At 50.9% G+C, this 142,499-nt stretch overlaps 2 protein-coding genes and 2 long non-coding RNA genes across 9 annotated transcripts; 3 read left to right on the top strand and 1 right to left on the bottom strand.

Moving 5' to 3' along the window:
- Positions 1–50,110: 50,110 nt before the first annotated feature.
- Positions 50,111–136,042, bottom strand: ST3GAL1 (ST3 beta-galactoside alpha-2,3-sialyltransferase 1). Of its 6 annotated transcripts, none has more exons than XM_032467893.1 (9): positions 135,538–136,042; positions 117,798–117,915; positions 117,534–117,669; positions 66,083–67,002; positions 60,088–60,284; positions 58,911–59,090; positions 57,632–57,677; positions 56,395–56,514; positions 50,111–54,612 (listed from the first exon to the last, which is right to left on the bottom strand). In XM_032467893.1, the coding sequence occupies exons 4-9, from the start codon at positions 66,392–66,394 to the stop codon at positions 54,439–54,441; spliced, it is 1,029 nt and encodes a 342-aa protein (XP_032323784.1). In that variant the 5' UTR covers positions 66,395–67,002; positions 117,534–117,669; positions 117,798–117,915; positions 135,538–136,042; the 3' UTR covers positions 50,111–54,438. The 6 variants fall into 6 exon arrangements, with proteins under 6 accessions (XP_032323784.1, XP_032323783.1, XP_032323782.1 ...); XM_032467892.1 differs by lacking the exon at positions 117,798–117,915 and adding an exon at positions 86,421–86,475; XM_032467891.1 differs by lacking the exon at positions 117,798–117,915.
- LOC102520297 (cell division cycle protein 20 homolog) lies at positions 67,095–68,514 on the top strand. The gene is given in 4 exon segments (XM_032467549.1): positions 67,095–67,103; positions 67,289–67,748; positions 67,751–68,023; positions 68,026–68,514. Coding segments are annotated over 4 exon segments (1,023 nt in total). The 3' UTR covers positions 68,307–68,514.
- Positions 80,292–102,917, top strand: LOC116659850. The gene is made up of 3 exons (XR_004315206.1): positions 80,292–80,303; positions 85,193–85,196; positions 102,804–102,917. It is a non-coding gene; the product is annotated as an uncharacterized LOC116659850 (long non-coding RNA).
- Positions 134,277–138,193, top strand: LOC116659849. Its single transcript, XR_004315205.1, has 2 exons — positions 134,277–134,450; positions 134,541–138,193. It is a non-coding gene; the product is annotated as an uncharacterized LOC116659849 (long non-coding RNA).
- Positions 138,194–142,499: the final 4,306 nt, after the last annotated feature.

Genomic DNA, 142,499 nt, shown 5'->3' with positions numbered 1-142,499 from the left:
GAACACCCCGGTCCCATCACACCCTGTGCAGAAAGCAGTCTTGGAAACTCACTGAGTTTGCGCCAGGGCAAGCATGGGGCCAGTGGTTGACATGAACTATGTCCCCGAATCTTTACAGCCACCCAGAGGTAGATCCCACGACTGTCCACACAGATGAGGAAACAGAAGTATAGAACAGTGAAAGAGGCCCCGGGTTCCAGCTCAGGAGAGCTGGCGGCATTTTTAAACACCAGTCCGGACCCTGTATGTCCACGTGCTCTGCACGATGCTCGCGCAGGGGGTGCTTACGCAAGGACGCAGGAATGTGGACTCGGGGGCAGACATCAGCGGGGTCCCTGCTCTTTCTCCACGCTGCCTGCCCCGGCTGTTTGCAGCGTTCCTGGAGTTTCGAGCTTATTTCTGCAGGCGGGCAGCGGCCTACCCACTCACACTTCACTGCTTTTATGATTTCCACTTATAAACTGAGTTGAAATCTAACCAGATAAGGCCTGACCCAGTAAACAGCCTGTGGAATGACAAATGTTTCTGCTTGTCCCTGCAGCGGCCACACATGGTGCCTCCCGTTGGCTGAGACTGCCTGAGATGTGGTGCCCCCCAAAAAGGCAGCACCCCACCTTTTCTGCAAATGGGGCAAATATGGGCAGAAGAGTCCATTCCTGCAAAACATTTGTTTCTCACCCCATTGGGTCCTTCCTCTAAGGGGACTGGCACAGGCGAAGAGCATTCTAGTCACAGGTCCCTGGGCCAATAGTAAATCCCTGGCTGTGTGACCAGGAGCAAGTTATTAAACATCTCTGAGCATTGCTGTCTTCAGCTGAGACAATTGCACATATTGACCTGGGTGATGAGCCATAATTAGATAGAGAAAGCAAAAACAGAGCAGGCAGTTGGCTACTGTTGGATTTATGTTAATTTTTTTCCTTGCCTTACCGTTAGAAGGAGATAAATTTATCAGCGCTTTTTTCAGAAATGGGTTTTGGTCTGGAGAGACATGTGTTTGTAAGATGTCACTCCTGGGAATGTGATAAAAATTGCTCTGCCACATTGCTTGCTTGCTTGTGAGTCTGTGTCTATGTGCTTCCTAGATGGCTACCTTTTTGCATTGTTCAAGCGGACAGCATTTTCTGTGCACCACTGAAAACCCATCCTGGAACGAGGAGCTGGGGAGATACAGAAGCCCTGGTCCAGTCTGCAAGAGTTCACATTCCAGTCGGGGAGGCAGGCAGCTTCAGCCAGAATGGGCCCAGGGACAAATGTGCCCTGAAAGCATCCCCAGGGAATTATCGGTTCAGACTGAGGTTTGGAGATGGGGTCTGGAGATGCATTCTCAAAGGGCTGGCATTTTCAGTGCCTTCCAAATATGAGCAAGACTGCTGTAGGCAGAGGTGAGAAGAAAGGTATCCAGGATTAGGAAACAGTCACTCTAGAATGCTAGCTGGCATCAGAATCACCTGGACAGTGTGGGAAAACACAAATCTCACAACTTAGATGTCCTTCCTTGGGTGAGTGGATGGATAAACTGTGGTCCATGCAGACAGCGGAATTCTATTCAGCCCTAAAAAGAAACGAGCTATTTAAGCCGTGAAAAGACATGGAGCGAAGTTGAATGCGCATTACTAAGTGCAAAAAGTCAAACTGAAAAGCTTACATGCTGTGTGATTCGAACTATGTGACATTCTGGAAAAGGAAAACTATGGAGACAGTAAAAAATTCATGTGTTGCCAGGAGCTAAGGAGGAGAGGGGATGAGCAGATGAAGCAGAGGATTTTTAGAGCTGTGGAAGCTACTCTGTATGATTGTATATTGATGGATACAAGTCATTGTACATTTGTCAAAAAGAACGTACAAACCAAGAGTGAGCCTATTGTAAACTATGGGCTTTGGGTGACTATGAATCAATGCTGGTTCATCATTTGTAACAAACGTCCCACTCTGGTGGGGGATGTTAATAATGGTTGGGGGTGCTATGCATGTATAGCGGGAGGGGTCTGTGAGAAATCTGTGTACTTTCCACTGAATTTTGCTGTGAACATAAAAGTACCATAAACCATAAACTCTATTAAGACACACACAGATCACTGCACTCCTCCCTCAGGATTTCTGGAGTGCAGCTCACAAAGTTGCATTTCTACCAAGTTCCCAGGTGATGCTGGAGCTGCTGGTCCACATGGGGAAGAAGAGGCTGTAGAGGAAGGAGGCAGGAGGCTGGACGGAGCCAGATCACAGAACAGCTCGAGCACCTGGCCGTGGGCCGAGCAATGCTCACTGCCGCAAGCACTGGCTGGGGTCATCCACGTGTTCATTTACTCCCCTTTTGACCTAGTATTTGCCGAGCTATGACTGTGACGGACTCCAGGTACACAGCAGTGGTCTGATCTCTGCCCTGCTGGGGCTTACAGTCCTGAGGTGGATGGATGCTATCACACACGACAACGTATTGCCAGCCCCTCTGGGCGCCAGGGTGCAGTCGACAGGACTCTGCAGGTGGGATTTGCTGCCAAAATCATGGCTGTTTAAAGAAAGACCTGGTCTTGGCCAGCGCACCCCACAGTGTCTGAGGGACGGACTCTTGGCAATGGAAGGCTGTGCAGTCTGTTTGTTGGACTATAGTCAGTTGCTCCATCAGAGACCAGACATAAGCATGACAAGAACAAAAGAGAATTTTATTTCTCTCTCCTGTGACAGTCCAGGCTCGGGCGGCCCATGACTGCAATGGCTGCTCCATGTGAGGTGCTGCGGGACTCGGCTCTTCCCCTTCACTGCTCAGGCCTCCCTGGGTATTGCTTCAATCCACAGGGTTAGAGATGATTCACCAACTGGCTTCTGATTGCACAACCCCTGAGCCACTCACATAGGATGTGGGGAGAACGGTGTTCCCTGGGGTTGTGCAACGTGGCCCTGCCGCGCTCCACCGCCTCCGTGTGGGGGCAAAGCGGGAGTGGGGGAGGGGAGGAGGTGGCCCTTCCTTTCCCTTTAGCACTCGCCCTGGAAGTTGCACATCTCACTTCTGTTCACAAACCACACACCGTAACTCGGTCACATGGCTGCGCCTGGCTGCAATGGACATCGAGGTGGGATTTAATTACACCGTCTATTCTCTTTCATCTCACTCTCCTAGAATAGTTTCTGCATAGTGATTCTGGATGAAAGTTCAGATTCCCAGGCCCCACCCTGACTTACTCAACCAGAATTCCCAGGGGAGGACCCTAGACAGCTGGGTTTTTAACAAGCTCCTGGATGCTGCATATAATCTGGGCTCTCCAAGTCCTAGTTTTGAGATCAAGCTTGGCCTTCCCGGCAGGCCTGGGAGATAATTACCGCTCGAGAATCCCAGGACACTGAGAATAGGAATTCTCTCGAAGAAGGCTGGGTGGCTACAACGTCTGGGCATCTTAAAACCTTCCTTATCTTTGTATCTGTATATGTGCAGTGCAGACATGTCACACACACATGCGATAGCTCACCACCAGTTCCACAAACGAAAGGGAGAGAAGACACCACTTGAATGTCATGGGTGATTTTGTTCTGTGCTGCCCTCAGTGAATGTGTGCCACAGAGGGGTCATGAGATGAGAAGGGAGAGCTGTCCCTTCAGCCCTCAAGTGCTCACGTGGTGTGAGGCTCCACACGACGCTGGTGGCATCCCGGGCTTGGCCGTGGGCTCCGTGATAAAACACAGCATGAGCAGGTTTGGTTCTGTGTTGCACATAACTGTGCAAATTCACCAAGCACTCCTTCCAAAAATATTTATTGAGCTATGAGATGAGAAAATTATAGGGAAAATAAATGAAGCAGGGGGACTGGTGTGTCAGGGGGAGGGTGTGTTTCAGTTCTAGGTTGCTGCACAATAGACCCTCAAATGTCTTAATTTACAAAGATGTTGGTTTGGTATTTCTCACCGTGCTGCAGTCCAGGCTCAGCTCAGCTGGCTGGTTCTTCTGCTCCATATGGAGCCTCCTGGGACAACTCTGACCAAGACAGCGTCTCCTCTCACATATCCTGTACCTCATCTGAGATGGCTTGAAGAGTTGGGGCTGACCGAGCATCTCTCCCTCGTCAAGTGGTCCCTCTCGGGCTAGCGAGGACTTCCTCATAGCACGATGGCTCAGGAGTGTGACTCCTTCTGTGGCAGCTGGCTTTCAAGAGGGAGGAAAGGAAAGTCTTAAAGGCTAGGCCTGGATGGACACAGTGTTACTCTACTGGTGGAAGGCGTCCAAAGCCGGCCTAGATTAAAAGGAGAGAAACCGCTCCCTCGACCTGAGGGGTGGCAAATGCCTGACGGCCCAGGAGTGCTTGCAGGCAGCTGGTTTTGGAGACCAGGGGATGACATTGTATACAGAGGAGGCTTCACTGATAGAAGTACAAGTAGGTTGAGACCAGAAGGAAGTGAAGCAGAGAGCAATGTGGACACACAGGGAAAAATAATTCTAGGTAAAGCAAATGGCAGGTGCAAAGGCCCCAAGTCAGAAACATGGTGGATTCAAGGACCAGCAGGGAGGCCAGTGTGGCTGGAGCAGGGCGCGTGAGGGCGAGGGGAGGGGGAGATGAGGTTGAAGAGGGGCTACGTGTTGGTAATGGGCATGGGTGATATCAGCTCACTTGGGGTCTTGGGGGGGCACTCGGCTTTAACGCGAGTAGCTGTGGTGTAGGGAGCCCAGCTGTCCGGGTTTGCCCAGCTTCCACACCAGGCAGAGACAGGGTCCTAAGGTCCTCTTTCTCAGAATGATCCCTCAGCTCCAAGCCCCTCTACCCACACCTGACCACCCAGCGGAGAGCTGCTCTCTGCTTCCTTCCCCCACAGTGCCCCGCGCCCACCTCTGACACTCTGCCCCTCCCCTCTCCCACCCAAAACAAAACAAAAAGAACTTTCTCCTTCCACCTGGACCTACTTTCCAGAGCCAGGCCAGGTTCCTGATTTACTTATCTTGGCCACCAGTACCCTGCTTACAATAACATATTCATGCTGGACTCCACTGGGGCAAGATCTGATCACTAGGGTAATCGACAGACACCCCAGTATTTCAGAGGGGAAGACTGAGGCCCAGAGAGGGACTTTCCTCAAGTCCTTGAATCCCACCACCAAGCCCAGAACTTGGGTTCCCGACCGAGTTCCCCATTACTAAAGGTAATCAAGGATCAGCAGTGGATAGCTTGTCAGGGAACGATCAAAATTCCCTGGCCCCATTTCCCCACCCATAGGGTCTAATGTTCAAATTCTGTAGCCACTACTCCTCACTTACACACTGCCAATCTGTCTTTAAACATTTAATGAGTGCCCCCAGTCTAGGCCTAGGTCCAGGTCTGAATCCCAGCTCTGTCTCTAACTGTGCAACCCGGGGCACCCAGCATGTCTCTGTGCCTCGGTGTCCTCATCTATCAAGTGGGGATGATAATTTCTACTTGCAGAGTTATGGGAAGCACCGGCATCATGCAAGCACTCCACAAATGGTAGCAGCACTATTTATAGCAGCCAAGACACGGAAGCAACCTAAATGGCCATCAACAGATGACAGGATAAAGAAGATGTGGTATGTTTATACAATGGAATACTACTGAGCTATAAAAAAGAATAAAATAATGCCATTTGCAGCAATATGGATGGAACAAGAGGTTGTCACGCTAAGTGAAGTAAGTCAGAAAGAGAAAAAAACATATGATATGATATCACTTATATGTGAATCCAAAAAAAGAAAAAGGACACAAATGAACTTACTTATAAAACAGTAACAGACTCACATAGAAAAGAAATCTATGGTTACCAAAGGGGAAAGGGGGCGTGGGGAGGGATAAATTAAGAGTTTGGTATTTGCAGATACTACCTGCTATATATAAAACAAATAAGCAACTAGGTCTTACTGTACAGCACAGGGAACTACATTCAATATCTTGTAACAGCCTATAGTGAAAAAGAATATGAAAAGGAATATATATATATATTTAACTGAATCACTGTGCTGCACACCAGAAATTAACACAACATTGTAAACTGACTAAACTTCAATAGAAAAAAAAAATTTTTGTTTTAATAGTAGCTGTCATCATTCCCTCAGACACAAAGAGGTCTGAGGGCTCTGGAAAGCCCTGAGGACCGCAGAGTGTGTCTACCGGTGCCCCCCGGCCCTGGAGACCCTGGCCCTGGGACTTCTCCTGTATGGGAGACAGCAAGTCCCAGTGGAAAAGCAGAGCCCCCGAGAGCAGTGGGGCTCCCATTAGCAGCAGACCTGCAGGGGTACGTGTCCTCCCCTCCCCTGACTCCAGCAGCCGCCCTGAGCACAGCTAATATTCTCTCTAGTTCTCCAAACACTCAGAGAGGTAAAACAGCATGTCCAGGACCCCCAGAAAGCACAGAGCAGTGAAGACTGTGAGTCCAAGTGTCCCTTGCCCACAAGCTTGGGGTTCCGGCGGTCTCTAGACCACATCAGTCCACACCTGCTGCTCTTTGAGCCTGGATCGCCCCTCCCACCTCCCAGGCTCTTCAAGTTCCAGCATTTTCTGCAAACCCCAGTTCACAAGGCCCCTCCTCCTGGGAGCTACTCGTGGGCTCTGGGCAAAGTTTTTGGTTTCTCCTGGGCTCCCACAGTCCTTTGCACACGGCTCTATTCCAGCCCTTATCTCAGCCACCTTAATTACCTGTTTCTGTCTCTTTTCAGTAAACTGGAGCCGCCCAAGGACCCACCCGGCCCTTGACTGAGAAGTAGATCTGTTATCTCCAGGACCCTTATCGCTCTCTGCCCTGGATTATAGTCATTTAGGTTCCTGCCTCCTCTCCCTCTGCTGGCTGGCTGAGCTCTCTCGCTTTCAAAACCATTTCACTGTTGGTTGGCCAGCATTTGCAACAACTAGATTGAGGCCCCCGACAGTTTTAAAATCACAGGTTGGAAGCACAGGTAGGAGGGAAGGGGCAGGAGCCTGCAGTGACTCTGGGAAAGGTAGGGGGAGAGAGAAGGGGAGAGAGAGAAAGAGCTTGAAATGTTAGAAGTGTTTAAAATCCCCAGTGAAAGCAGGGTCCGCCCTGGTTGACATGCGCCCCCCAGGGCAGCACGTTTCTCCAGCTCAGCCCTGGACCTGGGCCTGGTTTCCAGATGCCCGTGTGGGTGCTGCAGGTCTGCCGTGCAGAGGCTGGATCCTGGTGGAGACTCCAGGACCTCGCCCGCCAGTGCCTGGCTCCCTGCTGCAGTGGGCCAGACCTGATTCTGAAGCTGGCTCCGGTGCTGCTTAGCTGTGTGACCGTGAGCAAGTTACTAGGACTGTCTGAGTCTTGATTTCCTCCACCTCGAAATGGGACTAGGAATGCCTAAGCCGCAGGGGTCTTGTGAGGGCTAAATGAGATGATGGAAGTTCTGCGTGCCTTGTCTATTTATGTCATTCCTCAATTCAACAACAGAAGACATCCATGGCAGCAAAAATCCACCATTTGGGCCCAACCAGCTGTCTTTTCTGTAAGATAATAAAGTTCATTCACCCAACTACTTGTTGCATCTTCAAATATCCATTTTACAGATGAGGGAACTGAGGCCTATGTGGTCAGACACAGAGCAAGGATTGAGTAGTGTAGACACTACTGCCAAGCCAGTCTGCCTCGCACCCTCACCCTTTCTGTCTACCCTCCTCCTGCTCTGGAATCACCAGGCCTCCCAGGGCAACAGGCACCTACTCTTAGCATACCCTCTGCCATTCTCTGACTTTTATTCATTCAACAAACATTTTCTGAGGGCTTATGAAGCCCAAGAATTGAGGACACAGTGGAGAGCAAGTCCAAGGGAGACTCCTGCCTCCATGGTGCTGAGTCTAGAGGGTGAAACACACAAAAACCAAGAAAACTAACAAAATGACTGTCACCAATGGCCACAGACCTTCTGCCAAGTAAGAATCAGTGAGGTCCCCTGAGTGGCCAGGGAGTCCCCACCTGCCTCACATCCATCATCTCATTTCATCTTGAGGATGCGCTTTGCCGTAGGAGGAAGATGGAATTTGCCCATTTGGCAGAAAAGCAAACGAAGGTGGGTAGGGAGAGACAGGTGAGACCTCAAGTCCTCCACCCTCCAAAATCCTCCAAAAGGCCAAGCCAGGCTTAACTGCCCAGCAAGAATCTGGCCCCTTCTCTCCTGAGGGTCCGTTGCAGCTCCCAGCCTCCACCAGCCTCTCCGTTGACTTTATGGAAGTCTCTGGGCATCTGCACCCACTTGTTTGTAGCTGCCGGGAAGACAGGGCAGAACATGTTATTCATGGCCATGTTGTAAATGTGCCAGCTTGCAGCTCAGAGAGCAAAGAGCTGGGCCCAGGGTCACTGCGGCTGGATGGCAAGGCCTGGCACCCAAAATCCCTGTGCCTTGGGATAAAATTATAGGTCTGTCTCCCATGCGGAACTGCAGGCTCCAGTAGGGCTGGGCAAGGGCTGGGTGACTGAACCCCAAGAAGGTCCTTGCTGGTACCCAGAAACCTGAGTCTTTTTCCCGTTGGGGCTGCCCAGCAGCGGAGGCGAGCTGGTGCTAAAAGCCACCCTCCTTCTCCCGGCTCCTGCCCGCCCAGACAGGGATGCTACGTGTTGCACCTCACGCCTTCCCAGGAATCTGTCAAGGCCAAGAGGTGACTAAGCGCCCCGTGAGCCCTGCCTCCTCCGCCAAGTGCACTGCCCGCCAAGTGGGGAGGGTGGGAGGGCGGGGTGTGCGCGGAGGGCAGGGTGACCCTTCCCCCTGCCCGGAGCTGCAGGAGCTGCCCCTGCGCTGCCTTGGGGACTTTGCTCTGCCCCAGTCGCTCCCTCCGGTAGTTTCCTTCCACTTTGCTGGGAGGGACTGCACACGTCCGTCCTGTCCTCCATTCTGCCGTCCTCACACCCCGGGCAGCACTCAGGGCCGGTGGGATGGTTTGCAGTGCTCGAGTCTCCACAGAATCTCCCTCCTGCACCCTCTCTGCAGTCCTGCCAGGCAGGGGAGGGCACCCGAGGCTCAGAGAGGGGCCACGACTTGTGCAAGGGGCTGATTTAAACCCAAAGCTCAGCCTGACCCCAAGACCGTGAGCTTCTCCCAGAGCAGTCACACTGAGTGGGGATGGGTGAGCCCTTCGGACAGCTCACCCACTTTTGCCCATTTTACAGAGAGAGAGAGAGAGACTGAGATACAAGGAAGGGAAGTGACTGGTGGGGGAGAGAAGGGACACCACGACATTGCCCTGGGACAGGACCGTGGCTGCCTCTCTGCTTCTCAGGGTGGGCACTGTGGCTGACGAGGCATGGGCTTGCCCAAGGCGGGGGTGGTGAATGAATGAATGAGTGAATGAATGAATGAATGAATGAGGTGTGGAACTGCACTGCCCATATGACAGTTTACATGTGGCTTTGGAGTGCTTGGTGTTTAACCACAGCAACCAAAGAACTGAGTGTTTCATTGGATTTCATTTTAACTAGTGAAAATAAACACTTAAAAACCAATTCTCTTTGCAGATACTGACAGGTATATATAGAATAGATAAGCAAGTTTATACTGCAGAGCACAGGGAACTATATTCAGTATCTTGCAGTGGCTTATGGTGGGAAAGAGTATGAAAATGAATATGTGTACGTTCACGTATGACTGACGTGCTGTGCTGTACACCAGCAACTGACACAACATTGCAAACTGACTACACCTTAATCAAAAAAACGAAACAAAACAAAAAGCAAACAAACAAAAACCAATTCTCAAACTCAGATATTGGAAAACTTCGAAGTGTATTTGCAACAGGGGGTTAAGGATGTGAATCTAATTTTTCCAACTGCAAATTTTATGAAATCTAAGTACAGATCAAGTCCTTCAGATGAAAATTTAGCATCTGAGTAGAGATGTACTGGCAGCGTGAAATACGCACCAGATTTCAAAGCCTTCGAATGAAGTAAAGAATATAAAACATCTCAAATTTTTTTATGTTGATGACATGCTGGAATCATGTCAGGGATACTGGGTTAAATAAAAATATACAGTTTGACTTAATTTCATTTGCTTCTTTTCACTTTTTTTGGGGGGGAGAATAATTTTCCAATACTTTTCTTGTAAACTCATTCTTTGAAGTAAGGCAGGCTATCAACGTTCACAAAGTTACATCTGCGTTGCAAAATCTTTTCCTTGTATTACCCCATTCAATCTGAGCTGCCACAGTCAGACAGACAGAAAACATGGAAACACTTTTTAAAACATGGTTACCAGGACATTGTGCGTATTAAATTACACGTGTGGCTTGCATTCTGGTTCTATTGGACAACGTCCTGCAGGGGAGTGCCTTGGTCAGGATAATTCCGTACCTTTTCCACAGCAGTCTGCATCCCTAATATTATCTGATCGTTCAGATCATTCTGTGAAACTCAGGCACACAGGCTCACACAGCCGATGTGTGGAAGATCCGGGCCTGGATCCCGGATCTACTGATCTCTGAGGGTGTTTCAGATGCAGAATGTCTTGGGTATGGACAGGGGACAGAGAAGGTGCCAGTGTCTTCCCTGGGTTCCCTAAGTACTAGCTTTAAGAAAGGAACAAAAGAAAAAAAAAAAAAAAAGGAAGAAATCCTGGAGAGAGGTTGGCGGGGAGAAAGATGACTGCATTTGTAAGACAGACATATGATTAACCTGGAAGAACGCTTAAAAACAGCTTTATTGGGTAGCAATAAAAATTTTACTTGCTTCAAGGAACTACTTATTTAAAATTGCAGAGCACGCACACTCCTCACGCCCTGTTCTTCTTTCTCAATTGCTTTTTCCGCTGTGACCCTGATCGCTGTTAGTATTCAGTTCTGTGGAATCTGTGAATTCATTTTGCTGAAAACCTACCTCCCCCAGTTGGAACATAAGTTGCGTGGGAGGAGGGGTGTTTGGGCTGTTTTGTTCATGGAATCTGCAGTGCCCAGAACCACACGGGGCACGTTCCTGCATCCCTGTAGACCTAGAATTATGGAAAAGGCTCAATAATCATCTGTTCAATGAATGAATGAAAGAGTGGTAACGATGAAACGGTGACCAGAGTGTGTGTTGCGGTGCCTCTGGCAGGAGGGGAGGAAGAGGCTGGTCCATCACCTGGGGTCATGCTTCTGACATGTATTTGGGGCTCACTATGGACCAGACCCTGGCCTAGGGGACTTGGAGGAGGTGTCTCATCAGGGAGAACCATCAGGAGAGGGGACGGTCCTCTAAGTCCAAGTATCTCAAGGGTCTCATTGAGTCCCCTTGAGCTCAGCTCAGTGTCAGGTACAAGGTGATGAGAGTGATTACCTGCTGCAGGTCAGGCTGGCCCGGGCATTGGCAAGAGCAGGATAGGGAGCTGTCCCCAGGAGAGCTGGGGAGTGGCCTTCTGGCTCATCTTGTCCGCCAGACATCCTCATCTTCTCCCCACCCTGCTGTTTGCCTTGGGGATAGTCATTGATGCTTCGAAGCTGTCTGATCACTACGGAGAATCTGGAAGCTCTTCTAGGAGTTAGATCCAGTCGGGACATGCTGAGATGGAACGAGGTAGGCAGTGCCAGGCTGGTCTTGGTGGACGCAGAGTCCTGGAAAGGGCAGCTCAGGACCACCAAGGGGCCGGCAGAGCCGGTCTCCTCCATTAGTGTTCCTTGGCATGGACTGGAGTGGTGGGGAACCCCTGGGTCCTAGAACTGACAAGGCCCCGTTCAAACGCACCGACATCACCTCTTAGCTGTGTGACCTTGAGCCAGGACTTCTTCTCTCCAGACTTTGGTCTTCTGCGCACACGCACACACGCACACACGCGCACACGCACACACGCGCACACGCACTCACACACGATCACTATATTTTTTTTCTTACAGGGTTAATGTGAATATTAAGTGGCATATATGGAATTTCCCTCTTTCCTGCTTTAAATCTTTTTTTTTTTAAATGGTCCATACTCAAGTGATACATAATCATTGCAAAAAGATTTGAAAATACAGGTAATCAAAAAGAAAAGATTCAAAAAATCACCCACCATCAACAGCACAAGAAGGCAAGTCATAGACTGGGAGAAAATACTTCAAAAGGTATATCTCATAAAGGACTGTTAGTCCAAAATATACAAAAGATCTTTAAATCTCAATAATAGAAAAAAATGGGCAAAAGACCTGAACAGACACCTTCACCAAAGATGATATACAGATGACAAATAAGCATAAGAAAAGATGCTTGATATCATAAGTTATAAGAGAAATGCAAATTAAGACAACAATAAGATACCACTGTGCACCTGTTAGAATGGCAAAAATCCAAAACTCTGACAATACCAAATGCTGGTGAAGATGTGGAGCAAGAGGAAGTCTCTTTCATTGCTGGTGGGAATGCAGAATGGTACAGGCACTGCGGAAGACCCTTTGTGTTTTGGGTCTTTGTTTTTGTTTTAACAAAACTAATTATGTTCTTACCATACACTCCAGCCATCTCACTCTTTGGTATTTATCCAAATGAGTTGAAAACTTATTTCCACACAAAAACATGAACATAAATGTTTATAGCAGCTTTATTCATAATTGCCCAAACTTGGAAGTGTCTAAGATGTCCTTCAGTAGATGGATGGATAAATAAACCGGGGTTCATTCAGACAATGGAATAGCATTCAGTTCTAAATAGAAGTGGGCCAGGAAAAGATACAGAGGAAATGTAAATGCATATTCTAGTGAAAGAATCTAGGTCTGAAAAGGAAACACACTGTGTGATTCCAACCATAGGACATTCTGGGAAAGGCAAAACTACAGACACAGTGCAAAGATCAGAAGTTGCCAGGGATTAGGAGGGAGGAAGGGAGGGAAGAAGAGCTAAAGCACAGAGCACAGAGGATTCTGAGGGCAATGAAACCATTCTGTATGATGCTACAATACTGGATACATTTGTAAGAACCCACAGAATGTACAACACTAAGAGCGAATCCTAATGAAACTGTGCATGCTGGGTGATGACAATGCATCCGTGCAGGTTCTTGGATTGTCACGAATGCACTGCTTTAGTGGTGGATGTTAATAGCAGGAGAGGTGATGCATACATTGGGGCAAGGGGGCCAGAGGAAGTCTCTGTACCTGCTGCTGAATTTTGCTGTAACTTTAAAACTTCTTTTAAAAAGTTTTATTTGGAAATAAACAGTCACTCATCACCCCAGGAATTCTCTCTTTTATTTGCTACTGCATTCCCAGCACTTAGTATGCTTGCTGGCACATAGTAGGTACTGATTAGGTGTTCCCTGGATGACTGAGTAAGTAAAGAGTGAATAAACAAACCCAAACTAACAGTGTAGCTGTTTTTGCTGGATAAGATTCCAGACATTTTTCCAGGCACGTATGTCCCATGTACACACTTTTTTTCATTTAAAAGAGACCTTTCCATACATACGGTTTTGTCATCAGTTTTCTCCCTTGATGTACTATAACTATCTCTCCAGGACAACGAATAGAAATCTTCTTTAGTGTCATTTTAACAGCTGTGTGGTGCTGTCATTTGGATGGACCATCCCTTATTAAACTCACATCTTATTTTGACCTCTGGGTCGATTTCAAGTTGCACTTTCCAACACAACATAGCAACAGGCATTCCTGTGTGCCCGACTTTGACCGCCTGTTTATTTGGCAGGATCGATTTCAAAGTGGTCTGGACAGAACAGAGAGGAGGGGTGGCGAGGCTGTCATCTGAGTTTCTGGGGACAGAAAGATAAAGCCTTCTCTTGCCTCAAGGGACAGTTGAATGACAGGAGTCTGTGTCTCCACCTTCTCTGAGAAATGTCCCTGTGATTGCACCAGAAATGCTCTATACTGTGTCAGCCCCATGGTCAGAGTGACTCTATTACCAAGCCCAACATCTGGCCTGAGGGACCAACAGGGCAGCGGGGACTGGTCATGTCACCACTGACCACCCAGCAATAAAGCCACTTGGGCCTGAGGTTTGAGACTTGAGGTTGTCCCTTGTTAGCTGTGTGTCTTTAGTGAAGTAACTTAACCTCTCTGAGTTTGGATCTCATCTGTAAAATGGACCCAATCATACCACTCACCTCCCAGGGCTGTCGTGAGGATTAACAGAGGTAAAGCGCTGATGCCAGTGGGGCACATGGTGAAGTATCCAGCGGCAGCTGGAAGTCACCCAGAGTTAGCAAGCTGTTGACCGCAGATCCGCAGACAGCACTGACTGTGTGCCACCCACAGTCCTAAATGGCTCTGAATTCTAACTCAGAGCTTTTCAGCTGAGTTGGTGAATTGTTCTTGGAAATTTTACAACCTGAGACAGCGGACCCTTGGGTCTGGAGACTATTTTGGAAAGGGAAGCCATCACTCCCATGGTGAGGCCTGTGTCCTCAGGGGGACAGGCGAGTTTAGACCAGGAGACCTAAGACAGAGCCGCAGCCCCCAGGAAATCAGGGTCCTGAAATCACTTCACACTCTGAGCCGCCTCAGTGCCCCCATCTGTAAACCAAGGCTGGTGGCCTTAATCTCTAACAGTCCAAAACTGCTTCCCAGCAATGTAAAATACAGTTATCTCTCCAGTGGCTGGCAGACTACAACCCACAGGCCAAACCCGGCCCAGGGCCTGTTTTCATAGGGCCCACCAGCTAAGAATGATTTTTACATTTTTAAGTGGTAGAAAAAAATCAAAAGAAGAAGAACATTTTCGTGAAGGGGAGAATACTGTGCAATTCAAATTTTAGTATCTATAAATAAAGTTTTATTGGAACACAGCCATGTTCATTCACTTACACGCTGTGATGGCTTCCAGCCACAGAGGCTAAGTCGATCGTTGCCATGGAGACCGCGTGCCAGCAAAGCCTAAGGTATTTACTATCTGACCCTTTGCGGACGAAGCTTGCTGTCCCCAGGTCTAGAGTTGACTTTCCAGGTTATTCACTGTCTTTGGAATACTGTGCATTTTTCTTTCTTTCTCCAAACGTCACTGCTTCCAAAGACCAAGACGATTTAGAAAACAAAGCAGCGTGCGTAGGCGGTCCCGGTGGCTGGGCCCAGCTGCACGGCTGGGGCCTGATGAGCTGAGAGCCCACTGCCAGGTTCCGCTGCCTCTGCTTGGGGTGAGGGCGTGTGAGTGCCGGGTGGGCTTAGGGCCAGGCTCCCTCCCCCCACATGCTTGCTTGCTACTTGTGGAGATGAAGTTAAAAAATGCAGCTTTGAAAGGCCCAGAAAAGTATCAACGAAGAAAAATCTGTCCAGTGCAGTGTGGCTAAGCACATGGGCTTGAAATCAGACAGATCTGAGTTTCAACCTCGTGTCTTTACTTCTTAGCTCTGTGGCCTTGGACAAGTTGCATGACCTCTCTGAGACTCAGTTTCTATGTTGGTAAAATGGGAAAAACAGTGTCTGCCGGTATTGGTCTTCTAGGACTGCCATTGCAAAGGACCACAGACCGGGTGGCTGAAGCAATTTGTTTTGTTATATTTCTGGAGGCCGTAAGATCAAGGTCAAGGTGTCGATTGGGTTAATTTCCTCTGGGCCTCCCTCTTTGGCTTGTAGATGACCATCTTTGCCCTGTGTCTCTGTGGCTTTCCTTCTGTCCTTGTCCATGTCCTGATCTCCGGTCTTATAAGGACACCAGTCACATTAGATTAAGTCCCACCCTAATGGCCTCTTTTTAACTTAATCACCTCTTTAAAGACCCTCTCACCAAATATAGGCACATTCTGAGGTTCTGGAAGTTAGAATTCCAACATGTGAGTTTGTAGCGGACAAAATTCAGCCCATAACACCACTTCCTAGGGTGCGGGGAGGACTGAATGGAATCAGGAAGGAATATTACTGAGTCTTTAGCCAATGTTAGCTCTGGTTTTCGTTAACAATAATTACCATTATTGCTGTCATGATAGAGCCTTTCCAGTGTGTGTGGCAGAGCATGGGAGGAACTTCCTTAAGGTTGGAGGGTCTCTCTAGTGGCTTCCCTGCAGCCCCACTGGGTACAGCCTTAATTGGCAACTCACTAGCTACACATCTCCGGGGGCGCCATTCACATTGTTACGACTGCCGATTTGTGTGTTAATTAGAATTTTTCTGGCAGATGTCAGAGGAAGACACCTCTTAAGTTCCCATGAAGTTGCAGTGTGGCCCAGGGCCACACTGCTTCCTAGCTTGACAGAATTTGGTCAAAGAACACAGCAGAACCTGGCACACAGTAGGCCCTCAATACATTTGCACTGGATAAATGCATGAAAAGAATACCGCATAGCGGGTACACTGCAGGAGGGCAGGGGCATCTTCTGTCTATGTCACCAATGTATTCCAGCTGCTATGTAGTTTCTGGCACATAGTAGGTGCTCAGTAAATATTTGTTGAATGAAATAAATGAACCAATCATAGCAGCCATTTTTTCTTTCCTTGCATTAAACAAGTCTTTGGCCCATACCATGGGGAATCAGAGATGGGGCCCAACATGCATTTAATGACACCTACTGTGTGCTAGCTGCTCCCACATTCGTTGCAGCCTTTCCTCTTCACCGTCGTTCTCCCCATCACAGCCCCGGGGGGAAGATTTTGTGCTGGAAAGAAAATGAATTGTGAGTCAGATCCAGCCACTTCGGTTCTCCGAGCTTCAGTTTCTTCTCTGCCGGGAGTGACAGACGATGACTTAGCAGAGTGCTCGGCACACAGTAGGTGCTCACTGAATACCGCTTTCCTTTCCCCCTCACTCGAAGATGGCTGGACTAATTCTCTCCACCGCTTGCCCCTGGAGCTGCAGAGGTGATGAAACAGCAGAGCGGAGGAAGGGGAAGCGAAAGGGAGACCCCACCCTGGCCGTGCGGCCGGGCCGAGGTGCCTCCGCCTCTCAGATGAGCCCACCCGTGAGCATTTGGGGAAATGGTAGCTGCCTTCACCCATCCTGACTCCGGGATGTGTCAGGCCTCAGCCCCTGAGCCCCTGCGCTGCAGCCAGGGGTCACAGGTGGCTTTGGGGAAGCCAGGCCCCAGGGTAATGGAGAGCAGCTCCTGGAGCTCCAGGCCTGGAGGAAGCACAGGACCCAGGGCCCAGAGCTGAATGGGCCCTTTCTCTGTCGGAACAAACAGGGCCCTTGTTAGTGGGTTTGTTTGTGTGTTTGTCCCCCCAGGCTGTTTCTGTTCTCCTGTACTCTTCCCACAGGCCTTGGCCTTGGGCAGGCACCTCCCAGAGCCCTGGGCTTCCAGAAGGTCCAGAGCATCGCTCATCTCTCCCCAGGCTGAGGAGCCCCTGGGGGTCCCAAAGGAAGGGAGATCTTGATCCTTTGCAAATGAACTTGGGAAGACAAACATGTCCACAGAGAGAGGCCTGACCTCTAAGAAGTGCTTACGAAGGCCCAGGCGCCATGCGGGGGGTTTGGCATGAATTCTCATGCCCGCCCCCCACCATGAGCCACGCTTGATGGACTATATCCCCACCCTGCTTGAAACCCTTCGAGGCTCAGCTTTGTTGGCCAGAACGGGGAGTTTGAGGCACAGAGAGCTCAGGGCCGTTCCAGCTCCACTGGTTGAATTTGAACCCAGACCTGTGTGCCCTCCCCTCTCCCACCTCAGGTCAGGACCTGGACTCAGCGTCTGCACCACCCCGCTCAGCTCCCACCCCCCTCACCCTTTTATTCACTTCCCCTCCAGGAACACTTCATTCTCCCAAGCCCCAGGGGACTTGCTTCCCTCCTCTGTAAAAGGAGGTGGCAACAATTGCTGGGGACTGCAGAGCGTGTGGTCAGGATGAAACGATGTCCTTCCTTGGAAGCGCTGAGGCCACTGCTTGGGAATTGATTCCAGCTGCTTGTGATTCCTCACCCTCAGAAGAACGTCTCAGGGAGATGCCCTTGTGATTCCCATTTTACCAATGGGGCCGCTGGAACAGAGCAACGAGGTGACCGGCCCAAGGCACCACGCTCCTGGAAACTAGAGCAGGTGTGGGAAGTAGCTCCTGCTTCCAAGCACACCACCCATGGTCCAGCCCGGATGGAGGCAGTGCAGGTGGATGGAACCAGAGGACCAGGAGGGCAGAGGAAGGCTGATGTGAGGGCATTTCAGAGGAAGAGCTGATGCTCTCGCTGGCCTGTAAACTCGGAAGGAGTTTGCAGTAGCTCCAGCATTGCCCCTCTCCTCTCCTTTCTGGGTTTCCCTTCCAAAGCCCAGGTACCAAGCGTCCCCGAGTAACTTGGGTACCACGGACCATCCCGAAGGTGGGTGTGGGAGGGGTTGCTATGACTCGGGCAGCAGCACACGCTAGAAACAGTTCCCCTACATTTCTCACACTTCCACACAGGGCCGGCTGGGCTGACTTCTCTTAACGCCCCCCCTCCCCATGCTGTCCCCTGCTCAGCCACCTCCCGCAACAACGGAGCTCTTAGCTCCCACCCACTAGAGTGCACAAAACGAAAGGCCTCCAGACAAAGACAGATCCATCGAGGCCAAGGCTGATCCTGCCCTTGACCACGTCCCAAGGGCTCACTCAGAATCAAAGCTGTCAGCCGGGGATGTATATCACTCCTTCAACCAGGCAGGGTCGCCCCATGGGGAGTCTGCAAGTGTGATGGCTCCTCTGGGGTGACTGACAGGACCAGCAGGTGGAGAGTATGTGTGATGGGGGGACCAGACCAGGTCAGACTAAAGCTCACCAAAGCAGTCCCTGTACCTCCACCTGGTGCTGGGCGGGGGGGTGGGGGTGTCTTGGGCAAGTCACTGAGCCTTGTTGGGCCCCCTCTCTGAAGGGAGGCCCAGATGCCCAGTGGTCCAGGCTCACTTCCCCATCATCCCCCAAGACCACACTCTCCTCAGAGCTGGGCGCTCGGCCTCTGCCACCTCCCTACCCCCGAGACCCAGGCCACTCTGGTCACCCGGGAGCTGGCATTGATTGACATTGTTGAATACACAGTGCGTGCCAAGTGTTCCACGTGGATTTTCTTATTTCCACTGGCACCATTATTATCTCCGTTTTACTGATGAGGAAGCTGAGGCGTCAGAGGGGAAGTTGGCTTGCCCTAGTCCCTGAGTTAGTTCTTGGTGGAGCCACAGCTTGGCCAGGCAGACTGACTCCAGAACCTGTCGGCTTAACTAGCATGCTATACGAGGGCCACGTGTGCTCAATGACTATTTGTGGAAGTGACTGGAACACTCCGCCCAGGCCGTTGAGAGAACTAAATAGGTAAGGAAGCTAACAAAAGACCTGGGATGAAGGAGGAATTCAATAAATCAAATCCACTTGAACAAAAGCCACGCATAGCCCAGAATCCTGGGAGCTCTGTAAATTCACCAAGTGTGAGTGTCCTGAGTTAGCCCCGGAGGAACTGCAAACCCAGTCCGATAACATCTTTCCCGCTGAGAAAGTGGTTGGTTGCCTCACTTAATGGATGTTTTGTCTAAGGTAGCACCATAAGCGCAGCTGGGAGGTGAAGGCCGGATCCCGGCAACACTCACTGGTTTCAAATGAGTTGTTTTCCAATTAACCAGTGGTTCATTAAAATTCCATCTTGTGGGTTCTACGAGGGTAGGGGGCCAAAGGGCATGGGTCTTAGAACTCTGTAGGGGAGCAGCAGGAGTGGTCCCCCTGCCCCTCTGGGCTTCAGCCACAGAAGTGGCCATGTTTTCTGGACGTGGACCTCTCCTGAGCAGTTGTGGGAATAGTGACAGTCACCTGCGTATGTCTATTGAGTCTGCATTATTAGGGCTGTTCTAAGCACTTTGCATGAATCGACTCATAGATGAGATTATTATTCCCACTTACAGGTGAAGAAACCAAGGCACAGAGAGGTCAGGTCATTTGTGGAAGTTCACATAACAGGTAGGTGGTGGGGCTGGGATTTGAACCTGAGCTTTGGGGTTTCGGAGTATTTTGTGGCAATGTGTTCTCACCGCACTGCCTCTCAGGCTCTGAGCCAGCCTCTAGCCAATTTTTCAGTGGCTAAGCGTATAGCCTTACATATACTAATAGAACAATCTTTGTTTGATTTTTCCTTTTTTTTTTCCTGAATTTTTCCAGCAACGTTATATTGGCCCAGAGATGAGTCAGATACCTTCCCCGACTCCTGAAGGACAGGGAGAGGAAAAGCAAAGACCCAGCTTCACTCTTGCCATTTTACAGGTGATGAAACTGAGCCAGGAGAGTTGAGCGATCAGCCAGAGTTCTCACCGCTGGTGACGAGTGAAGCTGGGATTCCACCCCAGGTCAGGCTGACTCCCTTCCACGCCCTCCCGAGCAAGAGTAGATACACTTTGGCAGAAACACCAGGCGTGTATCAAAAGTCAACGGGCCTTGCAGGGAAGAAAGCTCTGGCTCATTCTCTGAGCTTGAAGAGGGCAAGACTGGTTCCTTATAGGAATTTATGTGGCGCAAACCAGAAGCCACTATGAAAAAGACCCTCCGTTGAGTGGAGCTCATATTTCTCTGAGAAAAGCTTTCATCTCAAGGACAATACTCTATCTCTGATAGAGTAGAGACCAAGGCCTGAACCCCAGGTTAGCGCAGGACAGAGGAACACAATATCTTCTCTTTTTGTGTTTGTTTCTGACCTGTCTAGAATTGAAACTGCTTCAAGAAAAATACACCAGCACTTGTGCTTTCCCACCCAGCAGGCAGCAGACAGCACCTTGGCGGGACTAATATTATTCTGTAGGGTCCCCTCTGCAATTCCCTCATAAATTCATGTCAATAAAAATCCTAGAGGAGCCCAGTGTTTGTATAAGACTCTGGTCTTGTTCTTTTCACTCTTGGGAAACAAGACTTGTTAGGAAACAGAAAGGAAAAAATAAAAATCTGTTCTTTAGTTTCCGCCTCCTTGTCTTTGCCTGAATGTTTGCATGAAAATTAACCAAAGAAACAAAAGAAACAAAAGAAAGAAACGAAAGAAAGAAAGAAAGAAAGAAAAGAAAGAGAGAGAGAGAAAGAGAGAGAGAAAGAAAGAAAGAGAGAGAAAGAGAGAAAGAAAGAAAAAAGGAAGGAAGGAAGAAAGGAGGGAGAAGAAAAGGAAAGGAAAGGAGAGGAGAGGAGAGGAGGGAGAGGAGAGGAGAGGAGAGGAGAGGAGAGGAGAGGAGAGGAAAGGAAGGGAAGGGAAGGGAAGGGAAGGGAAGGGAAAGGAAAGGAAAGGAAAGGAAAGGAAAGGAAAGGAAAGGAAAGGAAAGGAAAGGAAAGGAAAGGAAAAGAAAGGAAAGGAAAAGAAAGGAAAGGAGAGGTTCACATTACTGGGAATTGAATACATCCCAGAAGTTGGTATCATAAGCCTCGCACGTTGGATACCGTCAGAGGTCTGGATGTTAAGGAAGAGTCAGGTTTCAGTTTCCTGTTCTCATCCTAATGATCTGGTTAGGGAATACAGCCCCTTTCAAATCCAGGGTTCTAGAATCCTACATGAGTTTTGTTTTGGTTTTCTTTCCCCCTCCTGAAAATGGTCTTAGAGATGGCAGCACAGAATTTATAATCAAGCACTCCTGGATTCCAGCTCTGCCTTTGCTCCTTGGTGACAGTGAAACTTTGGGAAATGTGTGCCATCCATCTACAACCCAGACTGCTCCTCTCACAGAAGGGGAGGAGCATTCAGCCAGCCCTGTAGGATTACCGCCAGGATGAAATGAGATAGCGTGAATTCCTCCTGGGCTCATGGTGGATGCTAGGAAAAGGTAGTTCCCCTCTTCTCTGAAAACCTTTCCTAAGTGGATTTTTTAAAATTGCAAAACAGTGGATTCTCGCGGTATTTATGTAGAGAATACAAAAGTCTATTTCAAAAGAGAAAAGTTAATAATGTCCCTGTGGCAGGGACCGTGACTTGGCTTACCCAATATCCGCTCTCCATTTCTTTCTTAGTAAAACTCTTGTACTAAGGGGCCCCAGTATAGTAAAATATAAGATAAAACAATGATTGCAGGGAGCTAAAAAACTCCATTTCCCAGGCTCCTTGGCAGTTAGGTACAGTTGGCCCACCTGAGACACATTTCTGGAAGGGGCATAAACACCTTCTCCCGTGTTCCTGCCTGGACGCGAGGACTAACGTACCAGCTGCCGTCTTGGACCGCAGGTGGCCTGGAGGCCAGAGGCCATTAGTCAGGAATGGCGGAGCAGAAAGGTAGCCACTGCCTGAGCTGATGACTGTCGAGCTATTCCCACATTAGTTCTGGACCATCTATTTCTGAACTTCCTTTTGTGAGAGAAACTCAACCTCTTATTTACCTAAGCCACACTTTTGGGTTTTTTTCTTTTTGAGTTTTCCATTGTACGGACCTGGATCTAACTGTAACTAGTAAGTTCTCCCCTGATACCCGCCTTGACATGACTGGTATTAGCAATCGCATCTTTCTACAGCTTTACGATCCCAGCAAAGATGTATTATGTATGCACGCCTAGAAAATGGTGTCCTCCCCGAAGCCATACTTAGTCCTTGCTAAACAATATATATCAAAGACAAACCCCCCAGGCCAGGGCACGCAGCACTCAAACATAATCTTTTTCATATCAGGCTATTACATTATGGTAGGCATCCGTCATTATTTATTTAACAATTTTCCTGTTGCTATCCTAAGGAGGTTTATAGTTGTTTTTCAACAATATAAACCTTGTTGCAATAGCCACCTGGTATAAATACCCTCACCACCAGGCTTTCAGAGCCCAGCACAGATTGCCACAGTGGGCTGACTAGTTCCTGTTCTTTTTAAACCTCCCCACCCTCCTGCCTTTTACAGGTGAGGCAAGAGAGGTCTTTAAAAATGATGTGCCAAATATAACGAAGAAAGACAGTGGCAAGCATGCCTCTAGAATCCTCTCACTTAGAACCCAAAGTTCACACTCCTATTCGTGCAGTGTTTGGTATCAGGCAATATTTAGTGAAGGAACAGCCAAATAATCTTTACAGAAGTAGTGCTCTGCCAATCTCCGCTTGAACATATCTGGTGGCAGGGAGCTCACTACCTTTCCTTTGATCTTTGGAGAGTCTTGAATGTTCTTTCTTACATAGTGGTCGCATCTGATTTCATGAAGCGTCTACTTACTGCTCTCAGTTTTGACTCCTGGAGAACTGGTCCACTTCCTCAAAGAACAGGTAAGAGAAAGGAGTTCAAGGTCATCTGCTTGGGGCTCTTGACGCTCGGATATTTCTCAAGTATGGAGCTTGTACTGTTGGTTAGGAAATGCCTGTGGCTTTGAGGAGACAAAAAGGAACAGACATGGTCCTGACCTGGGTTTGGTCACTCTCCAGGGCTGGGAGGATGCGTCAGAGCAGTGTGGCTCATCCTCTGACAAACTCAGCTTTGGGGCGACTTGAAAGCCCACAGCACTCACATGCCCACAGGGGCACAGGCAGGAATGTTTGGAGCCGGGAGAGGAGAGCACTTGGGTGGGGCTGAGGATTCATTTGGGAGAAGAAACTGGCTAAGTAAGTGCGCAGCCTATCCTCAGCCAATGGAAGAAATCATTTCCTCTATAAACGCTGATTTATTTTTCCTGGAAAGGTTTTTTGTTCTCAAGCAGTTACATTCCCATAAGAGCCTCTCTCTCTCCCTCCCTCCCCCCACCTCACAGAGACAACATTTAAGAAAACAGGCTGAAACATACACTTCAGGAACCATGCCCCTCCTGACATCCCAAGGATGCCTGTCTGACTCGGTCGTCCCAAAGTGAGCTCTCAGCAAATAAAGCTTGTTCTTACAAAATGCAGTGCAATTCAGTGGCAAAATATAAGGTAACACTAGTGGTCGAAATCTATAGAAATTAGATATTCTGAAGCCAACAGGTTTCATATTGGAACCCAGCCTGTCACTCGTGGCTGGGGGTCTGCCACATCACTTCCTGTAGTTTCATGTCCTTCTTGTAGAAATAGGATAGAATGGAAGCTACACAAAGGAAATCTGCAAGAGAGTGAATGAAATAAAATCAATAAAATAACCGCTGTAAGGTGCTTGGCCCCCAGGCAGTGGCTGGTGTCTACGGATTTCTCCCTCTGTTTGCATTTTCACGAGCTGTGGCGTGGGCATGTACGCTGAGCGCCCTTCCTGTTCTTGCTGGGTGCCTGCGGAGGTTCTGCAGTCTTCAGAAGGTAAGATGTGAGGAAAGTGGATCAGAAAAGGCACAAGACTGTGCACAACCTCAGGGGTCCCTTGAGGCTTTGTTCAAATCCAGTGATGCAAAGATGCCCCATGAAGTTACCAAGCCAGCAGGTTTTGACTGACTGCACTTGCTGTGGCCCAACAGGTGACAGGATAAATGCAATCGATGTAGGGGAAGGGGGCCTGATGTCTTGTCCCAGTTCTGCCTCTAACCATCTGCGTGACCTGGGACAAGTCAGTTAACCTCTCTGAGCATCAAGTTCCTACAGTGTAAAATGGGGGTTCAAAAGCCCTTCTTGATTCTAGGAAGAAGTCTTGTGGTATCCAACCATGAATAAGAAACGCTTTATAAAATTAATTATAGGTGTGGATGTAAGGGTTTCTTAGGGTGCAGCTCCATAGGTAGCGAAAACACCTTCAGCTAAGATGTCTCTGTAACTATCGAGACATCTTGTGAATCTCTGCACAGTACCAACTGTAGATTAGGAAACATTATCATTTACAGCCTCATAATAACGAATCTTTTTTGAAAATTTACCCTATGTCAGAGGCTTTGCTTCCATTATTTATATTTCTATCCTTTGCTCCCCTTACAGACTTTTAAATTCAGACAGGATTTTAAAATTGTAGAATAGATAAACAAGATTATAATGTAAAGCACAGGGAAATATATACAAGATCTTATGGTAGCTCACAGAGAAAAAAATGTGACAATGAATATATATATGTTCACGTATAACTGAAAAATTGTGCTCTACACTGGAATTTGACACAACATTGTAAAATGATTATAAATCAATAAAAAATGTTTAAAAAAATGCAGTGACACTTCTGAAAAATTTGTGCATGATTAGCAGTACCCACATATATTGGAAAACTGATAGTGCATTTTGTGGGAGGCAAGATTTACTTAGCGTACACGCTCTTCCAGGTGCACATGTGGCTTCGGGTACCCCTCTCACTACTCCCACTAATTCTAAGATGCCACAGGACAGCAGAACATAGTGATTGCATTAGTTAATGTATCAGTTTGGCTGCTATAACAGAAATGACTTGATGCAGAAATTTAAATTTAATTATCTTTCCCATAAAAGTTTGGGGAGGTGATCCAGGGTTTGTACGGCAACAGTGATCAGAACTCAGCCTCCTAGCTTGTTGCTCCATCATTCTCAATGTGAAACTGACATCTCATGTTCCAAGATGGCAGCTTCAGTTCTACTGACCCCATCCTCACTCCACCTAATGAGCAGGGAGAAAGAAGAAGTTGCACATAATCCTTCCTCTCCTTTGCTATTAACCAGAACCTGGTCATATGGCCTAGTTGCAAAGGACTCTAGGAAATGGATAGTTTAGCTGGGTATCCTGTCTTGGTAAAAAGTCTCTACCTCTAAGAGAAGGGAAGAATGGATATTGGAGGCCTCAGTTCCTTGCAGAATGCATCTCCCCACTGGGCTGCTTGAATGTCCTTGTGACATGGCAGCTGAATTTCCCCAGAAAGAGTGACCCAACAGAGAAAACTGAGTGCTTCCTCACTGACTTCCCCCTCCTCTTCCAGACAGACTTGACTTTGCTGTCCCTTGGAACCCTCCGCCGCCTGTATGGACACAGGTACATCTTCAGCATCCACCAGGAAGACCTCACTGGGGCACTGCCCCTGCAGATCACTGTAAACATAAGTAATTAACTCAGCACCAGTGCTGCCAACGGTGGTGAAGAATATCTCTGCTCTCCAGGCAAAGCAGCACAGATGTGACGGCGGTGGTAAAGCACCGTTCACCACTCACTCCACACACCGACCTGGAAATTACGTGATTGACATGGGACGGGGTGGAGAACGTGAATTATTTCACGCTTTGCACATTGATTGGGAATGCTTCATGCTTTTGCCTGGTGTGAACTTAATATCACAGAGTTCACATTCACTTAGGGTGGGATGACATTCTAGGTGTTTTTGGATTTGTTTGTGTCACTAAGTGAGTTCCTGGAGGACAGAGATCAGGGGGGCTTCAGTTCAGCCAGTTCAGTTCTGTAATCCTCCATTTTCTTCATCTGTAAAATGGGGATAATGCCACCCACTCACAGAAAGTCCGTCCTCAAGCACAGGAGAGGGGCTCAGGGCAGATAAAACTCAGTTGGCCCAAGACAGGGACAAGTCAAGGGTGAAGGACAGTTACCAGGGAGCAAAGAGAGTGGAGAAACACTCCAGATAAGAAATTGAAACCAGGGGCCTGCAAGAAGTCAGGGCTCTGGAGTGTGGTGGGTCCAAGCCAGGCCAGGGGCCAAAAGGACCCGCCAGAGACAGCAACGAGAAACAGAGGCCCTGCTTGCCCTGGGCTGGAGGATGCCATGGAAGACGCAGGGCTGGGGTTTCAGGTCTTGCCGTGGCCAAGAAGCTAGAGACCAAAAGCAGCCCTAAAATCACCTTCTAGAGGTAGCTGCCTATGCTTTTTTGAGTTTTGGATCCAAGTGCTAGCTCTTTCTTAGACACCCCTTAGGCATCAGTACAAACCCAGAAAATTTCAAATGGGCCCCTCAGCCTCACCTCCTCACCAAACTGCCCGTGGGATGGCTTTGCCCAGAGTCCTTTTCTGAGACCAGCTCCTGAGACTTACCAGGCTCCCCCATTCGCTGCTTCCTTACTCCCCATCCAACCAGATGCCACACCCAGGCCCATCTGGCTGTGCCTCGACTCTCAGACTGGTCCTCTTATCCCTTCCCTGGCAGCCTTGCTGGCCCTGGTCTCTCCAGCTCTAACCCATCCTCCAAAAACCCTTCTGATGGCAGCTCGGAGAACATGCGTTTGCCTGCTCTAAAGTCCTCCATGGCTTTCTCTGACACACGGCTGAAAGGTCCAGCAAATCGGGAGAAGATAATTCTCAAATTCTAGATTGCTCTGCACTCAGACCCGAACCACGTTGAACTCTGTTATTTTCTATGTCCCAACTTGCAGCAGCCCCCCTCCTACCCCCACCCACTCCATATAGTCCAAGCCCTGCCAAAGGCTACCCGGGACTAACCCGCCCCTCCAGGAACCTTCCAAAAACCCACTTTCTGAATTCACCTTCCCTTCCCAGGTCTTCTGTCCAACTTTGAACCTCTCCAAGGTACCTGATCACCACTCTGCTGATAATGGTTATTCATATATCTGTCGGTATCTTTCCACTGGACCATAAATCAAGGACTTTGTCTTATTCAACTACATAAACAAGAGAGGTATCGAGGCTGACACTCAAAGTGTTTGGCCACCTGTAGGCGTTTCCTGGCTGAAAAGACGATCTGGCTGTTGAATTAATCATTCTTCCCTGACACAGAGTCGGCACATAATAGTTCAGTTCTGTAATCCTCCATTTTCGTCATCTGTAAAATGGGGATAATGCCACCCCATTAGTGAATACAAGAAACAAATGATCTGCAACTCAATATCAAAAAACCAAACAATCTGATTCATTAAAATAATTCAGATAGAAGGGTCCTTGCTGCAGCCGCCTCCACCCCTGAGGGGCAGACAGTGAAGTGGAACTCGCTCCAGGCTGCACAGGGAGTCGCTGTCCAAGCAGAGAATGAGGCCAGGGCTCGGGCTCTGCGTCTTTGTGTCACCAGGAGAGGACTCTGAGCAGAGAAAGGATGTGTCTGAATCTCAAAGGAGGTCAGTGTGGCTGAGGTGATGTGGACACTGAGTGAGGCTGACAGGCAGACAGGGGAAGGCCCCTAATGGGGACAAGTCGCTGTACCCGTTGGAAGATGGTCAGAGGTCCTGCTCCAGGACTGGCTGCAGCCCGTGACCCACCCCGCAGGGGGCAGACCCCACCTGCCTTCTCAGAGCAGAGCCTGCTTTGGGAGGAGGAGCAATGGATCTCTTCCTGTAAGTCACAGAGCAGGAGTGGTCAGGGGAAACTTGTCAGAGGCACAGCCTTCTTAGGGCCCTGACTCCGAGAGGCTGTCACCTGTAGGACCCCCCCAGGCCCTCCCTGGTCTTCTCTCTCCAGAGACAAGGCAACTGGATTCAGAGAGGGGGCTCGACTTGCCAAAGTCACACAGCAAGTCCACGAAGTTTGCCTGAGCCTTGGGGTGTCTCCAAGTGTCCAGGCTGTTTGAGCGAGCGCTCAGCCTCTGCATGGAGTCCTCTCAGTTCCAAAGTTCTCACTTCACAGAGGAGCAAGCCGGGGCTGCCAAGTGTTTCTTTGTTGGTTTCAGAGCAAAGGAATAAAACAACGTTTTATGTAGACTCTTGTTTTGCTCACAAGCTGGGGTGTCCTGGGGCAGCGTGCTGGACCTTTTGGAGCTGGTGATTCTGTTTGGAACTTCAGACCACCGCAAGCCCGAGAGGAGGAGAAACGTTCTCTGGGTGGGGGATAGAATGACGGCATCTTCCTCCAGCCCCTGAGGAGTCATCTTTGGCTGATGACCCTCGATTCCAAGGCCTCATCTGTTCCGAAAGTCCTTTCAGGAGACTAATCAGAGGGGCTCTGTGTCTGGCAGAACCAGCTTCGTCTCCTGGGACCCCCTCTTTCCCGCTGTGTAACCTCAGGCAGGTTGTTTGACCTCTCTCTGCTCTGCGGCTCCAGCACGTCCGGCTCAGGGCTGCACAGGGGCAGTGACGTCCATGAGGGCTTGTTCCTTCCTCCACGCTGACCTGGAGGCGGTCCCTTCCCCGTGGTGCAAACAGGAACTGAGCCGGCTGGGCTGGCTGTTGAAAAGAACTTTCTGGCTGAGAGGGCGTGTCTGTACAGTTTGGTTCTCTGCCCCCAGGGCTCTGGGAAAAGTTCCAGACCTGAGCGAGTTTAGCAGATTCCTTTCTTTACCCACCCAGCCTTGAATTTCATGGAAAACAAAACAGAGAAGAAAAAAACAAAGCAGCCTAACACTTGAGTCAGTTATTGCATGGAATTTAAGGTCTTTTATAGCTAAGTTTCTCTCCTTGACCATCTACTAAATCGAAATTCTCAGGCAGTATTCTTCAAGCTCTCTGAGCCTCAGTTTCCTTGCCTCCCGGGTGTAAAATGGACATAGTCACAAAGATCCCACGGTGTGTTTAAGGATGAGCAATCATTCCTGGAAAGCGTGACACCCAGTACTTGGCAGATAGTCCTTGACCTTCGTGTGACCGAGATGGCTGGTGTCACTCTGGGCAGCCTCACTATCCCCTCCCAAAGATGTCCGTATTCCTAATACCTGGAATTGGTTATTTTACATGCCAAAAGGGACTTAGCAGATGTGATTAAGGATCTTGAAATGGACCAATATAATCACAAGGGTCCTAAGAGAAGGCAGCAGGAGGATCAGAGGCAGAGATGGAAGGAGGCATGGTGACCATGGAAGCAGAGGGAGAAAAGGGATGTGATGTGGGGCCAGGAGCCAAGGAATGTGGGCGGCTCCTGGAACCTGGAAAAAGCAAAGATCAGATTCTCCCCTGGGACCTCCAGAAGAAATACTGCCCTGCTGGAACCTTGACTGACCTGCAGAACTGTAAGAGAGCAAATCTGTGTTGCTCCAGACACTGAGTTTGTAGTCATTTGTTACAGCAGCCGTAGAAATAACACAAACCCTCACGAGACAAGGATGCTGAGTGAGACCCTGGTGGTCCCGGTTTCCGCCCTTTCCTGACTCTGCACCTCCAGCCGTCTCTCGGATTCCGCAAGCTCCCTGGTACTCTGCACTGCCCGCGCTTCCAGCACTGAGCCGGGCTCTCTGGGGCTCCCCAGGCTGAACGTGTTCTCTGCCAAGTGTGGTGCCGTTTGCGCCTCTGTGGATGCTCCTTTGGTCCTTTCTTTCTTTCACATTTTGATTGACAGTTCTGACTCACAACAGTTGATAAAACACAGGCAGATGGTGCTTTGTTTGGATTTGTGGCCAATATTCAAGGGAAGAATGTTATGCTGGATGTAACAAAAGCAAGTTTTCAAGTTACTGGAGCTGCCCTTTGGAAAATGTGAGAGAAAAACACAAGAGAAGGATGAGCCGGGTAATTCAGGTCTGGAATCTCCCTGCAGCCTGGGAGGGTTGACTCTGCTTGCACAAGTGCTGGTAGCTGGTGGATGGCGGGAGCCACCCCCACTGTGACTTCGGGGTTGGAGAAGAGCTGATCAGCGGTGTCAGGTGTGTGCGTGCGTGTGTGTGTGTGTGTGTGTGTTTGTGATGCACGGAGCCCCGCAGAGAGGGCTCCTAGGCTCTGATCTCATTACCGCTCCCTTTTCCATGAAGGCATTTCATGATGCTAATGGGCTGAGCCTCTTCAAAGGTCTCCGGTGGTTACCTGCTTAATTCTGTCTCTCTTTCATTAGACTGCGAGCTTCTGGAGGTCAGGGCAGATTCCGTTTCATCTCTAGTCCCCAGCTCCTGGCATGAGCCATGGGCCTGGCACACAGTGCGTGCCCAGTGGCTATGCACAGAATTAAGCTTCCACTTCCCTGGCCACCTCTCCTGAACTAGGCAACGGCCATCCCTTACCTCTCCAGGGCTTCACACTTAGCCAAAACTCTTCGGAAGGTCCTGAGGAGACGCTATGTCTGAGTTCAAGTTCCAGTGCAACCCGTGGCTTGAACTTTGGGGAACCTCTCCCACTCTGACTGGCTTCAGCAAACAAGTGGGTAATACCACCCCCCTGGGGGGGCAGGTCTGTCTCCTCCCCGGGCAGCTTTCGGTGGGCGGACCTCACAGTACTGACTCCACCCCACAGCGCCCAACGCAGGGCCACACAGAGCGGGCTCAGCATCTATCTCAGCGTCTATCGTTTGAACTTGGGGAGATATCGTTAGATGTCACATTGCCTTTCTTTCCCCACGATCTTCACTTTTCACCTGCATCCTTATCCTTTGACCTCCGGTGTCCCCTCCCTCCTGAAGCAGGCATGATCTGTGCAAAAGGCAAGGCTGAGCGTGGATCTCCCACTGCCTTCTACCTTGAAGGCTCCCCGTTGACCTCAGCCCAAAGGCCCAGCTCTTAAGCATGGCTGGCCAGGCCATCCCTGCTCCACCCCTGCCCTTTCCTCCGTGGGCCCCTCTGCACCCCTCCCTCCAGCCACAAGGAGCGCTCTGGCCCCCCACCCACCTGGAGATGTTGGCGCCATGGCAGGCCCACGCTGGGGGTCAAGAGTAAGGGTCACAGAGATGAGCTCTGACGGAGACGTAATCCCAGTTCCCCCACCTCCTAGCAGTGTGGCCTTAGGCGCGTGACTTAACCTCCCTGAGCCTCTGCTCCCTCATTTGTCTGATGGGAAAAGAACATACTTCCTTCTGAAGCACAGGGGGTGGTTTCATGAATTTTTTCAGGGAGAGCTTAGAACAGTGCTCGGTATACATGCTTTGTGATGTAATTACCATCTCAGCCCTTTAGCTTAGGGAATCTTTGCCGGTATCTCAGGTCTCAGCTCCAGTACTCGTCCTTCTGTGGGACCTTCTTTGAAATCTCCTTGTTTTGTGTTGCTGCCTCTTTCTCCCTTCCATTCTGCCAGCGTTTGCTTCCCGTATTTAGGAGCTTTGATGTTTGGTGCACAAACATGTATAATTGCTTTCTCTTCCTGGGGAATAGACCTATTTCTCATCATACAACCTCCTTCTTTGACTCTTGTGAAGTTTTGACTTCAAATCTATCTTGTCTGTTATTAATAGAATCACGCCTACTCTGTTTGGCTACCGTTTACCTGAGACATCTTTTTCAATCCTCTCATTAAATGTCCATTGAATGTGTCCATTTAAAAATTGGGATTCTGCTACCAAAAGGATGGATTTTAGAGGTTAAAAGTCATGTCTAACTTACTTTTCCATTACTCATAAGAGAACACGTGAAAGAAATCGTCCATAAGCACATTTTCTCCTTTTCCTCAGCTTGCCTTGTCTCTAACTATATTAATTTAAAAAATAATAAAATGGGTCAGCGTGATGTCCCCTTGTTCTTGAGAAATAAGCAGTTTTCTAGGGACTTGGCCACACATTTCTGGCTTTGCTCCCACTTGAGTATAAAATGCTCATTTCTTGAGAGACAGTATGAGGGGTGGAATCCTAAGGAAATAATCTGAGATGCAAAAATAAGTCAGGGCCCAAGGTCAGGGAGCGCGATGTACGTTATATTGCTAGCATTTGGTACAATCTTGATGCTCAGCTATTATAGACTGAGTAGATAAGATAAAGGTAAAGCACAGCTTGGAATGACAGGCTGTCATAAAAGGCATGCTTGCAAATATTTGTTTAACAAAAAAAAATAAAATAAAAGCTCAGGATGTTAGATAAAAAGTAGGATAGATAATGCTATGTATGAAATGTAACTTCAAGCATCTAAAATATGTGTAATGAGAATAATCTGAAAGATGAATTACAAAAATCTTAACAATGTTTATCTCTGGCTGATGGAATTTCAGGTGTAATTTTTTTCTTTCCGCATTTCTGTATGGTTTAGACTTTATATCATGCGGACGTATTCCTTCTAGGGTCATAAAAAGGGAAGAGACACGGCTCTATATGCAACAGCAGGAAACAGCTTCTGCATCGGTGGGACGTGTTTGAGGTGATAGCTGGTTTTATGGTCCCACCGTCTGGCTAGAATGGCGCATTCCTCCGAGAAAACCCTCAACTAAAGGAGAGGGACTCTGAGCCCTTTAGACCAGCGTTTCTCTGTCCACAGCCCACAAGGTGGGCAGAAGTGGAAAACTTGGCCCGGGGTTGGCGCAGGGTCATAGGTAAACAGTGGGGGCTCGCATGGTCTCACGCAGTGGTGACAACATCACAGGGGCCTCTCACCCCCTGAACAAGGCCGATGCTGCCTGTGTCCCAGCCGTGTTCTCTCAGTGGCCGATGGCTTCCTCCCCAAGGACTGCGCTGTCTCCCTGAGCCAGAGCAGACTCAGCCTGCGCACAGAGGAGCCCGGGAGTTCCAGGAGCTGCCTGTGACCCACGGCAGGTGGGAGCTGGGGGCTCTCAGCCCAGCTCTCACCCCTCAGGGAGACAGCGCTAAGCCAGGGTCTCTGTGGTCTCTCAGAGAGCCCCCATGGCCATAGGAGCAAGCCCCGGGCCCTCGGCTGTGACCTGCCCATGGATGCGGCTGGCATTGGTGTCCCTCCCTTCCAGGCTTCACTTTCCCACCCCTAGTGCTTCCTGAGATCATTTCCTCAATAAACTATCGACACGCAAATCCTTGCATCACAGTCTGCTTCTTGGGAAACTCAGCCCAAGACTTGGCATCTCTTGCTGGCTCTGGGCTGCATTTTTGAATATTCTTTGCCCCTCATACATCGTAGCCCAGGGACACACAAAAGGCAATTGTCTTGTCCCCGGCACCTGCTCCTGTCCCAGATCTCCCGTGTGCCCTGCCCTCCCTTCTCTGGCTCCCCATCCCCTGCCCTCATCTTTGCATAAAGACCCATCTGTGCTTTCTTTCCTGGTTTTGCAAATTGGTGGCCATTCTGTCAGGGTTCTCTTCTCCAGTCATTTCCCTGATTCCTCAGACGTTATCACCCTGCATAAGAGACTGTCCCTTGCTGTCCTCCGCCCCTCACCTGCCCCCATGCAACTCCCTCTTCCTTTAAGCCAGGTGATAAAGATGGAAACCCTCAAGGAGTTTGCTGGAATCATTCAAAGAGGTCATGGGTGGAGGAGCCAAGCACAGGGCCAGGTGTTCAGTTGGTCTCCCCTGCTGGCTGCACACTCAGCAGCGTGCTATGCACCTTGGATGGAGCTCTGCTGCTTATCTGGGGCCTGGGACCAGGAGGGTGGCCCAGGGAGCTCAGCCTGGCTCTTGTGGGTGGAGCAGCATGAGTCACAGTGCACTTACAGAAATCATAGCATTGGATGGATTCCTGCTGGCCCAGAGAAAGGGTCAGGTCTAACCCAATCAATGGCCAGTACTCAGCACAGCAATCCGGGCCACAGCAGCCATCCTTCTAACAAGAACAACAACAGCAAAGTCAATGATAATAATAATTGCATTTGGACCTGACAGCTTTCCATCTCTCATGCAAAGAAAAAGTCAAAAACTTTACGGTGACTACAAAGGCCTATGTGATCAGCTCTCCTTTCTTCTTTTCTGATCTGGTCTTTTCTTTCCTTTGCTCCAGTTTTGTGGAAAATAAGGTAAGAGTAGAAGAGAGATAAACAAGAAAGACAAACAGAAGGCATCCATTTTCCTTTATAATTAGGTTTCTGAGAAAGAAAACCAAAAAATCAGAGAAAAACTATCCACAGATGTGTTAGACTGAAACTTTCCTAAAACAAATAGGCAGACTCAATGGGCAAAGTCCCAGGGGGAAAAAAAAGCCTGCAAAATAATGAAGGTCAAGATATAGTAACTGAACTTTAATGCTAAGGAAAGGACCTTGGAGACATTCAGGAAGAAAACGCAATTGTGTGTGAGAGGAAGTTAAAGCCAGGCTGACTCCTGATTGTCCTCCAGCAGGCTTAACTGCCAGAGACAATGGCAATGACATTTTGAAGAAAGGCAGTGGGGCCCACACATGTAACATCCAGCCACGCTGACTTACATGTATGAAAGCAGCAGACCGATATTTGCAGTCAAGCAAGAAATGAGGAACCAGAGCATCCATGAGCTCTTCTTGGGGGAAGAAAAGGAGAAAACGAGAAAAAACAGATGATATGAATTCCTGTTATTCAAGCAATAAATCAAACACAGGACACTGAGATGGAGAAATTGTCATAAACAGACTAATGGTCAACAATGAGTCCATGAAATGCCCAAGTGATTCAAAACAAATGCGAGAAGTATGATTCTGAAATCGAATGCAAGTTGTAGCAAATCTGACATTGAAAGCATCACTGATCCTGAGTGTAATTACCAGGAAATGGAGGGATGTTCGAAACGTACATAAGGGCACACACTTCTTTTTCATCATCATTCATTCATTCATTCATTCAACAAATATTAGTTGAGCATTTACCACGTGTCACAACAAGTCAAAGTCCCCGCTCTCGTGGAGCTGATCTTCTGCTGGGCTCTGGGACAATAATTTCCTGCTACGTGCTTAGCTTGGAGTCTTGTTATGAATCCTTCAAGCAGTTTCTGAACCCACCATGTTTGTTCATGCTTTCAGCATCCTCTTTGCTTTTTTAATACTTCTTCTGTTTTGCTTTGTTACCTCCTACTCGGCTTAAATACTCAGTTCAAGCACTATGTCCTCCAGGAAGTCTTCCTTGATCTTCTAGTCTGGCTGTCTTAGGTACCCTTCTTTGCCACATCTCCCCCACCCCTTACTCCGGAGAGCTTTTGCTGTCTTGATACTTATCACACTTATTGTAATTGGCCTTTATTCGTCTGCCAATTCTTCTAGAAGCCAAGCTATTCAAGACATAGATGATGTCATTTGTGTCTCTGCATTCTGAGCACAGTGCCAAGCAGAGAAATTGGTACTAAATAAATGTTTATTGAACAGACAGATGGGTAGATGGACTGAGGCTCGATGGATGGATGGGTGGGTGGGCAAATGGATGATGAATTAAAGAATGAATAAATGGATTAATGGGTAGATGGATGGATGAATTGTTGAATGGATGGATGATGAAGAATGGACAGACAGGTTGGTAGAATGTAGGTATATATGCATCTACTCATGGATGAATTAAATGCTGGGTGGATGGACAGTTGGATGGATGATGGATTAAAGCATGGACAGTTGAATGCTTGGATGGCTGGCTGGCTGGGTGGAAGCATGGAAGTGGGTGAGATGTGCAACCTCACTCTCTATAATCCGCACTCCATCTTATCTTCATAAACTAGAAATCTAACCATGTCACACAGTGCTCTCCATCTTTCTCCTTCTCTCCGTTGCCTACTTAATAAAGTCCAGGCTCTTTACTGGGACATAGGCTGCCCTCTGTGACCTGGTTTCCTCTTTCCTCTCTGGGCTCATGTCTCAAAGCCACCTCAGCCCCTGACTCAACCAATACATAGTGCACATAAGTAACCACCTGCCCTCAGCTGCAATTACCGTTAGTTCCTAGACGTGATTTCTGATCGTCATCTTCTCACCTTCACGGTTTTGCTTTTCCCGCCCTCTCTCCCTGGGATGTACTTTTCCCCCAGGCCTCCTTTTCTCCTCACCTGTCCCTCCATTTCCAGGATAGAGTAACACCTTTACCTCTGCAGCTCTTCCATTTGCTTTTTTGTTTACATGTTTGTCCTCTGCACTCACCTGGGACTTCCTTGAGAAAACAATCCTTAATCTTTAGTTCAGAATAAGATACTACACCTGGCAAAGAACAGGTACTCGAGAACTATGTGTGGAAATATAACCGTGGGATAGGCAGACTGATGGCCCCTAAAGATGTCCGTGGCCAAAGGAACTCAGCACATACGGTTAAGTCAAAGATTTTAAGATAGGGAGGTTGGGTGGGGGTGGGGGCCTTAAAAGATGGAAGGGGAAGGTACCATAGTCAGGAAAGGAGATGAGATGATGGAAGCAGATGCCCAAGTGAAGTTATCCTGACTTGGAAAATGCAGGGAGGGGCCGTGTGCCAAGGAGTGCCGGTGACTCCAGAATCAGGAAAAGACGAGGAAGAAACACTCCCCGAGGGCCTCCGGAAGGAGCACAGCTCTGCTGACACCTTGATTTGAGCTCTCTGAGTCCCACTTAGGACTTCTGGTGCCCGGAACTGTAAGATCCTAAGTTCATCTTGTTTTAAGGCGCTAGCTTTCCTGTAATTTGTCAGAGCAGAGATAGGAAAGCGTTGCATAAGGAACAGCCAACACATATGGGGGGCTCCCTGCATCTTCCCTGCGCTCAGCACGTGGCACTGGTTATGTCTCTGAGCCCCGGAAGCTGAGAAGTGAAGTGACTGCCATGTGGATGCTACGTGGACCTCGACTCTGCTGCACCAGCTCTTCACTGCACCCCAGAATGAGAGGGTGCTGGGCACCTTCACCCCTGTGATCCCAAGACACAGCAGTTGACTGCGTTAGTGTTGATTCTAAGGAAGAATCTAAAAGGATCTTATCTCCTTCCTATTCCAGATCCTCAGACCCACGAGGCAGGAACCTCTCTTTCTTTGTTCACTTTTTTTTTTCCCTTTTCTTTCCCTCCTCCCCGAGGAGGAAGCTGGCAGCCCTAAGGAAAAGAGTTGGAGTGGTGGCTTGGCCTCACTGGGAACCAAGTGGGCTGGGAGGCAGGTCGGGGAGCCAGCCAAGCCACACCCCCGCCTCTGCCTCAGTGCCCCCCAGTCCTGGCCTCCCACTGAGGAGGGGAAATGTTAGGGTGCCAAGTCGGCCTCGGGCATTGGCCAGGTGGGCTGTGGCTTTTCCCAGAAATCGCCACGCTGTGCCAATCTTCTCCTGGAATCTGCATTGCCCACTGTGCCAGGCGATGTTCTGGTTCTGTGCTCTGATCCGCCTGCAGGAAAGCAGACAGCGCAGGGGCTGGGAGCAGCCGCACGCAGGGCCTTGGGGCAGGATAGCCCTCCAGGACCCTCCCCAGAGTCGAGCTGGAGGTCTGCACCCTCGGCTCCCGCGAGCACAGAGCAGAGCAAGAATACTGTGGGCGGCTCGCCAAGAGATGGAAAACGCAGCTTCCCCCACAAGCAGTCAGAGAAACACACATTAGTTACCTATCGCACCCCTGAGGCTAAAAATGGGACATTGTGCTGTACACCAGGAATGGACACATTGTAACTGATTGTACTTCATTAAAAAAATGCTAATATACATACTCCCTCAAAAGTCCCAGAACAAATTTGCTAGAAATCAAAGTAGCCTTATGTATTACTTTGAAAACTTCTGACCCTCTGACCCACTATTTCCACTTCTAGGGAATCATAATCAAAAAGAAAAGAAGGCAAAACAGACGTCTGAACAACGACTTACGTAGAAACGGCATCATGGCCATGCTAGGTGTAAGCATAAACAAAGGACCGATACTAAAGTCAGCTGGGGGGATCAGCTACACTGGGGGAGTTCTGTATGACAGTAGGCTACCTAGACTATAAAAGGAACATCGGACTGGACTTTAATAGCATGAGAATTCTTTCCTGATAAAGGACTATATGAAAATGAGAAAATACAAATGTGTGCACGCTGTGTGATTCAATAAGGATGTACTCACACACGGGCAAATATTTTTTTAAAAGAATATACCAGAATGCTAAGCATGGTTATCTCTGTGACTGCAGCTTAGCTTTTATTTTCTTTCTTGTAATTATTTGTGTTTTCCAAAATGACAGTATACTAAGTGTAGGTTACTTTTAGCTTTTTTTTTTTTTAAATTGGAGGTGCTGGGGGTCAAACCCAGGACCTTGTACATGCTAAGCATGTGCTCTACCACTGAGCTATACCCTAGATTACTTTTAAATCAGAATAAACATAGGTGTTATTTGTTTAATCTGCATCAGAGATACACTGTCTCCTTCATCGATCAAGTTCACCAAGTGCCGACTCTGAGGTCAGTGCTGATAAAGCCGGGCGTTGCCGAGATGCTCAAGCCCCAGCCGGCGAGCCTTCACGCAGCCCTTGGGCTCATGGAGGCGACAGAACTGCGGCTGGTCCAGTGACGTGGAGCCCTCACAGCCCACCTCTTCTTATAAAAGAGGCAGGTCTGCCTGGAAGCTCCCCCGACAGCCGCACGTTTAAGCAATCAGCCTTGGGGTGCATCACCTCGGCTTCAAACGTGCCTTCCCGGAAAGGAATCCAGACCCCTCAGGTGGAAGTTTATATTTTGGGGAACAAAATTGATCACAACAGCCAAAAGCAATCTCTGCCTCCACTTTCAGAAATTCAGATCTGGTCTCACTATCCAGTGTCTCAAACTCCTTCCTCGTCTCATCAGGCAGCCAAGGGGTCCAAGCCCCAGGCCCCTTTCCTTCTCTGTCCTGCAGTGTAGACGTTCCTCTTTTCCCAGAAGACCTGGACGTGCAGACAGGAGGCTGAGAACAGAAAGGAGCCAGGGACCTTAAGTCTCAAGTCCAGCTTCACCACTTCCAAGCTGTACAACCTTGAGCAAATGACTCAACCTCTTACAACTCAGTTTCCTCATCTGAAAAATGGGCACAATACAGTGCCTCTTTCAAAGAAATGAATTTGTGAGTGTTTATCAATCTGAGTAAGTATTTACTGAGTTTCTCCTGGGTGTGAGGCCCTGATACAGAGGGGAAGAGGCCATGTGGGTAAACCACACTCTGCAAAAGAAGGAAAGAGCCCTAGTGTGTGGCCTTTGCCGACTGCTGTGGTGTAAACATTCCCACCACCATCCACGTCAAGCCACCAACAGTTTAAGTGGTTGGCAAGATTCCTGCATCTTTAACAATCGGCTTTTAGGATCTTCTGAGCTTCCTCTCTCCATCTGTTCCACAAAGACAAACTTAATCCTGCTCTTCATGGGCTCATGGTTTAATGGGAGAAAGCCAAGAGCTATTTGTATAGTAACTTAATATATAACTGTCCTACCTCTAGGCTTTGCAAAGACAGAAACTATTTTTATTTTTGAAACTTTCTCTTGCCAGGTTATCTTCTGTCCCGGTAGGTAAGATACCGAATAATGCCTGCTGAATGAATGAACCAACGTCCTTGGGAGCCTGAGGATGCCAGGAGGACGCCAGCAAGGTTAGAACTGGCCTGTGTGAGGTCACGGGTCCACCCAGGGCACAGCTGCCTGGATCCCTGACCATCACCTGGAGCAAGTCCCCAAGCTTTGGGATCTCAGCTTCCTAATCTGCAGAATGAAGGTTTGGATCTAGCAGTGTCGGGGCCTCCTTCAAGCTCTAATTTGCTTTGATGATATCAGTTGACTCTCTCGGAAATGTCCTTCAAACTCTCTGAACTTCAAGAGCAGGCCGTGCCTTAAACCTGGCCACGGAGGAGCCTCCAGCAAGAGCACCCAGCCCGGGTGGCTTGTCCTGGAAGCAGGCAGGTCTGAGGAACAGGGGCGTCCTCTTGACCTCACCACTTCTGCTGGTCTTCCCCCTAGTTGCTCCCCATCTCCCCAGTGGTCAGTGTCTCTAGAACCCCCTGCCAGCAACAGGCGACTCCATGGATGTTCAGGCCACTGAGGAGGCCCGCGCATGCCAATCTTCTCTTAATACCGCACTCACGTGTGGAAGCCCCTCTCTGCTGGAAAGCTTCCAGCCACGGGGAGCTCCCTTCTACACAGAAAGAGGTTTTCCACTGTTGGGGGGTTGAGGGCAGAGCCTGAGTCTGACACCCCTGGGATGGTGACCCCAGTACCATGTCCACCTGACCTATGCCCCCACCCAGGGCACGTGCCTCTCTTAGAGGCCCCGGCTCTCTGGGAGCCCCCCGGGGTCCAGCTCACACCACCTTGGCTGACATCCAGGGACTGACAGGAAGTGGATTTTCATTTACTGGGTGCTTAGCAGGTGCCTCAGATCCCCTCACCTGCTTCCTTCTGTGCTATTTGTACCCCTCAGCACAGTCAGCAGAGCTCATGGTTAAGAAGCATTTGTTCAAAATATGTGCAGTATGTTGTGTGTATGTATTTACATGCAATATATCATACATGTGCGGTCAAATTGTAACAACTCTATCTAATAAAGCTGAAGAATGAAAAAAAAAGAAAAAAGCACAGGAAAGTCAATGTGATAAAAACAAATGTATGTATGTATATGTATGACTGAGACATTGTGCTGTACACCAGAAACTGAGTCAACATTGTAAACTGACTGCACTTCAATAAAAAAATATATACAAAAACAACAAAGGAAGCATTTGTCCAGTTTATATACAATGGAATATTACTTAGGCATAAAAAAGAATGAAATAATGCCATTTGTGGCAACATGGAAGGACATAGAGCTGATCATACTAAGTCAGACAGAGAAAGACAAATATCATGTATCACTTGTATGTGGAATCTAAAAGAAATGATACAAATTCTATTTACAAACCCAAAACAGACCCATGGACATAGAAAGCAAACTATGGTTACCAAAGGGGAAAGGGCAAGAAGGGCTAAATTAGGAGTCTGGGACTGACAGATACAAACTACTATATATAAAATAGATAAACACCGAGGACCTACTGCACAGCATGGGGAACTATATTCAATCTCTTATAATGAAATATAATGGAAAAGAACCTGAGGAAAAATATGTGTATGTATGTATAACCGAATCACTTTGCTGTACACCTAAAACTAACATTGTAAATCAATCCAACTTCAATAAAAAAAAAATTTTTTTTAAAAAGAAGCATTTGTCGAATGGGCAAAGGAGTGTCCGTTGCAGAGGCAGACCTGGACACCCTGGGAGGCTGGATGACCCCAGCCGGTAAAGACAGCTGGGCCCAGAACCCAAGACCAGCCAGCTCAGAGCTTGGAGCTCAGGCCTCTGTCCTGACAGGAGGCTGCAGGTTCTCAACCGTGTAGGATTTGCTCCCAGCCCAAAGTCCCCGGGGAGACTGGTGGCCATGAGTCGCATCTATAAAAGGCAGGTGTGGAAGCCTCAGGACCCTGGTTACTCATTACATTTTATTAATGCTGATATCGCCAGCCCTCACAAGTAGGCCAAGGTGTGCTAAGTCACCCAAAGGCCAAGCCAGACAAACAAGAGGCTTACTGATTAACCAGCCCTGCTCTCCCGGCCTGCCAGCTGCTCAGCACCCTTGGGGAGGCTGAAACCACCACCCCCATGGAGGTGGCCAAGGGTCAAAGGCTGTGCTTGCTTTGGGGGCCCTCTGTCAGGAACGCTGCGAATTGCAGTGGAAAGGGCCCTGGGCGCCTCTGAAAAGCCCCGTGGTGGGTGTCTTCCGGGGAAGGAGGCCCTGGAGGCCTGCTTCCTCTGACCTGGAAGGCCCACTGGAGGGAAATGGGCTTCCCTCCCGCCCTCCACCCGGGCACCTTGGGGATGTGGCTGTCTCCCTTCCCACAGGACCCCAGGCCTCAGGTGCCACCCCTGTCTTGGGCCCCTAGCTGGCTCCAAGTCGGGGGCACTGGCAAACATTCTCTGGTTCTTCCAAGACGAGCCCACAGGTCTTCTGGGCTTCCAAGTTTTCATAAATAATATCTGTAGAGAAGCAGAAAAAAGGGGCAGGAAAATGAAAGCAGACAAGGATCATCACCCCGCAGCTTTGCATGCAACTTCCGAATGAAGTTGGGGCCCTTTATACTTTCCAGGGCCCCCCACTGCTCTCCTTTGCCGCGGCCCCCACACGCTGTTCTAACGACATGGTCCTTTCCTGGTTCTTTTGTCCGTCGTCTTCCGCTCCCCTCTCTCCTCGTGGCAGATTGTGCTTTTTTCCCAAAGCCATTTCCCTTCAATGACGTAACCTTCAACTATGTGACCTCGCCACCCTCCCATCAGAGGTGGGATCTCTGTCCTCTTCTCTTGACTCTGAGCAGAGCTGCGTCATCCAAGCACAATGAGGAGGAAGAAACATCATGTGGTTTCTGAGCCCAGGTCACAACAGTCAATGTCACTTCTGCCTTGTCCACTGGGACGCTTGCTTTTGGAGACCTGTGCTGACAGGTAAGCAGTCCAGCCCCCCCTGAGGCCACCATAGTGGTGGTGAAGCCCAGACCATATGGAGACACCACGATGGTTGCTCTGGTCACCAGCCCCAGCCGCAGCTGCACCAGCCACCAAACTGGCAAGGGCAGATGCCTTTTGATGTCCCCAGCTCCCTGCTGTTGAGACGGCACACTGCTGACTCTTCCCAGTGGAGCCACCGTTCTGTGCTCCTTTCCCACTTCCGACCCACAGAATTCACAAGCATCATGAAATTGTGCTTTTCCATCACGAGGTCTGGGGGCTGTACTTTGCTCTGCAGTAACACGGCCCCTGGAACATCCCTTCCCCGCTCTCCCAGAGGCCAAAGAGATTTTCCTCCTTTTCTTAAGTGTCGCATTAGTCACTTCTCTTTTTGTCTTAGTCACTGCCCTCGGGGTCTCAGATTCCACCCCAAATGGCTTGTTAAGGTATTTTCCTAAACAAAACTTCTCTCAGAGTTGTGTTCCGATGCCAGCAATTAAGATAGCAAGTGTTTTATGCCTGCCAAGTTTCTGAGTGCTTGGCATCTAGAGACACTCAATTAATGTTAATTTTGAATTCTGTCTTCTTTGAACTCCTGGGGAGCTGGAAGAGGAATAGAAGGCTGGGGTGAGGGAGTAACTTTAGAATTCCAGAAGTCTGCCATTGGCTCATACTAGGCCTGGCATCCATAGCAAGCAGGATCCAGCAATGAAAGCACCCTTACCAGGAAGTTGAATAGAGGACATCTAATACAGAGTTAGGTACAACGGTGTCAGAAGAATTGAGAGGCCTTACGCGTGGGGTTGCCAGATAACATACAGGACAGCCAGTTAAATTTGCATTTCCAGTAAGCAAGACATTTTTCCCATATCAGTATGTCCCATGCAATATTTGGAAATACTTATACTAAGAAAATGATGTGTTTCTCTGAAATGCAAAGTTAAGTGGGCTTCCTACATTTTTATTTATTAATTCTGATAAACTCTGCTCACAGGGTACTTTGACATAACCTAGAGGTTAGCATAGTAGGAAGCATCCCTTCCTGGGCCTGGGGGACAAAAAAGGAGGGGCTGTTACCAGGGTCCAGGGGCTGAGGCTGCTCCATGGCGCCGGCACCTTGGCAGGGACTGCCTCGCTGGGGCTGGGACCAGGGAGAGGATGCAGCCACTGCAAAGATGCTGCCTGAAGCAGAGGGATGGAAGGTATAACTTCCTCCTTCCTCCTGCCCTCCATCCCCCTCAGTGCCTCCCATTGGCTGAACCCAGTGAGAAGTCATTGGCAGGGGAGCCTGGGAAATGTAGTTTCCGGGGATCAGCCCTCTGGAACACGAGAAGACCAGACAAGCGTACAGTGTATAGAGGGTACATTTCACCACATTTACCAAAAATACACTGGACTTCCTTAACCATTTCTTGAGCCCTCACAACGTTGGTGGAACCATATGAAGCAATTCATAGTCATGGTGTTCGCCTTCCATCCTTGACCAAACTCTGAGGAAGATGTGCCTCTTTTTCATTTTACAGATGAGGACATTGAGGTTCAGAGAAATTAAGAAATTTGCACATGAAGCATGTGGCAGGGTCAGGTCTTTTCTACATCAGCAGGAGGACTTCAGCCTTGTGGGCAGGCTAGGGGAAAGGCAGAAGTCAGGGAATCATGGCAACATCAGTCCATCACAGACTGTTGGGTCGGGAAGGGGCGCCATCTTGATTTGTGCCCACAGACTTTGGCTAATACTGTACCTGAAATGCCTTCTCATTTTTGCTCTTCCTAAAGGCATTCAGCCCATTATTTCCTTCCTTCCAACACTCCAGGCTCACATGTTGGCAGCCCAATGTAGTAAGAAAACAGCAGAGTGTAATGGCTAAATCACTGGACTGGCATCGAGAATGGTACAAGGGGCTCTCCGAGCTTCCCGCTCCTCGTCCCCCATCTTTCATGTTCTGCTGCATCTCTCACACTTACCTACCCGCCGATCCAGCCAGCACTTCTAAGGTGACACCCTCTTCCATTCGGCCAGCACTGATGGAACTCCTGCCAGCTGCCAGGCACTGTGCTGGACACTGAGAACACAAGCAGAACTCCCCAACCCCTGATTGGGAGCTCTCTAGGGGACGAGGTAGACAGGAAGGCAAAGAAATAATTCTGGTGGAATAAGGATGTTCTTCTGAGGGCAGATGGTGCTCCTGGGGGCTCTGGAAGCCCAAGATGAAACGTGGGTGCAAAGAGGAAACAGGAGATCGATCCTCCAGCCAAAGCTGAGCAGGCAATGGATGACTTTCCAGTGGGCCAGAGGCTGCTCCCGTCCCCATCTGGCCAGCTGGTGCAAAAGCAGGAAGGTTGTCAAGCCACCACAGCCCAGTAAGGAGATTGCAGAGCTGGAGGTCAGGGATGGGGCTGGGGCAAGGCCTTGGCCACCTGGCCTGGAACCTGGTTTCCCAGGGATCTGGAGCCCCGGGAAGAATCTGTCCAGAGGCATCACCTAATCAGCTCTGCTTTTTCCAACCCTCCAACTCTCAGCAGTGCTTACGTGCGTCAGGACAGAGAGACATGCACTGTTTATACAACAAGGACCTGGAGAGGCTGTGCTGTGTGTTTTCCATCTTTATTCCGAAAGTTCAGCCAGTAAAGGGAAGCCACGTGTGTGTAACAGGAAGCTGGATTTCCAGGACGTGCCTGCAGTCTCAGCTCTATTTCTGGAACAGTTCTATGGGCTCTAACTGCTTTAGAAAATGTAAATGGAACCCCGCTGGCCAGATTTCTCTCTCATTGTTTGTGGTCCTCCCTGCCTCCCACCTTCCCTCCTCTTCCAGCTCAAAGGCTTGGCTGTGGGGGATGTGTAACCTGGAGGCTTTCTTTCAGGGCTTCCAGAAGAATCCCCACCTATCAGACACAGGGCCGGGCAGCTGCCCAGGGACTCCACCCAGAGGGGCTCATGTCTGCCTAACCTCTGAACTTGGACCTGTGATGCAGACACTGGCCCCTAGATTCACCCTCGAAGCCAGACAGTCAAGGAATCCGGGTCACATCTTTCTCCTGCTGCTAAGACCCTGTGAGACTCTGCTTTAACCTCATCAGGCTCAGGTTTCCACATCCATAAAAAGGGATTATCAGCACATATTCTGTGCACCTTTCCCAATAGGGCTCATCTTATCAAAGGAGATGATAGATGAGAAAAATATATTGATGGCCATTTAAAATTATTTATTTAATCAATTTTTAATTTTTTGACTTAGGCCGTACCCATATAACACATAAGCATATGAACGTGTGCTCTCCAGTGGCGTTGGGTACTTTCACAATGTTGTGCAATTGCCACTTCTATCTAGTCCCACAATGTTTGCATCAACCCAGGATATAAGCAGTTATTCACGGCCCCCCTTACCCCACCCTAACACTCTGTCCTCGCAATTGCTAATCTGCTTTCTGTCTCTGGATTTACAAAGTAGAGTCATTTCATATAAATGGGATCGTATCATATCTGCCCTTTTGGTGTCTGGCTTCATTCACTGAGCATGGTGGTTTTGAGGTTCATCCACATGGCAGCGTGGATCAGTACTTCATTCCTTTTCATGGCTGAATAATATTCCCTCATATGTGTACATCACAATCCATCCACTCATCTGTTGACAGACACTTGGGTTGTTTCCACCTTTTAGCCACCGTGAATAGTGCTGCTGTCAGCACTCAGGTACATGTGTTTAAGTACTCAGCTATTCTGGGTGTGCACCTGAGAGCACAGTCACTGGGTCACATGGTAATTCTGTGTGTAAATTTTTGAGGAACAAATCAATCTATATTCCACAGTAGCTGCATTATTTTCCATCCCACTAGCCAAGTACAAGGGTTCCAATTTCCCCACATTCTTGCCAACATTGGTCATTTTCCATCTTTCTCGTTACAGTCTTCCTGGTGGGTGGGAAGTGGAACCTCACGGAGGTCTGGTTTGTGTTTCCTTAATGACTAAAGGTATTTTGTATGTTTCGTGTGCAGATTGTCCATTTGTCCGTCTTCTTCAGAGGAATATCTATTCAAATCCTTTGCCCATTTTTTCAATGTGGCTGTTTGCCTGTTTTTTGTTGAATCATTAGAGTTGTTTATATATTCTGGAAACCTATCAGGTATATGATTTAGAAACAGTTCTTCCCATTCTGTAGGTTTTGAAAAAAATATTTTTAATACTAGTTAGAAAAGTGGAAAAGAAAAATGGTACGTATTAGTAGCTTTAGCATTGCTGCATCTCCCTCCCCCTTCCTCCCCTCTCCTTCCCCTTCCCCCTCCTTCCCCCTCCCCCTTCCCCCTCCCTCTCTCCCTCCTCCTCCTCCTTCTTTTTCTTCTTCTTCTCTCTCTCTTTTGTTTTGGACACTAGCTGTGTTCTAGAAATCGTGCTAAGAACTTAATGTATTTTTTCTTTTTAAAAAATTACATTTGTTTTTCTTTTCACTTTTTATTTTTGGGAGAGGGAGGTAATTTTATTTATTTATTTATTTATTTATTTATTTATTTATTTATTTATTTATCTATTTTATTCTTAGAGGAGGCACTGGGGATTGACCCCAGGACCTCGTGTATGCTAAACACACACTCTACCACTTGAGCTATACCCTCCCTCTCTATATATATTTTTTCTCATTTATTCTTGAGGTACCATTCTTACTTTAGAGATGAGGAAAGGGAGGTGAGGAAAGGCTTTGCATGTACTTTTCTGTTCACCTGGGACACCCTTCTCTGTCTTCCTTACTTGGCCAACTCCTGCTGACATCCATCACCCCCTGAGCTGGCTTCTTCTAACAAAGGGAGGCATCCTCTGGGTACTCCAGGCATCCTGCCCCCTCCCTAACTGACTTGCCTAGTTAATTGTGATGTTTCCCATCCAAGGACCCCTCCCAACTCTGCCCCTCCCTATCCTTCCCCTTCTTGTCCCATAAGAACCAGGGGCCAGTGGGGCTCTCTGTTTCATAACACCATGCCCAGTGCCCAGCGGACACACAGTAAGGCTGGCCTCCTGGATAGAGGTTCTTATTGCACTTTTATCGCAGTTGAAATGGTGGTTGGGAAACAATGTCTCAATGTGGACAATATGGTTACAAAATAACAAACCGATAAAATGCAAAATTAGATTCCTCTCCGTGATAACAACTCTGTTAAAATACACCTGCACAGGTGAGGATGGGAGCGGAGATTCTTCTTTCTCCCTTGTTCCCTCCCTCCCTCCTTTCTTTCTCCCCCACCCTTTCTCTCTCTTCCCTCCCTTCCTCTTTCTATCTTCACAGAGAAAGGGAAATGACTTTGTACTTCAGTAAGAGAACTTTTCCCCTTCTTTGGGCTGCCTGCGTGGTTCACTGTGGAGCATTGCTAACTGCCCCTGTGTGGACGGATAAAGCTCAGAGTGATGCTTGTCCTCACCTAGTTGGAGGATGCTGAGCTTGGAACTGTGGTGAAGACGTGCCCTGCCCACATCTTTGCTGTGAGACCCCAGCACGCATGCTAGAACTTGAGACTTTCCACAATAGATCCATTCCATTCAACTCAGTTCAGCTCCTCACACATGTATTCTACACCTGGGTCAGGTTCTCCGCTCACTTCTAGGAATGCTTGAGGGACTGGTGGTCCAGCTGGGGAGATGCATCCCCTCCTCAACCCTGACAACTAGTAGGAGCATGTGGCCACAGGCAAGTAACTAACCGTCCCTGAACCTCAGATCTGCCGTGAACGTGGTAACACTATCTCATTTATGGAGCTCTTGTGAGGATGGAATGATAAAAGGCAAGATGAATGCTGGTACACAGAAAGGACTTGGAGAATGCAGTGCTGCCATCTTTGCTTTATATAGACTCTGTCATTTAATATCCATTTTACAGATGAGCAAACTAAGGTTCCAAGAAATCAGGTTTATCCCATAGGTTACACAGCTAATGAGTCACACAGGAAGGGTTGAGAGTAGGACACTAGTGAACTTCTAAGGTCTGGAGGTCCAGCAGGTCCTGTGTGACAATGTGACACTATGTAAAGCTTTTTAGACCATCCACATTAGGTCAGGATTTTGACATTTTCCAACTGCATCCAAACTTTTCCTCTTGACATAGTTCTCTTCGCTGAGTGACAGAGATCCCAATCTCCTTATCTGGAGGGTGTGGACCTGATAATATCCAATCCCAAGATTTTTTTTTTTAAAGTTCTGAGCTGGGTGTGTGTGTTTTCTCATGTGGTTTTCAAACTCTTTCTGGTCCCAACCCAATCCTGCTCTGAAACTCTGGCTGAAGGTGATTCCACTGCGCCCTCTGGTGGCCACAGTTTCTCAGCGTCCTGGTCAGGCTTTCAGTCAAGGTCACAGTGAAACTTTGGCAGCTCCAGGCAGTCCCAGGGCAGGGTAACCAGGCCATGGGGGCTCATCTCCAAAGCGCTCTGGTTTCTAGCAAAGCTGACAGTTCTGTGTCCCCATGTTCTTGTGCAGAACTCAGAGTCTCACCTTTGACGTCCTGGCTATACCCCTTCCTCACTGGCAAGTTACTTCATCAGTTTCCTTGTTAAATTCTCCTCTAGAAGAAACAGTGCTGCTTGGCAGGATCGTTGCAGAATTAAATGAGATTAACACAGGCAAAGCATTCGGTTCACATTGAACAGAGTGTGAAACAGAACCACGTTCATTGTTAATAATCTCACCCTTTCACAGTGTTGCTTTCTGCCTGTCCTCCGTTAAGACTGGGACCTTCTGATGGTCGAGAACTTGTCTGGCCCATCTCCAGCTCTCTGTGGCCTTTGTATACATTTGTCAAATGAAATGTGTGTGTATATATAACATAGTTTGGTTTTTCACACTTTCTTATGAGGCAGACAAGTCAGGAACCATCTTTCCCAGTTTACAGATGACCATGTCCGAAACCAGGTCTTTGACTCCCGGGACCTGTGGGTGCCTGTGATCCAGCCACGCCCCCTTCTTGGGGGGCTTCCACAGGGAAGGAATCTTCCAGCAATCCACAAATCTACACCAACTATAGCTCCCTGTTTGGGACACAGTTTCAGGAAAGCCGGTCCAAATGCTCTAAACCATGGAGGGGTAGGGGTTCTCAGAACTGATCGGTCCCCACAGGAAGCTGATCCGGACACCTGTGGATCCGGAGGTGCCTTTCAGGACACTTAACTTTCTGCAGTATAGGTTATACGTGAGCACCCCTTCCTTAGGGCTGGAGAAAGGATGTTCTGGATTGGGCGAGCAAACTATATTCAGTATCATGAAAAAGAATCTGAAAATGAATATATGCATGTATACGTATGACTGAAACGTTGTGCTGTACACCAGAAACTGACACAACATTATAAACTGACTATATGTCAATTTAAAAAAACGATGATGATAATAACACCTAAAAAAATCAAATGCTAATTATACTTTGGGTCAAGCTAAGCATGTGCTCTGCCACTTCAGCCATACTCTCCCTGCTTCCTCCATTTATTCTTAATCTCCTACTTGCTCTGATGTCCCATATTGTGGCGCCCATTGGATAAATGAGGCAGCTGAGGTTCAGAGAGGTCGGGTGACTTGCCGCAGTCACACAGCAGGGAGATGCTCAGCTGCATCTGAGGAGAAGCTAACTTTCCATGTCCCTGAGCTTCTGGGCACGCGGTAGGGGTGGACACTAACCCAGGAGGCATCTTTTTAGGACTGAACATGTCTCCTGAGTGGACACTCCAAGAGGCAGCACCAAGGCACAGCCCTTACAGAAAAACGACAAACACACCTGAACAATAAAATAGCTCTCTTTTATTCACTTTGATTCAGATCATTGGATCATTGGAAATGTTCAACAATAAATTAAAAAACAACAACAAGGCAGAGGCTGAGGAAGACACTCTTGCCAACTTCATTCAAATAGCATTCAGATTAACACTCAGCTGCAAAACATGGGGCTGAGGCAAGAGGGGGGAAAGCGCGTCTGAAAATGTCACCGACCAACCCAACGTGACTGCAAAGGAGGAAAAGTGCTCGGGAAACTTTGGCTTTGATGTGAATTCAGTTAGGCGCTAACGTGATGGCCCGCCGACCAGGGCTGAGGAGGGTCTCCTGACACAGGCCCAGGTTAAAGCTGGCTTCTGGCCCAGGGTCTGGGGCAGGTGGGCAACAAAGGCTGTTCAGAAGCTGAGCAATGGGGTCAAGTTCAATGAGTGGGCTGGGAGGGAGACAGGAGGCCGGAGACAGGCTGGCTGCTTGTGGGAGACGCGGTGCTTTTGGTAAAGCGTGGACTGAGCGATGCCTCTTTGCCTGGCCCCCCTGTTCCTCCCACACCCTCTTCTTTTCTTTCCAGACGTGTCTTGCAGAGCCCCCGAGGAGGCTCAAAACTTGTTAGCCCAGACCCTAGGAGAGGGCGACTGGCTGGTGGCCTGTGGCCACGTCTGGTACAAACCAGATGTCCACCATCATGACAGCCCTGAGCTCTTTGGAAGGACGAGGACAGTTGCCAGTTCCTGATGGCATGTGGCCGAAGTCCAGCCATCTTGAGCTGGCCCGGGGTCACTCGGAACTTGGGCTTCCCTGGAGAAAGCATGTCTGACCACAACCATGCAAAGGAGAGTGAGTTCTTTTCAGTTTTCCATTTTGTCTTTGGATTCAGGCTGCCTCGAAGAGAACAGTTAAAGCAAACATCACAGTTCTAAACATCCTCTGTGATTCCAGCCCACTTTGACCCAGAGGCCCAGTGTGCTTGGAGGTAGAATCCACCCGCTGGCCACAGCAGAGACGGAGATGCCACGGAGCCTGCGAACCTCCCCTCGTGCTGCAGGACTCGCCTGCTCCACCTTCTTGCCTGGCTTTCCTTTTCTGTCCTGCTTTCTTGTCTCTGGCTTCTCCCCCTATGCTCAGCCCACATAGTTTGCTGGGCGATACCCGATGAAGCCAGGGTATCAAAAGACATCAATTCAAGAACTTTCTTCTCTGCCCCAGATCACTACAAACCCGTCCTCCTTTCTCCCCCAACAGGTGGGTGAGGGCAGGGCCTCTGGGGGCTCTGGCTGCAGGTGACAGCGTCCTCCTGGCTCCCCAGGGGAGACAGGAGGTCGGGACATCTCTGACATCTCTCTCCTCCGTCAGTCTTGGCCCTTTCCGGCTCTGACTGCTGCAGGCAGGGACGCCTCTGCTCCCTGCCTGGGGCCCGGACTCCAAGGAGATCTCTGTGGAGTAGAAAGAGCCCTGGGCTGGGATCCCAGGGCCCCGGGGAGCCCAAGTGCGTATGATGGACACGCAAGAGCCTCCCTGCGTGGATGCCTCCCGTCCTCCTGCTGATGGCCAGATCCACATGGGAAACACTCTCGTCCAGTGCCCGGCCACCGTTACCCCGGCTGTGGTCCTCACTGGTTTAAGGCAATGGTGTATGAATCCCGGCCACAATGGCTGGCTTTTATTTAGTGAGGCGGCTGTTGTTAAGCTAGTGAGACACAGAGATGTCTGCTGGGGTTATGGGAAAGCATGACGTCGCCGCCTCCCCGGGCAGGGTGGTGGGGAGGCAGCGGCTGCCGCCCAACCTGGGCAGAGTGAGAATGATGCTGGTGGTGAGGCAGAGCAGAGTCAGACATCCACACGGCCTGCAGTTCTTGGAGGGGCTGGATGAGCCCGGTTGGGAAAGCCTGATGCTAGATGTTTTAAACACGGAGCCAATAGCGTCCTCTTTTGACTCAAATTCTGTTTGACTTGTGCTGTTTGTCACACTTGGTTCACTTTGGCAAGTCACTTCCCTTCTCTGGTCTTGCTTTTCTCACCTGTAAAATGGGAGAGCTGGATCCGCAGGCCAGAAAGCCTCTCGGGGCTTGAACAGCCAAGTGGGAGGGAAAGAGAGATGGGACGGGGACCAGGCAACCGGCCCAGGCAGCACGCAGCTCAGCCGTGGACACCTCCTCACTCCAGGGGCCTGTCCTGACTCGGCACAGCCCAGAGAAGCAGAGTCCTCCCTCTCAGTCCGTCCTCCCCAAACAGACTTGGCTTTCGGGAGAAGCCAGAGCTCAGGGGTCAGCCCAGCTGCTCCCTGCATCAGGGTCCATTTCCTCAAAGATTGTCCCGGGCTGCACCAGCCGGCCGGCGCACGCTCGCTCAGCTCCTCACGCCAAGCACCGTCCTCCGCAGCCTCCGAGGGTTTATGTTCGAAATCTGACCTCACGGCCCTTGAGGAGCCCTTATCAGTCAAGAGGGTCTTCAGTTTTGGAGAATTTTAAAGTTGGAGTAGATTTTTGTTTGTTTGATTATTTGTTTTTCAAAACTTTCTGGATTCTGTATCTTTGAGAATCTAACAAAAACTATGAAAAGACTCCTCAGGAAAATACTCATATACAGAGAATCAGGGAAAACCAAATGTGGCATGTGGCTTCCAGGGACCCCTGTGAATGCCTGGTGCCATCTGCGACCCACGACCTCTCATCAATCACCCTCTCCCCGTTTGCAGAGAAAGAAACTGAGGCCGAGGAGAGCAGGGCTCACCTGAGGGCTGCAGGGAGCGGCAGAGGCAGCCCCGGCTTCACCCTCCACCAGGAAACAGTCACACCCCCTCAGAGCATCAGGGGCCTTTTAGGTAAGGCTCTCAACAGGAAAAATGGTGGTTGTTGTTGTTGTTTTTGTTTTTTGGAGTAAATATCGGTAACTGAGCCAACACTCACTGCCCTCTCATGCCTGTGACGCTACTCCCCACCCAGCCCCAAGGAAGTCCCACTAGGTTGGGGATTCCTAGCCTGAGACTGAATCCAAGTCCACAATGAGAAAGAAGAGAGGCAGGGCGGGAAGGGGAGGAGGTACAGAGCATTCTGCAAACCTCCCATCCTGGCACCCCAGGATTTGCCCTCAAACCCTAGACACCCCTGAACCTCAACTCCTAGAATTCCTACAAAATTTGCTTCAAGCACCCACTCCCCGGCTGCCAGGTGAAGCCAGATCAACAGAGCCACAAAGTGCAGACATCAGCTGGATTTCAGAATCAAAACAAAACAATAAATAATCAGGAGGGCTGACACAGAAGAAAGAGCAGCTGGACAGTGAAGGATGAGGTATGACATCCCCCCTCTGACGGTCACGTTCCTAGGATGACCCCCAACCCCTGGGATGCCGCGCAGGTGGCCAGCAGGGACCTGGCCCAGAGCGTCGACCCTTGGGGAACCTGCCGGCTGGTGGAGGCCCTCTGTGTGGCTTTGGAAGGTTACAGTTTGTGAAAATAAGAATGGACCGTCCACGGCTGACGGGCTTCTGCGCGGAGCTGAGTATCATCCAAGCTTTGGTGCAACTTTGGCGCTGGCTCAGGAAACTAGAAAAGCTGTCGGAGCTACAGAGCAAGGGGACAGCATGGCCAGGTCCCCTTTGCCACGTAAGGGCTTTTGCCTCATTTCAGCCAGTGCATGCATTTCTCCCCCAAATACAAAGGCACATGGAAGTAGTCAGATCTGCTCTTGGCCATCATTACAACCACAAAGATTGGTTACTCAGGAGAACGTCATGCTGGGAAGAGGACGTCTCCTGGAGTCAGAAACACTTAGTGGCTCTGAAGACCTTTGGGGTGGGGAGCCTCTCCTATGAGCTTTGGGCAGAAAGGGGAGGTGGAGTGGCCACGCCTGGTGAGAGGCCGGGCACCATGCAGAGAAAGCCGTCATCTCCCCCAGTGCCCACCTGTCTCCCCGTGGCTGTCCTGGAGGTCACCCTCAGGAACGTCCCAGAGAGAATCAAAGTGCTGGCCCTGGACCCCTCGGCAGAGAGGAGTCTCTGGGCATCCTCCCCAGGAAACCATCCTTTCCTTTAGAACGTGGGGATCTTCAGATTGGACCTGTCTCCTGTCTCCCCACCTCCTCCCAGCCTGGGACAGCAGTGAGGGGGTTCTCCCCACCCGAGGCTGGTCCTGAGATTTGCTCTGCAGCCCTGGCAGGGCTTGGAGACCTTGCTGAGTAGATACTGCCAAATGTTGGGGTGCAAGAGGCTCAAGGGGCACCTGGGCACACCCCTGGGGCTGGCCCTCAAAGTTCCCAGAACCGAACGGCTCCGGCAAGAAGCTGGGACAGGACACGGAGAGGCATGCTCTGGCGCATCAGTCCTTGACACTTCACAGCGTCATCTCCCCTTGAATATCCGGATTTTGTCGATGGTTGCCAAGGTGGCCGTCACGTTGGACTCAAAGTCCCCATCGTGTACCCCGGTCTTTCGAAAAGCTCCTGCCGTTGGGTTGTTCTCCCAGTAGTGGTGCCAGTTCCCTTTGTTGTCTGCCCCGAAGCCGTACAAATCCACCTGCGGGGCCAAAGCAAAGGTGAGGACCGGACAGCACGGCTGCAGGGGGAACCTCTAGGAAAGGGAGCCCGCAAGCATCCCCAGAATCTGTAAACACCCCTCCTAAGGATACATATCGGCGCTTCTCTAGGGCCCTGGTACCCCTGGGGGCGTGGTGAAGCAAAGGCAAGTTAAGTAAAAGTCAAGTCCAATGCCGGGAGGCACCATGGGAGGCTACTGCGTGCGGGTGGCCCTGAAGGTGCTGGGTCCATCTTTGGGGAGGTACAACCTCTTCTCCAACGCTTGAGGAGCAGGGCTTTGAAGCCCAGAAGCCTGCCCCAGCCTCAACTTTGCCTCTCACTGGTACACCTTGCAAGTGTCAAACCACTTCTCTGAGCCTCATTGTCCTCATCTGGAAAATGGGGCCAAGAGTGATGACCACAGTGAGGTGGGTGGTAAGTGTTGATCCTTCTCCTCCCTTAGACTAAGATCCATCTGGCCCAGGGGTCCTCAGAGCCCAGCAGTTAGGATGGGGGGACTTCCTTTCAAGGGACGAGCATTTGCTGAGCCCTTATTCTGTGCCAAGTGCTGCATTAAATCCATCAGCGCTCAGGTGGCCGCTGGGGAAATTCGGGCTGCAGGAGTCAGGCCTCAGCCCTTGAGCTTCTCACCTATGACAAGAACCAACTGGGCTACCAGGATGGACAGGGGCCAAGGCCAGGGCTCCCACAGGGCTGGGGAAGGAGGGGCCAGAGGGCAGAGAGGGCAGAGGGAGCTCGTCCGAGCAGGGTCTTGGAAAGTAAGTGCAGGATGCCCGGGGAGAGACATGGGGCAGGGCTCTCAGGGAGGGCGAGCTGCGTGGGCTGCCACATGGCGGTCAAGCCTCAGGGCTGGGGACCCACCAGGGGCAGGAGACAGATCTGCGGCAAGTGCAGCCTTTCCAGTAAATGCCAGTGTGGACCCAGGCCCACCCCAGAGCAGGAGGGAAGAGAGGTCACAGCAGACGGGAGGTCGGGGTTAGGTGGGGGGTAAGAGGGAGGCATGGTTTGTGGGTGGGACACCCAGGTTTGGGGCTGAAGGACAGGGGGTGTTGGTGGAACTACGGGGCCAGAGATGGTGGGTGGGATTTGTTACCCACCCCCAACACCGCCCTGGGATTTCCAACTTTGAGCCTGGTGGGGTCAGGGCGGGGATGGGCTGTGAGAAGAAGGGACATCTGAGTGCCCTGCCTGAACCCAGGGCCAGGGAGGAAGTGGGGTGCCTTGTGGCCAAGTGCCTGATACCCAGGTGCGGCGAGCACCCTAGATTGTCCGTGGAAACCCGGGCACAGCCTGGCCAACAGCAAGGCGAGTCCACGATGCGAAACACACGCTGGGCAAGACCACTGGTTCTCAGCCTTGGTGAACAGTGGAACCCCTGGTGGCAGTGGACTGGGCTGTGGCCGGGGGCTGGAATTTAGCCCCACAGATGATTTTAATGTGCAGCTGAGATTGAAACCACAGCCCCAGACAGCTCCATTATCATCTGTTCCTTCATTTTGCCCCCAGATCTGAGCTTCCACCCATAGGACCCGGCTCTGCAGTGAGAGGTCGCAGAGAAGGAGCACACGGTCACTCTTTGAAGCATTCTACTCAGGGGGCATTGCAAGCCCCATGGTAGAGATGGGATCTGAGCTTCCAGAGGAAACGGGCTCTGCTGGGGCTTGGAGTGAGGATGGAGTCAGCCTGACTGCAGACGCTCTAGCCACCTCCCCTGGCAACACAGGATGAGGCGCTCCCATCCCCGGGGGGCCAGTGGGCGTACCTCATCACAGATGTGCAGCGAGAAGATGACCGAGAGGATGCCGGTGGACGGGTACCGCCCGTGGCCCTGCAGCCAGTTGTCGAAGACGTACTTGATGAAGGCCGGGTGGTAAATCAGGATCTGCGGGAGGGGAGGACATGCCCCGAGTGAGGTGGTTGGCACAGGATACCAAGCATGTATTCAGTGCCGCACATGGCTGTGGCCATGGGCGACCCAGCCGTGAATGGAACTAACACCCCTGCACTGGAGGGGCTACATTCTAGTGGGAAAGAATGGACGGTACCCAAAATCATGAAGAGATGGAGGATGCTAGAAAAGGTGAGACTACGGAGAGAAACAAAGCAGAGAAAGGTGATGTAGCAGTGGGGTGAGAAGGCTCGCTGACAAGGTAACATTTGAATTACAATCAGAGGCCTGGAAACCAGACATGAGGCTACAGGAGGAGGTTCCAGGGAACAGCATGAGCTGGGGACAAGGACACTCCTGTCACATGGCAAGAAAAGACACACTGAGGTACCCGTTCTGCCTGATGTGGGCCTGAATGACCTCCAGCCCTTAAAATGACCCCACATGCTAGCTTTTCCTCTCCTTGTGTTACAGGTGAGGAAACCAAGGATCAGAGAGGCTAAGTGACGTGCTTAGTGTCACACAGCCAGCACACGGAGGTCATCAGCTCCAGCCATATGATGAACTAGCTGTGTGTCTCTGGGCGAGTTACCCAACCACTCTGAACCTGACCTCTCCACCTTCCCATGACAGTGTATGCAAAGGTCTGGTGTGTTGGACACTTTACTTCCTTCATCCCTCTGCCCTCTGCCTGTGTCTTAGCCAACCCTGTACCAGGGCCCATTGGGAAGATGGAGAGATGGAGAGACGGGAGGCGAGGTCTGGTTCTGAGATGCTCACACAGTACGGCAGTGGTTCTCAAGCTGCATCAGCATCCCAGGGGCCTGGTAAAAACCGGGGTTTCTGATCCAGCAGATCTGGGGTGGGCCTGAGGATGCGCATTGGTGATAAGCTCTCGGGTGGAGCTGTTAGTCCCGGGTCCCCACTTGGGGAACCTCTCCAGGGTTTGTCTCTCCACTCTCTAGGTTGGGGGCCACCACCTTCACCAGCCCCGGCCCCGGGGCTCTCCATGGCCAGATTCTGGCAGAGCGGGGAGATGTCACTGTCATCACGCAGAGCCTTAGAAACCGAGCCTGAGCTCAGCGGACAGGGCACCTGAGCCTCGACTCACCTTATCCTTTTTCACTTTGATCTTCGTGGGGACAGGAACGTAGGTGCTGGAGGAGAACAAGGAGCGGATGGTTAACGTGGGGAGGAGCCGGCGGCCTGGGCAGCTGCTCTGGGGGCGAGGCTGGAGAGGCAGGTGGGGCGAGACTCCACCTCCTCAGCACTGGCCCAACATAGACACCAGAGGGCGATCGTGACTAACTTGAGGACCTTCTGCTGTTTTATGCCACCTTCTCCCAGAAGGTTAAGAAGGGGGATGGCTCCAAGCCCTCGCCTCCACAGGAGCACAGCACCCATCCCCCAGCTGATCAGGCCCACGACGGCCCCCTTTCCATCTGCAAGATTGCACGTGCCTCCAAGATGAAGGAATAAATGCCCAGCCACCTGGCCTCCCATTGCATCTAACAATTCTCACTCTAGAGCCCGTGGGACCCAGTGGAAGGACACCTGGCCCAGCCCAGCTCTTCCCCTGTCCATGCCCACCTCCCTCTCTGCCCTTCTCCTGAGAGAACAGCCCCCAAGTTTCCTGCACCTGAATCCCCCAGGCTTTCAACCAGGCTTCAGACAAGGGGGCTTTTGGCCATCCGGACAGTGAAGCCCCTGCTCTTCAGGCTGGAATGGGACCCAGGGGCCAGCCTGGCTCTGAATAGAGGCCAAGCCTCCGTGTCTCCCTGAGGACAGAGGTAATGAGAAGGACTATGGTGAATTCAGGGAGACACGTGCCAATGCCAAGCACAGTGCCCGGAACACAACAGAAGACATGAGCTCCCTGATGCACCAGGCAGCATGGTGACTCCTGCCAGAGCCCACGTGCTCCGCACCCCAACTCCCCACTGGGCCCCCAACCGAGTCGGGGCTATTTTGACAGTGTGAGAAGCTGGAGGGCTGTCCTCATTGCGGGGGTGCTGCAGAGATTAGGGAGGGGTCAGAACCAACACACACTGAATCCTTTCCAGCGGGTCTCCCTTACCGAGGAGTTTCCAGGGTGTCTGGGTCTGGGAAGCAAACCTGGGAGGTCTATTCAGGGGGCAAGTGAGGAGAAGGAGGAAGGCGGGAACTTGGGGTGCATTAGAATGATGGGAGGAGAGGGACCAAGAAGACCTGAGGTCTGGAGGTGGCCTCAGGGCGGTGAGGCTCTGCCTTCCAGGAGGAGGCTTGGGGAGGGGAGGTGTTTTGGTGGAGGAACAGCACCGGCATGGCTGGGCTGGGGGGAATAGCATGGCAGGATGCTCAGAGGCCCCCACTCAACAAGGAGGAGCAGCGGGCGCCCCGGGGGGACTTACTGGGAGATGGTGCCCGTGGTGGTGGCGCTGATCACCCACTCCAGGTCGGTGGTCTTGAAGGGGACCAGGACCATGCTGACGTTCTCTGCGAGCTCCCGGAAGCTCTCGGGGTACACGAGGTGGTGGGTGGTCTTGCTCCCGACATCGGCCTCATACCCCACGGTGGGGGCCTTGTTCATCCTGGGAGCGGAAGCGGGGAGACACGCATCGCACCATGGGCCCCGATCCTGAGGGTCAGCGGTAGCTCCGCGAGGCCGCGCGCACGGCCTCAGCCCGGGCGCCCCTCTCACCGGCCCCGACTTCCTCTCCTGCAAAACCGAGGCAACGAAGGCCCAGCTCAAAGGCTTTTGTTACTTTTTTCTCATTTATGATCTCAAGTCAGCCTAACCATCGCCACCAGCGATGACCTACCACGTGCGAGGCACTGTCCTGGCCCAGAGCCGCGCCGCACTAGCCCTTAATGATAAGCGTCCTGTAGGTATTGTATGGTCCTGTTTTTATGGTCGAAGATATATGAGTGCCAAGAATCTGTCCCAGGACACAGAGTGAGCTCAGCCTGTCTGACTCTGAACCTGACTCTTCCCCCCTCACCGTGAGCACTCCCACTGGCTTCCAGGGACACCAAGGCTCCCAGAGGCCAGGTGAGTGGTCTAAAGACATAACATCAGAGACCACAGAGACAGGTGACGATTCTAGAAGGTGCCTGGGGGGGGGGGGGTCACTGCCTGAGCTTCTCACCCTGGGGCGCTGTGGCCCTGGGCCAGGTGAGTGGTGGGGGTGACAGGACACCCGGGAGAGATGAAGGACGTCTTCCTGGGACATCTGTTACTTGGTGGCAGGGAAATATATTTTACTTTAAAAGTATACAGTTATATTATGGCCAAGATTGCAAACCAAGGAAGGATTTTAAAGATTACGCAAGAGTCTTCAAGTTTATCTTGCCCTCTCACCAGGCCTCTGAATGCCAAGGTCCCAGCCCACTGGGGACCTCTGTGTATGGATTCCTCTCTGTGGGTCCTTCTCCATCCTGCCAATGCAGATGGGGAGACAGGCCCAGAGGGTGAAGTGGGGGTCCTGGGGTCCTCAGGTAAGTCCGGGCACACCCGGACTGGGGTCTTGACCTCCTGACCCTGAGCCAAGATGCCCCACAGCTCTGGGGCTGGGGGCCAACGCTCACCTCAGCACGAAGTCGTGACTGTCTATCTGAGGCCCGTACCAGGAGCCCTTCAGGTTGCCCGAGTTGCCCACGACGGCACAGCGCCGGCAGCCCACCGACCTCTTCTCCAGCAGGGGGTCCACATTCCCAGGCACCACCTGGAAGAGCTCCTTGACAGTGTCGTTCAGGTTACTGGGCTGCTTCTCCCGCTGGAGCCTCTGTGGGCAGAGGATGAAGGACACAGGTCGGCAGAGCTGTGCGGACTCTGGTCCCTGCTGCCGGGCCCCTGGAGATGGAGGCAGCTCAGACAGCCAGAACCCCAGCCAGGAACTCCAGGGCCGCTCAGGGAGATGGGAAAGCAGGAGATATTTGTTCATTCTGTACATGTTTACTGAGCACCTACTATTTGCTCCGTACAGCTCTGGCCTCTTGAGGCAAGGAGACTGGCTGGAATGATTAAGCACGTGGGATTAAGGTTGGGTGACCCTCCAGGGTGCCTCCCTGCCTCTGCTCCCCTCGCCTTCCCGCCCCTCAGTTCCCGCAGCCCAGGACCACTGGGCTCCAGCCAGACCCGAGAATGAGCCCTTTGCCAGATACACCAAGGCATCCGACGTTTGCCTAGCAAGTTGTTTTCATCCTTTACGACCACACCAGAGGTCAGCTGCCCCAGGACCTCCCTGACCCACCAGATGGGGACAAACACAGGGTTTATCTGAGGGTGACCAGCCACCTGGTTGGCCCAGGACTGAGGGCTTTCCCTGGATGCAGGACTCTCAGAGCTAAAAACAGATCAAGTCTGTCATCTTACTGAGGCCCACCCTGCACACCCACATCCACCCACTGCCCCAGGTGGAGCTCGGCCACGCTGCATGGCGACCACCTGCTGGCGCAGTGACACCCGGAGAGGTTTCCTAAGAAGTATCGCATCTGCCCGTGTCCCACACCAGGGCTGTGTCACTTCGACTACAGGTGAGGAAGGATGCTCTGGGACCCAGGTGGGTTGAGCCATGTGTCCCAAATCCAAAGCAGGATTTGCAGCTGGGCTTTTATAAACCCAGCCAGAGTTCCCCCGACAACACCACGCCTGCCTCACACCCTTGGAACCTTGACTTTCGGACAGTCCAGTCCCTGGGGTTGGGGCGGGGGAGGTGGCTGTAGGGTAAGTCCCGCCAGTCACTCTCAGCCCCAGGAAAGGGGAGTGGCTGGGAGAGAAAGGAGAAGTTAGTAGTTGCTTTGGCCATTGTCCAGGAGGTGAGTGGCAGGGGTACTGGTGTAGGGAGCTCCCTGGGCACCCAGGGCCTAGCCAGCAGGGAAGGAATCAGCACCCCCCAAAGAGAGGCACCCCAGGAGACCCGCACGGTCCTCTAGTTAAAAGTGCCTCGCGTCTCCTCTAGTCTCAGACACTGCGCATGCCAGGGGGACGCTACAGGCAGCAATACTAGGACCACAGACACAGTTCTGCTTATAAACATCACACCAGGATGGTTATCATAAAAGAAGAAGGGAAAACAAGCGTTGGTGAGGCCCTGGAGGATCTGGAACCCTCATGGTTTGCTGGTGGGAATGTAAAATGGTGCAGCCCCTGTGGAAAGCTGTTTGGTGGTTTCTCAGCAATTCCATTCCTAAGTATTAAAAAGAATTGAAGTCAGGGTCATGAACAGGTGTCGGTTCTCCCAGGTTCATAGCCGCGTTATTCACAACAGCCAAAAGGCGGAAACATCCCAAGTGTCCATCAGTGGATGGATAGATAAGCAAAATGTAGAATGTACATACGATGCAATATCATTCAGTTATAAAAAAGGAAGATTCAGTCTATGCTACAAATGGATGAGTCTTGAAAAGATATATGCTAAGTGAAATAGGCCAGACACGGAAGGACCTGTATTGTGTGACCCACTTACAGGAGGTACTAGAACCCCCAGATTCAGTGAGACAAAGTAGAATGGAGGTTGCTGGGGCTGAGTGAGTAGTGGAGGGGGGTTATTATTTAAGGGGTGCGGGGTTTTACTGGGGGAGATGGAAGTGCTGGGCATAGGCGGTGGTGATGGTCCTCCAACGTGATGAATGCACTTAATGCCACAGAATCACACACTTATAAGTAGGGAAGGTGATAAATACTATGTTGTGTATATTTTATCACAATAAGATCAAAACAATATTCAGAATAAATACCTGTTTCTGATAAAATCTCCTGGGGCAGCTCCGGGCTCCTGAGTACCCCGGCCTGACAGCAGAGCGGGTCCTTTAACTGGAATGTGACCTGACTCTGCCCGTCACCAGCGAGGCAACCCCAGGAGGTACAAAAGGTAACAAAATATTTACGTCCTCAAGGAGCTCTGGTGAAGGGGAGGCGAGCAGCACCCGGAAGGTTTGGCCGGAGGCCTGACCAGATCTGGCACTTGGCGGGGGTAGGAGGTGCCATCGTGTATTTGTGGGCCGAGCACAGACGTTCGGGCGGAAAGACGCCCGCAGTGGGCAGACACGAGGGCCAGGAGGCAGCAGGCTCCCTCTCCCTTTCAATGCTCCCCTGGGCATCCTGAGTTTGGGGCAGACGGAGAAGGGGAATTCAACATTCTGCGGTCTCAAAACTGGAAATGCTGGCTGGGGAAGAAGGGACCCGCGTCCTGGCGTCTGGGGCAGAGACTGGAGGCAAGGGCCACAGGGTGGGCAGGCTGACAGAGGACCACAGGTCCAGCCCTTCCCCGGAGGAAGCGCCACGTGAAGCCATCAATTGCCCTGCTTGTGGGGCGTGTTGGTGATTTGCAAGTCGACCCGAGAGCGATCCCTTGTGATGCCTCCTGTCCTCCGATTCCTGCCGGAGCTCTCACCTGCATGGTCTCCTTTGCTAACTGGAATTTTGATGCCCTCGTAAGTGATGAGAAATGTGAAACTCAGAGAAGGATCAGAGCTTGGAACCCCATGGTTCTCTCCTGACTCCTCTCGCCCCCTGGCCAGCTAGGGGCCCTGATATCAGACCTATTGTTGTTTCTCAAAGCCCTGGGGAAGGATTGAAGACTCCTATGAGCCTGGCTCAGCCACGGGCTCCACGCCAGGATCAGACAGAGGGGGAGGGGTCTGTGCCCAGTGGGGTGATAGCCAGCATCACCCTCATGCTACAGGATGCCGGGGATTTCAGAATCCCCAAGGCACCTAAGCTGTCAGCTTCCAGCTCCTCACAGCTTCTTTCCTGGTCTCCCACCCCTTTCCTCCCTCCCATGGGGTCTAGAGGGGCAGCTGTGAACAAGAAGATGGGGAAACAAGGGTGCCTTGGGGCAAGTGGGCAAGTCCCAGGCGTGGCTTTGTACTGATGGCTGAGTGACCTCGGTCAAGTCCTTCACCTCCTTATGGAGACGAAGTAGAAGAGGGAGCAGGTTTCAGAGGTCTGCTCCAAACCAAGGCTCCAGGTAGGGCTGGGGAAGAGCGTGTCTAGGGCCAGCCCCTCTGACACGTGGCACCGATCACTTTCTGTTGGCTCCCTGCCAGCTGACCATCTTGCAGGGGCTTCCCACCAGGCTTGTCACATTTTAAAGGCAGGGGCTCTGTGTTTGGGGTTGGGCTCTGTCAGAGGTCGTGCTGGCTGTCTGGGGCCTTTATGCAGAGCTATGGTGTACCGTGGAATTCCCAGGATGGCTCTGATTTCAATATTCTGTGCCTCTGCCTGGAGGAACAGGAATGCGTGTCAGGCGCACTGTCCCGATTCTTTATTCAGAACATGTGGTCTTTGTGTCATCAAAGAACCCAGAAGCTCTAAAGCCCTGCTCCTTGCTGTTGATTGCCATTCACGAGGCCCCACCTCTTCTCCCCTCCCCAGCAAAATCCCTTCCAAGTGGCCACCAGAGAATAAATTCCAGAAAAGGACTTCAGATAAAGGCTGGGGGTGGGGACGTGAGAGGACAAGTTGATAAAATGGTAACAGCCACACGGGAAAATGTTCAGCATTCATAACTGCTATTAAAAAATGCAAATTCATTATTACTTACCCATCAAACCAGCAAAAATGAATAAAAATATTGAAACCTAATGCTTCCAATGTTGTGGAGAAACCTGGTGAGGTGATGATTTTTACCTCAATCTGAGACTCAGTGAAATGAAGCCATTCCTCCAAATCACTCTTGATAAGATACAGAAAATCAGGAGCAAAAGCCAGGGACCCCAGGTCCCTGTCGCTTATTACCCTGCCTGTGATTGTCTGTTTTCCCTTCTCTCCTCATCATCTCTGCAACCCGGAAAGGGAGGGCTGTCTTTTCCATCTCAATATATTGGCATATAGTGGGTTCTCAATAAATCTTGAACGAATGGATATTTCTCACTCCCCTTCAATCTGTTTTGCAATCAACAACCAGAATGACCTTCCAAACAACTGGATTAGATCATGCAACTCGCCTGATTAAAACTCTACCGTGGTTTCTTGTTGTACTTAGAACCAACCCCAGACTCCTAACCATGGGTCTTGCCCACTCCCAGACCTCTTCTTTTGGCAGCCTCCTCCCACTCATGGCCACACACAGCTTCTCTGCTCCTCCAATACACCAAGCTGATGCTGCCCCAGGGCTCTTGCACGTGCTGTTCCATGACCTGCAGGACTTTTTCCTGATCCTTCCATGGCCGATGCTTTCTCCGCCTTTGAGCATCAGCTCATGCCCTGCCTCCTCACAGATCTTCCAGATGACCCCATTTACAGAGGCCCCTGACCTAAACATCTCCCTGTCCCAAACCTCTTTGGTCTTCATTAGAACACTTCTAGCTGATTCTATCTTGTTTATTTTTTTTTTAAATTTTATTGAAGTGTAGTTGATTCACAATATTAGTTTCAGATGTACAGCCAAGGGATTCAATTATACATATACACACATACATACATTTTTAAGGATTCTTTTCCATTATACGTTATTACAAGAAATTGAATATAGTTCCCTATGCTGTACAGTAGTTCCTGTCATAGATCTAGTTTATATATAGTAATGTGCGTCTGTTAATCCCCAACTCCTTATTTGTTTCTTATCTGTCTCTCTCTGACAAAATATAATTCCACAAGAATAAAGATCTTGTCTCTTTTTTGCTTCTCAATATCTGTAGTGGGTTAAATGGTGGCCTCCAAAAAGCTATGTCCAAGTCCTAACCCCTGGAACCTGTGAACGCGACCTTATTTGGGAAAAGAGTCTTTGCAGGTATAAGTAAGTTAAGGAATTTGCAATGAAGTCACCTTGGATATATGGTGAGCCTTAAGCTCAATGGCAGGTGTCCTGATAAAGAAAGGCAGAGAGGAGCCTGAGATGCAGAGAGACACGGAGAAGTGGGCCATGTGAAGATGAGGGCAGAGACTGGAGTCTATGAACCAAGGAATCCATATATTGCCAGGGACCCTCAGAAGCTGGGAGAGAGGCAAGGGACAGATTCTCCCACAGAGTTTTGGGGAGGAACCAAGGGGCTGACACCTTGATCTCAGACTTCTGCATCCAGAGCTGTGAGAGAAGGTGTTTCTGTTGCTTTCAGCCACCCGGTTTGTGGTCTTCTGTTACTGCAGACACACAGGAAACTAATACACAACCCTCTGCTCTGATTTCCATAGAGCAGATCCTCAGTAAATAGGTGCTGAACATGCGGTTACCAGCAGGGAAGGAAGGGGGAGGGATAAATTAGGAGTTTGGGATTAACAGATATGTATTACCATATATAAAATAAACAACAGAGACTTACTGTATAGCACAGGGAACTATATTCAGTTTCTGTAATAAACTGTAATGGAAAAGCAACTGAAAAAAAAATATATGTATGTACGCATATGACTAACTGAATCCCTTTGCTGTACACCTGAAACTCACATTGTAAATCGATTACACTTCAATAAAAAATAAGAATAAAAAGTAGATGCTGAATAAGTGAATGTATGAATGGCCAGTAGTCTGAATCCTGCCAAGCGCCTGGCAGGGCCCCAGGTGCTCCCCACGGCCCGAGCGTTGGGCAGCAGGCACCCCGCTCCCTCGCCCCCAGCCCCACACTCAGCGCCAGCTCTCACCAGCCACCAGCTGTAAGTGCCTTCCTCCAGGAGCGCGTTCTTGGCCGTCAGCAGCGGCTGCATGGACCAGTTGAACCTCTCATCGAACCAGGAGGAGACCTTCCGCTGTCCGATGCAGCGGGCGCAGGTGCAGGGCCGGTTGGAGTACTTCATGAGCCTCTTCAAGTTCTCCGAGAGCTCAATGACCATCTGCTTGGGGAACCAGATGGTGGTCATCATGGTGTGGGAGTAGTTCAGGAAGAAGGAGGTGAGGAAGATAAAGAGCACAAGGAAGGTGAGGACTTTGAGAGTTTTTTTCCTCGGGGCCGCCATTTCTGGTTTCCCGATGGGGTGGTGGGTGCCTCCCAGGGATGGGCTGGAGCAAATCACACCTAACTGAGGAGGAGCTCGGGAGAAAGAGTCCAGAGACAGAAGCTCGATCACAAGGCAAGGCAGGGACTCCCAGGGAGCCTCAAAGCCTCCCACAGCCAACTTCGCTTCCACGGGGCGACGGCCACCTGGCAGTGCTGGACACCACCCGTGCCATTCAAAGGTTAAGTGGACCACTTGTGGTGGGTTGGCTCTGCTGACATACAATTTGTCTTTTCGGGAAATAAAGATGCTTGCTTTGTCAGCAACTCTTAAACAGCCGATAATGTCTCTTGATGAAGCTTTAATCAAACTTAATAACAGTGATTTCCTTTTCCAACCAAAGGGGTTGAAGTGTAATTAATCCTTGTGACAGTCTAGGGTCCCTCGGAGGTGAGGACCTCGAAGGAAGGGTCACGGTGCAGGACAGAGGGAGGCTGCCTTTGCCACTGTCCTTTGGAAACGATGGTGCGGGATGATCCTTAATTAGAACTTGGTCTTGCCCGTGCTGTCACCAGAGGTGTGGTGCCGAAGTGGCTGGCTTGACAAGGGCACCGAGGGTTGTCTGTCATCTGCACAGAAAAGGAGGAAGAAAACAGGATGAAATTCTAATGTTTTTCTCTCTCCACTTCCTCCCATCATCTTTTGCTCTCTTGTCAAGCCGATGTGGCAGGTGGCTATGGACAATTTTCTACCTTCTTGAGCCTCAGTATGTGCATGTCTAAAATGGGATGGTGATGCTGATTCTGCAAGATTGCCCAGGGAGATCTTTCCCACAGCCAGAACCCAGTGCATTTAAGCATTCAACTAAAATTTGTGAAATGAGTAAATGACGCATGTACAGTGCTGGGCACCCAGAGATGCGAGCGTGTGCCACTCTCCCTCTCCCTCACCCTCTTGGATTTTCTGAAGTTCAACAATAACCAAAATCCAGGGATCCTGGATGCCCCTGAAATCCGGAATGACTACTACCTGAACCTTGTGGATTGGAGCTCTGGGAATGTACTGGCTGTGGCATTGGACAACAGTGTGGACCTGTGGAGTGCCAGCTCTGGTGACATCCTGCAGCTGCTGCAAATGGAGCAGCCTGGGGACTATGTGTCTTCTGTATCCTGGATCAAAGAGGGCAACTACCTGGCTGTGGGCACCAGCAGTGCTGAGATGCAGCTATGGGATGTGCAACAGCAGAAACAACTTCGAAACATGACCAGTCATTCTGCCCGAGTGGGCTCCCTCTGTTGGAATAGCTATATCCTGTCCAGTGGCTCACGCTCTGGCCACATCCACCACCATGACGTTCGGGTAGCAGAACACCATGTGGCCACAGCCAGGAAGTGTGTGGGCTGCACTGGGCCCCAGATGGACGACATTTAGCCAGTGGTGGCAATGATAATTTGGTCAACGTGTGGCCCAGTGCTCCTGGAGAGAGTGGCTGGGTTCCTCTGCAGACATTCACCCAGCATCAAGGGGCTGTCAAGGCTGTAGCTTGGTGTCCCTGGCAGTCCAATGTCCTGGCAACTGGAGGGGGCACCAGTGATCGACACATTCGTATCTGGAATGTCTGCTCTGGGGCCTGTCTGAGTGCTGTGGATGCCCGTCTTCCCACTACAAGGAGCTCATCTCAGGCCATGGCTTTGCCCAGAACCAGCTGGTCATTTGGAAGTACCCAACTATGGCCAAGGTGGCTGAGCTCAAAGGACACATAGCCCGGGTCCTAAGTCTGACCATGAGCCCAGATGGAGCTACAGTGGCATCAGCAGCAGCAGATGAGACCCTGCGGCTGTGGCGCTGCTTTGAGTTGGACCCTGCACGGCGGCGGGAGCGGGAAAAGGCCAATCCAGCCAAAAGCAGCCTCATCCACCAAGGCATCCGTTGAGAACAAACTCACCAGTTTTTTGTGGTTTTTTTTTTTTTTTTTTTTTTTTTTTTTTTTTTTTACTTTTTCTAATAAAGTCACGTCTCCCTCTCAAAAAAAACAAACAAACAAAAAAAAAAAAAACAGTGCTTCCACCTGGCCTAGGTTCAAGTACTGGTTTAGAAGTTCTACGGTTCTGGGAAAGTTATTTAACTTTCGGCGCCCTCAGTTTCCCCTTCTGTAAAATGACGTAATAACACCTCCACTTACAGAATGATTATAAAGATAAGACAAAATGATATATGCTGCGTTTCTAGTATTCACGAAGCAATTGCTAGTCTTTAATTTTCCATTTTCAAGGTATGAATGAATATTCTTGGATGGCCCACTAAGAGCCAGACAGGACGGTACATTCATATGTTATCTATTTCCTTAGATAATGGACAAAGTATACTGTCAGTTAGATAGGAGTTTCCCAGGTTGTCCTTAGAAGAAACTAAGATTCAAAGAGGTTAAATGACTCGCCCAAGGTCATGGGGAAAAGGAGAAGCGGGGTCTGAACCCAGATCCACAATCGCTGATTTACGTGCACCTGGAACAGGGGCAGGGGCTCTGCCCTGGACAGGACGCCCTGTCTGTTAACTGGTCTCCAGATGACCACAGTTGGAGGGATATAGAGAAAGGGGAGGTTATTTAATCCAAGAAAGCCAGCGAGGCCTCCTCAGATGCCCGTAACACAGGTCCCCACACTGCGCTGGCTCTCTGGGCTTCTGCAGAGCGCAGCTGCGGGCCCTCCCCTGCACTGGGACATGAGCACTTCGCCTTTGGCTTGGAATGTGCGTCTCTGTTTGTCTGATCGATTCCTTCCGCATCCTCAACATGCAGCCTTATCAATGGGCAGGAGAGATATATATAAATTTATTTCCGCCCCCACCAGGAAAGTGGCCATGGGAGGGAGACCGATTACCTTCTGGTAGAAAGTGGGACAGCTCAAAAATCAGATGAAATCCACACTGCCTTCCTGGAGAGACCCAGGGCTCGAGACGTGTTGCAACGTCCTACTGCTTCCCCAGCGTCTCAGCCCCAGGGGCGAGGTCTTTCCATTTGCTTACTGCTTCGCTTCTACTTGTCACGGCGACCTGACTTGTACCGAGAGCCTAATGGTGTCTGGCGTTGTCCCTTCCAGCCGCCCCTGCTCCTCCAGCAGCAGCAGCTCTGCCATCTGAGTTAGATTACCCTGCTTATCCTCAAGGGCGGGCTCTGATTCAACCTGGCAGGCAGAGCCTTCCCACACCTCCTCCCCCAGTAACTGGTCCAGGGATGGATACGTAGCCTGATTCATCCAGAGTGAAACGCTTGATTTTGTAGGGAGGTTCAACACGTTCTTTGGCCCTGGCCACTTTGCCACTTGGATGTGGATGGAGGTCATGGTCACGCTGGACATCTCGCTAGCTCCTCAGAAGAGGTGAGGACTGAATGGGGCCAGACAAGTGGTGCTGAATCCCCTGTCTAGCCGTCCCTGCAGCCCACCCTGCACCTTGACTTTCTGGCGACATGAGCGAATAAATCCACTTTATTGTTTAAAGCAGATTGCTCTTATCCTGAAGCAACATGACTAACCCACAGGTCACAGTTGCTCTGCTGTCTGGAAAATCCACCCCACCCCGCTTGGCTTGGATTCCTTCTTCAGGGCTCAGCTGGCGCTGACTCCTGGAGGGAGGCCTGCCCACTCCTGGCCTGAGTTGAGGCCTCTTCTGGCTTCCACGGCGTCCTGACTCTGCTCTGCATGCACTGTGTACTTATCTGTCTCCTCCCTGGGCTGCGAGCTCTGTGAGGATAGAAATGCAGTCTCACTCACTGTCCTGGCCCTGTCACCTGCATCACACGTGGCATGAAGGAACGCAGAGGTGAATGATGGAAAAGGCAAGGGCCACTGATTCAGAGGTGAGATCTGAGCAAGAAAGCACAGACTGAGAGTCAGAAGATTCTGATTCTCACCAGGCTGCAAGACCCATTTGCTGTGTGACTATGAACAAGTTACCTACCCTCTCTGACCCATTCCTTCAACTGGAAAATGGGGCTGACAGCATGGATTCTGCCTACTTCTCTGGGCTGTCAGTTGAGTGAGGTCTGTCAATTCATTTGATTGACGCACTCCATATTTGCTGGGGCCCTGTGCTGTGCCAGGCTCTGGGCGAGGTGGCTGTGATCTAGCGTGAAAAGTTCTAAGGTGGGAGCGTCCCTGACATCCGCAAGGCCCCAGTGACTTTGGGAGAAAGGAGGCTGGTGCCCCTGGATCGGGGAGCTGTAGGTGGTGGGATCAGAGCGGAGCAGGCCTGTCTGTAGTGGGCTGGAGGGTGTGTGGAGCTGCAGAAGCCACGGTCAAGTCCAAGTTTCTCTGAATGACGTGGAGACGCACTGCAGGGTCTGAGCAGAGGAGGCACATGGTCTCATTACACTTGCCTTTGTAATAAGCAGGGTCCATTGATGCTCTTACTGACTCCATCCTGATGCCAAGAGCAGAGACAAGTTCACTGAAATGGATGGTCACTGAGCCTTGTTGATCAAGTAAATATCAAAGGAGAGGTTAGGTTCCCTACAATGTCCCAGCTCCATGAGAGAGATGTTAATGTTCTACGCGAATGCTGGAAGGGGAGCAGAGGGGTAAGAGTTGGGACAGAAGACAAGGCTGAGCTGCAGAAGCCGGGGGATCATGACACCCTCCTCCCACCCATCTGGCACAACGTGGTAGCTGCATCTCCAAAGCCAGAATGCCCGTTCTCATCCCACCTCCCAGCAGACACTTCCAGGCTGGTATCAGTTAGCACTTTTGGAAGCCTTGGAAAACACTGCAGTGGAAAAGCAAGAACAGCCCTCTACCTCTTCCCCAGCCCCAGGGAAGAAATGAAGAAAGCGTGACTTCTTGTACTTTACTGAGTGAGGCAGCCTGCAACACACGGGGAACGCCAGCCCTGGCTCCCTGAGATGGAACCTTGGCCAAGACGCCATGGGCCAAAGATCTCCGCATGCCAAGTGCACGGTGAGGGAGGCTGGCCACGCCTCACCAAAACAAAGAGAAAGAGGAGAGGGAGGGGAAGAGGACACAGCTCCCTGTCCTGTGTGTAGAGAGGCAGTCATCTCCCAGCCACAGACTGGTGTACTGGAGAAGGCACAGAGAATGTGTATGTGACAGTCTAATGGGGTCACCAGCATGATGCTGACACATGTCAGTGTCCTTTCAAGGACTCAGAAAGTAACGATTTTCCCGAAGGGGGGTCCCTAATGAACAGAGACTCCCCTGGCAGTAGGAAGACGGGGGCAATTACCAGCCACTGAGGGAAGAGTGGTTTCAAATCCTGGGAAAACCAAATGAATGAACAGTATGGGTTTGTGAATGTTTGGTTAATGCCCGCTGAACTACACAGCAGTTCTCAAAGGCTAGGATGCCCTCTGAACTCTTTGCAGAGCCTCCTGTACCATCATCGTTGGTGAAATGTCTGTGTGAACACGGCACGCTGTCGGCAATGCCAGCGCTTCTAACAAAGAGCTGCCATGACTGTTCTCCATGGGACCCACACATCAACTGAGCAAAATGAGCAATCACATTTGTTTCCCTGAAACGGGAAACTAAGGTTCAGAGAAGGCAAGTGACTTGACCAAGGTCACACAGCAAGTCAGTGGCAAAGCCAGCACTTTGCTCCAGGCTTCTGCCTGTTCCTGGGCCCTCCTCTGCAGGCCCAGCTAATTGTCCTACTTTCTCAGGACCTGCTCTCATCTTCATCATTTCCTTCCTTGTCATTTCTTTGGGTTGGAAATTTGTCATCTTTCCAACTTCCTGAGATAGACACTACCTGGTTCATCCTCTCTTTTGCTGTGTCTCATCTGTCTGAATTATATCTTACATTCATTTTAGGAATTGTTTTTTCAGTTCTAGAGTTTCCATCTGAGTCATTTTTTTGTAAGTTCTAGTTTTCAGGTGAAACTCTCCACCTTGACATCGATTTTCCTGCAATTATCCATCGCAGGTATTTTACAGACCATGTCTAACCCTTGTGACGTCTGGATGAGATGTGGCTCTATTGCTATTGTCTGTTTTCTCTTCTTCTCTCTCTTTGGTCATTTGGTTCTGTCTCCTGGCATGTCTGGTAAAGGTGGAGAATGAGGATAAGATTGTCTCACTCAGGGAGGAATCTGTTTGCTCCTGGAGGCAGGCAACGCACAGGCCCATGGCCTTGCTCCAATTGGTACGCGGGATGATCGGGGCTGCACTTAATCTTTGTGATGACTGGTTATTTCTGGTTTGTTCTGACTTACGGGCAGAGCCCTTCTGAAGCGGAAGCTGGGATACCCACCAAGGGGCCTCTTCCCTGCTCTCACTTCTAATTTCTGTCTCCCCTACACTGTGAGATTGTCAAAAGCTCAGTCTAGCTTTTCAGCCTCTCAGCTGCTGTTTCCAGCTTGTTTCCTTAGGCTCTGGGCCCAGGCAATTTAAATCCTGGCAAATGCTTTGAAAGGAAAAAGAGGTGCAGAATAATGACTCCCTTCCTGTGGTTTCCGTCGCTCGAGGTTCTTGGCTCCTTCGTTACAGCTGAATTGATAGTCCTGAATTCCATTTTTATTTCATTCCATCATTATTATTTTTCACTCCTGGCCTCCTGAGACTGCTTGTCCTCCGGAATTTCTAGGAGCCAGCATATCCCTCATGCAGGAAGGTGGTGGGAAATATCAGGCTCACCCCACTCACTTCCCTTCTCTCAGGAATCTACGTCCCTCAAGTCCTGGCTGCCTTGGTTGTTCTCTCACACCTTCAAAGGGCTGAATTTCCATCTCATCCAGCTTTTCTAGTCCGTGGTGGGATAAGCAGTCTGACACTTCAGCCACAGCCGGAGCGGGGAGGCCATGGGATCCATCTTCACCGTGTGCCTGGCGTGGCGTCCTGCACACGTCAGGGGCTTGGCAAATCTGGAGCAAGGGGGAGGGGCAGAGAGGCCCCGGAGGTCCCAGGACAAGTCTCCTCACACCAGCTGCAGCCCCTCGCCTGCCACCATCTCCCTGCCCCCAAAGATGCCCGCCTCCATCTGCCTTCGCTTTGCCTCCTCCCACACCAGCTTTGGGCTACGCTGTGAGGATGACTTCCTGGCTCAGCCCGTCCTGAGGACACAGTGAGCAGTCGTGAGGAATCAGCATCTGTGAACCCTCTGACCACTGATGAATGAATCCCAGCATGCCCTGGCCTTTGGGGTCCTGGCAGGTTTCACATGGTAGCCCAGGGCATAATGAAATCAGAACTGACTGGTGAAGGGCCGCCCCACCAAACCTTCTACCAAAGAAGAACAATTCTGGAGGAGTGGCCAAGACGGCAGAGGAAGAAGACCCTAAGTTCACCTCCTCCCATGGGCACGAAATAATTACAACTATTTACAGAGCAACTGTTGATGAGAAAGACCAGCATCTAGTAGAAAAGAGCTTCTACAAGTGAAGATCTAAAGATGGAACCACAACGAGAGGGGTAGGAGGGGCAGACTCGTGGAACAGTCTAGACCCATACACTCTCAGGTGGGCAACCCACGAACAGGGGGACAATTACCACTGCAGGGGTTCTCCCCCAGGAGTGAGGGGTCAGAGCCCCACGTCTGCCGCCCCAGCCCGGAGGTCCTGCGCCAGGAGGACAAGCCCCCTGAAGGTGTAGCTTTGCAGGCCAGTGAGGCTTACTTTCGGGAGAAGCAGAGGGAAATAGAGGCGCCACTCTTAAAGGGAGCACGCAAGCCGTCACACGGTCTGGGGCCCAGGACAGAAGCAGTAACTCGAAAGGAGCCTGGGTCAGACCCCCGTGCTGATCTTGGAGGGCCTCCCAGAGAGGCAGGAGGCAACTGGGACTCACCCTGGGGACACAGACACTGGTGGCAGCCATTTGGGGAGCTCATTCTACCTCAAGGACACTGGTGCCGGCCAGGGCCATGGTGGAATCCTCCCTCCAGCTTTTAAGCTCCCAGCCCCAGCCAACAGCCTCTGGGCAGCAGTACTGGGGCGCCTCAGACCAAGCAACTAACTGGGCAGGGACACAGACCCAGCCACCAGCAGGGCAACGGCCACAGGAACCCCTAAGCCCACAGTCACCCCGGGAATCAGCTCTGTCCACCAGACGGCCTAGGACCACGCCTCGCATGCCAGTGGGAGGGCACCAGCCCCAGGAACCACCAGGTGCTTTTTTTTTATTATAGGTTATTACAAGATTCTGAATATAGTTCCCTGTGCTATGAAGTAGGATCTTGCTGTTTATCCTTTTTATATATAGTAGTTAGTATCTGCAAATCCCTATATAATAAAAAATAATATGAAATGGAATATATATTTATAACTGAATCACTATGCTGTAACCAGAAATTAACACAACACTGCAATACTTCAACAAACAAATAAATAGTGCAAAAAATAAAAAAAAAAATGAGGACAATTTAAAAGACTTCTGGGACAGCATCACACATACTAATATTTACATTATAGGGGGTTCCAGAAGGAGACGAGCAAGACAAAGGGGCAGAGAACATATCTGAAGACATAATAGCTGAAAACTCTCAAAGTTAGTAGAAGGAAAGAAATCATAAAAATCAGAACAGAAATAAATGAAATAGAGACTAAAAAAAAAAAAAAAAAAAGACATCTGCCAAGACTAAACCAAAAATAGATATAACATATGAACAGACAGATTAGCTGTAATGAAATTGAATCAGTAATTTAAAAATCTCCCAGCAAACAACAGTCCAGGACCAGATGGCGAGCTCCACCAAACACTCAGAGAGGAGTTAACACCTGTCTTTCTCAAACTGCACCAAAAGACTGCAGAGAAAGAAGCAGTTTTGAACTCATTCTATGAGGCCACCATCACCCTGACACCAAAACCAGACATTCACACAGATGTCACACAAAAAAGGAAGTTACAGGCCAATATCACCGACTAACATAGATGCAAAAATCCTCAACAGAATATTGGGATGTTAGGTTTTATTACTGACATCCCTCCAGAGGTCTGTGTTTTCCAGCAGGGAGCACCCACTAACACCCCCGCCCGCTCTCATTTCTGCCATGGAGGCTGAGCTCAGAAAGGGGAAGTGACTCAACCGATGACACACAGCAAAATGCCACAGCTGAGGGGGAACCAGGCCCCGGACTCCCAGACAGGCTTTCCTTAGAAGGAACCCGCTCTATTCAGCAGCTGCCCCAGTGTGGCTGTTCCCCCATTCCCCAGGGGAAGGGGCTTGGAAGGGGTCTTGGGGTGAGATTTTCATCCATCAGGAGAAGGAGCGAGAAGGGGCTGAGGTAGAGAGGTCGGGAGTTGATCCGACGGCTACAGCCAGGGGTGTGGTCCTGCAGGAAAATCCTAAAGGCACTGAGCCCTTTGCAGTGGGACCCAGGCGTCACACAGGCTGCTGGAGGTTCAAGTCCCTCATATATAAAACGGAGGTTAAAAACCATCCCTGCCTCTCAGGGGGCCACACAGCGCACTAATTAATCTATTAACAGTAAGGACACCCTCCATTCATGGCGGGCTCTCTCTTTGCCAGACCCTGTTTTAAATACGATACTGGATCAAATTGCTGGAGCCCATGACAGTCACGGTGCTGGTACTGGGTACCATCTCCATCTTTCAGAGGCGGGAACAGAGGCCCACAGCTGTCAAGAGACCTGCTCAAGGAGCTGGGATTCCGGGCAAGGGAGAGCCCAGAGGGTGGTGTCTAGTTCCGAGTTGTCAAGTCAGGCCCTGCCCTGAGCCCTGCAGCATCCGAGCTGAATGAGAGGGACAGCGATGATCCCCACTGCACGGTGGCGGTGGTGGTGGCGGTGGCGGTGTGGGCATTGAACAGGGTTTGCGTGTGGCCAGCTCAGGGCCTGGCAGGGGTAGGGATGTGAACCCTCCTTTCCCTGTTTTGTTTTCTCCAGCTCAGCTCCACCCTCTGAGTCACACACAAAACTAGCAGTCAGGCTCCTGTGGTCCAGCCCGGACCTGGCCCTCCCTCCTCTCCGGGGTCAGGAAGGACCAGCCTCTGCTACAGCCCGACCCACATCCCTCCAGAAAACACCACTGAGAGGAGCCGAGCCTGGGTGAGGTGAGGCCTGAGAGGAGGTCCCGGCCATGCAGAGGCAAACAGGCCATGACGGGAAGTAAGCCGGGAACCCTGCCCGACTTCCCAGCCCACCCGCCTGCCTGCCCTACAGACCGCACACTTCAGGCTGCAACTTTTGGCGTGAAGGTTCCAGCCTGCAGGCCTGCCATCCAGATTTCAATTTACCAGCCCCACCAATGTGTGAGCCAGTTCCCAAAATCAACCTCTGAATATACATATACAGTTGAATGTACCAATACATCTGTTGGTGCTGGTTCTCTGGAGAGCCAGTTGCTACAGCCTCCTTCAGTGTCGGGGAGGGGAGAGTGTGGGACGTCCGGTAATTAGTCAGAGAGGACAGGGCCTCCAGGCAGAGGAAGCTGCCGGTGCAAAGGCTTCTCAGGAGACCAAGTGAGTCCCAAGGAACTGAAAAAGAGAAGGCTACGTGGGGCAGAAACCCAGAGAGGAAGATGCTAGGGGGGCTGGGGTGGGGGTGGGGCAGGCAAGGGCTGGCGGTCCCATAAGGGCTGGAGCCACATCTCCATGGAGCCATGGGAAGCCCCTTTGGGTTTTGAAACAGTGGGGTTTCCTGCAGGCCCAGGAGGGCCCAGACTTGCGTAAGTCACACAGGCTGGAGGAAAATCAGGACTGACAGAACCTCGCCCCCTGCAGCGCCATCCCCAACCAACCCACCCCCGCCTGCCAAGGAGGGCTGGGTGTGTGCATCCAGGCCTTCTAGGGGCTTGGGGTTCCCTCCAGATGGTCTCTCCACCTCTGGCACCCTGCTCTGTGCCCCGGGGCTGCCTGAGGGCCTGCACTCGGAGTTTCCACGCTGGCTGGCTTCTGCTCGGCTTTGATACATGGGGACGCAGAAAGAAGGTTGGAGGGAGAAAGGGGGCTGAGGTCACGTGGTTATGGCCCTGGGCACCTCCCTGGGGGCAGCCGAGACCAGGTGGCCTCTAGCTCCTGTCAAGTGTCCCTCTCCACGTAATGGCTCTGTTTTGGGATCCCAGGAACACTTCTGTCCTCGTCCTCTTGACTCTTAGTCCTAGGGTTAGCGACATCCCACTGTTCTCATCGCCAAGGACCACACTGACCTCGGGTTTCCTACCACAGACCCTGCCCTTGTGAATAACCCTTTCATTAAACTGCCTTCGTGACCCACTTGGAGTCCACCACCTGCATCCGGCCAGGATGCTGATTGGGGCAAGTGGCCCCACAGTCCTGCCTGCTGCAAAACTCCGAGGTTTATGCAAGCAGCAGCCCCTGGAGGCTGGGCCCGCAGGGAGCCATGCCTCCCCACCCGTACTCTCCCCAGAGGAACAAGCTGCTCTAGGAACAGCCCTGGCAGCCTCAGAGGATTTGCATGAAGAGCTGCTAGGCCAGCTGGACGGCCCTGAGCCCCAGCTCCCCTCCCACCTCGGGAGCTGCTCTTTCTGGAATCCTCCCAATGCTGCTCCCACCACTGCCTGGGACTCAGCCATCAGGAGGCCTCCTGGTCCTCCTCGTGCCATTGAGATGGGCTATGGCAGGGACAGAAGCCGGTGGTGTTGGAGTTGGGTGTTTCCCTGTCCAGGGGCTCCCAGTGGGCACCACTCAGGCTCCAGATTCACCCCGGGTCCCAATAGGGGGTGTGCTAACGAGCACCCCCCCTAGGCTCCCTAGTGACACCCACCAGGCACCTCCTCGCAGGACCTCCCACAGGATCACAGGACCGCAGGGGAGTCCTGAGTGGGGCAAGGCAGCTTTAGCCCTTGGCTGCTCTGGGTTGTAACTGCAGCCCTGCCTCCACCCTGTGGCTTGGGAAGCCCGTCTTTTGGGGGCTTCAGTTTCCCCCCCTCCTTCCTGCACTGACTTGACCTTTTACCCCTTTCTGTCACACCTGAGAAGTGCCAGCCAGTTGGGGGAATCCTCTCTTGTGCTTGCAAAAATCTTCCTCTCCTTACCCAAGTACTACCTGCTTGCTCCTTTGCTGGGGGGCTGGAAGAGAAAGCAAAGACGCCCAGAAGCACCGTCAGTGCTTCAGAACAGGCAGCTCGGAGAAGAGCCTCCGAGAAACACGATTAACCAGGATTAGGGTCATATGACAAGGAACTGGATATATTTTCATATTTTAAACTGCACAAAAGGAATTTAAATCCACAAATCTTCTTACGGGTGTGGACTGAGGGGTCCTCCATTCGGAGTCCAAAGACATCCATGCAACATCGGAAGTGTGTGACGTGGTCGGGAATTCAAGGAGTCACACTGTGTGTTCACGTCCGTCCAGGCTGATGCCCGCCCCCAGAAAAGAGAGGGGTTTCCCTGATTTGGGTGGTGCAGAAGTCATGACGAGGGAAAGACAATTCAGAACTATGAAACCCTCACCCAACCCCCGCCTTGGAGAGCTAGTTCTAAAGAGCTTTGCATAAGTGAGGGGCTGGAGCCCTGAATTGTCTTAAAGAGATAATTTCCCCCTAGGCCCCCTGACTTCCATGGGGAGATTTTAACTCTAATTATGCACAAGGGCATCCAGAAGGCTCCTGAAGGGGTAGGGGGTTGATCTCTGGTGATGCCCAGAAGAGGGATTCAGACTGCAGGACACACCCAGAGGCTAAAGTGACGAGGCCCCCGGCACCCACCACTGTTCTGGGGTTGGGGGGGCCCGGACAACAAGCACGCGTCTGGCATAAACCAGCCCCAGGAATCAAGGGTCAGAAGGGTATTGTGGTGTCCAGTGGGGTCGCTGGGATAAAACTGCCCTGGACCAGCCCTCCCCACCACCCGTCTGAGCCCCACTCAGGAGGCGAGGAAGAGCAGCTCAGCTGGCTCGAGCCCGCAGCGCCTGGGGCCAGGCCATCCATGTGCGGCCCCCTCCCGAGCCCCCCTCTTGGGAAAGGAAGGGGACCTTGCCCCTTTGACAGGGGACTGTGCAGCAGTCCACTGGGAGCACTGAGAACAAGGGCGCCCAGAGCAGATGTGCAAGGATGGAGTCACGAGGACCAGGGAGCTCCCGGGGCAGCTGAGACCAGGCAGCCCTGCCCGGGCTCAGGGCGGGAAGTCTGAGGAAACACGGGCAGCCTGGGGCAGCAGACGCCCTGCTAGCAGGGCAGGAGCACACAGGCCAGCGATGACCGTCTCACAGTGGGGGGACTTGGAAGACGTCCCCGGAGCCGGGAGTAGCCGAGGGGCAGGGTGGCTTGGAGCCACGGGAGAGGGTGAGAACCACGTTGCCATCTCCCCATAGCTGGTGAAATCTGTGCTAATGTATGTCAGTAAGGAGACTCAGGGACGTGTCCCCAGTGTCCACAGCTGTGCACTGGGTACCGAGCTGGGCGCTTCTCCCAGGGTGCCTGGGGGGAGGCTGCCTCACATAGGGAAGGCTGATGGCACTTGTTCAAGGGCACACGGCCAGTGATGGACCTGAGAGTCAACCCTGAGTCAAAGCTGCACAGCAGCCGCTGCGCTGAGGTGGGGCGGGGGGGAGGGGGGCACTGCCCTGAGAGTGTTTGCATCTTAGTCCCCGCAGGGTAATGCTAGGGACTGGGCAATGCCCATCTGACCCTCACCCTCTCCCTTGGGCTCCTCTGGCCTCGCTTCTCACCTGTAATTAGCAGATATGAAGGTGCCTCACCTTCCAAGTGCTTATTTAACCCTACGGCAAGCCGTGGATGGAGGCAGAGGACTCAGGCCAGCTTCCATTTCCCGTGGGGGAGGTGGAAAGAGGATGGTGCTGCAGCTCCAAAGTCAGATTAGCTGTGGGACCTGGGACGGGCATCCAACCACACTGAGCCGCACCTCGCTCTTGTGTGCAAAATCGAAACGGTAAGAATGCAAGCCTTGGGAGTCCGGAGGGGATGGAATGAGGCAGGGACAGCTCTGGCTTCCAGATCAGATCCCTCCTCTGTATGAATTCTATTAAGAGCAGACGTGTCCTGTGCACTGACTTCGGGCTAAGTGCACCTGTAAGAGCTGGTCCAAGAGTTTTATTCCAATCCAGTAATATGCCCATTTTTGGGATGAGAAAATGGAGGCTCAGAGAGGCTAAGCCACTTGGTCTAGGGCCGTACATTTTGTAAGAGCGATGTTAAAGGGTGAGCCAGGCAGTGGTGCTGCAGAGACTGGGCTCTGTTCCCAAGTACCTTCCCCTCAGCCTGAGTTGGTCTCACAGCCGGGTCCTGGCTGGAGCCCATCACCTCCCCTGCAGGCGCATCCATGGAAGCTCAGGGACCGTGTGCCCCCACTCAGCCCTACTCCCACCCCCACCCCTCCCCGCAAGGTGCTCACAGCTGCTACTCACCCTGGATGCAATGGAGGAGGTAAGTCGAGCAGAAGAGAGGGAGTGAGCTACGCTGACTCTCGGGATGGCGAATGCCCCCCTTGTGGCCAGGGGGTGCCCCGGGGACAGAGCCTTTCTGCCCCCAGCTCCTGAGGGCCGTGGGCGGGAGACTGCACTGTCTGTCCCCTGCTACCCATCAAAGGGCCTCCCACTTGGGGAACACAGCACTTTCAAAACCTCTTGTTCTACCTAATTTGCTTTAAAACACACAGGTGTCTTTTCATCTTTTCCTAAAATGCGGGGGTGAGAGGTGGGCTTTGAAGAGGCTGGCGACTGTCCCGGGGTCTCGGAGAGAGAAACCAAGGCTGACAGGTGGCCAGTCCAGGCGGGTCCCTGGGAGCACACCTGACACCAGGCAGGGTCTCCATCTGAGAGTTCCAGCGCTCCTATTTGGCCAGATGGGCAACCTCGCCAAGCCTTCCTGATCTGCAAATGCGACAGCACAAATATTCTTTGAGCATCCTGGGCTGACGCGGGGACCGCTGGAGTTTGTGGGAGAGATGCTATAGTAACTATGGCACAGCATGGGGTGGGAGCGAGGGATGATGAAATGGAATTCGTATTTTATGGCAAGGCAAGAAAAATTTAAACATAAAATTTTAAACATAAAACATAAAATTTTTCTTTGTCCGTTTGGGCTTCTTCTTTCCATTTTAGTGCCTGTTGTGCACCTGCACCAACCAGACCTTCTTAAGAGGTGACATTCCTTCTTAATCTCACAAAGGGTCACTACTCCTTAGGCAATAACGTTCCTTCTTCATCTTGTAAGGGGTCAGGGTGCCCCATGACTGACTCCTCTCTTTGTACGTGTAGAAATGGCTTGTGCAAACTGTCAATAACATATCCTTTGACACATAACCCTTTGTCTCAAAAACGTGTATAACTGTGCTTTGACCTCCAGCGGGTACAACAGTCCCCAGAGCTTTCTGAAAGACTGTCTCCCAGGTTCTAACCCTCAGGTTGGCTCGAATCAAATCTTCCACTTCTTTCTTAGATGGATTGTTGCTTAATTTTTTTCATCCACAGGGACAAGTTCTAATGAGGGGGCGCCCCAGCTGTTTTCTCTGGCTCTGTTCTTTTGCCTCCTGCAATCCTGATCTTTTCACCTCCTCTCCTTCCTTCTCCCAAGCAATACTTTTTATGAGTGAGCAATACTTTTATCAGGGATGACACTGGCAGGTAAATTTTGCGTGGTCGTCTGTGTGTGTGTCGTGAACTAGAGCTACACATCAAACAGTTTTATTCTTGGTAAAGAAAAGGAGTGATCTAAAACCCAGAAGGCTGAACTATTAGGATGAGTTTGCGTCCTGTTACTAATGTAAATAATAAGCACATTGTCTTCAGATCCGTGTCTGTATGAGATTCCCACAGCATGCCCGGATGCTGATTCCCTCCCTATTTTACAGGTAGATGCGCAAGCTTAGAAAATAAATGCCTTCTTATTGATAAGCCCGGCCTGGACTGGGTCCCAAGTGCCTTTACTCCCTTTTGTTTCCTGAGCTCAGCCTCTGAGGGCACTGACTGAGCTGTCATATTCCCCAAGATCTAGAAGAGCTCAGGCCCCAAGCATGAAAGGAGGGGGTCTCTCCCACTTCACAGCAGCCCCGAGTCTCTGACCCGAGTCTCCTGTCCTCACCAGCAACCCTGAAACCCTAACACGCTAGCTTCTTAGCTTGTAAGTGGAATAAAACCAAATCGCAGACCTTACACCCGTGCAGTTCTACTCTCCACATCTTCACGTGTTTTGTTACTAACAGAACGTCCAGCCCCCAGCTGGTGAATTTCATGTCTCCAGCCCCTTCTTCCCAGGAGCACCTCCCTGGCCGCCTTCCCCCACTTACGCCCAGAATTCGTGTGAGACTGGGATGTAGTGGATAGAATGGACCAGAAGAAAATGTGATTTGATTAAAGGAGAGACATTAGCTTTAGTTAGTAAACAAAGAACCAGTGTTAAGCCAATGAATTTGGGGCAGACAGTGACGAAAACAGGTAACACAGAGAGGCGAAAGTTTCTGAATGTTTACATTTTTGTGGCCTTGAGAGCAAGCTCAGCCACAAATTCCCCAGAGTTTGACCAAATGGAGAGAGGGGTGAGTCTGAGCCTGGACTGCCTTTGAGAGCACAGAAGGTGTCTTATTTAGTTCTGTGTCTCTGGTGCTGTGCCCTTGGCCCTGGCCCCTGATGCAGGCCTGCTAGTGGGTAGATGGGCAGGTGGACAGCCCCGTGAAGCTGACGGGCTTGCTGGTCGACCACGTGGCTGCCTGCTCCTTGGGGAGGAAACGGGTGGCTGGGCTCTGAGCCTCATGAGACAGGAGCTTTCTGACCCTTTCTTATGGGAAACTTTCAAGGAACTCACAGCACCTAGACAGGACTGCTTGCTGATTATCATTCTTCCAGATGAATGAGATGCTGTTCATGGATGCAGTCCTTCTGGGCTCCGAGGAAAGAGAGACATTCATTTGCTCCCGGAAGTGAGTTTCTGCAGCCCCAGGTCTCAGATCAGGCAGAGGTGAGGACTATTTGAAGCTCTTATCAGAGTGCCTGAGGCAGGGCCATTGTTGGGCACCTCTCTGCTGAGAGCCCCCTGTCTAAGAAATCAAAGGGGAGCTGCTGGAAGGCTCTGTCCCTGGGCCTGGCTGCTGCCTGCCTCGGAGGCAAAGGCTTGTGGCATTTCAGGATCACAGAGGATCATAGGGAGGGTCGCATCTATCAGCTTTCGGTTTCCAGGTGCAGACACTGAGGCTCAGGGAGAGAATGTGACTTGCCCAAGGTTGTAAATGAGTCCGTGGTGACACTAAGATTAGAACCCAGGGTCCCTAATTCCAAAAGCAGGTCCTTTCCAGCACACCCAGCCCATGAGCCACTCCAGCAGGAGCTATGCAAACATCAGTAGCACACAGATGGCAGGGCAAACAGCCCTGGCTGGGGTGGCCAGCCCAATCAGAACCTGCTAATGCCCCCACCCCCACCCCAGGCTCCAGGTGCTGGAGCCCCCTTTCCTGCAGTCAGCCTGAGGTCAGTGATGCAGCACCAAACCAATTTCTTGCTCTGTTTCTGTGGTTTTGGAATCCAGGTTCCTGCCCTGCTTGAAAGAGTGCATAACGGAGTGCTGAAAACTCAGTCTTGGTTTAAACATGCATTTTGAGAATAAATGCCAGACAAGAATGTGAAACTATTTCAAATGTCACCCAAGAATGAACTGTGCGAAGAGGATTAAGGAATGAGACAAGGAATTTTCCTCTTAGAGATGCACCTATTCAATTCTGCTCCATTCATTTTCTGTTTAATTTTTCTTACTACACAACCACTCCTCCCTGCCACATCCTTAGACACCTGGAGGTGACAGATGAAGGGAACAATGGGGATGATTAGTGGTTGTGTTGCTGGGAAAGTGGGAAGGCAAATACACCAAGAATCAGAATCTAAGGGTGTGAAGGAACAATAAGCACATCCCCTGCCCCAGGACCTTTGCACATACTATTTCTGCCACCTAGAACCCACTCTTGCTCCCTCACTGCTTTCATGCTTCTTCCCAGCTGCCCTCCTTGGAGAGGTCTTCCCTGATCACCCAAAACAGCATCAATGTCACTATCCCTTTGCTCAGCTGCATTTTCCTTCATAGCCTTAATCAGAAAATGACTCCATGGTATGCTGAATTCCTGCTTTGTCTGTCTGTCTGCCCCTACCAGGAGGGCAGGTACTTCATCAGCTCCCTCACTGCTGTGTCCCCCTGGCTGAGAACGGTGGTAAGACCTCAAGAAATACACATGGACTGAACGCAGAGTGAAAGCGCCCCAAGCTCAGGGAGCAGAGGTTCATTCTGGAGTGTGCATAGTGAAAAGTGGGGGGTCTTGGTCATTTTCAGGCCTCAGTGTCCTCATATGATGAATGTGATGATTTCAATGGTAACTCCAATCAGGTCTGCCTATGAATAGCCGATCACAGCAGCCAGCTCAGAGACGGTGCCCCCTGATCTTTGGGCCTTGTATCTAGAGGTTTCCTCTCCTAGCTGAGCTCTGCATGTCCCCACCTAAACAGCCATCTTCAGGGAGAGGAAGTCAGAGCTCAGCCTACTGACTTCCTTTGGTTTTTGCAAAAACAGCAAAACTAAAAATACTACAAAACCATACTGTATATCTGTACTGTGCTCAGAACTGTGGCAAGCAAGCGTGAGTCCTGCCTGCTGGGGTCCTCTGTGGCTGGGGCAGGACCCAGGGCACACAGCACGTGAGGAGGCACCTGGCCCTGCTGTGGGGCCCTGGGGTTTGGTTCCCAGAGATCTCAGAGCTTTAGACTGACTACCTAGAATGGTGGAGTGGCCGCTGTCAGCCCCAGGGTCTCATTCCTGAACCCACGTGTGGATCTGGCTCTGGGTTTGTCCTGACCAGGGTACGCACAGAGGATGGGGTTGTTTTTATCAAATGCCACCCTCTCCTCAGCCCTCTGCCTCCATGGTTCTTCCCTGTCAACCCAGGAAGCTGCGTGAGCTTCGTCAATGCCTCACCGCTGCCCTAGCTGGGAAACCACAGCCCGGGGTCAGCCTTAACTGTATGTGGTCCATAGCCCACTGCACAGATGGGCAAACTGAGGCCCAGTGAAGAAGAGGGGCTTGGCAAAGTCCACACAGTGTGATGTGGCAGGGCGAGACCTAGAACCAGCTTTCCAGACTTCCAAGTAAGAACATTTGTAAATTGTGGTTTTCACATTTTCTTTAAACTAGATCTCACCCTAGCAGAAACTGGCTACTGAAACTGAGCTTTTCCAGTTGAGACGGGAGCAGGGACCTGTAGCACAGCTGCTGGGCCTCCACATCACCCCTACAGTGGTTTGAAAACCAAAGTCCTGAAAAGACCACACCCACTGTCCACGCTGGTAGCCTCTGAATGTCACACTCTCCTCCACCCCCACCCTGGGGTTTTCTTTGAAGACTTTGGAGACCAAATCAGGCAGTTAATTTGTGGTCATGTTACTAAATGGGGCTCATTCATTCTCAAAGGTTTTTAAAACATGGGCTCTAGGAAATCTTCCCAAAGAGAAGAGCATAGGTTTCAAGGATGAAGAAGAGATGGGAGAGAGGGGACGTGACAGCAGCAGGACCAAGAGAAACTGGAAACAGTCAGAGCGACAGCCAGGATGCAGGAGAGAGGCTGGTGCAGAGGGTCAGTACCCAATGGGTACCTACATGGATGTCTGGGGGTCCCAGGCTGGACCCATCTCCATCGCCTGCCCTGCCCTCCTTCCCACTACAAAGTCAAGGATCTACTTTCGGAATCACAAAGAAAGACACATTCATCTTCAAAACAGTCTACAGATATGGTCTGCGCATGGAGTAACTGATCTTTATAATGAGGGTAGAATGCATTTCTTATTGGTACGTGTTGGCGACCTGCTGAAGCATGTGAATGTGGCCAAAGAGGGAAACATTTTGGTAACCAGAACTCGCCAATAATCAGATGAACACCCCATTCCCCGAACACTGCCTGACCACAGAGGATTTGAAAAGACTATCTTCTAAATGGACGGAGAGCCTTCTGTGTTCTGGAAGCTGTCAGAGGCACAGGGAGAAATACAATGATAACCAAGCCACAGGTCCGCCACACTTGTGTGGACGAGAATGATCATTTCAACAGTTTAAGGCACAGAAAATGAAGCAATTAAGAGCACAGATCCTGGTGTCAGAGAGAGGTGGGTTCAAATCCCAGCTCTGCCACTTACCAGCTGTGTGACCTTGGGGGCGTTCCTTAACCTCTCTGAGCCTCAGTTTCTTCATCTGAAAATAGAAAAAACTGCTGAGACTTCCCAGAGAGAGGGTGAAGGCGTGGGGAGCAGGCCGGCGTCAGGCGCAGCTCAGACACAGAGCAAGTGCTGGTGTGAAGGAGCGGAGCGCGGCGGGGAGGGAACGGCAGTCACCTTCAGGGCCCCAGGGAGGGGGTGGTGCGGAGCCAGGGGACCTGAGTGTGGAGGCTTCCTGTTCCAAACTGTAAATGAAAGCACAGGGCTGCCCGATGGCTAAGAACACTTCCTGCTCTAGACAGAAGACAGAGGAGGGCGTGCTCCGATCCTGAGACCGCCACGCGCCTCGCACTGAGCTCAGGAGCTTCTCACGTGGTTTGGCCTCGCAGGCAGCCCCGAGGCAGCGCCAGTGCACGGTGAGACAGAGGGTTAAACCGCTAAATCGAGGCTCGTCAGGAGGGGGCCTGACAGAGTCAGAGCAGGGCTGGAAGCCTGTCTGCCAGGCTGAACTCACAGGACAGAAGGCAGGCCTGAGCAGGTGGCACCTGCCACTGAACTGGTGGCAAGTCCCAGGTCATGTGTAGCAGTGAGGGAGGGGATCTGATTCTAGAAAATTCTAACTGGCAGCCAGCAGACAGCTGTAAATTTTGCAAAGGGAGAGAGTACTTGAATCTAAAACTTAGGGAGGTATCAATGCTGTTTGAGCCTTTTTCCTAAATGTGGAGTGGGTGAGGGGCCCTCCCTAAACAACAATACACCCCGTGGTATTATTATTATTATTAACAAGCCTGTGGGCTTGTGGCAGCTTCAGCCTCATGCTGCCTTAGCTCTTGCCACCAGGGAGTGAGCAAAATACGTTCCCCCCTGGCGGTGGGGATGAAAACAACCTTCCGAATGGTCGATTCCGCCCGGGCCTCCTTCTCTCCTCTCACCTGAGCGCACCTGCACTGGCGGCCCCGCTCTCGCTGGCCTGTGCCCGTCAATAATGGATGACTCGGAGGCCGGCAGACGTTAGTGTCACATAGCGGCCGCTCCGGCCGGCAGGAGGGAGTCGGCGCCCAAGATGGGCCCGGCCTGCCTCTGACTCTCCACAGAAACAACATAGAAGGAGGAATTTTTAAAAATCATAAAATAGTTGAATTAAAGTACTTTCCAGAACAAGCGGCAGGTATTGCTTGCACTCTTGTTCCCGCCACGTGCCACATGCAGGGGAGCTTTGGGAGACACAGTCCTTCGGAAGTAATGCTGGGTGAGCCTCGAGGCCATCTCTGCAGTGGCAAGAGCAACGGGCTGTGAAGCCAGACCGCCAGCTCTGTCACTCCTGGCCGTGCACTCTTCAGTGTCACTTACTCTCAGTTCCCTCATCTGTTAAGTAGGAATACTGAGGGTGCCTACCTCCTAGGGCTGCTGAGAAGATTAAGGTCTATGTACATAAACTGGTAAGAAGTAAGTGCTCTCTAAGAACTAAATCATCACCATCGAATCATCACATCACCCCCATCATCATGTCATCACCCCCATCATCATGTCATCACCCCCATCATCATGTCCTCATCGTCATTATATCAGCAGCAGCAGCACCATCATCATCTCTGTCAGCATCATTATCTTAAAGTCATCACATCATCACCACCACCACCACCACCACCATCATCATCACCATCACCACCTGCTCTGGGCCAGCTGCCGCACATCTCATAGAAAGTGTCATCACTCCCATTTCCCAGATGAGGAAATTGAGCCTGAGAGAGTCAGCGCACACTAAATGATTCACCACGCCAACAAGTAATTTACCAGGGAGCTGGGAGGAGGCCCAGAACTTTCACTTACAACTCTCTTCTCCCCGCCACTGCCGGGCTGAGCACGTCAGGCAGGGAGCTTGGAAAGGCCAGCTGTCCCCATGTGCTTTCATCTTTTTGTCCCCAGGTCATAGAGCCACCGGCTAAATAAACATCCTCAGACATAGTCCTACCCAAGCAAGGCCAGATGTGGGAAAGGTAACATGAATTAGGAAAGAGAGACAAACATGGAGGTTTTGAGTGCCGCCATGGAATCCCAAGAGGTCAGTCCAAGCTTGATGGTTCTGTGTCAGAAACATCTCCAAATACAAAGCAGCCAGAATAAATTTCCCTGATGCCCATCCACACCCAGTCCTGTCACATGGGGTCATCATGGTGCTTTGCTGGTGGGGGACAGAATCTGTGGGAGGGGGCTTAGAGAGTCACTGCCACCTTGGAGTTTATAACAACATCTTCGTGGAAAAGGATCTCTCTGAGTCGACCCTGGCTCTGAATGCTGTCCAGCCACCTCGAGGTAGCACAGAGGCCACAGGAAAATGAAATCTAAGACTTTTCTGACAAAGCCAATGTGATGGATCCCAGTCAGCCTGAGACAGGGCCTCGTCCACACAGCAGTCTACACTGCTGGGGGCACAGCCCAGGTCTTCCCGACCCTGGATGGCTCCCCTCAACTGCCTCATGCTTTGCTGTAGGATTCCAAAAATGTGATCTCTGAGCACCTAATTTGTCCCAGGAATTGGAATAGGGGTCACGGATCAGAAGATAAGTGGAATGAGGGCTCATGCACGCAGGGGAACTCCCAGTCAGTCTTAACGTGGGACAAACTACCACCAGAATCTAGCTAGTGCTCCCAGGTCAGATGCTGTCCTAAGGGCCTGACCCATTACGTTCAAAACAGCCCTACAGAAGACAGGCTTGTTATGGACTGACTGGTGTCCCCCATCAAATGCACGTGTTGAAGCCCCAACCTCCAGTGTGACTGCATTTGGAAATGGGGCTTTAGGGAAGGAATTAAGGCCACATGAGGTCCTAAGGGTGGGCCCTAATCTGATAGGACTGGTGTCTTTATAAGAAGTGCACTCAGAAGGCAGGCTGTCGGAGGACCTAGTGAGAAAGTGTCCATCTACAAGCCAGGAAGAGAGGCCTCACCAGACCCCAGCCCTGCCAGCGCCTTGATCTGGGACCCGTGAGAAATAAACATTTCTGCGTAAGCCACCCTGTTTGTGTCCCTTGTCACGGCAGCCCTCGGAGACCAAGACAGGGCTGTAATTCTCACCCCCATTTCACAGATGAGGAAGCTGAGGGACGAGCAGGAGTCCCACACTGAAGGCCACACAGCTACTAAGAGGTAGAGCTGGGAGTCAGGCGCACGTGTCTGGCTGCAGAGCCCGATGGCTGTGGCCAATCATATCATGCAAGCATTTTCCCTCTCCCCTTACCCCCACTCCTCGCTGTGCTGGACTACCTTCCTGACCTGCTGATGCTGGGCGTGGCCATGCCCCTGGCTTTGACCACCAAAGTGTGAGCAGACATGATGAGTGTGCCCCCTCTAAGCGGACAGTTTAAATCTGACTGTGTGGCTCTGTCAGTCCTGGCACGAGCACGGCATGTCCTAGGTAATGACTAGGCTCAAACTTAAACCCAGCAAACTCAAGGAAGAGGGCCGAGCCGCAGTCGCCCTGCTGTTGAACTGCGGTCCACCTGTCATGTAAACAGGAAATAAGCATTTGTTGTAAGTCACTGAGATTTGGGGACTCTTTGTCATGCAGCACCATTCAGGGTTCCTTTGGCAATTGTCCCACCTCCTTCCAACAAACAATCGATTTGGAAGAACTGAGAAGGTGTGTCTGGAGACTTCCCACCAGGCTCTGCCTTCCACCAGCTTTGTGGCTTTGGATAAGCCACTTCACGTCTCTGAGCCTCAGTTTTCTCATCTGCAGAATGGGCAGAACAACGCCCCCCCCACCCCCACCATCCTGGGGTTGTTGCAAGGACTCAGCGAGAGATGATAAAATTTCTCAGCATAGTGCCTGACATACTGAGTGCTCAACAGGGTTGCTAAGCAGGATGCTGCTGTGATGTGCTAAGGCTGAAGGTGGGCAGGGCTGGATTCAGACCAAGGGCTCCTCTTTCAGCACATCTGTCCAGCAAGTGCTTCCTCAGTATAGACAGTATGGCGGGCGACCTTCCACAAGAGGTGGGCGGGGGCTGGCCCAGCTCAGGGGGTGCAGCAGGAAGCAGGCTGTGAGAGGAGCAGGGAGGCACTTGGTTCTTGTGCAGGTGAAGCTGGGCTCCCCCCGAAGCGTGGGTGGGAAGGAAGGCTGGGAAGGCACCTGGAAGGTCTGGCCCCTCTTCCCCCTCTCCAGTCCCACTTCACAGATGAGAAGCTGAGCCTGGAAGCAGCGAGTGCCTTCCCCAAGGTCACACAGCCACTGAGCCTTGGAACTTGAAATGGAACCTCAGTCTCCTGAGACCAGCTCAGGCATCATTCCGCTGCCTCCTGCTCCTTCAGGAGGAAGCGAGACTCATTCCTTACGCTGGCTTGGAAGGCAAACGTCAAGTTTCTCTACCTTCATGGGCAGATGTGCCAAAACTCAGTGTAATTCAACAAGCTTTTCTTTGAGTCACTTCAAAACATCTCCTTGTCTTTCTGGAAGAGTCGGTCCCGTTCACACACTCCATGGATCCGGGAATGGGAAGTGGGGTCGTCGGCTGTGAACTCAATTCGGGGCATAAAGGAGGAGTTGGTGGGCTCTGGATTTGGTCTGGGGCCCTTGTTTGTTGGTCTGCTGCCCCCCACGCCTTGAGGTAGGCAAGGCGGGGAGACGGGGTGCGGGAAGGGACAGGCCCTGCTCTCCAGAGCTGCCGGTCCAGAGTGCGAGGCGGGATGTTCTATGTCAGAGAAGAGACAGGACGGGTGGGCACAGGCTGTGTTGGATGGGGAGGGCTTGAAGGAGGAGGGGAACCCGGCACTGGTTCTAGAAAGATGGGAAGAATACAACAAGGCAGAGGAGAAAAAGAATTCCAGAGTCTTGTAGGGTAAAGGTCTGAGAGGCAGCAAGAAGTGGGTACATGAAGAAACGAATATCCATTCGTTCTTTCCTCCTAGGGCCGGCCCAGGGGAAAAGCAGGAAACCCGAGTGGCATCAGGGGCAAGGGTTGGTAACCAAGAGCCACTGCCTTGGCTAAGGTAGCAGGTTACCCCTGCTGACCCTCAAAGCCACTTCACCTGGAAAGGCAGGTCTCAGGTTTTAAATTCCTCCTCTGGGGTCAGGCTACTTGGAAGGGGCCGGGTCCCTGTAGAGCGGACGCTGCTGGCATCCAGCCCAGAGAGCCTCTCGGGGGCTGGGTGCCACTCCTCAGCCACAGTGGCTTTGGCTGCTACCAGCTCACAGCTGCCCTGTGCTCCAGAAGATTGTCCCAGCCAGACAGGGGCTGCCAACCCTGGCCCCTGCCACCGTGGGCCACCCCCAGACTATGATGGAGGGAATCGGGGATACACTAGGCTGGCCCCTTTTGCCTCAATGTGGAACCAGCCCTGTGGTGGGGCCACTGTGTGCTCCAGAGTCCTGGGGGGTCAGGCTGAAGGGTGACTCCAGTTCAAGGCATCTCCTTGCCCAGCCTCTGTCTGGCTTCCCTCCCCTGCTTGTCCTGGAACCCTTCCTCAGTAATCCACGTGCACCACATCCCTGCCTCAAGCTCTGCGGGGAGGGAACTGAGACTCTGGCATGAGGCTGATCTGAGACGTGACCATCAGGAAGAGAAAATCTCCAAGTGACGTCCTCTCAAGTTCAGAGGACTTTTTCAAGAGTAGGGAGGCTCCTCAGCTACCGTCTGGTCCAAACTCAGCTTTACAGCAAGCAGCAGAAGCCTCCGGTCACTTAGCAAAGACTAACTTTGGGCCAGAACATGCCCGGCCCTGTCTGGGATGCTGGTGAGACAACGTGAACAGGGGCACATCCCTCTGCTTTGGAAACTTATGCATCAAATCAAACAGAGCAGATCACGGAAAACGCTTCTGCAGAGAAGCCAAGGGCGGGGCATGATGGGGACAGTGGCACCGGGGTAATGCCAAGCTGAGCTCCTGAGTGAGGCAGCCACGCAAAGACAGGATGAGGAGAGCGGAGTTCGAGGAGGGAGAGTCCCTGCAAGGTCAGAAGGCAGAAGCGAACCGGCCATACTCAGCCCTAAGGCCAGCGCAGTGCGAACACCCAGAGCAAAGGGGCCATTTTACAGGCTGAGGGCAGAGAGGGAAGTGTGTCGCCCAGGAGGGCAGTGGCTTGTCACCCGCAGATTAGCAGAGGGGAGACCCTTTAGGATAGATCTTCTTCCGAAGCACTTCCTTGGGGTGAGATCCGTCCTTGGGGAACTGGCCACACACCTGTCCCAGGCCAGGACGGTCTTTCCGGTCGGATATTTCAAAACCAGAGATTAAGCCTCATGAGTAAACCAATTAGTGGCCTTTTGATCACCAGCTCCACTTCCCAGAGCATTTCTCTGGGCTTTCGTGTGAAGGTGCCCGGCAGACGCGTGGCCGATAAATATTTCATTGCCCTTCATTTCATCTCACATCAAATGAACGGGCTGCAGGAGGAGTGGGGTGGACACAGTGAGAGCTGAGTCGAGGCAGGGTGTGGGCTTTTGGAGGGGGCTCGCTGCCGTCTGAAGGCAGCTGCAGGCCCTGCTGCTCACTGGCTGGGCAACTTGAAGCCGGTGTTGAAAGAAACTGGAGCCTCAGTCTCCTCCTCTGGAAAATGGGAACACTAGGAACCGTGAGACCGTGGATTGAAGGCAGCTCGCAAACTGGGCACACTCTGAGCACAGGTGACGGGTCATACCGTGACTGACAGCACCACGTGCCTGGACCCAGTGGTCCTTCTCTGCCCAGGGGCGGCCACCACCACAGCTGGGAGCAGCACAGTGACGTGGGACAAATCCATCATCAGGGAAGGACAGGGGATGGAGAAGGAATCTGAGGACGCCGGCCTCCAGTTCTTCCTTCCTGAATCCCCACACTGTGTGATTCATGAAAATAACCAGTGACCTTTTCAAATAGGATTTTAAGTGATAAACAGAAGTGCTTATAGCCACAACAGATAGAGGACAAAGAAAGGAAAACCTTGTCATTTCCCTCTTAGAGTCTCCAGCCTTATTATCCAGCACCTGAATTAAAACCTTTTGACATACTTGCACATTTTGGCAGTAAATACTCATCTCAGGGGTTTTAAAAGATCAACAAACACACTTTAAATTCTTATCAAACCAAAGCTAAGGACAGAAAAGCAAGGTTATCTGGGCTCAAGACTTTCATTAATGGTGTTTGGAGAGGTAGATACGCATGAAATCTGCAGCCCCTGTGAAAGCAGCAAAGACTAACATAAAGGCATTGCTCTGGAACATCTAATAAGACAGAAGGGTGACTGTGTTTAATGAACACCTACTGTGTGCCCAGCCCTCTACATACAGTAGAACATTCACTAACTACTTATATGTGCACTGTTTCAATAACTTTATGTGGATGAAGCCATTCAGTCTTCCAAACAACCTAGTATTAGAGACTTCATTGTCACCCCATATTTAGACAAGCACAGAGAGGTGAAGTCACTTGTCCAAGGTCACACAGTGAGCACGTGGTGGAGTTGGTACCTGAATCCAGATCACTAGGCTCTGGAGCTGACGCCAATAATGACAAACTACCTGAAGGTAGCTCCCTTCATCTTTGCTACAGACTCTGACAGTACACATCAGCATTTTCCTTCTCAAGGAGAGTCCATCGAGTTGCAGAAGGTGAAGGGCTTTCCCAAGTCACAGGCCAGCTGTGAGTCGACTCAGGGACAGTCCAGGTCCCAAGCCTCATTTCTGCAGCCCGTCCCCAGGCTAACCAAGGGGGGTTGGGGGGACGTGAGCTGGGAGCAGAGGAGGACAAGGCCATTCAGCCTCTTCAAAACCAGAGAACCAAATGCATCCCCCTGCTCACCCTTTGCCAAACCAGTTTGGGTTTTCAAGTGACTGCTGAAGATCTGTGACAGGAAATGTGCATCTTACCCACAGCACTGGGTGTAAAGACACCTCTGCAACAGGAGCAGAGGAGGTGGAGGATTTCCTTTCACTTAGTATAAAATTTGCATGTGCTTCTTTACGATTGGGCTGACAACCCAGGCCATGGAAGGGTCCAGACTGGGGAAAGGGACTGGTGGCTTCTGTGGAAGTAGGGGGTCCTCACTTGGGGTCCTATTGCCAAGGACTGGCTGGTTGACTGGACAGGTCTCTCAAGACACGACGGGCCCAGTGTCCGCTGAGGACACAGCTTTCAAGGTCAGGAGAGAAGCAGAGAGAGAGAGGAAACCCTCCGCAGTGCCGTCCCCAGTCCAGCCACCCTGTTCCGGGGTCCCACCAAGCCTCCTGCCTCCGGCTGCAGCAGTGCCCCCCCTCACTTCCACCGGGGAACCTAAGACTGCCCAGGAGGCAGGTCAGTGTAGCACGTCCAGGATGCCTTGTGCCTTTCTAGTCAATCCTGCAGTGTGTGCACAGTTTCACAGAGAGGGAGGCCACGCCACTCCTTTCCACAGTGGCCCCTAGACCAATCCAAAGTCCTATCAGCAAAATCCATCTCCCTCTCACTGTCCAGCCAACACTACTCACACTCACAGCCTGGACGAACTACCCTCCCTTCCTTGATGTCTCTTGAGGTGATGCAGCCTCCTCCTCCCCACTGTCTTCTCCTCTCTGTTCCCCAACCCACGATCCTGGCCTTGGGAGAAGGGCTCATCTCAGAGGGTTACCTCCTTGCCACCATCTCTGAGGAGAATACCTTCTGTGAGAGGCCAGGCAGCTGGTCCTCCCTCCAGGGACCATATGTGCTCCCAGAGTCCTCAGCCACCTCTCTGCTTCACCCTCACGGATTCTTCCCCACCCTCTCTGTTCCTGTCCTGCTAACACCCTATCTGTGCCTGAACTCCCCAGGCTCATTCTGCCTCTGGGCCTTTGCACTTGCTGACCATGCTGATGCCTTCCCAGCCTTCCCATCCCAACTCACATGTCACCCTTCAGGGAGGTGGAATAAGCAGGGAAAAAATAATTTACATTTCTCTAGCCTCTTCTTTGGCAATTTAGATCCACCTGCTTGAGGACACTCTCACAATAGCGCTGTGATGTCGGCAGGGCAGCAGTGATTAAAATGGGCAGTCCAGTGTCACAGGTAGGACGTCATGAACTGGACCTGCAGTCACTCTCCTAACTCCAGGCCCAGGTTCATTTCCCTGAGCCATGTGGCTGACCACAAAGGGGAGGAAAGATCCCCCACTCCACTCGAGATCTCATGGGCAGACTCTAAGGATGCCAGTTCAAGAGTAAGAACATGCCCTTCAATCAGAATCCAAGCACTCAGTTGGAGGGATCCTTCAGAGAGAGGCCGGAGCTGATCTCTGCACCTTCAGGGCTGAAAGCGTTAGTTCAGCAAATACAAGAACCGCTCTCCTGAGCAGCAGGAAAGCATCCCTGCCTCCTGGAGTGCCAGCCGTCTCCTGCTGGCTGGCACCCAGTGAGAATCTGCCCTGCACCATGCCTGTGGTCAGGCTTTCACTGAAAGCATCCCAGAATTGTTTTTGGCTGCACAGTCACTGCACAGGCAGCCAGAAGCCCTGGCCTTCCCCGGACTCTGCCAGCACCAGCTGTGTGACTTAGAGCGAGCCTCTTTCCTTCTCTGGGCTTTAGTTCTTGCCTTGGGAAAATGTGGGGTTAGGAGCCTATCAGGGTGTTGGACAGCAGGCCCAGACTAAGCCACAAAGGACTGTGCTTTACATCCCTGAGGGTCTCCACCTCCACCGGAACCTCTGGCAAGTTTCAAATTCTGAACCTCAGTTTCCCCATCTGTCAAATATTGCGCTAAATCAGAAGATAGGGAAACGCTATCCTGTCTATTTTGCCTGCTCCATACGGCAACTGACAAAACTTGGAATTAGCTATAACTTTCTAAAATCAGAAAGCTTCACATAAAAGTCTGGACCTCTAGCTTCTTTTAATAAAAGAAGGGAAGATCCAGGAATCCTGGGCTCACAGTCGCCATAGCAACATCCCTGGGCTGAGCATCAGCCATCTCTCCTTTGTTCAGAAGCTGGTTGGTTTTCTAGTTTGCCATAAGCCCCACTACTCCCTATTGTCCTACCCAGGTCTCTTTATCCAATCATGTTACCCACCTGGCCCCTATGGACATAAGGAGTGACCCCTAGGCTGGATGTTCAAAGGTCTCCTCTGCTCCTGCTTTGCATGGCTTTCCTGATATTCACACACCACTCGCACTGCCCTTCCCTGACAGCCCCCCCAGAGTAGAGAGTGGAGGGCCGCCAGCTTGAGGCAGCCTCCCGGGCTGCCTCCCACTGCCCAGCTGAAGGTGGAGCCCCTGTCTCTGCCAGGATTCCAATCCCCTGGTCAGCAGAAAGATGATAACCTCTAATACGCAGCAAGCAGCCATCAGGCCACGTGGAGCTCCCTGCGGCCACTGCAGCCTCCTATAGTTACCTGCAGACTAAAGCCCCATTTAGAAAGCTTAGAAAGGACCCCACAAGGAGAACTTTTTCCGGGGTAATTTCCTGACCACAGCATTTCAGGGTTGGAAGGAATTTTTTAAAAAGCGTCTTGACCAACCCGCCATTTGATGCTGGAACCCCCTCCAGGGAGGCTGACAAGATTCGTTCCAGCTCTTACTATTTGCCCAGCACTGCCAGGAGCTGAAAATACAAAAAGGCAGCAAACACAGCCCCACTGGGGAGTCCTCCTAGGCAGCAGAGGCAGGTCAGGTGAACAGACAATGACGAGGCAAGATGTCACAGGCCTTAACGCCCAACAGCCACCAGGAACCTGGTCATACTATGTGCTAAACATGCCACACAAATAATCTCAGCTAATTCTCAAGAAAACTCTCCCAAGAGGTGCTGTTTTCAATCCTTGGTTGGAAGGTGAGGACTCTGAGGCTCAGAGAGGTTAGGGCCCTCAGTGGAGGTTGCACAGCCTGCAGGTATTGGAGCAGGCTTTGATCCTAGCGATCTGAGGCTCCAGAACAAGGTTTGTAAACATGACCTTAGCCTGCTATTCTGGGAGGGCGGCCTGGGGAGCAGAGAGGAGAGCCTGGGGACCAGAGCCTGCAGTAGCGACAGACATCTATGCGGAATCCTGAAGGACAAGCAGAAGAGAGAGCGAGCCCGGGGTGGGAGAGGGGCCAGGCTGTGGGGCAGGGCAGGCGCAAAAGTCTGGGGCCTCATTAGCAATCAGAGAAATGCTAATGAAAACAGGATGAGACATCGCTTGACAAAAATCAGCGGGCGCTGTGATGCCAAGTGCCGGCGGTGCGCGCAGACATGGGAACTCACGCCCTGCTGACGGGAAGGGCAAGCAAATTCTGGAATATTCTTATGCGTTAAAGGAAGAAAAAGTCTGGCTCACGAAGAATTTTTTAAACCACGGGGGAATGTCTCTGTTGTCATATCAAGGAGGCAGGCGTCAGGAAACACATGGGCGTTAACAGAGACGCCTCATAGGGTAACCTGGGAAGTGTCTGGGATCACATGCCAGGCACATTGAATTCCATAAATCAATGTTGTCAAGTCTGTTACTTCCTAACAATCATGTTTTCGGCACCTTTGAGCTGGTCTTTACATTCTCCCTCATTCATTCATTTATTCAACACATATTTCCTGAAGACTTGTTACACGTCAGGTAATATGTCAGGCGGCAGGGCTACAGCACGGAACAAAACCAATGAAAGGATCTGAAGTTCTAGGTGCACAAGGCAATCAACAAAGAAGTAAATGCATAAAAGGTCAGATGTCCAGAGGCTAGTGATGGAGGATAAAGAACGGGAGGCGGGTGGAGAGTGTGTGCGTGCACACACTGCTGCACTGTTTTGTGGGTATTCTGCAGCGAACCCCGTCTTGCTGGAGGCAGCCCCCTACCCCAGCAGCACAAAAGCTCCTGCTTCCTGTCACTTCTGCATTCTGACGGTGCCAACTCATCCCAGCTTCAAGTGAAACACTTCAGCTCACTTAGAGCTGCTTCGAGGTCCTCAAGAAGAGATGCTGTCTGGTCCACCTGGGACCTTCCCTCTCAGTGGCTTCTGATCTTTTTTCAGCAGAAGTGTGAGCCCCCTGCAGCGAAGGCGCTGTTCCTGCCAGCTCTGCTCACCACAGCCTTCAGCCTCTAATAAGAGGACGTTCCTAGGAGGCACCAACAGCCTCAACAAGTGCTGGGCTGCTCCTTGGAATCTCCTTCTAGGAATCTATTCCCGGAAACAGCTCAGCGTGCAGACAGTTTTGTGCCCAAAGAGATTTAGCATCGTGTTATTTTTTCCTTCCAGTTTTACTGAGATATAGTTGGCATACAGCCCTGTATAAGTTTATGGTGTACAGCGCAATGGTTTGACTTACATACTCGTAAGTTTAGTGAACATCCATCATCTTGTACAGACACAAAATAAAAGAAGCAAAAAAATTTGTGATGAGAACTCAGGGTTTACTCTCAACAATTTTCATGCATAATATACAGCAGCGTTAATGATATTTGTCATTACAGCTCTAGTACACATATCTCTTATGACTGAAAGTTTGTACCTTTTGACTGCCTTCATCCATTTCTCCCTCCCCTACCTCCCCACCTCTGATAACCACAAATCTGATCTCTTGTTCTATGAATTTGTTTGTATGTTTGTTTTTGAACTAAAATTGGCCTACAACACTGTTAGTTCCAGGTGCACAACATAACAATTTATATATATATATATTTCAAAATAGCTGCAAAAACATTAGTTATTGACTATATTTCCCACACTGTATGTTTCATACCCGTTACTCATTTGTTTTGCAGCTGGAATTTTGTACCTCTTAGTCTCCTTCACCTATTTCTTTCCTCCCCGACCCCCTCTCCTGTAGCAACCACCTGTTTGTTCTCTGTATCTATCACTCGGTTTCTGCTTTGTATTCATTCATTTTGTTGCTGAGATCCCACATATAAATGAAATAATGCAGAATTTGTCTTTCTCTGCCTGACTTATTTCATTTAAGAGAATACCTTGTAGGGCCACTCACATGATTGTAAATGGCAAGATCTCATTCTTTTTTATGGCTGAGTAATATTCCATGTACATAGATACCACATCTTCTTTATCCATCATCATGTTATTTTTAATAGCAAAATACCACAGAGCTCTGACACACTCCACCTTAAGGAAATGATTAAGTGCATCGTGGCTTGTGCAAATATCTGTTACACCATAGAAACCGAAATACATTTGGTGAAAGGAAATACTTTAAAATGCTAAGATCAGTACTTTTCTGGAAGGGGTGGTTTTGTGGAGCTTTTCCCCAGACTTAGAGTTCTCTCTTTTCAAACTTTTCTGCAGTGGTCATGGCTACTTTTATGACTGTGAAATAAAACTACCAACCCCCCCCCAAAACCTAAAAAACGGTGGCACCTCTAAAGCCTCCACAACCCAGTGCTCAGCCCCAGAACCTTGACTGAACAATCTCCCAAGGGCTGTATTTAACAAGAAAGCCTCCCAGGATCTGGGGTTTCATTTCCAGAGGCTTAGGCCCAAAGCAGGAACAATAAAATAGAAACCAGTGCAGGATGCCAACAAGGGAGTGTAAGGATGCAGACCCAGCCAGGGCAGACCCGGCTCCCAGAAAGGAGGGCTTGGGAGCATCCTGGATTCCCTACGGCCCCAACCAGCCCTGCAACCGCCTCTCTAGTCCCAGTGAAAGCCTGTGGGGACAGCACCACTTCACCCAGAAGCACAAAAAGGTCCTTCTTGGCCTTTCAAAGCACCATCGCAGGTTCAGTGTGGGTGGATCTCCTGGCACTGCCCTTGGGGGAACTTATTACAACGTCATGTAGTATACATCATAGCAGACAGTCTGAGGCTCAGAGAGGTCAACTGACTTGCCTGAGGCCACACAGCTCTAAGAGACAGAGCAAGAAATGGGACTCAGGCCTCTGCTCTGCCCCGTACAGTGCTTTACTCCACACCACAGCTGGCCCAGGAGCCCCAGGTTCAAATCCCAGCAGTCGCTCAGTGGCTGTGGGGGTCTTGAGAGTTAACCCCAGGGAGCCCAGGTTCCATCCGTAAACTGGAGACAAACCTGATATCGACCCAAAAGGTAACACACTCAGCCGCTGGCACCCTGTAAGCACATTGTAAGTACTATTATTGTTGGCCTTGTTGTTTGTCACCATTGTCCTCCCTGGAGTAAGATCTCCCTGCACACTGTCCCCCTCCTTCCACCCTCCCAGCCCGAGGAAAGGGCCTCCTGGTGTCCATCCCCAGCCCAGCATGGAGACGGTGCCGGGCAAATGAGCGCTGGGTAAAGAGACCGGGATGGAATTCAAGAGGAGAGTCGGCTCTGCTGAGACATTTGGCCGAGTGTTTCCAAACTGCTTTCTGGATTAATGCAGTGGGTTTCTGGCCAACTCTGCTCAGTTCGAGTCTAATTCCAAACAGATGCATCTGTGCCCGGCCCCCATCCTGCCCAGTCACCCCACACCCGCTCCAGGGGCCTCCTGCCTTCTGGTCAGACCAGAGGGGAGCTGCCTGGCCCCCTGGGAGATCGCTCAGTCTTCCAAACACCACAGAGGCAGGGTCTGAGGGGTCCAGGCCCACACTAGCCAAAGGACAAACAGACCTGCCCTGCTCTGTGCACGCCTCTGTCACAGCACATGTCACATGGCAACAGCCACGCCAGTGCGCCGAGAGGCAGTAAAGCCTGGTGGCTAAGCACATGGACTCCAGGGCCAGGTTGCCTGAATCTGAATCTAGCTCTGCCAAGTCTGTGCTGGGCACTCCTGGGCAAGTCTCTTAACCTCTCTGTGTCTTTTCCCCCTCCTCTGCAAAGCAGGGATGGTGATGCTAAAACTAGCACCTGCTTCAAATGGGTCCTGCAAGGATGGATCAGGAGTTTGTGTAAAGCACTTAGAAGCGACATGCCATAGACGGAGGCCGGCATGCCCAGCCACGTCGCCCACTCTGTGTCAAATGCACAGTCAACTCTCATGGGATTCCTAGGACCTCCCTAAGGTCTGCACTGGGGTCAGTGCTCTTCCCAGGTAACATTTACGACTGCTCAAAAAATATCTGTTTTTAAGTGAAGGTGGAGCAAGTTATCATCATCCCTATTTTTCACATGAAAATCTGAGACACAGAGAGGTTAAGAACTGGTCCGAGGTCACCCAGTGATAGGACAGGACACAAACCCTGGCAGTTCCCCCAGGACAGAGCTTTAGCCACCAGGCAACGCCACCACCTCCAGCTGACATCCCCATTTTGCAGGTGAGTGGATCCTGCCGCTTCTTTTCATAGCTTTGCGTTGGAGGGTCCAGGCCCCGGGCAGCCTGCATTTTGCCCACCTCCTGAGCTGAGCCCCCCGCTCCCTGCCACTTTTGCAGACATGGCAACTCCTCAGCCCTGGACACCAGAGACCCTCGCCCTCCCCCTTCCCTCCGCCATCACTCATGCCTCAGCCAGCACCCAGGGGTCTGGACTACTGCAGACTGTTCTAGATCAAGAGGAGCGAAGCCAGAAGGAGTTGATGAAGACGTTAAGGTTCCCCCAACCACCCAGAGCCAGCAAATCCATGAGGAGGCTTCATTAAAGCGTTTGTCTAATCACACAGTTTGCTTCAACCAGCTAATGCCTTCCTTTTTATCCAGACATCTGTCTCCATAGAAAAAGGCACCCTCGGAGGGGCCAGGGGCCTGATTGCTGTGGGTTCCTGAGATACAATTACACATCAGAGAGAAACGGAGAGAATACCAGGCCTTTCAGGCAACAGAGAAACCACTGTACAACCCTGCAGTTACAGGGCGAGAACGAAAAAGTGAGCGGGAACAGCCCCTGGGGCGGGAACGGCCCAGCGTGGTTTCCTGGACCTGCAATACTGCCCAAGATGACGTCAGAGCGGCCACCCATGGGAGGAACCACGGGACGAGGCTCTGCAGCTGAGTGCAGTGGGAGGGGTGTTCCCTGGAGCAGAGCGGGTGCGGGAGCGGCAGACAGTACATGAGGAAGTGGGGACAAGAGGCCACATTCACTGAGGGCCACGGGTTCCGTGATAGCTGGATGCTCAGACACATCACTTACAGCACTGTCTTTGGTTCTCAGAACAACTCAGCCAAGTGGGGCCCTGAAGCGCCAGTTGGTCAGATCAGAAACCACAGGGTGGGAGAGGTAAGATTTGCCCAAATCCACCTGAACACGGATTCTTGAGCCCAGACCTGGCTGATTGCAGGCCCAGGTACCCATCCATGTTAACTGAGATGCACGTTTACACTGTGACTTCCTGGAGAAGGGGCTGCCTTTTAACAAAGGATACGGTGAAAGGCTGTTTCACTCTGAGCTGAGGAAGAGAGCCTGCCTTGGTTTCCGACAGGCCCCAAGCCAATGGAGGGGTCTGGACTTGTGGAATAAAGCATTGGATTAGAAATCGAATCACCCAGCTTCAAAACTTGCCTCTACGACCAATGCTGTGTGACCTTGGGCAAATTACTTCAGTTCTCTGTGCAACAGGGTCCTAGCTGGAGAAAGGGGTTTGGGGTGGTGGGTGAATTTGATCCACTCTGGTTCCCTCCAGCGCTGAATCCTTTCTCCTGCATGTCAGCTTGGCTTGGGGGTTATGAGCAAAGACCCCAAGTCAGATTGCTGGGTTCAAACCCCAGCTCTGCCCCTGCGTCACGTAACCTCTGGGATTCAGCATGCCCTGTGTAAAACCAGGATAATAATACCCACAGCATAAGTTGTCATGACAATTAAATAATGTGTGTGGCTGCTACCTGGAGCATACAAGGCACTGCCCAAGTGTATGTCAGGACTCAGGCCGGGGCCACGCAGAGCCCAGGATGGTCAGATGCTGTAAGGGAACCGCTTGCCTCCTGGTGGGTCTCACACCTCAATGCCTCCTTTTCAGGGATGAACAGCAGACAGGAAGCTCCAGGTGCCCCAGCCCCCATCACAGCTCTGTGGTTAAGGCTGGGGGCTTGGAAGTCTGTGGGCTGTTGCCAGGAGGCAGGCATTCCCAGGATGTCTGGAGGGCTGAGCTGAATCCTCCCAGGGCAACCCCGAGGGGAAGGCACCCATCCTCATCCCATTAAAATCATGCAGAAATGGTGTCCCAGAGAAGAAGATTTGGTTTAATGCCTAGGAGCCCCAGAGACCACACGCAGCCCCTCCCCAACGTTTGGTGCTGGGAGGAAAGGAGCAGCGTCCAGCCCAGCTTGCAGGCTCAGGACCTGCAGAAATGTCACTGCCTCGCTCACTGACTGCTTCCCAAATCCTGGCGGCCCACCCTGCGTCAAGCACACGCTAGTCACCAAGGGCGCGATGCTGGGTGCGAACACTGTGCTCCAGGAGAGCCCCTGTCCAGTGAGGGGGGCCCAGGGCAAATGCAGACAGTGCATACGTGTGCTTGTCAAGCGGGTTTCCTCCACAGCCAAGCCTGAGTCAGCACCAAGATGGAGCAAATGACCACCCGCGGGCCGAATCTGGCCCGCCGCCAGTTTTGGTAAATGAAGTTTCACTGGAACACAACTATGCTTGTTCATTTATGTATCGCCCGTGGCTGCTTTTACGCTGCAATGGCAGATTTGGGCAGTCACAATACTAAGGATCTGAGCCACAAAAACTAAAATATTTCCCATCTCCAGCCGTTTACAGAACAAGTTCGCTGGCCCTGCTCTAGAAGGTGAGGACTCCGAGGGCAGGGCCAGATGAATCCTCCCCATCCACTGTGGCGAGAGGAAAGCAGCCACCCAGATAGGGGAAGGGGCTGGCGCTAAAGGCACTAAAGGGGATGGGGCTGGGGCATCGGGGACAGTTTCCCAAGGAGGTGGCCCCTTTGGGGAGTTAGTAACGGCCAACAGGTGACCTGCTGGGTGAAGAAACAGGGGACAGACATGCTCTCCTGACAGAAGGACAGGCCCTGTTGGACACTTGGGCGCTGCAAAGTCTAAGAGGGTACACGGGCGCAAGCGGGAGACGCATGCGGGAGGGCGCATGCGGCGGGCACTGGAGCACCACATGACCAGGCATCGAAGGCTTCTGGGGCGAAGCGGCAGGTCCTCACTCCACTGGTATGGAGCAGCCATGCAGGACTTTCTAGCTCTCTCTACTCTCAGAGAAGGCAACAACACAGTATTAGGGAATTTAGCATCTGGTGGGGGAATCCGACAGGCAAATGCCAGGCAGATCATGCTGAGTGCCTGGGAGGGGGCCGGAGAGGATGAAGGACAGAGATCAGCCCATTTGGGGACAGGATGAACAGAGTCCTGTAGGAGAGCTGGAATTTGAGAACGGTCCTTGGGGCTCAGAGGTTGGGGGGTGGTGGTCCTGAACAAGGACAGGAGGTCACGAACCCCAGGACCAGCTGCTGCCCACCTGGCAGATAGAAAATTGAAAGATGCAGCTAATGGGGCTTAATCTGGCAGGTGGATTAACTTCCATCTGAGGCTGAGGATGTGGGACTGGAGGTCAACATGGACACCATGGGGGCCCAGAGGAGGGGCCCAGGCCAGTCATGGGTTCAGGGGTGGTTTCCCAGAGGAAGTGAGGTTAAGAACTGCGGGGAGCTGGGGGAATTACCACAGGAGGTCACTGAGATCCATCAAGAGGCACAGGGTCACCCTTGGAGACAAGTGTCACCCAACAACCACTGAGTCCCCCACCATCAGCCCTCCTCTTTCTTCTCTGACTATTCACTGGCCCCTTGCTCACTCTGCAGGGCCTCCTGAGTTCTCAGCTGGTCAGATTTGCCAGGCACCCTCCTCCCTACTTAGAGCTTAGCCATGGCTGTCTCCCCAGGCGCCCACCTGACTAAGGTCCTGCTCACCTTTCTCTTCTTGGTGTGACCAGACCATCACCTCCGCCAGCATCACTTCCAAATCCTCTCCTCCCCTCTCGCTCTCATAGCCCTAGTCATCTTCCCACAAATCCTTGAATCTATGTGTTAACTCTGTAGTTTATCAGACACTCCCCCCACTGACATGTCCATTTCACCAAGGATTGTCATCAGCTGGTTCACTGAAGCACCCCCAGCTTTCTGAGGAGGTGTCTCATGGATGACCTGTTAGTGGAATTAACAAATAAAGCAGGCAGCAGAGAAGGAGCCAGGCTTTACTGAGACCCCCATCCCTCTTCACGTGTTCTAATGTTGTGCCTGGATGATGCACACCAACCTCTTGTCCTTTTTTTTTGAACCAATGTGGATGTGTATTTTTCAAAGGCTAGGGGAGTGCATATGCCTTTTGGAAAGCTCACACTGAGAGCGTCCAGACAAAAAGCATCTCAGGAAAATCGTCTGGGTGTGAGCTGCGCCATTGACAGAGCACCTCGCGAGCAGGAGCAGGAGCAGCCTGGGGTGTCTGGGGGATCCCGGGGGCCAGGCACTGGAGAACCCTGCTTTGATTTCTGCCCCAGCAGCCAGATGTTCTCGATCAGGAAGCAAAATGAAGACAGTCCCTTCACAAGCAAAGGGAGGAAGAGAAAATGAGGACAGTCAGGAGCTGTCACCAAGCCCTTAATCGGGGCTCCAGGGACCATGAGCCAGGCAGACCTGGGGCCCCTGGGACTCCAGAGCTGAGCTCTCTTCTGGGTCCCGCATTTATGGTTCTGTTCCAGGAGGCACTCCCCGGACACAGTGTGACAGTCCCCTGAGTATCCCTTGCCCTGGTGAGGGACAGAAATGCTGCCTTAAGACATGGCTCTTTTAAGAGTCAGATTCTGAGAAATGAGGTGAAATGAGTGACTTTTTCTGTAGTAACTTAAAACTGTTTTTTATTGGCTTTAGTATATATATATACAGTATATGTATACATACATGTGTCTGCATATACAGCATATGTGTATAGCATGACGTGTAAACATATACATTGTATACATGCACATACAGCATGCGTGTGCATATGTGCATATGGGCATATAACTTACACAGCATTTAATATGTACCAGGCACTGTTCTAAGAGCGTTATACATATTAGCTCACTTAATTCTCATAACAATCCTGTTAAGTAGGTACTGTTAATCCCATTTTACAGAGGATTCGGTCACCCAGGTGGATACAAGTGAACCTGGGATACGACCCCCCGCCTTCCCCCACAGGCAGCTTGCTTGAAAAGCCATATTCTCAACCTTATACCTGTGCTTCATAAATTATGTTCCAGGGACCCCAGAGGGGTCGCTGAGGCCCTTCCAGGGAGTCCATGACACCAAAATCACTTGCATATGATTGGTAAGACAGCATTTGCTTTTAAACTCTGACTTTCTCAGGAATGTACGGGGAGCCTCCTAGAGGCAGGTGATTTGGGATTTCAGAACAGAATGAGGCAACAGCTGCCTTCCTTTAAGCCAGACAGTGAAGGGACCTGTAAAATAGCACTGCCCTGCTTCCTCTCCTCACTAATTTTCTTTTTCGTTTGGGAAAGTAGCTGTTTTTCATTATACCTATGTTACCACACAATGGACTTACTATTTTTAAATAAAGTAATGAATATGCAGAGAATTTCTTAATTTTAATAACTAACCTGATACACATTTAAAGAGATAAGACATAAAAGCTATTCAGAATCATCAGTAACGTTTCAGAGTGTGAAAAGGTCTTGAAAACAACGAGTTTAAGAACTGCGTGTCCCTGAGGGTTTTGGAGGAGGGCATCTTGGCAATTTGGAGAAGACTGCCTTTCCTGCCCAGCGCAGGGCTGGTCATGCTGCAGCACATACAGCATCCCTGGTCCCCACCACAAAATGCCGGAAGACCCCCCAGGTGCTGTGTGTGTGTGTGTGTGTGTGTGTGTACCTGTATGTGTCAGTGTGTGTCTGTATGTCTGAGTGTATCTGTATGTGTGAGTGTGTGTGTGTGAGCATGTGTGTATGTTGAGGAGTGGGCACCGGCCCAGCTGAGAGCAGCTCCACTTGTCATCACAGGATCCCACTGTTGCTGCCTCCAGCTTTTGCACTGGTCCCTCTCCCAGTCCCAGTCCCAGTCCCAGTCAAGATCCCCAGCAGGGATGGTCCTCCAGCTCCAGTTCCCCAAGACTGCCCTGCTGTCTCTGCTTCATGACAAAGTCACAATCATTAACACGTGCCCAGAACCCTAAAAACATCCTCAGGATCTCTCTCCTGGGAACCCATCCCAAGGACACAGTTCAAATGAAGGAAAATGATAAAAGCATAAAGATGTTCACTGCAGTGTTGTTTATAATAATAATGATGATGAAATACACTGACATATGGAAATATACATTCACAGAGATGATTAGGTCATATGGTACTGCCACTTGGTGAAACATTATACAGCCGTTTATTGTTCAGGGCAACCCCTGAAACACTCCCTCAGTGACCCTTCCTTGACCCAGGTACTGGGGACTCAGTGGGGAATGGGATGGCCCCTGTCCTCAAGGAGGTTCCAGTTAAGTAACTGTCCCTCTGCCGTGGTTTCAAAGACAGGGAGCCAGTGCCATACATCCAACCACTAGAAGGAGCAAATCCATCTCCCCTGCCCCAAAGGCCTTCCTTTCCTTCTCTTTTTCTGATGGCCAATCCCCCAGCATACAGGATATTTTTAGTGCCTAAAAGCACTGGGGTGCCTGAAGGCACTGGAGCCACATGGTGACATGTCTTTCCCACATGGCCCTTGACACATACATGGGACATGCTGGCCAAATGGACTTCAGACAAGCTGGCTTTGGTCCTTCCCATGTCTTTCTTTCTCTCCCCAATAATCCAGATGCAAAAGGCTGGTGGGCTATTTTGGCCGGGCCACTTGCTTAATTTTGGCTGGGGCCTGCAGATCTATAAATAGCAGGTGTTCTGCAAGCAGGCAGGCCGACCTGTGAGCAATACAGAGAAGGTGGCCAGTCCCAAAGTTAAAGGGACATAAGTCCCCAGGCGTGGGATCCCCCATTCCTAGTTCTCCAAAAGCTAGAGGCAGAAGTGGGCAGAAGTGTGGCAGGTTGGCTGATACCCAAAGCGGGCTGAAGAAGAGAGCAATAACCCCAAGAAGGCCCAGGCTTGCGTGCAGCCCAGCAGAGGGGTCAGCTAGCTGGACATCATGTTGACCAAACCAGAGGCCAGGGCTGGCTCTGGGCAGCTAAGTAGACATACTGTGCCCGCTTTCAGACACCGATTCTTGACCTTAGAGCTGCAGAGATGCACCTGGCCCAGGTGAGTTCTCAGTAAGTCCCTGCGAAAATGAATCACACGTGCCTGCTCCCCACGGAGCTTCCAGTCCAACAGGGAAAACAGACACGCACAAGGACAGGCAGTGGGGTCAGTGGGATGAAAGCCAGACACAAATGGGGTATTTGGGGGGATGGAGGGCAGATGGGGGAAGAATTCCCAGCAGAGGTGGTAATTGAGGTGAGTTTTAAAAGAGGGATGATATAAGCAGGAAGGTAAAAGAAGGGTGTCCTCCGTGCAGGATCGAGCAGATGCAAACCACGTACTCCAAGTCCTGGAGACAGAAAAGTGACCTCATTTAGAACGAATGTTATTTAGGGTAATGAGAACATGGGATGTATCTGTATCAGTGTCTGTATCTCTAGCCACAGTCACATCTACCACTGTATAACTGTATAAATGCCTGACAATTGTTTTTGATTGTAAGTCCCTGATACTAAGCTTTTAATCACCAAGGCATCCATTTCAAAGGTACTCATGTCAAATAAACACGCTGCCGCAGCTGCAAAACTCGACAAAGAGCCAGGTGGCCCCACCCATGAAGTTCCCATGAAAGCCGCAGGTGACCTAGAAAGCTGACCTTTTGAGTGGTCCTGCTCTTCCCTTCCCACACTTACATTTCTGCGCTTCTGTTTCAAGTTGCCAGTCAAGAATGAACCTGTGAAAGTTCATGTAACCCCCCTTGACCCCAGTGAAGGCAGAACCCCACGACTGTGCACACCCCACCTCCCTGTGTACCCTCCAGCGACAAGCCTTGTTCTTTTAGGAAAAGTTCCTGGATAGTTGTTGCTGGTTACATTTTGCAACCACAAAGGCCAGTCCAACGATAGCACTGGCTCTCAGTGGGGCTGGGGAAATGTCAGTGGGGCCCCGGCGAGTACTCCAGGCATTCCTAGCCCAGAGCATCACGAAACAGCAAGCTATACGTCACACTAGCTGTTAGGGACTGCTATAAACCCAGGCCATCTGTCTTTAGAGTCCATGATCTTAATATCACTCTTAAAATTACTCTGTGAAAAGAACTTATTTACAAAACAGAAACAGACTCAGAGAGGCAGAAAACAAACTTATGGCAGGGCATGAAGGGGATGGGGAGGGATAAATTGGGAGTTGGAGATTACAGATACTAACCACTATATATAAACTAGATAAACAACAAGGTCCTACTGTAGAGCACAGGGAACTATATTCAATATCTTGTCATAACCTATAATGAAAAAGAATATGAAAAGGAATATATGTATGTACGCGTATGACTGAAACATTATGCTGTACACCAGAAACTGACACAATATTGTAAACTGACTGTACTTCAATAAAATAAATAAAACAAAATGAATTACTCTGTGAAAAGAACTTATTTACAAAACAGAAACAGACTTACATAAAAAAACAAACTTGCGGTTACCTGGAACGGGGGAAGAGGGTGGGGAGAGATAAATTGGGAGTTTGAGATTTGCAGATACTAACTACTATATATAAAACAGATAAACAACAAATTTCTTCTGTAGAGCACAGGGAACTGTATTCAATATGTAGTAATCTATAATGGAAAAGAATATGAAAAGGAATATATGTATGTGTATGTATGACTGAAACATTATACTGTGCACCAGAAACAGACACAACATTGTAAACTGACTGTACTTCAATAAAAAATAAATTGATTAAATTAACTAAATTACTCTGTGATAAGCACAAAGTCGGGTGGGGCCAGGAGAGCAGCGATAAGGCTGGCTTTCTGGGCAGGACCTGGGTCTCAGTGGCTTTGTCCACCCTGATCTGGAATTTGGACCCCATCCCAGGGCCATAAGGGACATGGGGACTGAAAGCAGGGAAGGCACTATTGGATGCCCTTGAGGAGCAAAGGTTACTGCCCAAATTCTTATCAGCCGGGCCTGACTAGAATAAAAATCATTTTTTTTGAGGATGACTCATTCTGTGGGTTTGGCTTCTAAAAGAACACAGTAAACATGTGTGCTGGTGGTGGACGCCCTCTCTTTGTGTCCCTAGGGTTGTTGAGGCCTCAAGGCCAGGCTGCAGCAGCCACCTCTGGCACGTCCAACCTCTGATGGAAGAAATGTCTGTGCTGCAGCTGGACACCTTCCCCGAGCTGGCAGGAGGGAGGCCCCGCTCCCACCCTCACAGCTCACACACGTCCACCAGTGCGGCTCAGCTGTAATGTAACGGTGATAATAACACAGCTGCAACATACCCAGCGTTTGCAACGGGCCAGGCTCCATGCCCAGGATTTTGAACCATCGTCTCATTTAATCCTCACAGTCCCTTGCAAGTGGGCCCTGTGGTTGTCCCCTTTCTTACAGAAGGACAAACTGAGTTGCAGAGAAGCAAGATACCTGCTCAAGTGACAAAGCGAGGTGGACGCTGGGCAGGTCCCACTCCAGGGCCTTGAACCTGCTACAGCTCAGGTGTCCCTGTGGGGTTCATCTCCCCTGGTGACCAGGACTGGCCCCATTTATCAAGAGAACAAAGCACATATATCCAGAAGGAACCCTACTTCAAAAAGACACCTGCACCCCAATGTTCATAGTAGCACTATTTACAATAGCCAAGACATGGAAACGGCCTAAATGTCCATCAACAGATGACTGGATAAAGAAGATGTGGTATATTTATACAACGGAATACTATTCAGCCACAAAAACCGACAACATAACGCCATTTGCAGCAACATGGATGCTCCTGGAGAATGTCATTCTAAGTGAAGTAAGCCAGAAACAGAAAGAAAAATACCATATGAGATCACTCATATGTGGAATTAAAAAAAAAAAGAACATAAATACAAAACAGAAACAGACTCATAGACATAGAATACAAACTTGTGGTTGCCAAGGGGGTTGGGGGTGGGAAGGGACAGACTGGGATTTCAAAATGTAGAATAGATAAACAAGATTATGCTCTATAGCACAGGGAAATATATACAAGATCTTGTGGTAGCTCACAGCGAAAACAAAATGTGACAATGAATATATGTATGTTCATGTAAAAAAAAAAAAAAAAGAGAACAAAGCACAGCAGGTTAAGGACGCACATCTGGCAAGTGGAGAGCCGTCTTGAAGCTTGTTCTCTGGAATCCAAGGCCTTTGCTTCCTCCCTTCCGGCCTGGCTGTCAACCGGAGCTGAATCTTTGAACATTCAGGGAGACGGGCAGTCACTGCAGCTGTCAGGAGCCTGACCCTTCTAGAAGATGGTGACGACCTGAGGTGGGCCTGCTGACAACTGCGGAGAGCCCGCCCACACCCTGACGTCGGGAACATCTGTGGGTCCCTGGTCCATTTTACAAATATGGCAGCGGATGTAGCGAGGGGCTGGATCTGAGGGCCAGGGACCAAGGAGGGCCTGAGGAAGGTACATCTCGGACAGCGTGGAGGGAGAAAACAAAGACAGACTGAACAGACAGAAGCCTGGGTCATAGCTGCGTGAGAGCAGAACCGTGTTTGAGTTTGTCACCACCATACCCCTGGTATCAGGTACATAACAGAAGCTCAGTTAAAACCTATTGAACAAATGAGCTGGCATAACCGGCTAAGACTAAGACAAGGTTCAAGCACTGCTAGCACTTGGTTACTGTTGACAGTTAGTGTTACTTTCTATGTATTCAGCCTTCACCCCTAGGAAAGCATTTCAACGTGCTGGTAAGAACTCTTTGTGTGGTTCCAACACGTAGTATCCCATCCTCTGGATGCACGTTAGCCGTTGTCCAAAACTGGCCACTTAGGATGTTTCCAGGAGAATCAGGCAGCGAGAATCAAGGAGAGGTAACGCAGCAAGTGGTTAGAGGCAGACTATACACCTTGAAAGCTCAGCCCCTCCACTTACTAGCTGTGCATCTGTGAATACGTTACTTAACCACTCTGTGCCTTGGCTCCATCATCAGTAAAATGGGAGAATGACAACAGCTAGCTTCCAGAGCAGCTGTAGGGTTAAAGCTGTCAAGATCTGGGGCTGTCAGAAGAGTGTATGACCCCTGGTCAGCCCGCCGAAAGGGCTCACACACACCCCGCCGGCACTTTTGTACTCCGGAAGTCCACGTGAGTCCATAAAACGCAGTCCCGGTAGTGGGATCGTAAGGTCAGCCTGCAGAATTGCAAGGAAAGCCCCTTTGAAATCGCAGCAGCATGAAGAAGGAAAAAGTCTTTAGCCCAAGAACAAGGGCTCGGAGGACTCAGAAGTTGAGACCCCCTCCTGGATGGACACTGGAATTCCCACTGCCGGCCTCTCTGCCAAGTGTTTGTCCAGCCTCCTGCAGTTAACAAACCCTGGTGCCAAGCCAGCCCCGGCGGCTCCAGGTACCCACGTGACAAATCCCTCTCACCGACCCCAGGGGAGGCCTGGCCCCCAGCAAGGAGGCTTAAGCACCAAGGCCCCTCGGTGGCTCCCCACTTGTCTGGGGCTTGTATTTTAAACACATAGCCTTGTATCCTTTTTCTTAAAGAGAAGCCCCAAATTCTATTAACCGCAGGCCTCACAGAACTCGGAACTGCAACCGTACACCCCGCTGATTTGTTAATCTGTCTGTTTCTCCCATTAAATTATTAACATCTTGAGGACAGAGAGCTTGTCTTATTCTGTTTTACCTCCAACGCGCGGCACCATGCCAGGCACCTAGATGTGTTTGCTGGGTGAATGAATGAATGAATGAATGAATGAGGGGATAAGAAGGAAGGAAAAAACACCCCGTGAGTTAAAATCTGTTCATTTCAATCGCTCCACTTGGATCTTTTCCTCAAAATTGTCCCGTACAAGTTAATCCTTTTTCACCTGACGGCCTTTCAGCTGTTCAAAGACGGCTCCTCCAAGTCTCCGCTCTTCCAGGGAAACCACCCCTGTTCCTGCAACTAGGGCTCTTTTCTTAAAGGTTATCAGTGACAGAAATTCCACCAGCATTTCGCTGCTGTTCCTTTCAACATCTAATGACTGCCAGGATGTGCCTTTATCTACACAGAATACCTTGGCCTCCAGCCTGCCTGTGGGCCAGCTGATAACATTTATTTTTGGGGGGGAGGAAATGCTTGAGTTTTGAGGAAGAACGTCGGTGCACGTGACTCTTCAGGCCTGAAAAGGAGGCACTGGAAAAAACAGGCCTGGCCCCTGGGGCTGGGGAGGCCACAGCCCCTGGAGGAGAGTGAACAACTCCCCTGCCTGTCCTTTGATCAGCAGCCCCTCCTCTCTCCACCCCTCATTGTCTGTGGGATTTGGTTCCATAAACATCTCCCCAGAGTGACCCTCCTGGACCACCACACCTACACTGTGGTCTCCCCTGGGTCCCTCGGCCTGCCCCCGGCCCTGCGAGCATACACGTATTCACGTAAATCTCTTCCTGCTCGCTATCAGTCTCTTCCCTCCCCAGTTCTCTGCTTGCATGTGAACTCCCTAGGTCATCGTCTGCCTAGAACAGAGCCTGGCACAGAGAGGTAGCTCAAAAATATTTGTTGCTACATGAATGAAACTAGCATTTCCCAACTGCACATTCTATGTATATTCTGCTGGGAGCTGGGGGTACAAATGTGTTTAAATTCAGGCCTCTGTGCTTAAGTAGGTCACCCAGAAAACCCCCACTGCAAGAGAGGGAATGCCCTCTCCCCAGAGAGGCCCAGTTCCGTGATCACACCTCCACCCAACCAAGGCTTTTGCAAACACTGCAGCCAGGCACCCCCGCCCTCACCCATAGAAACACTCACACGCAGGCAATTAGACCCGGATGCACGTTTCCACAACACCTCTGCACACCCTGTTGTGTATTACATGATGCAGACCACGAGCACGGCTCCTGGGTGTGAAGGAGGTGGGCATCCACCAATACGTTTGGACTTTCTTGCTGCTGTGAGGGCCAGAGGCCCCAGGTGCAGGGGGACAAACACTTCCCCACCTTTTGTGCTTTTTTCCCTGGGACAGTACCAGGGCCATCTGATCAAATGTCAAAAGGCAGACAGGAGCTCAGCGCGTGCTCGCCACGCTCACTAGCTGCGTCACTGAATTAGCTTGCCAGAATCCTGTTTCCTCCTCTGTACTTGGGCCACTGGGTTTTTGCAAGCAGTGACAGCAGCAAGGGTCCAAAACAGGACCTGGTCCATAGCTTAACAAATGTGGTGGGTGGTGGCATTGAAGGTGGGGACGGAGTGGCTATTCGACATCATTTAGACAGACAGGAATTTCAAGAATGTTCCAGAAGCATCAGTGTGCACTCATGGTGGTTTTCAATGCAGACAGGTTGGTTTAGAAATAACCTTGATGGTGCACGTATGTATAATGTGGATGGATACCTGGATGTGCACGCACGTGTCTATAAATATCCATACACACCCCACCCCAAACACACGCACGCACGCACACCCCCCTCACATTTCTCAGCTGTCTGCTCAGAGGGCCTAGAAGCAAGGCTACCCCAGTAGTAACAGTTGCTAAGACTAGGGGGTGATGCATTAAGGGGTGATAAGTCCCACAGTATCTCCCCACAAGATACCTAGAAATTACAGAGGTGAAACAGTGACTTCCCATGGAGACACCCGGCAGACGTCGCCTTAACCAAGGGACAAAGGAGCATCACCAGTCCCAGGACAGACCAGCATCACCTCCCAACACGAAGCACCAAGGATACAGCATCAGTTCTGTGGGATTCGGGCAAAAGCATGCAGTCTAAATCTAACCAGGAGGAAGGATCTGACAAACACAAACTGAGGGACCGTCTGGAAAATAACTGGCTTCAATGTATCCAAAAGGTTAATGTCAGGAGATGCAAGCCAATGTTTGCAGCGAGTCAGTCTTAAGTTTCTGACTTAGCAGTATTGTGGTTATAAGAATTCTGTGATTTCAGGAGTAGAGTATAAAATACGAACACTTGAGAAACCTGGGTAAAGTGTAGCCATGGTTCTTTGGCTATTCTTGCAGGTTATCTATAAATTTGCAATTATATAAAAATAAAATAATTGGGAAAACAATTTTTAATTGAAAAGAAAGCTCTGGGTTCAGATGACAGAAAAAGTGAATATAAAATTTAGCATGATGATTGGCACATTATGCATATGTGCCCAATAATTTAAAGCTATCATAATAATAGTAATTATTATTATTTGCAAAACAGCACACCCGGCGTGTTGTAAGCAGGAAGTGGATAATATCATCGCTGTCACTCATCACCATCACCACTTTCATCAGTCTTGATGTGCTTGGAATTAAGAACCAAAAAATTAGTATCTTTATTACTGTTACTTCTAATAACTTAACGTCTGCATTAAACTGCATTATTTGAGGGTTTGTTACCAAAACACTTGCCACCTATTCAAATGCATGCAACACGCACCTACAACAGTGAGGAGGCTGAGGGCCAACCACGAGAAGAGAGGCGGAAGGCATTCGCAGACCGGGATGCACATGATGCACGTGCATTGGGACTTTTGTCATCCTCTGAACCTCTGCTTTGTTCTTGCAAGTTCCTGGCAACTCCAGGCTGAAAAAGGACAGCTCCTAAACACACAACCCAGTCCTTGCCCAGGCCTCTTGGCCACCTAGAACTTTTTCTCTGTTCCTTCTCAAAACCCATCCATAAACACTGGGCATCTCGGTGTCTGGCCCTTGTTACTCCCCACTGCACACTGGCTTAAACAACAAGTGGAGGCTCTTATTTGCCCCCAGATCCTGACCCATCCAAGATGGCGGGACTGCTGCCAAGTCCAAGGCTCTCCCCAAAGGTCTGTTGTATAGAACTGGCTGTGCTCAGCCCAGCTCTGAGGTGTGACAAGGTCCCAACCCCACTGCTTCATTCAATGTGTTTCTTGAACATAAACCTGAGATCCCTTCTTATCATTTTCTGTCTCCACCCTTCCTCGTTCTTTCAGATATCTTATCTGGAGATATGTGTATATATATATATATATAATATGATATCTTCACCGCTATCTTCAGCTCATTTTTCTTGCTCTGTTTCTTATCTCCCTTGTCCTTATCTTCAGACCATGGCATGCCATGGCCATTGCTTCTTCCCCTTTGCAGGAGGCCCATACTGTGTCCACCCACCTGTGACCATAGCAAGGACAAAGCTCCCAGCGGTATCTCTCTATCTGCACCTAAAACTAACAGACCCCAAGGCCCAAGCGCCTTGGTTTCTACATAGGCTGGCATACAGATGCCATAGGTCAGCTGCCCAAAGAAACTTTAAAAGCAAATCTATTGTTTATAGACGAGGAGGTAGACAGGTAGATACACAGATGTCCTGCCAACGATACAGAACAGCTACACACACACCTACACACTCACAAGAACCTTCCTTCTTTCACGACGGTTCCAATCATGCCCACGCTGAGTTGGAGGCGGACAGAGCGAGGAGAGACATCCCGGGGTGACCACCGCTTTCCCAAGCCGAGATGGAAATGCTCTCAGTCTGCTCGCTCCAAAATGGCAGCCACGAGCCACATGTGGTTATTTGCACTTGAAAAGTGGTGAGTGTGACCGAGGACTAAATGTTTACTTTTATTTAATTTTCATTAATGAAAATTTAAACAGCCGTATACAGAGTGGATACATGTGGACAGCTCAGCTCCAGACCGGGGACTGGCATGCTTTTTCTGTGAAAGACCACACTGTCATCACTTCCAGCTTTAGGCCACACCGTCTGTCCCAGCTGCTGTCGTGGTGTCACAGCACCACAGATATACTGAACGGATGAGCGTGGCTCGGTGCCAATAAAACTTTATTTGTCAAACACAACCAGGCCGGATTTGTCGTGTGGGTCACAGTGTTTGGTAACTGAGTGCTCACTCCGGGACACACCAGAGTGTCACTGCAGGCCTTCTGTGGGATGGCAGGCACTTGTCATGGAAGGATTTACCAGTTTTCATGAAAGCGCAGAAGACTTTTAAGAAAAAGAGAGGTTGCTTGATACTCTAAGAGGCCTGCATTTTTCCCAGAGGGAGAAAGCATTTCCTCTTTATAGGATATCCCGGGACAGCAGGCCAAGTACAAAGAGACCGAGATACAGGGGACATCTCCCCACCCACACCCAACATAATCCAAGGAAGAGGCCAGAAAGGCAGCGCCTCTCTCCGGGGCAGCGTGAGGTTAGTTGGTCATTACCTCAGTGGGGTGAGGGAGTGTCCATCTCTGGTCCCCAGATGTCTGTCCCGGCTGCAGACCTCAAGCCGTCTCCTCACCACAGCTCCTGGAGATGCTAATTACTTCTGCGGGCATTTCCACGTCAGAAAGATTGAGTCTGAAAATGGTAGCAGCCGGAAGGGAAGAGGAGGAGAGTCTGTCAGCTTTGACATTTAGATCACTTGCTGCCTTTTGAAGATGACTCAATTAAATAAAAGATGTTCACCCACTTCCCCTCTCACTCACCCAGTGACTGATACATCAAATATGTTGTCAATAAACCCCTATTCTGTTTCACGCACAGAGCCAAGTGCCAGAGACAGAGGTAAGCGACGGTGTCGTTCACACCCTCGAGGAGCTCGGCCTGGTGGAGAAAAAAAGTAAAGAACCCAGAGCAATACGATTGTGGATGTGGATAAGCTTTGGGAGAGTTGGGGAGAAAACAGCCAACTCAGTCAGAAAGACGAATTGGAAGTGGAGACATTTTTAGCAGCCCCTTGATCAAAGTACAAGTGAGATACTATTGGGCAAAAGAAAAAGCCTTGGGTAAAGTATTGCTAAGGATAAAGATACAGAAATATGCGGGTCTTGAAAGTGAAAATTATGAGATCAAAGGACAAACCAGGCAGGGGCCGGACAGGAGAGGACTTTTGAAGACCTCATCTGAGAACAGTTACAGAAACCCTCAGTGGAGCTCTGAGTCCCAAGAACTGCGATGTGCAGACCATGTGTTTTCTCAGCGGATCTGCTCATGAAATGACCCAGATGACCACACTGATTATTCCCATTTGGTGGATGGGCAGCTGAGGCTTGCAGAGCTGACGTGAACAAACTTGCCCAGCGTGACAGAGGCCATAAGGGGGGAGAAGAGACCATGACAGGAACCCCCACCTCTGTCTGGTTCCAAAGTCTTCATCTTAGCCACTGGGAGAGACAACGGTGGTAACAGCCCCTAATTTGCTCCTGTCACCTTGCAGCACACCCCTCTGTGGTGTGGCTTTGCTTTCCCTCCCATGATGAAGTGCAGTCCATTTTTCCACCCTTTGAGCCTGAACTTGGCCCTTTTGAACAATAAGCCGATAACAAGTGTAACACAAAGAAAGGCTTAAGAGTGCTTATACGCAGAATTTCCTCTGTCTTGCAGCTGGGACTCATTCTGCTGCACACTAACATGCCTGAGTGAGCCCCCTGATGAGAAACAACATGGGGAGAGGCAAAAGGCATCCCAGTCTTCCCAGCTGAGCCCCCAGGCTCGTGGGTGAGACCATCAGAGACAATTGAGCCCCAGACAAGCTGCCCAGTAAACCCACAGAATTAGGGGAAATAAAAAATGTTTGTTGTTGGAAGCACTAAGGTTTGGTGCTGTTTGTTATGCAGAGAAGCTAGCTGATACAACCATCAAGTTATCTTTACACTGCTGGCAGTGATACAACATGGTTAAAATTCTTGTTAGAAAGAAAGGTCAAGAGATGATGAGAGCCATGGCTGAGGCTGGGCTGTGGGCGAGAGGAAGAGTGGAAGATGCAGGAGTTATTTTAAGGATTTCATGACCAACTGACCCCAGATTTCTCTGAAGGTGTCTGGTGTTGACTATAAACAGATTCTATTTGGAGCTCCTGATGGGGGCGGGATGTTTACACAGAAGAAACACAAAGCAGCCAGAGCCAGAGCAGTCAAGGGAAGCTGCTGAACTGAAACTTCCTTTTCAGCCTCAGATGTCTGAAAGAATCAAGGCCGGGGCTCACTGCCACAGCCTCCTAACCAGGTTGCTGTTGCTACGTCCTCCAATGCCAGCCCCACTCTCAGCAGCAGCCAGAGGGGTCCTTGTACATTGCACCCCACACCTTCCTCCCTCCCACCACTGGCTCACATCATCCTCTTTCCCGCTGTACTGTCTACTCACCCTTCAGATCTCAGTGTCAATGAGCTTCCCAGGGACATCTTTGCTGACTGGCCAGACAGGGCCAGGCACAGCCACCACATGCTCCCACAATCCCCTGCACTCCTACTGTCACAGCCCGATAATTCCATGAGGCATGAGTGTGTCTGTCCTACACACCACTCGGCCCTCACCACCCAGCACACTGCTTCCCCGTGGGACAAAGTCAAGTAGTATCTCCTGAATGTGAGAACGAACAAAGCGATTCATGGACCACACTTCCAGGATGTTTGCTTTGACATGCTGCCTTCTCTGCCCCCCAAATGGGTTAGGGTCCTTACTTTGGGGTACCCATGGCTTCCTGTGCTTCTCTTCATTCATTTGGGATTATTTATTATTCTTTCATTTAGCAAGAATTTACTAAGCACCAGGCATCTCCTAGATTTCCCCACTGTCCCACATGGGGGTATGGGTATAGGAGTTGCTCAGTAATGACTGCTGAATAAATGAACAACTGAGTGAACGAGTGAATGAATGAACAAGTGAAGAAGCAGATAAATCCCTAAGCATCAGTTGAGATGCAGCTGACTTACAACATAGCAGGAGCCTGTATCTGAGTGTTATGTATGTTACATCTTATGAAAGACTTGATAATCACCGTAATGCCAACCTACACGTACACATGCACCAGCAGGGACTTAGAGTGTCCTTGTGCTCTACCGTAAGACATTAAGAGGGAAATCTGTGAGTTACAGTAAACGTGGAGCCCTGCTCCCAGTTCAGCCCCGGGTCTCTGATGCCACAGCTTGGCACTTGCGGCTGCCTGTGAAGTCTGGTTAAAGCCTAAGACTGGCCTTGGAGCAAAGCATAACCCTGAACCAGTTTTTGCATTCACCTGCAGTTGGCTTCTTTATATATGTATTTGACCATTGCATGGGATTCCCAACCCCAAGGAGGGAGCTTGCAAGCACGGGCCAGCCTCAGCAGTTACTTTGACTCTCTTGTCTTTTGCTTTTCACGTGGGTCCTAAAAACCTTTTCTGAAACTCCACATCACAGCTTCCTTCCGGATGGCCTGCTGTCTTGTATCTTCCTGTGTCTCTACCGTTTCCCCAGCCCTCCTACAACTGCATCTCGTTCAGAACAAAAACTAAACTGTCAAAAATGAGTGAAGTGCTATACATGGGAGACCAATCAGATATAATCCCCATTTTCAGGGGAGGCCCAGACAAGCTCCTATGCCTCTCCAAGATCACAAATGAGGAAACTGAGGCCCAGAGAGGTGGGCCCAGGGGTCACAGGGCTGGAGATCAGAGCTGTGGGAACGTGAGCTGAGTGCATCCAACTCCAGGCTCAGTGCTCTTCCTGCGACCAGGCTGACTCGCTCTCATCCCATCCCAGCCCATTTCTCCCCCTTATTTCTCTCCATCCAACTGGCAGCCACCAGGTACCAACCAGGCCGTTAGCAGCAAACTGCTGGGCTTAAACCAGGAGACCTGGAGGCAAGAAGAATGTCCACTAATTCCAGCCGGTGCACAGAAGACTAGGACAAATTCCAGTCAAATCAATCACAGTTAGTTTTCACTTCTCCTGTTTTGGAGCCAGAAATCATTCCTTCTTTGCCCCTGTTAGCGCATCCACCATCTGAAGTGCCTTTCTCCTGTGCAGTAACATGCGATAAATCTTATACGAGATTTTGTTCTCCAGTTTTCTTTCCTCTTGTGGGTAGAACAGGGGACTGAAAGTGAAACTCGACATCGCACTCGGAGGAGCACAGCCTGTCTGCTTAATAAATCATAACTTTTCTCCTCTAAGCAAAAAAATGATTATCTGGAAAATCATTAACACTGGGCCTGGATGAAAAATACGGCTGCACTTTCAAATTACAGGAATCTTTTCTCAGAGGCCTGTGGTCATGCCTTGTTCCAAACCAGGGTGGCTGGCTGCTAGGTGTGCCAACCAAGGGGAGGCCGGTTGAGTCCAGCTGCGTGAGTTTAGGAAAACAGCCTTCCTCTGAGTCTTAGCTTACTCACTGGTAAAATAGAACTTACACCTCTTCCAATGCTTTATGGGGTTGGACTGCAAAGCAAGAGAATAAGAAACGTGAAATTGCTAAAATAATAATTATAAGGTAAGACCAGCAGTAAGCATAGTGGAAGATACCATTTAGGAGGGTAGGTTTATTTACTTTTTTTTTTTTTTTAATGGAGGTACTGGGGATTGAACCCAGGACCTTGTGCATGCTAAGCATGTGCTCTACCACTGAGCTATACCCTCCTCTCTTGGATGATACCATTTTTAAGTGCTTACTAACACTTTTTCAAATTAAGCCCTTTGTACTGAAAAGCTCAGTTAATCCTCGCAACGGTCGTGAGATATGTGCACTATTATTTGCATCACTTGCGGATGAGTAAGTGGAGGGTTGCAGAGATTAAATAATCATAGTAGAGTGCAGCCTGAGTGAGAAACAAAATTCCTAAGTGGGCTCTTTTGAAGCCCAGGACTAACACAGTTCACTTCAACAGTGTTTACAGAGCCTCTTTTGTGCTGTGCAAGCATGTCCTCTGCCCTGGCAGGGACAGCAGTACACTCTTGGGCTCTGTTCGTAAGAAGCCCCCTGTGTGAGGAAGGGGACACAGGCATACCAGTAAGAACCACACCACTCTGTACCCAGTGGGAGATGGCACATATCCACGTGGGTGGTTTCTCAATCTAAACTCCTGACCAGCACAAGACGATCATGGAGAGTGAGGTCTAGAACTGAGGCTGTCAGGAGAGATCACTTTGCAGAGGGGACGGGTGACCCAGAAGCAGGAAGGTGCAGGGGCAGAATCAGAAGATGATGGTGAGACGCCCTAGAAAAGCCTGGTGTCAGTGCTAGGACGTCCAGAGCAGGGCTGCTGGCCAGGCTGTGGGATGACAGTGGGGTAGGGGGCAGGAATTCTGGGTGTGGGAACCAGGGATGACAGGGCTGATGCCGAGAACAGAGGAAGCTGAGGGGGCAGCCCCGACAGCCCCTTTGGGGTGCTGCTGTACCCCCACCCCATCCCTCATGGCCCAGGGACTGAGGAAGCCAGCCCTGTGGGTCTAAAGAAGAAACCTGGACAGCAAGCAGGTGTCCTCAACAGGCTGGGAAAGCTGTTCGTGAATGGGCACCCTCCCTCTCTGAAAGGGGTCCTGAGAATGAGTGGATTTCTGAATTTGGAGCCCAAATGCTGAGTTCTAGCTGCTCTGCCGGGGACATGTTATCATCAACAGCAGCTGCTGTGTGCTGAATCTGGACAACGCTAATGTTCCCTGCACATGATTTCATTCAGTCTGCACAGCCGGCCTCTGAGGGCGGTGGTCTCGAGCCCACTTCACAGATGTGGAAATTGAGGCTCTGAAAGAGTTATATCATTTGCCCCAGGCCATGCACTTAGAAATTGGCAGAGGTGTGATTCAAAGCCAGGGCTTTCTTTCTCTTCCCTATCCAGCCTGAGTGGGCTCTAGAAGGATGTGCCCCCATCTCAGGACCACAAGGGGAGGGACAGTGGGGCTCACTGGTCTGTCCTGCTGCGGCCGTGGTCATCCACGGCTCCCCAGTTCTCTCAGTGACCAGACTGGGAATCTCCAGGTGGCTTTCAATTTCTAATCTCTCAGCATCCGAGTACGAACAGCTCTCAAACCCCAGAGAGATAAAGTCACCAGTCCTTCTCACCCTGGAGCAACGCAGAGACTCCCCCGTGGGCTACCTGTGAGATGCTAGGCCTCTGCCTCCCACCTGCTGCACACTCCGCTCATTGGTTTGCCTGAAATGTGGGTCTGGCTAAGTCTCGTTCTGCACGCAGGGAAAGTCACTGTGATCAGACCTCACGACTGAAAGAAGGCAGGGCGGTTAGGATCCACCCGGTTGGCACCTGGATATTTTCCTCTCTTGCTCCTCCCACCAATCGCACGCTGGGGACGTGCCCCTGCTCTGTCTGTGGGTTCCCCCCGGAACTGCCCCCTGTGTACTGTCTCTCCCATCCTCCCACTCGTCTTCCAGCATGAAGACCATCTGCTCTCTGGGTCTTTCTCCCACACCCTGCTCCTGCTTGATTCATCCCAAATCACAGCTGGAAAGCTGGGTGGTGGTGTCCCCAGAGCACACGTGGGGAAACGGAGGCCCAAGAGATAACGAAAAGTGGCCCGTGCTTCGCCCTGACCCTCGCTGACCCCTCCGCCTCTGAGGCCTCCGGGACACGAGGTGCCCCCTTGGCCTTCCTGTTGGGTACCTGGATTTGCCTTCAGAGGAGGGAGATGCTGGCAGGCTGGGCGGCCTCCCCGGGGCCTGATGGGCACAGTTGCATGTCTGCTGGAACCAGGAGGAATCGTGAAACACGAAAGGGCTTTTTTCTAGGCAACCACAGCCTAACTAAGGAGGCATCACTAGGTACTTTTGGACAAGATTTTGTGGATGAAGGGAAATAAGGGAGGAAGAAGAAAATAAGAGAGGGACAGAGGGAAGGAAGGAAGGAAAGAAAGAAGGAGGGAAAGGAGGGAAATGAGGGAAGAAAACCTGTACTGAAAATGAAAACCTTGGGCAGGAGGCCACACTGGCGTCATGCAGAGGCGGTCTGCGGTGAATGTAACCAGAGTGCCACCTTTAACTGTCCTATTTATAGCCTTTTCAAGTATGGTTTAGTGAAGGAGTTTAGTATGGTTTGATTCAGTAGTGGTGTCTCCTGGGCAGAAACTCAGAAAGGATGGAAGGGCAGAGAGATAGAAGGGCATAAAAATGCATGCAGACTTGCTCAGAGTGGGGGTCTAAAAGAGACTGTGTGTTTGGGGGTGTTTCTGGGACACAGGTGTACACGATGGGGATCATGAGCACAGGAGGCCTGGGCAGCGGTTCATCTAGGAGACCTGGCACCAGGGTCCACGCACTGGAAGTTCGTCTCTAGGACAGACTGAGCTGCCCGAGTCGGGCAGGAAAGCCCGCAGTGAAAGCAGGCCATGGCAGCCTTGAACATGGGGCTGGCTTCTCACTGAGGCTCCGCCTGCTAAGGCTGAGGAATCACACCGGTCAGTCCTCCAGCTGAGCTGTCTTAGAGATGAAAAATCGGGCAGGGAATGTCTAAAATATCACATCCCAAGTCTCAGGTGGACCGTGTCTACCACTGGTGTCCAGGGGCCACACTGTACCTTCTCAAGCCCAGGGAACTTTCCCAGCCTTAAATGTAGACAGCTCCAGAGACCCTCACCCTACCACCTCCTCTAGGAAGCCCTCCAGGGTTGGAAGCTCTGTGTGAGGAAGAGCTTTCTAGTCCACAGAGGTGCCCGGAAGTCAAAAGGCCACTGTGTGGGGCACAGATCCGGTTCTCACTGGCAGCATTCAAGCAGATGCAGGATAACAACACGCTTGAGTCAAAGTGAGGAAACCTAACTCGCGAGAGGCTGAGTAAGGGATTTCTAAACTTGAAAGATGATGATCATAGCACGTACTCAGCAAGCACTGATACGGGAGGCACTCTGCAGGGCCCTGGTCTAAACACGTTCCAAATATTAACTCACTTAGACTCCACCAGGAGGTAGGTACTATTATTATCCATATTTTATAGATGAGGTAATGGAGGCACAGAGAGCTTATGTAACTCACTCAAGGTCACACAGCAAGGAAGTGGCAAAGCAGGACTGTATTGAGTGAAGCAACGAATGACTCGGTAGATGGATACTTGAAGTCTTGGAGGAGAGGAAGGCTGAACAAGGGCACTGCTAAGGATCTTTGCAAATGCTAGGATTTTACAGTGCTTTCCGATTTCATGCTCTTTTACACATGCTGCCTCTGTAACTTGTTATCATTCAGCCGACGCACACACAGCTTCCTCTCAGCCCCTCCTATAACGGTCACAGCTTATGACACCAAGGCTCACACCCAGAGAAAAAGAGAAACCCCTTTACTCCACCCCAGGGGCAGGTCCCTGACGATGCAGAGGCATTCCGATATTCAAAACTGTCCCCAAAGCCAGTTCGTCTTGTTCTCCTTGTTTGGATGTTTGGTATTGTATAGACATCAGCTTAATTTATACAATCCTGTAGTTCATGGATGATTTTTGCTTAGTTCAGTTTGTTTCCTGTCATAGGTTTGAGACAGAAAAACAGAAGCAGCATTTACACTGGAGCCAGTTCTTCAAACCATTCTGAAACTTGAAATTTCTCCTAGGTGGTGGTGCACAGCCTGCCTTCTAACCTCTCCTTTTCGTTTTAATTTCCTTTTTTTTGCTGAAAGACTGACGTTTAAAATTTAAAGAATATGCTTTAGAAACAACCAATTAAGACATTCTTGTTTGCGGCAGCTAATGTTTCCCAAGCAACAGTCTTTATTCAACAAACTCTCCACCAGGTGGTAGGATTAACAGGGTTTTCAAGTAACAGGAAGAACAACACAGCTTTCTCTCCATTGTGAAGATGTTATTAAGAGGGAATTTTTGGATGCTGCAACAGCGACTTTTACTGCTCATTTTTCTTGAAGCAGACTGCCCCAGAGACACCTGTCTAGGGATCTGGTAGGTGTCCAAGCCTGATGACAAACTTTATACTAAGCTTCCAGCTCACAGTCCTTCCTCAATCCCCAGGCACCATGGAGATCTCTGAATTGCATCTATGCAGATGAGCCAAAGGATGAGAGCTTGCAGTCAGCAAGGCAGGGATGCACGTGTCGATCTGAGAATCCAGCCAGACGACCACGGGCTGAATACACCCATCCAACCAGCCCCAAACAGTGAATCGGGGAAAAGGCCTGGAATCTGAGCCTTTGGCCAATAGCATGGGGAGAAAAATTAAAACCTCCTTCCAAAAAGGATGTTACAGAACTTGGGTCCATTTGTACCACGCATCAGGTTGGATGGCACACCTCCTGGGCTACTTGGGGACAGACACCCAGTGTAATGTGTTTGACAGCTGCACCTCTTAGGGAGGCAGCCCCACCCTTCCCAGTTCCCCTGATCTAGAGACACAGGGTCATCCTGACAATTACACAGCACACGGCCTGAGATCTCTGGCTTCGGGCAGAAATGGGATAGTTATGAATTCTGGTTCTGCCACTTTCTAGCTAGCTGTGTGACCTTGGGCAAGTGGCTTACCTTCTCTGAGCCTGTTTCCACATTTGTAAAATGGGATTAGTTTTTTAAGAAAAAGCACAAACAGTGACTTTACAGGGCTGTTGTAAAGACTAGGGATCTAATAATTAACTCTAACGAGGGAAAGTGTACACCCTGGCCCAGTGGAGGTGGAGGTGCTGATGGGCACAAGGAAGCCCAGAGAGCAGGCTCCACAGGTAAACTCTCGGGTTAACTAGAAAATCCATCAACTGAAACCTTTAAAAACCGTCAACTGTAGCCTTTAAAGTCCTGCTCAAGCACAGAGCACACACTGTAACCCCTCTGCTCACGGACAGTTAATCACTTCACCTCCTCCCCCCAAACGTGCGGGCATCTTCCCTGCTCCCTGAGGGTCTGCAGGCTGTTTCTCTCCTCTCTCCTTTCTCACAAACCCCGTTCCTGCCTTTGTTCTCTGACTTCGACTCCATGTCCTAGCTGATTTTCTGTCTTATGAGAGAAAATGATTTACAAGCCAAAAAACGAAGTATCAGGGAAATTCCCGAGTGAAACGTCTGACTGGTTGGTTGACGGCTCCTCTCCGGAGGTGCCACTATGACCTGCCTACCTGGGTCTAGGACGCCTGCCCCGCAGCGAGTCTCCCCCGGAGGGCGGCTTGCCAATGCTCAGGCTGGTTCTCAGTCAGGTCTGTTTCTGGCTGCGGTCCCTCCGCACCTACTTCACACGAACCGTGAAGGGCAGTTGTGGTCGCTGTTTGCGAGGTGCTGTGCTGTGTTAGATTGTGCTGTGCGGCGTCATATTGTCACAGTGATAAAGCTTCGGCCTCCTAAGTTGACGCTAGGATCTAAGGAGGAGGCTGAGACTTCGTTTATGCGTTTTTTCGGCCTCTGTTCTCAGAGTCAACCAAGCAGATGGAGGGAGCAGGGGGTGAGGTGGAGAAAGCAAGACCCTGAGGGGCTGGGATGCAGGGAGGTGGCTCCACCAGGGTCAGAGGCCCTTTCCTAAGCAAGTGCCAGGTGTGGACCAGATCACCTGACTGAGCGTCAGCTGCCTCACTCGTACAGTTCAGGACAGGAAGGGTGGATGGGGGGGGGGCGGTTCTCAGGGGTGAGTGAAGGCGGAAGATGTGATGGGGCTGCGAGGTGGCTGGAAGTGTGGGCTGCTTCCTTCCTCAGGAGTTACCAACTTTACATAAAGGTAATTCTAGGCACTGCAGGGGCGACCTGTGACCTTGGGCAAGTCACTCCCTCTGCAAAATGGGAGGACCCCCAACCCAGTATAGCACATGGAGGAGTCAAACTGAGGTCCAAACAGGGTCAGACCTGCAGATGCCAATGGCTGTGTGCACTGAGGCAGGTTTCAGAGGGTATTTTAGCTCTGAGACCACTGAGAGTTCCCCGAGGCTCTAGGCAAACCACAGGGAGACAGAATGCAGCCCTTCATTACTCGGCCAAATTCAGGGGATTTATTCTGGGCTCCAGTCTAGTCTTCCAAGGAAAAACATTTTTGGCTTTTTTTTTTTTTTTTTAATTTTCTCTCCTTTCCACTGAGCCTTTTATTTCTGAAAAGGTACATGCCCAATTAGATGGATTTTCGTCTTTTATGTGGAGTTGTTTTAGGCTTTTGGAGCATGAAACAATATTTTGGAGTCATTCCACTCTCTCAGTGAGAGAAGTAGCTGGGTTTGCTTTGGTCGTGTTTTTTTGGTTGGGTTTTTCTCAAGAGCCCTCTGCTAAGTAAATATGCACGAAGGGAATTTTTAGTCACTCCGGTCTGTTAGTTCAGTACGAATTCAAATGGATTTTTTTTTAATGCAGCAAAATCTATCACAATGATAACTATGTAGGTTTGATTTTTTTAAGGTATCTGGTGAAAGTCAGAGAAAGTATTTTCTTGTCACATCCAAGTGTGGACCTCCCAGAAGTCATTTGCAACCTCTTTTTTTAATGCTGACAAATAATTTGGAACTAATGTTCTTTTCTTCTCAATTTCTCTGTATTACTGTAAATGATTTTTAATTTGTATTTTATATTCTCCTAAGGGTTCCAGAATCAGACCTAATTAGATAGCTTTTAAGTATTTTAGAGAATAACTATGTTTATATATATATATATATATATATATACACACACACATATATACACACACACATACATACATACACACAGATAGTCACACAGACACACACACACATAGAGGCAAAAGAAATGGTCTAAACATCCCCAGATGTTCTTGGAAGGAAAAACCCCTTAACATAGAATATTCAAATAGGATTCTTTGATAATTGAATATTGAATAGGCTAAAAGGATGTGGTGGAGCTCAGCCCACCCCTATACCAACATGTCTGAATCTTGACCTTTTCAGGAATAAAAGCTAAAATTTGTCAGGTGACTCTTGCATATCTTTCTTTTTTTAATTAAAAAAATAACATTTTTTAGTGGAGGTACTGGGGATTGAACCAAGGACTTCGTGCATGCTAAGCATGCGCTCTACCCCTGAGCTGCACCCACCCCTCTCTTGTGTATCTTTCACATCAACTGTCCAAAACACCATCGCCTGGACAAAGGAGGAAACGGAGACACAGAAAAGGTAAGTAATTTGATCACTGAGTAATAGGTGATAAACCTGGGAATGAAACCTTAATACTTGGGTTATTCTGTTTCTCTCAAGATGCTACTAAAAATAGCGTAAGGATTTCATAACATCTAACACCCGACACACTTGTATTAGTGTGGACAGAGCATGACAGGTTCAAACTCGGGCTTCCACCGGCCGTGCAGCCTTGGGCAAGGAGTTCCTCTTCCGCCTCCAGCTTCCTCCCTGTCCTCTGGGATTCCTGTGTCATCACAGAAGATGACAGGCTTTTACCTGCTCCCCTCCAGGCCTGCTCCCGGCTGTCTCCACCCTGTCTTGACCTTGAGAGGCTCCAACAAGGAAGCCCTTGACCTCTGGCTGCTGGGTGGGCTCAGCTCTTGGCATAGGGATTGTGGGGGGCAGGCAGAACCGAGCGAGGTGGGAGAGCGTATCCTCCTGGCCCTCTCCTGCCAGGGGTCAGGAGGCCCTTTCTAAAAATTAAGTGTATCAGCTCCTGATGCCACCCTTTCCTGGTTCCCCTCCCCCACCCCTCCCTTTGCCTCTTCTTGGGGGATGGGAGTGGTGGGGCGTGGTCACTGGGCCCAGGTACTGTCACATCCCATGCTGATTTACCTAAATACCACTCCCAGCTCTGTAAACACTCTCTTAAACTCTCCACTCAGCTTGAGTTCATATGTTTTCTACTGGAACACAGAAGGATCTGAAGTTTAAAATACTTGCCACAATACTGGGCACACGCTAACCATTTAATAAAAAGTAAATGCTGCTTAATTTATAAGCAGTAAGGCCTGTTCACATGCCCCATCCTGTCTTGGGGGATTTATATTGCCATCTAGTTGAGGAAATGGAAACTCGGGATAAGTGATGTACCCAAGGTCACGGGGCAGGAGCAGGACCAGGACCGAGGAGGTCCCCCTGCCCAGAGGAAATATCCTGACATCGGAGCCACCTCATTGCCCCAGTGCTGACCACGACAGAGTCCACTCCAGGGCCTTCAGCCTCCACACATGCCACGCCCCCTGCTGACCAGCCAAGCCACACAGGAGGGACTCAGGGCAGAGAGCATCTCCCTCCCCCAACCCAGGTGTCCCTGCTCCTGGTACCTCTCTGGGTCATGCCGTAGGAGAAAAGAAACTTTAAAACTTCATACAACTTGCAGGAAGGAGAAAAGAATGTTACTACTCCAACCCAACCATTCCACCTCACTCCTGCCAGGGTGGGTTATTAACCAACCATGTACCATTAAAACCAGCCTTGTGTTTCACGTGTTTTTCCAAGAGCTTTCCAAAACTTAACACCTGCAGTCAACCCTGCTAGTCCCACATGCTCTGTCCAGCCAGCACATCCTCTTACAACTCTCTGGAACCAGACTCTTCAGTGGGATCCCAGGAGGCTCCAGGAGCATGGTCCCAGCTGCAGTCCTCTCTCACATACACTCTAATTTCATCCTCACAGGGGCCCACATCCTGAGGGACAACTGCCCACCGCATCTTGAATCTGGCCCATAAGGGGTGCAGGGCTTGCCCGAGCTCACACAGCTGGACCACGGCGGCACTTCCAACCCCACACCACCTGCCATTGAATCGCACTCTCCCAAATCAGCTATTTCAATCGGAGCTGAAGTATAAGGACAAATACTAAAGACAAAGCGTTGAATTTTATTTTTTTGAAACCAAAGCAAAGCAGCCACTCTCATTTTTTCCATGCCATCACTCTGAAACCCAGAGCCCTCGGAGGATCGCAGGGTTCAGGGACCTCTGGCTGAGTGACAATGATGAATCCCACAGAAGCAAACCGGAGATCAGGATGTAGTACAGGAACCGGGGGCCAAAGCACCGAACCCCTAAAATCCCCAGTTCCCTCACCTCTGCAGAACCATGCACAAGAGACCTACAGCCAATCTGTTCTTTTACTTTATTTTTCTTGCACGCAGACCACTTTGATTAGACATCAATTCTACGCATTCAAGAAAATACCTTTGCTCTCCTGTAGTCTGACTGATGTCTAGAAGAATTCCCCAAGTTACCCAGGGGTTGTTTCCTCAACGGACCCTTCTGTGGGTCCCCCAAGGCAGAGGAATCCATTCCCTCCCCTGTCCCAACCCTGCCTGAGCACATGCATATTTCTGCTCTAGTGCAAACAGCACTGTAGGGTAACTGTACGTCCACACGCACCTCCCCTGACACCATGACCTCTGGGGGTGGGGGACGCAGACCAAATATGTGTCCTTCCATCTCTACACTTCCAGCACCTTGCATGGTGCCTGGAACAGAAGAATTTCCTAATAAATGTTGATTCAACCAAAATCTAAACCATCCAACCAACAATACCACCTAAAGAAATGAGAGAACCCCAGGCTTTGCCGGTCTCCAATAAAGAAACAGAGACAGAAGCGTATGGAAAAGAGTGGGCTTGGGAGGGAAAACCTGGAGGACTAATTAATCTATTTAAAGCTTGAGACTAGCCAGCATTCTAGATCAGCTCTGTCACCAAAGGTCCCTGTGACTTCTCCACCAGGCCTCAGGATTTGTGAGTAAAATGAAAGAGTTGTACAAAATTTCTAAAAACATCTTCTCAGCTCTTACCGTGGGGACCTCCTGGAGAGGTCGCCGTGGTTCCTATTTGCAGTAGGCATCTTTGGGGCGTCCTCACAGAAGTCACCTCAACTCTGTCAGGTTTCAGACCCCAGAGTCTGACATTTCTGGGCCCCGTCTCCATAGCCAGGCGGAGAATTTCTGGAGAATGACCTGGCTGACTGAGCGTGGGCTCCTCAAGGTTCCGTGAGTGAGAGTAAACCTGGGGTGGGGTGGGCTGTCTGTGATACTGGGGTGTCTGTGATGCTGGGATGTCTGGACAGTTCTGAGGATGGAACTGGAGGCAAAGCAAATGTGGGGAGGGCGGGGGCGGCTGTCTTCACAAAGAAAGCCTCTAAGGGCCCCAAGGGGACACAGGCAGAATTCCAAGCCCCTCATTTCACAGAGAGTGAAACTGAGACCCAGAGCCTGAAACAGTTTGGGTGCGTGGCCAAGCAATTAAATGTTGGCCCCGGAGCTAGAACACAAGCTCTCGCCAGGGCCCAAGGCTGGGCTCCTGGAACCAGATTAGAGCAGGAGAGAGCGCCCAGATCCTCTGGTCTGCGAGGGGGCACTGAAGGTTCCACATGGTTTTGCAATGGAACCAAGTGTATGGAAGCCTTACTGGAGAATAATTCTTTGTGACCAGGCCAGCTCTTCCACCCGCCTGTGGCATGTGTGTGCAGATATGCACGTAGGACTCCCTGGGAAGTGGTCTCAGGATGAGATGACTGGTGGATTTTATTTCTCCCTTTCTTGGATGTTTTTTGTGGTGTGAGATGGGGCCCAGGAGAAGGTTAAGGTTTAGATCCTATAAGGCAAAGTCTTGTCCAAATATGACTCCTTTGGTCAGCAGCCTGCTACACAGCAATGGACTCAGGCAAGGTTAACTGACCAGAAGATGAAAAGAGGCCCCTTCCTGAGGGGCTGTCCACAGCTTACCTCCAGGGGATGCTCCTGGGGCTGGTGGTGGAGCGGGAAGCTGGAGACTCATCTGGCACAAAGCCCCATGCACTCCTGAGGCTCCAGGACCTCCAAAGGACCCTCACTGCCAGACCCACAGATGAACCCACCCCACCAAAACTGGAGCACAAAGGCTCTGGTGGTCAGTTCCGGGAAGGTCCCCGACTTCAGGAGAGGTGCTGGCCAGCCCAACCCCGGAGTGCCGGCCTTTGCCTCCAAGTGGAAACACAGTCTTGAGGTCAGCAGGAGGCTGCTTACATGCTAACTGGTGCCTGCTAAAGCTGAGCTTAAAGGATGAGAACCCGCACCCCCTAAAGAAACCCTCGGCTATCACTTCAGGCCACACTTCCTGTTTCCTTCCTCTTAGCCCAGGGCTCCAAGGAGGTGCTGCCCCCGCCAGTGGAGCAAAGCTGAAGGAAGAAACTGCTGGGGCCCAGGCCCTGGCCTTGTCCCAGCTGTAAACCTGAACAGTAGATAGGGGCCTAGTAAAACTCAGGGACAGCAAGTTCCTGCCCATGCAGGGTTGTTCAAAGGTTGGCGAAGGGGCTCCCTACTTATTCTGATATTTATTCAGCAAAATACATTTTTTATGTGATGAAATTTCTCTCCACATATACGGTGTGTGACCATATGTGCGTATATACACATATGGTCACATACACACAATTTATACAGTATTTATTTTGTGTAACATATTTGTAATGTTGTAGTAATGACACCATCTTACACATATGGAAACAGACTCGGAGAGATTTCATCTCACTCCAAAGTCAGAGAGAGATGATGGGAGACTAGAAAGGCTCCCCACTCTGCCCCCAGACCTGGGCATGTCACGGTGAATTCGGGTCGGTCTTTTCAGCCAACAGCAGGATTTCAGAAAACGGGCGGGCCATTGTTTTGGGGAGGAGGAACCAGAAGTGTGAGGAGGGCAGTGAGCGACCCCTAAGCACCCAGCCGCTGGTGCCTCTTCCCCGCGTCGGAATCAAGCGGCAGTTTCCACGGAAGCCGGTAGGGGGCAGTGTACCTTGCCTTTTTCGAACCTCCGGACAGCTCTCCCGCAGCTCCCGAGAAAGCAGCCCAGGCGGATCCGCCTGCAGCTTCGAGAAACAGCCCATCTTTGAGCCCAGCACTTAGTAGGTGCGCAAGGTATGTCTAGAAACCAAAAGGGCTTGACCGGGTAGACGGATGTGAATTAAATAGTAAACGTGAGGAGAAAGAGGGAAGGGATGTCCAGACCCCGGCCAGCCCCTTCCCCCGTAGAGGAATTTTCAAACAGCCTTTGCAACCTACTGTGTGCCAGGCACGACAGCTGGACAACGTCGTTCACCGCCTATCTCATTTTTCCCGCTGCCAACACATACACACACACACACACACACACACACAGCCGCAGAGCGGGAGTGGATGCTCGCTATCTCCCTGAGGAACCATCTCGGCACAAATCCGCGTGGCGTGGGGCCCTTGGGGGGGGGGTGATCTGGAAGAGGCGAGGAGTTCCCCGGCCGTGGGCACGTGAAAGCCAGGAGGATGACTGATGCGGTAACGCAGCGAGGAGGTTACTGTCCTCAGGGTCAAGGCTGTTTCCCTCTTTGGGACACAGAGCCCGCGAGACGCAGTGACACGCCCAGCCCCCACCCACTCGCACGCTTCTGGGCGAGCTGGTGTCCACTCGCCCAGCGCCCGCACCGAGCCTGGCGCGTGCTAGGCGCTGGCTGGGACCCTCGGGTAGGAGGGAGAGGAGACTCGGTCTCTAGCAGACGAGAGGAACCCGGACGATCCCAACACGTTTCCCAGGAGACCCGGCCGCGGGGTAAGGCGAAGGTGCCCCGGGGGCATAACTGCCCAGCTGGGGCGCAGCCTCAATCCTCATCTCAAATTCAGCCGCGCTTCCTCCCGCAAGGTCAACCACAAACACACTCACGCTCAGTGAAAGAAGGAGCTGAAAGTTGCGCCACTGTCCCGATTCCGAATCTGGCTGTACCCACACGGCTCCCCGCTCCTGCGCTCTCCCAAGGAGCGGCCCCTGCCCCGCGCAGGTCGCACACCCGAGACGCAGACAAGTTGCTAACTTTTGTCAGATTATTTCGCGGCAGCTGCGGCGCCTAACGGGACTGGGGCGGACTCAAGAGTTTCGAGTTGCCACCAGCACCACCCCCGCCACGCTCCGCTTCGCCCACCCCAGGCCCTCCCTGCCCACCACGCCACGTCCAGCTGCCTCGTCCCGGGTGCCAACCTCTCCACCATATCCGGAGCAACGCGGGCCGGCGGTGTCCCCGGGAGTTATGGCCACCTCCCAGATCTGCGCCTGCTCGCAGCGGATTTGGAAGCTGGCTCCGGATACCATCCCGCGGCCGCCAGACCGGATCACTTGGTGGCCTCCGCGCGCCCCCACACTCCCCAGGCTCCGCTCTAAAGAGCCAGAGCCCTGCCGCCTGGTGGGGTCTCATCCCACCCGCGGCCCCTCTGGCGGCTCCACCTTTAGGCGGCCCCGACCCGAGAGATGCAGGCCGGCGCCGGGTGCAATGTCACTGGGGCCACCGCAGGGACCGCTGCCCCAGACCCAGGGTAGGCTCCCCGTTGGGCTCCTGGCAGCTCTTCCTGAAACCACTGAAGACCCCTGAGCCCGACCCTCCTGACCGACCTTCGTCCTCTCCCCAAAACCCCGGCGGCGCTGCTGCTAAGAGGTCTCCCTACGAGTGTCTTCCTCCCTCCCGGCGCCCGGGGTCTTCAATCTACTTCCACCCTCCTGTCACACCCTCCTGGATCCTTCCCCACCACTTCTGTCCCCGGCTCCGGGCAATCACTCCTCCACTCAGAGAACACACACGGAACTGCCCGAGCCCCAACTCCGGCGGACGCAGCCCCCTGCGCACCCCCGGCCCCGCGCGCTCACTCACCGTGGCTAGAGACACGCGGAAGTTTCCGGGGCTTGAGGCGATGAGAGGACTCGGAGAAGAATAAAAGGTGGGTGTCCGGGATACTCGCCCCCTTCCCAGCTCACATAGCCCTTTCCTTCTCTCTCTCCTCCTCCTCTTCCTCGCCGTCCTCCTCTTCCTCCTCCCTCTGGTCTTTGTCTTTGCAAAGTGTCGAAACTGTCTGGCATAGTGGAGCTCCGCCGGCGGAGGCTGGAGCCGGGGAAGCGGGGAGGCGGGGTGAGGATGGGAGCGGTCTCGGGAACACCTTCCCCCGGGTGTAACGGGAGGGGGAGGCGGGCCGGCCGGGGAGGGGCCCGCCGGGGCCGAGGGCTGGGGCGCGCCAGAGCGGGGCGGGCGTCTCCGCTGCGCGCGGCCCTCCCCTTCCTCCGCCCAGTGCCCGCCCCTCGCTGCCCTGCGCTCCCCCACACACACACCCCCCCCGCCCCGGCCCCCCTCCCGCCCGGACTCGGCTCGGCTTTCCCCTGGCTCCGGGCTGCCTGCGAGCCCAAGATAGAGCTCCGAGCCACGTGGACTGCTGCCCGCTCGGCGGAGGCCCGGCCCGGGAGACACCAGAGGCGGCGCGGGGACCGGATCGTCGCTCGGAGAGGGGCTCTGCGCGGACAGCTCCACGACACTTCGCGCGGAGGCCGCTGCCTTCAAGCTGGCAGAGCAGGGAAGAGCGGCCAGGTGGCCCGGGGCCCCGTGGGGTCAGCCCCGCGGAGGAGGTGACGGGCGCCCACCGAGAGGATGTGGCGGTGCTCCGAAGAGCCCGAATCGGGTGCACGGTAGCGGGAAGGGGCCGATCCCCCTGCCGGTGGCTGGGCTAAGCCACCGACTTCCTCTAAGGGAGCGGGATTGGCGGTGGGATTTAGGGAGACGGAGGGGAGGAGCGGAGATGGAGCAATGGTGAGGCCCCGGCCGGGGCCCAACTCTGAGCCGCTGAGCGGCCACCGCAGCCCGGCCCCCGCCCCGGCCCGCCTGCCCGCCGCGGTATTTTCCTCCCAGATGGAGAGGCTGCAACGCCGTCCAGAGCTGGGCAAGCTCGCGGCAGCTGGACCCCAGGCAGGGGCCAGCTCCAAGGCTGCCTGGGGCTGGGGCTTAGGGGACCGGGCCCCCTTTCGGGGTCAGCATTGCGGGGTTTTATTGCCCTTCCTCCTTTACAGGGAAATAGGGACGGTGGAGACATCTTGCTCAGTGGCAGAATGCCAGTCTTAGAGGCTTAAGAGCAGCACGCACGATTTTAGAGGCATTACCGAAAAAAATTTGGTTTTACAGCTCTTATTTCCTTATTAGGACTTTCCCTCTTTCTCAATTTTTCTGAGAAATCCTAAGAGGAGAGAGGCACAGCTTGACCTAGGGGCCAGTTAATTCTTCCAGCTTCCACTGCCCCAGTAGGAGAGGTCAGCCTTCTGCTGTGGAAGTGGAGAGAGCTTCTTAACCCATCACTCGTCGGAGGGATGTGTGGTACCTGCTTCAGACCAGGACCAGCTGCCCCAGGCTTGGTTCACACCCTGCACTGCCCCTCACCGGATGTGTGATCTTAGGCTACTTCCAGAATCCCTAAGCTTACTAGCTCGGTGCCTCAGTTTCTTGCCCTGTGGAAATGGACTTAAGACTAGCTGTCTTGAAATGTTGCTGTGATGAGTAAATGAATTCAGACATGTTCAATCCTAAAAACTGTACAGAGCCTACAGTAAGTGCTCAAGAAAAGTGAGTTGTGCCAATGGCAGACTCCTCTAGCACCAGGTTCCTGCCCACAGCTGGGGGAGGCCTGTCCCAGAGGGTGAGGTGGCCATGTTGGAAATTCCCCAGGGACTTGGGGGAGCAAAGGAGAGCTATTCAGAGAAGTAGAAGAGATAACAATGAAAAGGGGCAGGGGAGAGAGTGAGACAGTTCACTACTAGGAGGGGAGCAGAGATGTGCAATGGGCCATAGTCGGGGGAGAGGGGCAGGGGAGCCAAAACAAAAAGCATGTGGATCTGCAAGAATTCTTCAAGGAGCCCTGCCAGTCTGCACCAGGGACCTGCCGCCTGTCTTAAGTTTCCCACCCTCCGTGAGTTTGAGAGGAAAATTTTGGGTGTTTCACGACCGATTCTGAGACCTCTTGCCTGATCCCATTCGTTTTTGTTTCATTTCTAGAAGGGGGTAGAGGTGAACCTTTTGGTCTGCCTGGAAGCATCTTGTGCACTTTGCTCTTTCTGATAAGTGAATCAGGATGTTTACCACACTTGCCGCTCCCCAAAATCCTTTAGTGTGTGGAATGAGGGAAGCAGAGACGGTTCCTGGGAGCATCAGCTACTACTCTCCCTGCAGAAGCATCTTCCAGCCAAGGGAACCTTCTGACATAGACCTCTCAGATTCAGCACCTGGGGGCGTGGCTCAGAGCATCATCTGGGTCCAAATTATCATCCAAAATACAAGAGTGGTCATCTTGCTGTCCTCACAGGGACAACTGCCTGCAGTGCCCTGTTGATTTTCGTGATTATATAGTTGGTGGCTTTTGCCTTCTGATTTGACTCAGCTAGCTGTGGACAGGGAATGCGTTGGGTTTTGCTCCCTGCTGACCATAGCACCCATCTCATGCCAGTCACATGCTAAATTCTCAATAAAGAGTTCCTGGATGAGTTAATTTTAAAAAGTGTTATTTATTGCAAGCATCAAATAATGTAATGGACAGAAAAACACTTTGAAAAATGGAAAATGCTACAGTCATATCCTCTTATATCCTAGTAGATTCTGGACAGAGGATGAGATTGGGCAAGTTAGTGACTGCAGATCATCCGCTGTTCTGCTTTGCAGCCAAGACTCAAAAGTCAGTCCTCAGTTTCAGCCCTGGGTTCTTGGCAGTTCCCCTGGATGACTCTACAGTGAGCTGGAAAGTTCTTATTAAGTGACTCTGTGGTGAAACATCCCTAAAATATGACCTTATCGATATAAAAAATGAACAGCAGACATTTTTTCCCCCAGTCGCTGATGGGTTAACCTGGCAAGACTCTTTCTAGCCCCACTTCCTTTCTTTTTACGATATATTTTTCACCAGCTAGCAGAGAAGGCTTCTCTCTCTCGTTCTCCTCTTTTTTTCTAGAGATGTGATATTTTAGGAAAGCACTTCTGATGCCCCAGCCCATTTCCAGGACCCCAGATCTGGGGCTCCATGTCAAAGACGTGTGTCTGCAAACATTCTTCCTTCTCACCCTGAGTGTGTCTCTCAACAAGGCCTGCCGGAGAGCAACTGGTAACAGTCACAACTGGAGTGCCTGCACAGTGAGTTCCCGGGGGAGCTCTGACATTGATTTAACACTCACCACTACCCCACCCTACCCCCACGACGTTTTCAGAGCAACAGCAAAGCTCTCAGTATGAATGGTTAAGGGAATTGATTTCATCTTTTCCCCATGCCCTTTCTTGGCACACCAGAGTGGAAAGATCCTAATGGGTTTGGATGCCATCTGGGTGATTGTGCAGAAAAGGAAAGAGCTGCCTTGCTTGTCGAAGGTGAGTCCAGAGCTGCTGGCCACGTGGTTTTGTTCTGGGTAGCATTTTGCTTCAGGTTCTTGGGGCTGTGAGGCCCTGGCCCAGCTTCCCTTAGATAAAAAGAAGTGATGTGCGCCACTGTGTATAAAACAGACAAACAACAAGGACCTGCTGTATAGCACAGGGAACTGTATTCCATTTCTTTTAAGAATGTATAATGGAAAGAACCTGAAAAGAAAATACATATCTGTATGTATATGTATAACTGAATCACTTTGCTGGGACACTTGGAACTAACGCTGTAAATCAACTACACTTCAATAAAAAATGTTTTTAAAAAAAGAAGTGACGTAAGGATGTACAGACTGACCCTGAAAGTGGAGCCAGGAGGAGGAAGGCAGCCTGTCTCTCTGGCTCTGGCCCCTCTGTCTCTCTTCTTGCCCCCTCCCTTCTCGCTCTGCTCCACTCTCTCCCGGCCCATAGACTTTCTCTGTTAAGTCCTGGGATCGGTCCTGAAAATCTTCTGCGTGTTTGTGGCCCCAGCCCCACCACAGCCGACATCGTGGCAATGGTCGAAATAATCCTATCAGCTTCCCTTCCACTGTTGCCCCACTCTGGATTTAGTTTTTCCAGGAGCGGAGTCTGATTGGCAGACCTCACTCTGTTGGAGGTCAATAACCCAAGTGCCCAGGCAGCAGGTGCTCAGCCTCAGGAGAACCTCATGTCCTTAAACACCTCAAGAGTAAACATGTGGAAGGAGGGCTGTACAGGAGGTTTTGCAATGCGGGGAATGCGGGCCCCATGGTCCTTAAGTCTCCTTCCAACCTTGACAATCTTGAGGCATTCGCGTCAGCAGAGGTGATAAACAGAGCCATACACGACACCAGTCGCATAGATTAGATCCCACTGCTGAGACAGCTGATGAGTCTTGTCCAATCATGACTCTCCTAATCTCTTTGCCAGAATTTGGCTCAGGAATAAGTAGACTGAATCCCTATTTGGATCAACAAGATTGAGAGAAATATACTTGGGTCTTGTAGGAAAGATGTTCTTAAATGTAAGCCCTGGGAAGCTTCTCTTTATTTCCTACTGGACATGAACAAGAAAGTATTTTTTACTCAGTTTCTCTGGAAGACATCCCATGCGCATGAGGGAGCCCAAATTAAAGCTAAATAGATCCAGAGCCCAGATCACACCATGTCTGAAGCCTACCTTCTAGCCTTTCTTTTGTATGTGTCAATACAATTATTTTGTTCAGGCCACTTTAGATCATAGTTCTATTACTTGCAGCCAGTCACTCAATAAACCTGTATGCAACTACAGCCAGGGTTATCTTCCCTAAGTCCCCCTTAAGGAAAGTCACTCCCCCAAGTCACTCCCAAATTAAAACCCTTGAACCTTCAATGGCTCCCATTGCCTTGGGAAGTAAATCCAAACTTCAGAGCCTAGCAATAAAAGTCCTCCTTGATGTGGTCCCAATGTATGTTTCTCACTTGTTTTCCTTCATTGTTCCTCTTTATAAACCCCACATAGCAGACATGACTCAGCCCAGGAGCTCTGGTGAAATTCCGTGTTAGTATGGCCTTGAAATCAACATAGATCTCCATGTGGCTGGGCTGGAGAAGATTTCCCTAACATCCAGCATGGGGCTTTTCAACCCTTGAGATTGCAAAGATCCAGAGATCTAACGCAGGGCCCGGAAGGAGGGAGCTCTGCTTCTTAGCAGCACTCAGTGTACCAGCACAGTCTCCCGCTGCCAAACCCACACAGGACCATGGTTCCTAAACACCCCTGTCCTGCGGTCCAGTGTCCCTGGATGTCTTAGTTTCCTAGGGCTGCCAGAACAAATGACCACAAACTGGGTGGCCAAAAATAGCAGAAATTTATTTTCTCACAGTTCAGGAGGCCAGAAGTCTGAAATCAAGGTGTCAGCAGGATTGGTTCCTTTTGGACGTTCTGAGAGAATCCGTCTCTTGCCTGTCTCCCAGCTTCTGATGGCTTTTGGCAATCCATGGCCTTCCAGCAATCCATGGCCTTCCTTGGCTTGGAGAAGCATCACTTTGGTCCCTGCCCATATCTTCACCTGGATGTGTGTGTGTCTATATATGTCTTCTCCTCTTAGAAGAACACCAGGACTTAGGGCCCACCCTATAGTAGCATAATCTCAGTTTATTTAACTACATGCACAATTAAGATCATTCTGAGGTTCCTGGGGGAACGTGAATTTGGCGGGGGAGGCCCATCCAACCCTCTATAGCAGGGGTGCTCCACCTGCCTGCTCACCCCTCTCGAGAGCTCCACCCTCTACGGAGCGCCAGCTGACCTCCAGCTTCAGAGATCCTTTTGGTCACTTTCCCACCTAGTGTTCTCCACGCCTCTCTCCTTTTCCTATGTAAGTGGATTTCAAAGAAATCCTACTTTTAATTTTCCCTTTGCTAAAAGGTTTTGAAGAAAGGAAATATCCAAGGCATGGCTTGAAATAGGGAAAATGGGAAGAGAGAGGGGACAGAAGCCATGAACTAATATTTAAATAGGGTGTCCTTGAACTTATTTATAAAACAGAAACAGGCTTACAGACAGAAAACAAACTTATGGCGGTGGGGAGGGTGTAGCTCGGTGGTAGAGTGCATGCTTAGCATGCACCGGGTCCTGGGTTCAAACCTAGGACCTCTATTTAAATAAATAACTAAAGCTAATTACCCCCTCCCCCCACAAAACAAACAAACAAAAACCAAACAAACCAAAAATACAATACAGACTTATAGTTGGTGGGGCTTGGGGGGAAGGGGTGGGGGAAATTGGAAGTTCAGGATTTGCAGATACTAACTACTATATATAAAATAGATAAACAACAAGGTCCTACTTTATAACACATATTATAGGATATTTAATATCCTGTAGTAACCCATAATGAAAAAGAATACAAAAAAGGATAAAAAATAAATAAATAGGGTGTCCCGCCGTGCCCGTCACACCTGTGTTCTGCACACATCGCCAGTCCTCTAGAAAACCCACCTCCAGGCTCTGCTTGTGGACTGCTGGTGTCCGAGAAGGCTGTGAATCAGCCTGGCGCCTGCTGTCTCATCGCACGGTTTTCTAGGTAGAGTAGACGGGCTGCCCCCATGTGAAGCTGTTACTGCTATTCTGTTGTTCCCTGTGCAGTTTTTGTCTCCTTCCTTTATGAAACCCTACTGTGTCTTTCTCAGAATCTGTTATTCCTTTGTACATTTGTAGTTTATTTGCATATTAAGCTGCATTTCCAGCCAGATGGAAAGGTCCTGGAGGAAAGGCATGATCATTCACTTTACTCAACAAAAATGTACTGAGCGCCTACTACGTGTCAGACACTGTGCTACAGGCTGGGGACGAGCAGGACACAGCTCCAGTCCTGTTGGAGCCACACTTCGCGGGGGATGGACGGTGTGCTGGGTATTTCACCACACTTGGGCAGCTGTGATAGGCTAACGGGT

This window comes from Camelus ferus, chromosome 25 (assembly GCF_009834535.1).
Source record: "Camelus ferus isolate YT-003-E chromosome 25, BCGSAC_Cfer_1.0, whole genome shotgun sequence".
Lineage (NCBI taxonomy): Eukaryota > Metazoa > Chordata > Mammalia > Artiodactyla > Camelidae > Camelus > Camelus ferus.
This window is presented reverse-complemented; position numbering and strand designations above follow the sequence as displayed.

Bases quoted from the DNA above. Each gene is read 5' to 3' on its own strand.
- ST3GAL1 (XM_032467893.1), bottom strand. From the start codon at position 66,394: ATGGCGGCCCCGAGGAAAAAAACTCTCAAAGTCCTCACCTTCCTTGTG. The intron at 60,285-66,082 runs GTGAGAGCTGGC...CTCTGCCCACAG, and splicing joins GCACTTACAGCTGGTGGCTG to AGGCTCCAGCGGGAGAAGCA. The intron at 54,613-56,394 runs GTACGCCCACTG...TTGGCCCCGCAG, and splicing joins CGCTGCACATCTGTGATGAG to GTGGATTTGTACGGCTTCGG.